The sequence below is a fragment of the Ambystoma mexicanum genome, chromosome 2q, assembly GCF_040938575.1.
Source record: "Ambystoma mexicanum isolate Mex_15411 chromosome 2q, UKY_AmexF1_1, whole genome shotgun sequence".
NCBI classification, from domain to species: Eukaryota; Metazoa; Chordata; class Amphibia; order Caudata; family Ambystomatidae; genus Ambystoma; species Ambystoma mexicanum.
Genome location: NC_090924.1, coordinates 1,440,485,091 through 1,440,606,986, shown reverse-complemented (window position 1 = coordinate 1,440,606,986; position 121,896 = coordinate 1,440,485,091). Strand labels below are relative to the sequence as shown.

The window sequence follows — 121,896 nt, the reverse complement described above, 5'->3', positions numbered from 1 at the left end:
CCCCGAGGGGCTGCTTCACTGGCGCTGATAACTCCACTGGTTACCAGGGACCTCTGCAGCAGCAGCCCCCCGCACACCTGTGGGGACAGAGACGGGGGTCCCTGTGAGCATAAAGCAGCGAGCCTGCATCTCTAGCATCACACGGTCCCCGAGGGGCTGCTTCACTGGCGCTGATAACTCCACTGGTTACTAGGGACCTCTGCAGCAGCAGCCCCCCGCACACCTGTGGGGACAGAGACGGGGGTCCCTGTGAGCATAAAGCAGGGAGCCTGCATCTCTAGCATCACACGGTCCCCGAGGGGCTGCTTCACTGGCGCTGATAACTCCACTGGTTACCAGGGACGTCTGCAGCAGCCCCCCGCACACCTGTGGGGACAGAGACGGGGGTCCCTGTGAGCATAAAGCAGCGAGCCTGCATCTCTAGCATCACACGGTCCCTGAGGGGCTGCTTCATTGGCGCTGATAACTCCACTGGTTACCAGGGGCCTCTGCAGCAGCAGCCCCCCCCGCACACCTGTGGGGACAGAGACGGGGGTCCCTGTGAGCATAAAGCAGCGAGCCTGCATCTCTAGCATCACACGGTCCCTGAGGGGCTGCTTCACTGGCGCTGATAACTCCACTGGTTACCAGGGGCCTCTGCAGCAGCAGCCCCCCGCACACCTGTGGGGACAGAGACGGGGGTCCCTGTGAGCATAAAGCAGCGAGCCTGCATCTCTAGCATCACACGGTCCCCGAGGGGCTGCTTCATTGGCGCTGATAACTCCACTGGTTACCAGGGACCTCTGCAGCAGCAGCCCCCCGCACACCTGTGGGGACAGAGACGGGGGTCCCTGTGAGCATAAAGCAGCGAGCCTGCATCTCTAGCATCACACGGTCCCCGAGGGGCTGCTTCACTGGCGCTGATAACTCCACTGGTTACCAGGGGCCTCTGCAGCAGCAGCCCCCCGCACACCTGTGGGGACAGAGACGGGGGTCCCTGTGAGCATAAAGCAGCGAGCCTGCATCTCTAGCATCACACGGTCCCCGAGGGGCTGCTTCACTGGCGCTGATAACTCCACTGGTTACCAGGGACGTCTGCAGCAGCAGCAGCCCCCCGCACACCTGTGGGGACAGAGACGGGGGTCCCTGTGAGCATAAAGCAGCGAGCCTGCATCTCTAGCATCACACGGTCCCCGAGGGGCTGCTTCACTGGCGCTGATAACTCCACTGGTTACCAGGGACCTCTGCAGCAGCAGCCCCCCGCACACCTATGGGGACAGAGACGGGGGTCCCTGTGAGCATAAAGCAGAGAGCCTGCATCTCTAGCATCACACGGTCCCCGAGGGGCTGCTTCATTGGCGCTGATAACTCCACTGGTTACCAGGGACCTCTGCAGCAGCAGCCCCCCACACCTGTGGGGACAGAGATGGGGGTCCCTGTGAGCATAAAGCAGCGAGCCTGCATCTCTAGCATCACACGGTCCCCGAGGGGCTGCTTCACTGGCGCTGATAACTCCACTGGTTACCAGGGACCTCTGCAGCAGCAGCAGCCCCCCGCACACCTGTGGGGACAGAGACGGGGGTCCCTGTGAGCATAAAGCAGCGAGCCTGCATCTCTAGCATCACACGGTCCCTGAGGGGCTGCTTCATTGGCGCTGATAACTCCACTGGTTACCAGGGACCTCTGCAGCAGCAGCCCCCCGCACACCTGTGGGGACAGAGACGGGGGTCCCTGTGAGCATAAAGCAGCGAGTCTGCATCTCTAGCATCACACGGTCCCCGAGGGGCTGCTTCATTGGCGCTGATAACTCCACTGGTTACCAGGGGCCTCTGCAGCAGCAGCCCCCCCCGCACACCTGTGGGGACAGAGACGGGGGTCCCTGTGAGCATAAAGCAGCGAGCCTGCATCTCTAGCATCACACGGTCCCCGAGGGGCTGCTTCACTGGCGCTGATAACTCCACTGGTTACCAGGGGCCTCTGCAGCAGCAGCCCCCCGCACACCTGTGGGGACAGAGACGGGGGTCCCTTTGAGCATAAAGCAGGGAGCCTGCATCTCTAGCATCACACGGTCCCCGAGGGGCTGCTTCACTGGCGCTGATAACTCCACTGGTTACCAGGGACGTCTGCAGCAGCCCCCCGCACACCTGTGGGGACAGAGACGGGGGTCCCTGTGAGCATAAAGCAGCGAGCCTGCATCTCTAGCATCACACGGTCCCCGAGGGGCTGCTTCACTGGCGCTGATAACTCCACTGGTTACCAGGGGCCTCTGCAGCAGCAGCCCCCCGCACACCTGTGGGGACAGAGACGGGGGTCCCTGTGAGCATAAAGCAGCGAGCCTGCATCTCTAGCATCACACGGTCCCCGAGGGGCTGCTTCACTGGCGCTGATAACTCCACTGGTTACCAGGGACGTCTGCAGCAGCCCCCCGCACACCTGTGGGGACAGAGACGGGGGTCCCTGTGAGCATAAAGCAGCGAGCCTGCATCTCTAGCATCACACGGTCCCCGAGGGGCTGCTTCACTGGCGCTGATAACTCCACTGGTTACCAGGGACCTCTGCAGCAGCAGCAGCCCCCCGCACACCTGTGGTGACAGAGACGGGGGTCCCTGTGAGCATAAAGCAGGGAGCCTGCATCTCTAGCATCACACGGTCCCCGAGGGGCTGCTTCACTGGCGCTGATAACTCCACTGGTTACCAGGGGCCTCTGCAGCAGCAGCCCCCCGCACACCTGTGGGGACAGAGACGGGGGTCCCTGTGAGCATAAAGCAGCGAGCCTGCATCTCTAGCATCACACGGTCCCCGAGGGGCTGCTTCACTGGCGCTGATAACTCCACTGGTTACCAGGGGCCTCTGCAGCAGCAGCCCCCCGCACACCTGTGGGGACAGAGACGGGGGTCCCTGTGAGCATAAAGCAGCGAGCCTGCATCTCTAGCATCACACGGTCCCCGAGGGGCTGCTTCACTGGCGCTGATAACTCCACTGGTTACCAGGGACGTCTGCAGCAGCCCCCCGCACACCTGTGGGGACAGAGACGGGGGTCCCTGTGAGCATAAAGCAGCGAGCCTGCATCTCTAGCATCACACGGTCCCCGAGGGGCTGCTTCACTGGCGCTGATAACTCCACTGGTTACCAGGGACCTCTGCAGCAGCAGCAGCCCCCCGCACACCTGTGGTGACAGAGACGGGGGTCCCTGTGAGCATAAAGCAGGGAGCCTGCATCTCTAGCATCACACGGTCCCCGAGGGGCTGCTTCACTGGCGCTGATAACTCCACTGGTTACCAGGGGCCTCTGCAGCAGCAGCCCCCCGCACACCTGTGGGGACAGAGACGGGGGTCCCTGTGAGCATAAAGCAGCGAGCCTGCATCTCTAGCATCACACGGTCCCCGAGGGGCTGCTTCACTGGCGCTGATAACTCCACTGGTTACCAGGGACCTCTGCAGCAGCAGCCCCCCGCACACCTGTGGGGACAGAGACGGGGGTCCCTGTGAGCATAAAGCAGCGAGCCTGCATCTCTAGCATCACACGGTCCCCGAGGGGCTGCTTCACTGGCGCTGATAACTCCACTGGTTACTAGGGACCTCTGCAGCAGCAGCCCCCCGCACACCTGTGGGGACAGAGACGGGGGTCCCTGTGAGCATAAAGCAGCGAGCCTGCATCTCTAGCATCACACGGTCCCCGAGGGGCTGCTTCACTGGCGCTGATAACTCCACTGGTTACCAGGGGCCTCTGCAGCAGCAGCCCCCCCCCGCACACCTGTGGGGACAGAGACGGGGGTCCCTGTGAGTATAAAGCAGCGAGCCTGCATCTCTAGCATCACACGGTCCCCGAGGGGCTGCTTCATTGGCGCTGATAACTCCACTGGTTACCAGGGACCTCTGCAGCAGCAGCCCCCCACACACCTGTGGGGACAGAGACGGGGGTCCCTGTGAGCATAAAGCAGCGAGCCTGCATCTCTAGCATCACACGGTCCCCGAGGGGCTGCTTCACTGGCGCTGATAACTCCACTGGTTACTAGGGACCTCTGCAGCAGCAGCCCCCCCCTGGGTGGACAGAGACAGTCAGCCCCGCAGCTGAAGAAGAAGAGGAGGAGGAGGAAAGCCGAAGCCATCACCATCGGCCCATAACACTGAGCTGCAGAGCCGAGGCCAGGCCGCCCCCGCTCCCGGGCTGCTCACTGCTGGACGTGCCCCGGAAGTGCTTCTCTGCTCCGGCCGCAAATCATACGGGTGACATCAGAGGTCACGTGACGACGAGGGGGCGGGCCGTTACTATGATCCTTTTCTCGGATGGAAACTAGTCGCTCCTACGAGTACAAGAGCAGCACAGCTGATCCCTGACCTTTCACCACAGCTGAGCCCTGACCTTTCACCGTGTGTGCTCTATGCATCTCTAGGTGAGCACTGGAGCAGCACAACTCAGCCCTGAACTTTACCCTTGTGTGCCTCTGGGTGAGTACAGGAGCAGCACAGCTCAGCCCCCATGATCTTACCCTTGTGTGCCTGTGGGTGAGTACAGGAGCAGCACAGCTGAGCCCCCATGATCTTACCCTTGTGTGCCTGTGGGTGAGTACAGGAGTATTAGGGCTGAGTCCCCGTGGATTTTACTCTTGTGTGCCTGTGGGTGAGTATAAAGAGCAGTAGAGCTGAGCCCCCATGACCTTTACCCCTGTGTGCCTGTGGGTGAGTACAAGAGCAGCACAGCTGAGTCCCCATGGCCTTTACACTCGTGTGCCTGTGGATGAGTACAATAGCAGCACAGATGAGTCCCCATGACCTTTACCCCTGTGTGCCTGTGGGTGAGTACAAGAGCAGCACAGCTGAGTCCCCATGACCTTTACCCCTGTGTGCCTGTGGGTGAGTACAAGAGCAGCACAGCTGAGTCCCCATGACCTTTACCCCTGTGTGCCTGTGGGTGAGTACAAGAGCAGCACAGCTGAGTCCCCATGACCTTTACACTTGTGTGCCTGTGGATGAGTACAATAGCAGCACAGATGAGTCCCGTGACCTTTACCCTTGTGTGCCTGTGGGTGAGTACAATAGCAGCACAGATGAGTCCCCATGAACTTTACCCTTGTGTGCCTGTGGGTGAGTACAAGAGCAGCACAGCTGAGTCCCCATGACCTTTATCCTTGTGTGCCTGTGGGTGAGTACAGGAGTATTAGGGCTGAGTCCCCGTGGATTTTACTCTTGTGTGCCTGTGGGTGAGTATAAAGAGCAGTAGAGCTGAGCCCCCATGACCTTTACCCCTGTGTGCCTGTGGGTGAGTACAAGAGCAGCACAGCTGAGTCCCCATGACCTTTACCCCTGTGTGCCTGTGGGTGAGTACAAGAGCAGCACAGCTGAGTCCCCATGGCCTTTACACTTGTGTGCCTGTGGATGAGTACAATAGCAGCACAGATGAGTCCCCATGACCTTTACCCTTGTGTGCCTGTGGGTGAGTACAATAGCAGCACAGATGAGTCCCCATGAACTTTACCCTTGTGTGCCTGTGGGTGAGTACAAGAGCAGCACAGCTGAGTCCCCATGACCTTTACCCTTGTGTGCCTGTGGGTGAGTACAGGAGCAGCACCGCTGAGCCCCCATGATCTTACCCTTGTGTGCCTGTGGGTGAGTACAGGAGTATTAGGGCTGAGTCCCCGTGGATTTTACTCTTGTGTGCCTGTGGGTGAGTATAAAGAGCAGTAGAGCTGAGCCCCCATGACCTTTACCCCTGTGTGCCTGTGGGTGAGTACAAGAGCAGCACAGCTGAGTCCCCATGACCTTTACCCCTGTGTGCCTGTGGGTGAGTACAAGAGCAGCACAGCTGAGTCCCCATGACCTTTACCCCTGTGTGCCTGTGGGTGAGTACAAGAGCAGCACAGCTGAGTCCCCATGACCTTTACACTTGTGTGCCTGTGGATGAGTACAATAGCAGCACAGATGAGTCCCGTGACCTTTACCCTTGTGTGCTTGTGGGTGAGTACAATAGCAGCACAGATGAGTCCCCATGAACTTTACCCTTGTGTGCCTGTGGGTGAGTACAAGAGCAGCACAGCTGAGTCCCCATGACCTTTATCCTTGTGTGCCTGTGGGTGAGTACAGGAGTATTAGGGCTGAGTCCCCGTGGATTTTACTCTTGTGTGCCTGTGGGTGAGTATAAAGAGCAGTAGAGCTGAGCCCCCATGACCTTTACCCCTGTGTGCCTGTGGGTGAGTACAAGAGCAGCACAGCTGAGTCCCCATGACCTTTACGACTGTGGGTGAGTACAAGAGCAGCACAGCTGAGTCCCCATGGCCTTTACACTCGTGTGCCTGTGGATGAGTACAATAGCAGCACAGATGAGTCCCCATGACCTTTACCCTTGTGTGCCTGTGGGTGAGTACAATAGCAGCACAGATGAGTCCCCATGACCTTTACCCTTGTGTGCCTGTGGGTGAGTACAAGAGCAGCACAGCTGAGTCCCCATAACCTTTACACTTGTGTGCCTGTGGATGAGTACAATAGCAGCACAGATGAGTCCCCGTGACCTTTACCCTTGTGTGCCTGTGGGTGAGTATAAAGAACAGCACAGCTGAGCCCCCATGACCTTTACCCGTGTGTGTTTCTGGGTGAGTACAGGAGCAGTAGAGCTGAGCCCTAACCTTTCCCTTGTTGTGTCCTGTAGCATTTCCAGATGAGCACTAAAGCAAAACTGCTAAGACCTGGCGCTTGCATTTGTGTGTCCTGGGTACTTGCATGAGAGCACCAGAGCTGGGCCCTAACCTTTCCCCTTGTGAGTCCTGGGTAATTTGCTGTGTGCCAAGAGTAGCGTAACTGAGCCCTGACCTTTCCCGTTGTGCATCCTGGAGTAAATCCGGGTGAGCATGAGGGTAGCAGAGCTGAGCCCTGACCTTTCCCCTTGTATGTCCTGTTTTTTTTGCTGTGTGCCAAGAGTAACAGAGCTGAGCCCTGACCTTTCCCCTTGAGAGTCCTGGGGTACATTAGGGTAAGCATCACAGCTGGACCCTAACCTTTCCCCTTGTGAGTCCTAGGGCTCATCAGGGTGACCCTCAGAGCTGGGCCCTAACCTTTCCCCTTGTGAGTCCTGGGGTACACCAGGGTGAGCATCACAGCTGGGCCCTAACCTTTCCCCTTGTGAGTACTGCGGCACCTCCTGGATGAATTAGACAAACACCGATGAGGACTCAATCCCCGGGATTGACGCTTTTCTTTGCAGTTCATTGCCTGTGTGTATCGCAGGTTGGTGAAGGGAGAGCGCCTGGATGCCCAAGTGTGCAGTGTGGGAGAATATAGCTGTGGTTGACCCCGCTTATTTTTCTCTCTAAGCGGTGTCTTCTTGCCTCTTCTGCAGAACTGTATTGCGGTTGTTTTTAGTGAGTTTATCGAGTTTAGTGGCTTCTGCCTGTTTGGTCCTTGTACGCTGCTAATAGTGATGGGTGTGTGTGTGTGTAGCACTTTCAGTTATGTGCAACCAGGTGTGCAAAACTACATTCAGACAAGACACATACACAAATAATTTCATGTGCAAAATGTGTGTTCAAACTTAGTTGTACTGTAATACAGTGGAAATTACAGGCAACCAAGTGCACTGCCGAGCACGTGTGATGCAATACTGTCCTGGTTTGTATTAACCTCTTCTGAGTGGCTGGAAAGGTTCGGTCCCTTTTTACTGCACGTGCCCCTAAAGGTTGCTCCGGGGTCCACATGTCTTTGTTATACAGCCTCTTTTGCACACTAGTCGCCTGTACAAACTCTTACCCCAGAAATAGACCCTTTAATGGCTAGCTAGTAGCTTGCAGCTTAAATTTCCCCACCTTCTGTACACTATATTCCGCCTGCATGCCTGTTTACTCACTGAAACAGCCGCGTTGAACAGTGGCTTTACAGAGCATTGAACCTGTAAATTCTCACTCCCATAGAAAAAAGTATCTTCTGAAAAGTGCAGCCACCTGTAAACCGTTTATCCTGTAAATAACCCATGTTGTACATTTACACATAGAAACAACCTGTTCTGTACTCTGTTCACCGCCTGTATAAACCTTAGCCCTAGAACCAGCCTCTTCTGTGCACGTCATCTTCCTTGCATGCGCCATTACCCCAAGGATAGACTCTGCTGTGCACTGCGTCTGCCTTGTATGCACCATTACCCCTTGAACACCCTCTTCTGTGCACGGCATCTTCATTGTATGCACCATTACCACAGGGATAGCCTCTTTTGTGCACTACATCTCTCTAGTATGCACCATTACCCCTTGAATAGCCTCTTTTGTGCACTGCATCTTCCTTGTATGCACCATTACCTCAGGGATAGCCTCTTCTGTGCACTGCGTCTTTCTTGTATGCACCGTTACCCCAGGCATAGCCTCTTCTGTGCACTGCGTCTTTCTTGTATGCACCATTACCCTAGGGCAGGCCTCTAGATAAGGTGCGTACTAGGCCTTTTTACGCATGAAAATCTTGTAAATGTGGCAGCTTTATTATTTTCCTGTGTACATTTACACACAGGCTTAGAGCAGAGGGCAGTACAAAGGTCAGGTTACTTAACAGAAACCAGAAGGCTTATTTTGATTTTTATCTACATGGCTGTAATTGCAAGCCACCTCTGAAACAGTACTTCTCTGAAGCCTTTCAAAAAAGGAAACTGCACACTGATAAATGTTTTTTTATTTTTTCATTCAGCTTCATAAGCACTGTGCATATTTTCCTAGAATTTTAGGATTGTATAATTAATAAGATGGAAAACTAAGTTGCAATTGAGAATTCATATTTTGTAACAAATTATGCTTTTGTTTCCAGTGAAAGCAAACCATTATGCACAATTGTATTTTGTTCCGGTGCTGTGTGCATAATCATGCGGAGGCACATCGATTTTACACTTATATTTACACTCTAATAATGAAAACAGTGTGTAAAATGATGACTATGCACGGTCTAGTTTACATCCATTCAACCTTGCAGTCAATGGGGTACATGACTATAAATGATCAGTGGCAGAAGAGTCTTTGCTCAAGGGTGAGTGATTGTCATTACACCAATCACAAGTGTTCTACCCTCTCAAACCTTCAAGACTACAATTAAAACATCCAAAACCTGACTCCAGGAAATGCAAGCACTGTTAAAAAGCAAATGAAATTTACATTGGTAATTGAAATAGAAACTCAGCAAAACCTGTCCCTGTGATAATCCAGATAGGTATTTAACTATGTAGCGCTTCATAAATGGTCCGTCCAACATCTAGGTACTGTGATTATTATACCTCCAACGATACGCAGTTAACCAACCTCTGAAGGATGTTAGCCAATAAGATAGATCAGCTGGTTGAGATCTCGTTGCAATCTGTCCGTGATCTGTAGGTTGCAGGTTCGAATCCCGGCAAGTCCAACTCAGCCTTTCACCCTTTCGAGGTCGATAAAGGAGTACTGACTTTGGTTTGGTGATCATTGTGATAAATATGTTCTATGTACAGCGCTATATAAATTATCATTTGGCCATTAGATTAGATATAGAATTCAGCATGAGTCCTTGCCTCTCTGCACTGTTGTATGATAACATTGGCATACCATTTGGAAGTAATAGCTCCAGGAAATGAGGACTTTCATTAAACATCAAAAGACAATTCTGCTATCGAACCTCAAAACACACAATACGATTTCATGTTTGCTTTACTATGTAATTGGCTAGGTTTTTGTGATTTAAACATTTAAATATATACAGGAGAGATCAAAGGGCCAGACCTTGGAGAAATAATTAAAGTTGTTTTCTGCTACAATGCAGAAAGCTGCCACATAGTAATTATTTCCATAGAGTTTCTGCACATGTCGGCTGGATGTCACATACATTTTACTCTCTTGCAAAAGAGAAAAGTCATTTTTACTCTCTTAAAATGACATTTACTCTCAAAGTTTAAAAATGGGGAGTAAAATACTCCCACCTCAAAATCTTAACTGGAGCACTGCCCTAGCGATAGCCTCTTCTGTGCACTGCGTCTTTCTAGTATGCACCATTACCCTAGGGATAGCCTCTTTTGTGCACTACATCTTCTTTGTATGCACAATTACCTTAGGAATGGCCTCTTCTGTGCACTGCATTGTCCTTGTATGCACCCTTTCCGCAGCAATAGCATCTTACGTGCACTTCACAGTCCTTGCATGCACCATTACCCTAGGGGTAGCCTCTGTACCTTCCTTGTTTGCACCATTACCCCAAGGATATCCTCTGCTGTGCACTGTGTCTACCTTGTTTGCACCATTACCCCTTGAACATCCTCTTCTACGCACTGCCTCTTCCTTGTATGCACAATTACCACAGGGATAGCATCTTCTGTGCGCTGCATCTCCCTTATATGCACCAATACCGCTTGAAAAGCCTCTTCTGTTCACTACATCTTCCTTGTATGCACCATTACCTCAGGGATAGCCTCTTTTGTGCACTAAATCTTCCTTGTATGCACCATTACCTCGGGGATAGCCTCTTCTGTGCACTAAATCTTCCTTGTATGCACCATTACCCCTTGAATAGCCTCTTCTGTGCACTGCATCAACCTTGTATGTACCATTACCCTACAGACAGCCTCTTCTGCGCACTGCAGCTTCCTTGTATGCACTGTTACCCCAGGCATAGCTTCTTCTGTGCACTGCATCTTTCTTGTATGCACCATTACCCCAGGCATAGCCTATTTTGTGCACTGCATCTTTCTTGTATGCACCATTACCTTAGTGTTGGCCTCTTCGGTGCACTCCATTGTCCTTGTATGCTCCCTTTCCGCAGCAATGCCCTCTCCCGTGCACTTCACAGTCCTTGCATGCACCATTGTAGCCTCTGTTTTGCACTGCACCTTCCTTGTTTGTACCATTACCCCAGGGATGGTCTGTGTTGTGCACTGCACCGTCCTTGTATGCACCATTACCCCATGAATACCCTGTTCTGTACACTTTACCTTCCTTGTATGCACAATTTCCCCAGGGATAGCCTCTTCTGTGCATTGCATACATTCTTACCAACAGAAACCAAATACTTTGCATGGATCACCACCTCTAGCACTCATACCCCCAGAAATAACCTCCACTGTACCCGGAAATAAACTCCCACTGTACATTGTGTCTAGCATGTAGGCACCCATTCCCTCAAGACACCTCTACTTTACGCTGTATGTCACCTGTATACATTGTTAACCAAAGAACACCTTTACCTTTTACTGGCTGTCATCTGTATAGAATTGTACCCCCAGAAACATCCACTACTATACCCTATATGTCCACTGTAAGCACACATACCCCTAGGAACAATACTTGGTGTACATTGTGGGCCACCTGGAGGGCAGGGGGTGGTCTTAGTGGCGTGACACTGGTCTCAATAAGAGCAAAGATTTGTAGTGAAGCCCCCCCATCAGGGCAAAGTCTGGGAGTGGTTGTGAGACCTTCTGCATATGTAGTGAGCGGACAATGCACCGGTTCACTGGTGGAACAGTGTTTCTTGTGGCCAGAGCAAGCGTAGGGCTCTGAAGGAGTGTTTCTTCTGAGCCTTGCAACTGTGTCATTCCCATATCCGTGTCTTGTTCTCTGAGCACTTGTGGTTCAGCCTCCTTATCCCGTCTCTGCTGAGAGATGAGTTACAGAGTCAATTATTCAGTTAGAAAAGAGGAGACAAGGCCCGCCCTGTCCAGGCTGCGCACTGCTCATCAGTAACTGGCAGGGCCTGGTTACCTCCCCTTTTTTGGTCTCTGGCTCAACGATTATCTTGTGGTTGGCCCTTCCTGTGCTGCATGGGGGAGGTCGACAGTGCTAGATTGTGTGCTTAAAGCAAATGTCAACAGCAGTGAGGGCGTGGCTAAGCAGCCATGTAAGAACAACATGGTTCCTGGAGCTCCTGATGATTCTGAAGTAATCTGTGCCTGAAAAGTAGGCTACAGTGCGTTTTGTAGCCTGCGATTGGAACGTTATGGACATAAAGGTAGCGAGCACCGATGGATGCAATCAATAAGGCAATGCTGCAGAGATTGTTAAGCAGGAGCTGGCAGAAGTTTGCGGGTCAGCGTGTGTCAGGGAAGTAAGATGACGGATGCTGTGCAGAGAAGACCCGGAATGGCTGAGAACATTGATTACTTTGAGTAAACAAAGCGGCAAACATAAATACTGCAGCCTTACACCAGTAATAAGTCGGATGAACTCCACACTACGAACAGCTGGGTGGAGGCCGAGGAAGCTGTAACACGACGTGCGGCCTGGAGTGCAGAAGCACACTCGTTACAGCGGAGGCATGATTGAAGAAGCTGCAGTTATAACGGCAGATCAGGGGTGGGGGGACAAAGGGCTCTTATTTGCAAGCCGCTCAGCGGCAAAAAGCGGAAGATCGGGTGCGAAGTAAGCACCATTTGGCACACTACGGAGCAGTGCCTATGAGCATGATGACCCCTCACCACACCAAGCCGTAAACCATATTCCGGTTGGTCAGCGGAGCGGGCGGCTGCAAGTGCCAGCTCAGTACGCAGCGGGAGAGATTGAGGGATTACACACGCCTCATTAGTTGTTAGACATCACAATCATTTGATTCTGTAACTTCGTCAGCATACCTATGACCTCTGTTAAGGTTCTATTTTCTTCTTCGTGAGATGGTATAAATGTGCAACATGATTCTCCAATTTTTGCACAAACACCTCCACCCATAGCTGTGATCATGTTGAGCACATATCTATTCTGGAAGGTCATTAGTCTGCTCTTAACTCTTCTTTGATTGCGTTGAATCCTTTTATGGTCGTGTTGATGGTTTGCAGTAACTCCCATCTGGTTATCTACAACCATTTAGTATTTGCTCCAACTTGAACTTGTGGCATAATAACTGTTGTGAACACTGATGGGGTTAGGCTGAACAGTGTGTTCATACGGGATTGCATGAAAAGCTTTAAAAAAATATATATTTGTATTGCTTTTTCCAACAAACAAAACATAACCATCACACACGACATTTTAAGTACGAGCTTCTTAGCATACATTTGCATGTTATTTACTACTGTCTTTCCCCCACCCGCCTCTTTAACTCCAGCTTCCACCTCCATTCCCTGGATTTCCCTTCTCTTGGGGTTAATCCCCTTCGCCATTCTTGGATGTGTCGTATTCAATAGAATTGGCATGGGAGGAACTCGACAATGTGGCTATTTGTCTCCATGCTATCAGAGGTCCCACTTCATCATCCTCCCCTATGCAGGCTGCCTCGTTCCATGCTACTGTCTCGGCCTCTGCCCATTTCAGGAGATCATTCCACCATACCTCTAGTCTTGGTCTGTGCGCTGCTTTCCAGCCCATAGCTATTCTCCTTTTGGCCAGAATGTAGGCCAGGTCCTTGAGTTTGCAAACATGTTTCAGGTTGCGTGGTCTGGTAAATTCCCCCCCACCCCCTATCATGCATGCCCATAAGGATTTCACATCTAGCTTAATTCCTTTTTCAGATAGTCATAGCTTGACTTCCTCCCATAATTTTCCCACCTCCCGGCACGCCCAAAACATATGGATCATCCACCTCCCCGCACTTGGAGCATTTTTGTACTTCTGTACTCCCAAATCCTGCGATCCTTTGGGGGGTCATGTATGCCCTATGGGGGACATATAACTGAATCTGCTGCAGCCTCGCATTCCTAGACACCTTTTTATGATATCTCTGAGCTCTTTCCCACTGCCCTTCTTGCATAGGTTCTCTCGCTTCCTCCTCCCAGTCCTGTCTCAATTGGAGCAACTCCTTACCCACCCTAGACATCACCAGTTCATAGATCCGGGATATTTAGTGCCCTCCCTCCGAGATATCATCGTTTCTATGGCGGTGTCAGGTTCTTCTGCCAGTGCTATTTTGGACCATGTTTCCTTCCCCCATTTAATTATTCTAGTATATGTGATATATTGCCACGTGTGTACCCCAGTTTCGTCCACTATCATTTGAAAGTCCAGTGCCTTTCCTTCTTGCCATATATCTCCCAAGGTTGCTAGGCCTACCGGCTCCCAGTGTTTGCGGATCCCTTTCCTCAGTTGCTCATCCACCCCACATAGCTCCACGAGTGGTGCCTGCGGAGAGCATGGGGTCGGGTTTCCCACAGCTCGGCATGCTTTGCGCCATGTCTTCCAGCCCAGGTCCAGCAATCTCGATCACCCATGCATCTCTGGTTTGGGTAGCCATATCAGTTCTTTTAGGAAATAAGGGTCGCATTCACCCCTCAGCAATCTAGATTCTGCTGTCTCGCCTTCCGACAGCCACCTAGCGACATATTGTAGCTTCCCTGCCAAGTGGTATATCACAAAGTTCGGCAGGTTTATGCCCCCTCTGTCATACATATTCTGTAATTTCCATAGGGCTACTCTGTTTCTGGAGTTGTGCCACAGGAAACCTCTACATAAACTCTGGAGTTTAATAAAAAAGCGTTTGGGCACCATGTATGGGATATTGGCGAAGAAGTTTAGTAGCCTGGGCAGGACCACCATCTTGAGCAAGGCTGCCCTTCCCACCATGGCTAGGGGGAGCTTTGCCCAGAATCCCATGCTATTCTTGATACCTTCCACTGCCCTCTCCATGTTATATTTGTGCTCGTCTATTATCGTGTGATATATATTAATCCCCAGGTATCTGAATGTTCTGGTCTGCCAGGCTATCTGCAAAATAGGTAAGTTCTCCTGTGGGACTCCTCTGTACCTCCCCAGGGGGAACATGCATGATTTTCTGGGGTTCACCGCTATCCCCGAAAGTCGCGTAGCGCTACATCACCTCCAAGATGTATTGCAAGTTTTCCTCTGGGTACCGCAGGTATAGCAGCAGATCATCTGCATACAATGATATAAAGTGCAGTCCCCCCCTTTAGTGTGGACCCCTATTTCTTCATACTGCTGCATCAAACAGATCGCTAATGGTTCTAGTGCAGGGATGTACATCATCGGGGACCATGGACGCCCTGTCTCATGCCTCTGCTAAGTTGCCATTTATCTGAAATAATCGCTCCCATTTTGACCCTGGCTGTTGGGGAGCTATACACTATTTTAATCCATCGCAGGTACCCTGGTCCCATCCCGTATTCTTTCAAGGCCGCCATCATCCAAGGCCACCTTACAGAGTCGACGGCTTTCACTGCATCTAACGAGACTATTGCTATCTCACTTGGGTCATCCTCTGCCTGTTCTATAATATGGTGGAGCCTCGGATATGCTTCTACCTGGGACATATCTGGTTTGATCTGGGTGTATAAATTTGTTTATTACCCTCTTCAGTCTGTTCGCCAGCACAGCCTTGAGAATTTTACTGTCTTGGTTTAGCATGGATAGGGGTCTATGCAATCCTCTTTCTGTGCTTGGCTTGTCAGATTTGAGAAGCGGAAGGATTACTGCCTCCCTCAGAGATTCTGGCAGTCTCCCTTCCTCAAAGGCCTCGTTTAGCATTTCCAATAGTGGGGTGGGGGGCACTTCTTGTCTATATGTTTTATAGAATTCACTAGGGAGCCCGTCTGTCCCCGGGGCTAATGTATTACCACTGTCTCTAGTTCTTCTATTGTGATTGGGGCATCCAAGTTCTCCCTGTCTTCCTCATTTAATTTAGGTAGTCCTATATCTTTTAGCGTCTCCTGAGTCTCCTGCTCTGCAGTCTCCCCTGCGTCTTCATAGTGGCGTTTGTAGAATCTAAGGAATTCCTCGTTCACACTCTCCTGGGTGTTCCAGACCTGGCCCGCTTCTCCCGTTATCTGCCTAATTGCTGATCTTGGTATCTCATTCTTATATAGCCATGCGAGCAGCCTCCCCGGTTTGTCTCCCCCTGCATGTTGCCTTTCGATGTATTTTTTGTAGTTCAGATTGCATAGCCTCTCCCAGAGCCCACCACAAGCCTGCTGTAATTGGCTCACCTGTTCAGCGTCTTCATGTGAGGAGCCCCCTCTTTTCATAATTACGTCTAGTTTCTTTTCTGTCTCCTGCAACTCTCGCTCTATTCCCCCCTTGGAGCCCTCTAGATTTAGATATGGCTGCCCCACTCACTACCACCTTATTGCCTCCCCTCTGACTCCACGCTTCCTGTGTTATTTTCAAAATACCCAATTATCTCCTCCCTTAGGTCCTTGCGGAATGCAGTGTCCTTCATTGCCTCGGCTCTAAGCCTCCATGTTGGGATCCTGGCTCTAGGGGGCTGATGTCGCCACGTCAGGACCAGAGGGGAGTGGTCCGATAATATTCTCGCCTTCTATTCTGAACCTATCATTTCCCCAACAAGTTCCGGAGTGGCGAACATGTAATCCAATCTTGTATACAGGTTGTGTGGGGCGACAAAGTGTGAGTAGTGCCTATCATTAGGGTGTTGCCGCCTCCATATGTCTTCCAGGCCAAAGTCTCTCAACAGGGCTTGTAGTGTTTTTGCTGCAGGGGCGGGCTTAACTAATTTTGTATCAGACCTGTCCATTTTAGGGTTCAGCGTGCAATTGAAGTCCCCACCACATACCACCGTGCCTCCTATGCGGGGACTGATTTTACTATATAGTGTCTTGAAATAGGCCGCCGTGTCTTGGTTAGGGGCATATGTGTTTATGTTGCACAGTTCTCTATTCTCTAACAGCCCCCGGACCACTACCATCCTCCCATCCGGCTCCACCGTGGCCTGTAGCATCTGGAAGGGCACATGTGGCGCCACCCAAATGATTACCCCTCTGGCATATGCCGAGTCCATGCTCCTATGGTGGTCCCTCTCCACTTTTTCATTACCACCTCCTGTTTCTCTTTGGTGAGGTGGGTTTCTTGCAATAAGGCTATATCCACTTTTTGCCTTCTCAGGTACATCATTACCTTATTTCTCTTGAGGTAGGTATTGAGGCCTCTTACATTCCAGGTTACTATTCTAAGGTCTCCCATTTCCATCCATGTATTATCCCGTCTCCCTCCCTTCTTGTCCCTTCTCCATCTCTCCAAGTCTGCTTGGTGTGGATGTGAGCTCCTTCCCTGTCCCATTTCAACATAACCCCCCCCCCCAACTGGCCCCCGCCCCCTTGTCTCCCCAACTAAATTCACTACACACCTCCCAACTCCCTTCCCGTTTCCAACTGTTGCCCAGCTCATCCCTGGATCTCAGGCTACCTCGCATTTGGTCCTTTCTCGGTGGTGCCGATATTAGGAACCCAGCAGGGAGTTACCGAACTATCGGTAACCTAACTAACCTATCTATGGGGGTATGAGAGCGAATCCCTCCGGTCTCCAGCAATTGTGCACTATTGCGCCATGCCCGATCACATTTCTTTATTTAACCCATCTCATGTCTATCCCAGCTGGCTTGCCCTAGCTTATATTCAAGTCCCCGTGTCTGGTATTTACAGCACCTCGAATACTGCAGTCTCTGTCTTACATATCTGATCCATCTTCTCTCTGGTTGTCTGTTTCCGACGGGCAGTTCTGGGCATCCAGCCACTCCGTTGCGTCCTCGTGGGTGTCAAAGAACAGAGCTCTGTTTTTGTGGTACACCTTCAATTTCGCCGGATACATCAGCATATGTTTGTAGCCCGCCTCTCGCAGTCTTTTCTTCACTGATCCATAGTTCATACGTCGTCTCTGCACCAACAGTGTGTAGTCCGGGTATGCTGTAATGTTTGCCGATGCCCTTTGTATCGTGCCGAAAGTGTTCTAGGATCTTCTCCCTATCTTGGTAGTTCAGGATTTTGGCAATTATTGGTCTGGGGGTGGGGAGGCTCCTGGCGGTGGCTTCCTTGTTAAGGCTCTGTGCGCTCTTTCCACTGCAAATCCTTGGGTAAGCGCTCCACCTCCTATTTCTTGCAGCAACATCATCTCGACATAGTCCGTTGGGTAGTCCCACGATACGTATGTTATTTCTCCAGCACGTCATTCCGCTTCCTCCGCTCTATTGTCCAGGTAGCTCACGTGTGTTTCTGGATGTGGATCTCCTATTTATGGGACGCACATGCAGCTGTGTTTGGGGTCACTTCTTTTTCCAGTTCGCCTGTGCGTTCTGCTAGCGCTCGGACATCTTGTCTGAGTAGATTCACTTCCTCCTGGACTGCGCCAACTAGTGCTGCCTTGAGTTCAACCATGGCTGACTCCAGTTTAGTTTCCCACGTTAGTTTCAGGTCTGCAATCGCTTCCAGGATCTGCTGATCCTTGCGTACCGTGGCAGTGTCCATGGAGGAGTGGGGGGGTCTTCTCCTTGGTCCTTCTGTCTGTTGCGGTGTTGCGTATTCCTCCAGCGTGGGTTGTTTCCCTTTTGTCTTGGTCTGTTTGCTCGCCATCTCAATATTGTTGTAGCCTCAATTCGTGTTAACGAGAGTGTGATCTCCGGCTCTTCGAGACTGGTATGTAGTTAGCTGCGGTTCATGAGGGAGGCTGTGGTTTAAGTCCACGTGTGTATTTGTATTGTCCCACGAGTGGATTGTGCTCTGCCACGTCTTCTGACAGCTACCACTCCTGTTGCCTATGTATACCGGCCCTTGTTGGGCCGTATTACCACTTCTGCTCTTTAGAGTTTGTGGTCATATGCCGGCCTAGTGTCTGGCCCGTCGGTTCTTTGTGTGCCACAGGTCCTCTTTGTTGCACACCTTGGTCTTACAGACCTGGGTTTCTTTGGGCCCATCACCAAGTGGTCAACCAGGACTCGCAGCTGTGATGGTTTATAATAGGTTTCCAGGTCTGGGAAATTAGCTCCCCCCTCATCATTGGGCCTTGTCAATGTTTCGTAGGCGATTCTATGAGATTTTCCCACCCAGAGATAGCGGAGAAGGGCATGCTTTACCTCCTGGAGGAACAGCTTCATGTATCTGGGTCGGTAGCATCTGGAATAGATACAGGAGCTTGGGGAGGATAACCATTTTAATGGAATTAAGGCGTGCCATCCAGTAGAGGCCAGCCTTCTTCCATCGTTCTAAGTCTTGCTTAATTGCCAACCACAGAGGGGGGTAATTCACATTGAAAAGGTCTGCCAGATATGCTGGTATCTGGATTCCTAGGTGGCAGAATCCCTCTGCTTGTTTACAGAACGGGAGGTCCTCAATGTATTGCTTCTCTGCCTCCTCGAGCTGACCCGCTATAAATGCGACTGATTTTCCCAGATTAACCTTATAGCCCGCGAGGGTCCCATATCGTTACAGGCTATTCAACACCTCAGGGACTGATCGAGATGGATTGGAGAGATATAGTAGCACGTCATCGGCAAACATGCTTATTTTACAATTGATTTCCCATATCTTAATACTTTGGAATTTGTTGTTCCCCCTGATCGCTATGGCCCAGGGTTCCATTACCAGTGCATATATAAGGGGAGACAATGGACACCCCTGCCTCGTGCCTCTCTCCAGTGAGAGGGTTTCTGATTAACCACCGTAAAGGGCGGAGATCCATCCCCTCTACTTGGGTCCCATCCCCAGGGATGACAAAACCCCTTCCATAAAGGCCCAACTCACCCTGTCGAAAGCCTTCTCCGTGTCTAGGGATGGGAGAAGAGCGTCCTCCGCTCTGACCCCTTTTGAGCTTAATATGTGTATTGTTTTGTGCATGCTGTTGGCTACCTGTCTATTTAATACAAAGCCGACTTGATCTGGGTGGATCAGTCGGGGTAGACATATTTCTAGGCGCGTCGCCAAGATCCTGGTAAAGATCTTTGCGTCCGTGTTCAAAAGCGAGATGGGCCTGTATGAGCCACATTCCGCCGGGTCCTTTCCAGGCTTGGGTATAACTGTAATCATGGCCTGCAAGAATGTCGATGGAATGGTTTCCAGGGTCTTGATTTGGTTGAACAGCTTAGTTAGCGGTTGAATGTGCACCGATTGTTATTGTTTAAAAAGAAAATCGGCTGTATATCCATCCCCCCTCGGAGTCTTACCCACCTTTACTGTTTAATAGCCCCCTCCACTTCTTCCTCCGATATTTCCCCTTCAAGTGCCTCTTTCCGGTTCTGCGAGCCTGGTGAGAGGGTGGTCTTCAAGATATCTTTGGATTTCATCATGGGGTTCCCCATCCTGCTTAGTGTATAATGCCTTATAATACCCCACTAATAATTCGGCTACCTGTTTGGGTTTTGTTTGGATGTTACCCGTCCCATCGCTGATACCCTCCACCCGTCTGTCAGCTCTTTTTCCCCTCAACCTGTTTGCCAAGAGGGTCCCGACCTCATCTCCCTTCTCGTAGTATCTCTGCTTTGTGTATCTCATTTTTTTTACCACCTCCCCAATCAGGACTGTGTGTAGGGCCTGTCTCTTTTCCCTCATTTCGCCTAGAAGGTTTTCACGATCCACATTGCCCTTGCTGAGCTGTGCCCACATCGCCCTTAGGTCTTCGTGGAGCTTAGATTCTATGAGCGCCCTTTCCGGCTTTCTCCTTGAGCCCTCTGCGATAAGGAGGCCCTGGAAGGTAGCCTTTGCGGCTTCCCAGACTGTGGCCATTGGGATCCCGTGTCGTTCGTTACAAAGAAGGTTTCTATTTCTTTCCTTAGGAATTCCTTAAATACCTGGTCTCTCATGAGGGTGTCATTACAGCGCCATATATAGGACTTCGGGGCGCCCTCTAGTCGCCAGTCCATGATGAGAAGTTCATGGTCCGACCAGGTAACTGACTCAACCGTGGGATTTCCAATCCCCCCCCACTTCCTCTGACACCAATAGTAGGTCAATTCTGGTATATGTTTGATGCGGGGGGGAGAAGAACGTGTACCCCACAGGAGTTTGCCAACATTTTCGCCATACATCGACCCAATAGTATTCTTGCAAGAGGTCCCTCATGGCAAAGTTATCCTTGGCGGGTAACTTTGGCCCTGCCCCTTTAGCGGACCACCAGTACAGCCGGGGGTCTGCAGTGAGGTTGAAATCTCCCCCCCAGAATCATCGCGCCATTCGTCCATAACCTTGAATACTTTATGGATGAACTTGATTTGGCCAGCGTTGGATGCATACAGAGTGGCCAGTGTGATACGTGTACGCCCTGGGATAATCCCTTTATCCCCAGAAACCTTCCCCCAAAGCCCCTTTTCGTCTCAATATCAGTGAGATGCATCGACTTTCCCAGCAGAATGCCTATTCCCTCCTTCTTGGAGGATTTGTCTGAGGCCCAGAAGTTCCTTCCTATCTCCCTTCCTTTTATCGTTGATTCCGCCCCCCCATCTTTCCTTTTGATGTGGTTCATCATCAGAATATCCTGTTATATTGTGTCAGTTCGCCGCAGCTGGCCTGGGTCGTGTTGCTTAATTCTGAACTTCGCGCTGCTCCCGGCCGTCACCACAAGATCTCTGCTGCTTGCATCAGCCTTGCGCCAGCTGTCCGAAGGGTCTATCCTTCCCCCAGCTGCCAGTGTTATTCTGCTGGAAACTTCTGTTTCACCATCTTGTTCCGTGATATTTTCAGGCTTTGGATTCCTCAATGTGGTTATTGCACCCTCAGCCAGTGGGCTCCTGCCTCTGTGGCTGCCTCTGTGGCTGCCTCTGTGGCGCTCTTCACCAGTATTGGGACCGTGCTCCTCGTACCTCCCCAAGATGGCCTGCAGTGATCTCGTTCTTACGGGTAGCTCCGCATATACTATGTCAATGCGTTGCGCTGCTCTCACGGCCTCAACACGGTCCGTTCCTGCCTTCACCACTGTCCGGGGTACGGTCCACTCTATCCTGTGCGTCGGCTGCTTTTCTCTCTGTGTTGCGTTGTTTTTCGTGGATTGTCTTCTCACAGCCCTTTGTCTTCGTCCGCCCGCCATCTTGTCACCTTATCCGCTTTCCGCCCTCAAGATCTATCCTGCTTGCATTTCCGCATCATTCCATAGATAGCCTCCAACTTTCACTTGTTGCTCCACAGCCTTACATACCCAGTGACTCGTTTCTGGGCAACAGCTCGCCGTGTACCTCCCAGCAATACCCAGGATCTTGCAGGATCAGCAGGAGCGTTCAGAGTTACGTCTTCTTCAATGGCCCTGTAGCCACGCCCCGGATTGCATGAAAAGCTTCTTCTGATTTAGCCGAAATGTAATTCTCTCTCTTCGTTCGATTCATCAGTTCCAAAGATCTCCTCTTCCTTCCTCAGATGAGCATCTGCTTTCGGGAAGCTGTCAATATTCAGATCACTTTTTGGAATCACCAATGCTGGAACATGGACATTCACTATTGTGCACATAACTCCCCAGTTTCTCGGCAGCCTGATATATGCTTTGGATCCACATGCCCAATAATGATCCATTATCACTGCAGAACCATGTATCATTCCTGGAGCGTTAAAACTCGTCCACAGTTTTGATTCTCCCCCATTTTCCTTGTGCCATTATTCCTGAAGCAGAATTTTGGCCTTTCCAATGGCACTATCTGCAAGGGTCCTCCCATGTCAGTAGTATAGCAAGTTTTGGCCATAATTGCTTGCATCCATTTTGCACTATGTTAATGATGGGCTCGTAGTGACCAAAAACCATCCATGCTTTGCAGATCACCACTCCTTTCTCCCATCCGTCTGGTGAAAGCCTCTTCTTCCACTTCCTGGCTTCTTCTGGAGTTTTTCCTTGGACGTTTAGTTTTTGATTTGCCTCTCTTCTGATCTCTGCTCCTTTAACTCCAGGTTTCTCGTATCTGATCACAATGTGCTTTGTTTTTCCATTGTTCCTTGTCTTTATGTCCTGGACATATCGTCTTCATTTGGATCAGTTGCTTCAGTTGCCCATTTCAGTGAGGCATCACTTCCCATGAACTGGCCTCTGGTCTTGCACATTGCTACGTGTGATAGACCGTGTGCCGTCTGCACATCTATTTCAACATCTACAAAGATCTTTGATTTCCCCATGCTGTAAGGTAGGAGTTCACAGACAAAGCATTCCTCCGCTGAGTGTCTTCTTCCAACTTCTTTCATATGCTGGTACCAGATGTTATTTCCCAAGTGTGCTGTGCTGTCCAGGTAGTCGTTTAGTTCATTATCATCTCCTCCTATGCTTCTTTTGATTCTCAAGGTTGTCATGTAGTTTGCTATAACCACATCCTTTAACACATCTGTATGGCTTCTTCTTGATGGAGGATCCTCAGCTCTCAATCCATGGTTCAGGTCTCTTAATCTGTACCAATTGGGTTGAAGACAGTCTAGCAATTCTTTCCTTGTCCTCTTGTCTTTTCCTAGCTCTGGCTATGAACGGCTGTAATGATTGTGCTTTCATCTGTGCATGTGAGATTTCTGCTGGGCTTGCACTTGCCTCTCTGTGCTGGGTCAGGAATGCTGATCAGTGCTGTCTCTGTTGGTTTCTTCTCCAACTCCTTTTTGTTTTTTTTTAAAGTTCAGCTTTTTCCATTTGTCTTTTCACTTCACTTGTATTAGAGCTTCTCATCATTGGTTGTCCAACCTTCTCCCATTCTTTGGATTGTGGTTCTGCAGTTATTGACACTAGACCTGGTGTATGTGCACTCATCGTTTGCAAGCGTGTGGTTGTAAGAAAACCTTTTTTCATTCTTACTCTGCCGACCCTGTCTCCGGCTTGTCACTGCATGTGTGCCATTGCTAATCACATCCATTTCAAGTTCACTCACTCCTTTGTCAGACCTTCTAGGAACTGGAATCATTATAAAGGGTCTGGGTGCTTTTGTGTGTGTCATGTGTACATCATTAGGTGGGTGCACTGGAATCGGAAAACTTTGTGCACCTATGAAAAATGCAGTTTGAATCGCCAGTGACAATACAACAACAATGAATAGAATGAATAGATACATTATGCCTCTATAGGTTAATTGGCAGCACTTAGTTCTGGAACAATAAGAGTGTCTCTTCTCCTGAGGGATGACGATGCTGCTGTTTTGTTTCCCATGTCCATCATCTAAGGAAAGAAGACTAACGTTTAATACATTCTATGCAACAATATCTCTGACGTCTGCTGTCTCTGCTTGTCGGTTGCAGGTACTGGAACATTTGTCCCCCTTTGTCTGGACAATGGATTGTCTATTGTCTCTGGATACAGTTCTCTTTTCTGTATACGAAAAATGTCAATTAAGACTAAGTTCAGCAAGTCCTTTTTTACTGTACCTGTTCAAAATGCACAAGTTCTTCTTATCTGTTTCACTCCGGAAGACATGTCGTGTTCTTGACAGTATAAACAAGAGTGAAGTCTCTGGCAACACTTTCTCGATCTGTCCCGTGGCGGAAAGTTTTAGTCTCCTCCGGAAATTCTGATAATGATTAGAAAGTTCAACTTGCATCACAATACCATGCAGGAGCATGCTCGTCTGTGTAGCTGGGTCTCCACGCTAAGAGCCATCGCACCAAAGCTCTTATAAACTCCATCATTTATGGAGAATTTTTAAGAGCTAAACGAGCATGCATTAGCAGCTCTGATTATCAGATAGAAGCCAAACATATTGGCCAAATGTTTATTACAAGAGGGTACAACAAAGCACTGTGGCAGAGTGTTGTGAGAAAGCAGAGAAAATTGACAGAGTTTGTTTAAACCCAGGAATATTGAGAATTATAATACCATCAGATTTATTACTGGGTTTAATCCGCAGGCCCAAAACATTAAATTGATAATGAGAAAACATTGGAAAGTACTGCTTACTGATTCTGATTTGTCACAGGTGCTCGATCAAACTCTGAATGTAATTTATCGGAGAGCCCAAACCTTGAAAACATCATTATCTTTGAGTATGGTTATTACAGAAAAGGCTGCTCCACAGAATTTCTTTATGGAAGTAATAAAACGGTTTTCCGAAAGTGTGCTAATTGTAAAATGTGTAGTTTCATATCTAGAAAACCATTTGTGAACTGCAATGGACTGACATGGAAGTATTACGTGTCTGGACAAATATGTTGTGTTGTATATGCCATTACTTGAACATGTGATTTACACTACATAGGTTCTACTATAGGACCCCTTAAGTTACGTATATTGCAGCACTATAGGGCAATCAAGAATGGAGACCTAACTTATCCTCTAACAGGACATTTCTTAGAGAAGCACCATGGTAGGGGCTTAGCCCATGTTCCTCAACACAAAAGGTTTGAGAATAGAGAATTAAAACTGCAGCAACTGGAAGCCTCTTTGATTTGCAAAATTGGCATTCTAAGACCGCAGGGTCTAAACAATGATTCAGAAATGTTGTGTTTCTTCAATATTATGGAGTGTAAAGTTGATTAAACATGAGCATAATGGAGACACTTGGTGAGTTGCACAGTAGTAAGAAATTGATTTGTGTGTGTATATATATATATATATATATATACTTTAGAATGAGAGATTTTATTGTTACAAATGCACTAGCACTTTAGAGAGGTAGCTTATTGCAAGCCTCAACAGATGAAGTATTAATCTAGCGCTGTATGACACTTTGAAGCACAAGCACTTTGATTAGGGAAGCCCAATGCATTTGCACTTTGTTATCAATGCACTAGCACTTCAAACAGGGAGCTTGTTATTAGCCTCTATAGATGTTGTATTATCCCCAATACAACATCATGTGTTGAGTTACGTCAGGTCCGGTGCAACAGCCCTTTGTTTCTCTATTGCCCCATTAGTGTGAACATTGTGTGCATGTACGCTACGAATTTTTGGAAACTGGTCTGAAATTGTGTTACTGACTTAAGACCTATGGCAAATGTCTTCTTGAGTTTAATGCTGATTGTTGATGTAAATGCACTAGCACTTTGATATATTTTAGTAGAAGAAATGATTTGGGATCTTGTCTTTTAATTCATTGGCTTTATTATGAACTTTTGACATGTGGACAGAGAGGGTATTACACCATATAGTCAATAGTAAAGGAGCATGAAAGAAATGACTTGAATTCCGCCGCCTAGTTTAAGCGCTCCTTCTGGGGTTCGGGATTGTGGATTGTAATTCTAAAACGGAACACAATCAAACAATAACAATAATGGCGCATTGGCAAATACAAAACACGAATAATGAGAAATTTGGTAACAAGTAAATATCAAGCCACCAGAAATTGGCACACACAACCATAGTCTTTTTGAAATCTTAAAGCAGTCGCATTGGCGGTTCATATATATGAATATGGAACACGTTATTATTGTTCCATAATTCATGTAGACATTCCAATATGGAAGCAGCTTTAGAAGGCGATTAGCCGGAATCGTAGCGATCACGTGACCGCAATACTCAGAGCTTGGGGGAGGAGCATACCGTGCTTGGTGGCTTGTTTATTTATACTTGTTCTTGTTATCAAAATGGCCTGACGAAGCCCGGTAAACGGGCGGGACGTTTGGTGCTAGTCCACCCATGAGGGTGAGTGTCTTTTTAGTACTTGTCTGTCATGTGAGTAGCAGAATTATTTGCCCCTGCTCACATGGTGTGTTGCACGTTGATGTTAAAATAGACTATTTGAATTTAACAAAGAGGTAGCAGGGTCGTGTGTGCTTGGGCATTTTTATACACGCTTTCAATGTTTTTTTTGTAGTGCTATAACTAGAGAAAAAGTGTGTGTTTTTTCATATATTGGAAGGAAGCAAGCAGACTTTCAGACCTTTAAGCACCAGCTACATGTAGGCAGAGCACTAAATGGCTAACAGTTTATTTATATATATATATATATATATATATATATATATATATATATATATATATATATAATTTCTGGGGCTTTTGGAGTCTGCTTAGATCACATGCTGTGCAAAGGCCGCCATCTAGAAAGCTGCAGAGTATTAGTTATTTTTCGAAACTCGAAAAGGGACGTCGACAGGGCGTGCCAGTAATACTATCCCTAGTGTGACGTCCACTGTACCCATGATCCCTCATGCGTCAAGGTCCCTCAGATTGTTTTTTTTCCACCATGCTAGACGGGCGCGTATAGCGGAGTTCCTTTCGGTGATAAACCATTGACTTTTACACAATTCCGATAGTTTTTCTTTCTATCCTTTCATCGACTGCCGATACACCACGCTGGTGAAGAAAGAAAACTGCCTGAATGAGACCACTGCGACTGACCTTTGGGCCTTGGAAGGTCGCCCTGGACCTCGCCCCAGACAGTAAGGCAAGAGGGGGAGGCCATTTTAGAATGTATAGTCTCCCCTTCCTTCACTTTGTTCGCCCAGCTGCCATTTCCGTAACCCATAATTATGGAAAATACACCATTTAAATTTTGCCCTAAGTGTAACCGCAAATTCCCCTGGGTTGACAAACAGTTTGTAATTTGTGTCTCCCAGGAGACCACGTTGAAATGTCTTGTCGAGGGTGCAGGCTCTTCAAGCCTAAGACATTAAAGGACCGTCTACGAAACGCTGGGCCCACTACGCCAAGCAACTCGAAGCCATGGAGGTAGAGGGAGCCTTTAGCGATAGCAGCGACGCCGTACTTTCGGACGGCAAGGGCATCAGAGTAGCTTCAGCTACTCAAGCGCAGACCCCCGACCCCATAGGACAGGCCGGCGGCCATGTTGCGGGGACCACACCCGGCGGCGGCAGCAGCGCTACAAAAGTGCACACACCACCATGCACATAAGCCCCAGTCGACATTCGACAGACGAGTCGAATACTCGACAACGTTCAACACCCCGAGAAAGGTCGACCGAGTCCCGGTCCTCTGGGCAATCTCAATCAAGATCGCCACAAGACAGGGTTCAACCGTCGAAAAAGACGGCAAGGGGGACGCTTGTAAAACTCCTTCCCGAAGGCTGATCGTATGCAGACGAAGCCTCGGTTCCCACATCCGAAGTTTGGATGTGGGAGACGTATGCAGACGAAGCTCAGATAAAGCAGCAGGCCCCAAGCAGTCTGGGCCCCAGTGTGGGGAAAAACATCATAAAAGTCCTCTAAGACCCCACAGGGACAGGAGCCCTCCTAGGGAGAAGACATCACAAAAGGGAATATTATCCAAGCCCATAGGGAAACCTAAGGACTCTAGACCTAAATTTATACCTCCCACTGATGAGGGCATGGGTCTTGCCTATTGTGTTCCCAAGTTCAAAGGAATGGTCTTCACAAGATATTGATAGAGTTATGTGAAGAATGACCTTCATGGCAAATTTTTATGAAAACAACCCAGATTATTTTCAAAGTTTCCACTCCACTCCTCCCACCTCAGCCCATTCCGGATCTCAAGCCTCTGCCTTATCCACTCAACCCCCTTCTAAAAGGTCTCACTCTAATGACCCCTTACAAAGTACGGTGATAGATCTATATGACCCCGAATTAGAACTAGAGGACCAGGAGGATCTCTCGTTTGTGGAAACATCTGACCCTCAACTTAATGAAGAGGATACAGATTAACTCCATTATGGGAATGATGAAGACCCAGATTCAGACCAGGAGGCGAACATGTACTCCATAGATTCCCCTCTTAACCAGGACACTCCAGTGGTCGATTTTCCCCTGTCGATAATCAACCCCTCCTCAATGAAGTCTTAGCCAAAGCAGCCGAACGCTTCCAAATTTACACACAGGAGGATAGAGACTTTGCTGAACAAATACTGGGGGACAAAAAGACAGTAGGTCAGTTTATTCTGCTACTAAAATTGGTCCAACGCAGGATACAGCCTTCCTTGGAAGCCCCCAATCTCACACGGGCGTTAACCCACGTGTGGAAAAACTATTCAGGCCTGCACCATCTGACCCTTTATATATAAGAGGCCAATTGAAACCATACTCGTTGGTTGTTACCACAACAAGAAAAAGAGCAGGCACACCACTTGCTTCCTCCGAGGCCCCACTGGATAAGGAAAGCAAAAAGATATATGCCATGGGCAGAAAGGTTGCCTCCTCTGTGGCCTATCAAACTAGAATAGCCAACAACGCAACACTTTTGGCAAGTTATAATTGCCATAAATGGGAGGAAGTTTCTGCGTTACTTTTGTCTGCCCAGTAGCCACTTAAATCACAACTAGCTCCCGTAGCCACTTAAATCACAACTAGCTCAAGTGGCAGCAGACGGAGGGGCCGTATCTACCCGTCTCCTCAAATTTCGATGCAGCTGACAATGCCGGAAGAGTCATTGCAGAGGGGACTATTATACCGAGGCATGCATGGCTTTGCCAGTCAGGCTTTAGGCCAGAGACACAAGCCACTCTAATAAACATGCCGGTGGAACCTAATGTGCTCTTTGGCAAGGCTGTGGAAGACGCACTTAAGAAGGCAAAGGATGAGTATCACACACTAACATCTTTTGGTGAGCTCACAAACGAGCCTACTTGTCAAAGGCGTATTTTCGGGGCTGAAATTCACAAAGAGGATCCGGCTACAATCAAGGCCATGGTTCCTATGGGAATAATCAAGGACAAGCCTTCCAAGGCTATCCCCGAGGACAACGTAGAGGTAGTGTTGGTCGGGGCAGAGGCCCAGCTCGAGGTGGCACACCACCTCAGAGCAACTGACATTCCGCTCCAGGTGCCCTCTCATGCATCTCCAGTAGGATGCATTTCCAACTTCACCCACACATGGGAGGGTATCACCTCGGACAGATGGGTGCTGTCCACGGTAGAAGGGGGCTACTGCATAGAACTACTTCAACGTCCTCAGGACCACCCCCCACGACATAAAATCCACTCAGAGAAACATCAGCAGATCCTTCTAGAAGAAATAACGCTTCTAACTTAAAGGACGCCACAGAAGTGGTCCCAACCAAACAGGTAAACAAGAGTATTTATTCAACTTAATTCCTTGTGCCAAAGAAAGATCTAACAATGCGCCCTGTATTAGATTTAAGCCCTGCAAACAAGTATGTCAAGCCACAAAAGTTCCACATGTCTACGCTACAAGAGGTAATCCCGCTACTGAAAAAGGGATTACATGGCAACACTTGATATGAAAGATGCCTTTTTTCATATTTCAATGTTCCCAGTGCACAGAAGATTCTTGGTTTCAAGATAGCGAACAAGCACTAACAATTCAAAGTGCTGCTCTTTGGAATAGCCTTGGCTCCGAGGGGGTTCACAAAGTTACTGGCGGTAGTGGCAGCGCACCTGCGCAGGGGAGCAATCCCAGTGTACCCTTACCTGGACGACTGGCTCATAGCAGGGGAATCGCCTCTGATTTGCAGACAAAACATCCAAACAATCAACCTTCTCTTTCAATTGGGCTTCTCAATCAACGAGAAAAAATCAAGCCTAGTGCCACAGTTCCTAGGAGCTATCCTAAACACAGAGGAAGGATTGGTCTTTCCTTCAGAGGAAACCGTATAAAATGTGTTACTGCAAATACCACATTATCAGGCCGGCCGCCAGATAAGGGTGCGCAAAGCAGTGCATATACCTGGTTCTTCACGTGCGCATGCGTCCCATACAGGAGTGGTTGGCGAAACAGTGGTCTCAAGTAAGCAGTCAGTGGGACGATCTAGTGGTTGTTTCGCCAACACTTGTACAAAATCTTCGCTGGTGGATGAGAGAGGACCTAAAGAGAGGGGAAACCCTTCTACGACCCACAGTTACAGGCAGTGGTCACAACGGACGCCTCACTGGCAGGGTGGGGGGCCCACTACCTCCACCACACAGCTCAGGGTCTGTGGTCTTGCGCTGCAGTTCAGAACCACATCAATGTGTTGGAACTTCTGACAGCATTTAAACCCCATTTAACAAACCTGTCGGTGCAGATCCTAACAGTTCTCCAATTCTATCCAGACTTGCACAGAAAATCTGGAAATGGGCACTCAGACAGAAAATGTTCCTGTCATCACAACATGTTCCAGGAGAACTCAACGCTCTAGCAGACTCATTGAGCAGACCTCCCCTAGCAGAGGAACACGAGTGGCGTCTACACGAAGTCGTAGAACACCTCTCTTCTCAATGGGATTTCCCAACTACAGACTTATTCGCCACAAGCGAAAATAGTCAATCCCCAGACTTGTGTCCAGGTTCCTCCAGCTCCAAGGGGAACACCTTATGGATGAACTGGTCAGGGAAATTTGCTTACGCTTTTCCCCCAATTCCTCTCATGAGGAAGGTGGTGAACAAGTTACGCAAGGAACCGATGACGCTTATCCTAGTTGCTCTTATGTTGGCAAAACAACCGTGGTATCCACATCTGCACAAACTGCCGATGTGCGATCCCATCAAGCTCCCGTGCCAGTACAACCTACTCACCCAGCACGAGGGACTAACAGTATACCCACAACCACACTCAATGAACTTGGCATCATGGCTCCTGAAGTCATAGAGTTAAGGGCATCTCAATCTACCGCAAAGATGCATGGATATCTTGGAAGAATCAAGAAAACTAAACACTAGGCACTGTTATTATGACAAATGGAGACGATTCATAATCTGGTGCCAGACTAAGCAGATCAACCCCATAGATTGTACTCCATCTAACAATCTAACCTATATGCTCCACTTGCTAGATGCAGGGTTAGTGTTCAACTCCCTAAAAGCCCACCTGGCAGCATTGTCAGCCTACACCACTTCCCATAATAAGGTCTCATGGTGGAAGGTACCGGTCACCAAAGCATTTATGGAAGGGGTAAAGAGACTCCACCCTCCAATTTCTAACCCACCGCCAGGTTGAGACCTCAATATATTACTTGCTAAGCTCATGGGACCACCCCCCCATTCGAGCCTATGCACAAGTCTAGTCTCAAACACCTGACTTATAAAACTGCCTTCTTAGTAGCCATCACTTCCATAAGAAGGGTTAATGAAATCCAAGTATTGTCAGTGCAGGATCCTTTCTTTTCTATACATAAGGACAAGCTAGTTTTACGTACTCGCCCTAGGTTCTCACCTAATATCATCTCCAAATTTCATGTAAACGTGTCTATCGAGCTACTGGCTTTCTTCCAGGAGCCCAAAAGCTCTGCTGAGGTAAAACTCCACACACTAAATGTGAGGAGAGCGGTCCTCTACTACGTAGACAAGACCAGACCAATAAGAAAGACAGATCGACTGTCCCCATAGCGCCAGGCAGAGAAGGTGACCGCATCTCTAAGAATGCCATCTCTAGGTGGATAGTCAGATGTATCCAACTGTGCTATTCCCTATCAGATAAAACACTGCCTTTTACGCCAAGGGCCCACTCCACAAGAGGTACTGGAGCAACTCTGGCTTTCATTGCCAATATCCCCTTAGACAGTATTTGCAAAGCAGCTACATGGAGCTCAATACATACTTTCACTCGCCACTACTGCATTGACACTCATTCCAAGACAGATACACAAGTAGGGCAAGCGGTTCTAAGACATTTATTTGCTCATGAATCTTCTCGCATCCCACCAACTTCTACTCCTCCTCCTCCTCCTCCTTCACTGCTCGCTAATCTATGCACACCATGTGATCTAAGCAGATTCCACAAGCCTTAGAAACGATACATTACTCACCGTAATCGTATTTCTGATGCTTGTATATGCTTAGATTCACATGCGACCCACCCTTCCTCCCCTCGGAGAGAAGGCGCATGGATGCTTATGAGCTTGTCTGATACATATCAGCTTGGATACAACTGTACTCCCGCTACACCTCATGCTACCTCATGTCAGAAAAATAACAATCTGAGGGAACTCGACACGTGAGGGCTCATGGGTACAGTGGACGTCACACTAGGGATAGTATTACTGGCACGCCCTGTCGACGTCCCTTTTCGAGTTTCGAAAACAACTGTAATACTATGCAGCTTCCACTAGATGTCGGCCTATGCATAGCATGTGAATCTAAGCAGATACAAGCATCAGAAATACGTTTACAGTGAGTAATGTATCCCATATATATAATTTGTGAAAGAGTTGAAGAAAACATTTTTTGAACTATAAGCATACCTGCACTATGTTCTGTTAGATGCAGATCTTGATGAGTATAGAAATAGAAATCTTGGACAGCTGTAGAATACTTATTTAATGCAGATGCCTTTCATTAACGAGAGATATGTACTCTGAGAGATCAAGTGTACATCTGAAGAGTTGAAGTGAAATGACAGGGTTAGGAGTAGAGGTTTTTGATGTGATTTATGGATGGATGTGTGACTCTTTGAAAGCAGCCAATGAGGGAGTGTTCATAACATGAAAGTGGAAAGGGTAGATGGGCTGCCCCCTGTGTTAAGGGGTCTGCGGGTAGCCCTCTGTGTTAAGGGGTCAGCAGACACTGCAGTAGTCCACTGATGGCATGTGCCACATCCGGGTCTTTTGAGGATGCCTGGAATGGAAAGGGGACTGTGGGGATGGTTCTCTGGGCCTGGTATACAGGAAGAGAGGCTAGTAGGAGTTTTGTTTGCAGGAGTTGTTAGAGAAGTCACAATGACTATGGCTATGTGTTTGAGAAGGCATCTGGGTGACTCTTCAATTTAGTAATTGAAGGTGTATGCTGATCATCATGGCATTGGAAATATTGGATTGGCGGAAGTGGACGTTTTCTGGCATGCCGTTTGTGGCTTAACCTGGGCAAGCTTGCTCTGTTTCTGTGAGAGTATAGCTCACTTTAAATGTCCAGACATTGTGATTGTGCATTGTGGAGGGGACAGTTTGGGGTTTGTGACTCCACTGTCTTTGCAAGTTGCACTGAAGGATTTCTTTAAAAGCCTAATGGAACTGTTTCCTGCTGCTCAGATTCTTTTTTCAGACATCTGCTTTTGTATATGCTGCAGGAATGTCATCTTTTGAGAATGATAAGTTCTCATGGTGTAAATATTTTTTGTGCAGATGAAATTCATTTCACAGATGTCGGAAATGCAATTTTCTTTTACAATCTTAGGAATGTATTGACGAGGTTCCTGTAAGGAACTTTTAAGGGAAGATGTAGAGTGTACAGTGCTACTGTACATAAAAGCAAAAAAAGGTGTTTAACAAACCCCCAAAAAAGTTATTTTCAGAGCCACTGCTAATGATTACATAACTTGAATTGTGTTTAATTCCCCCACCCCCCTTTGATTGGCCGCAATGTCAATGGTCCCTGCGGTAGTCCGCGGATGGCAAATGCCACATCCGGGTCCTTTAAGGTTGTCTGGCATGTTAAGGGGACTGTGGGGATTAGCCAATGATGTGTTTTGGTTGTTTTTTACAGGAAGAGAGGCTAGTAGGTGTTTTGATTGTTGTGTGTAGGGAAGATGGATATGGCTAGTGGTCAAGAAAAGCTCACTGTGTGGATGGTGGGAGATTGTTGGGTGAATCATTTGAAAAGGTACACTGAGTTGTGTGGCATTTCTGGTACTATTGGTTTGGAGGGAGTGGTGGTTTGCTGGTATACAGTGTCTAGGCTAAACTGGGCGAGTCTACTATCATTTTGTAAGAGTATGGCTCACTTTCAATGCCCACATATTATTATTCTTCATTGTGGAGGAAATAGTTTGGGGTATGCTACGCCACTATATTTGCAGGTTGCATTAAAAGATATGTGCCGAGGCTCAATGGAACAATTTCCATGTGTAAAGGTTATTTTCTCAGAAATTCATCCAAGGGAAGTGTGGAGATGCCCAAATGTGTTTTTGTGCACTACTATAACAAGTTAGGCACCTTGTAAATAAAGGTATATGTGCTTTTTTGAACGGTATGGGCATGGCCTCTTTTGAAAATGAAAACCTCACAGTGGATGCTGCAAACAGTTTTCCGAGTGATGGAGTACATTTGACTGATTATGGGAATCGGATGTTCCTTGTAAATATTCAAAATGACCTGAGAGAGTTTACGTGAAAAAGATGTACAGTGCATATGAAAACATTTGTAAGTAGTTTTAGGAAAAGCAAAAAAAATCAAAGGCTCTTTTTTTTTAAAAGCCATCAGTGTGAACCTCCCCACTCCCTTCAATTGGACGATCTGTCTACGGATGCCGCAGTAGTTCGCAGACGGCACGTGCCACATCCAGGTCTTTTTAGGTTGCTTGGCATGGAAAGGGGACTGTGGAGGCCGTGGGCTGTCGAGGTGTCCGAACATCAGAGGAATAGCCAGTCCGGTTTCCTCGGTATGGTGTACAGGAAGAGAGGGCAGCAGGAGTTATGTTAGTAGGAGTTGTGAGAGGATTTAAAATTGCCATGGCAATTCTTGCAGCAAGCAGAGTGTTTGGATTTTGTGGGACTCTTGGGTCCACTTGGTGAAAGTGTATGCTGAGCAATGTGGAATAGTCAAAAATCTTGGATTCCCTAAATTGGAAGTGTTCTGGTATGTGGCATGGCCTGAAGTGCGTGGATTGGCTCCCATTTTGTGCAAATATGGTTTATTTGAAACATCGGGACATTATCATCATTCATTGTGATGGGAACAGTTTGGGGAACGTGACTGGAATTTCTTTGTAATTTGCAAAGAAGGAGACATTGGGGAAAATTGAAGGAAATGTTCCCTAATTCCAAAATATATTTTTCACGCATTGCGCAGAGACAGTGGTGGATGCGTTCCACTTCATTTGGTCCGCAAATGGAAAAAGCGAGGCACAACATAAATAAAGCTGTGTGTGATTTTGTTTGCGATGTTGGCATGACATTTCGCAATGAAAATTTGATAGGGCCAACATTTTTCGTCAGGATGGATTCCATCTAACTGATGTGGGTAATTGAAATGTATGTGGAAAATATTCAAAATGCTTTGAAGCAGTTTTTGTGAAAGAGAGAAGAAATAATGAAAATCAGTGGAATGTTTGCTTAGTTCATTTGTAAAATAAGAAATGGGGGGGGGGCAATGTAAAAGCCAAAAATGGTTCTTTTAAGAGCCACCCTTTTTGAACCGAAAACAATTACAATGATTCCAAACTGTGCTGTGGCCCAAAATGTTTAAATGTCCACCGAGTACTGCGCTTTCCGCAGACTTTGCAGGGTGCACAGGGGCCTGCAACCTTTTTTTTCCCCCTTCTATTTTTTTAACTGTGAAAGGTGGCTCTTGAGGAACTTTTTTTTTTTGTTTAATGTATTTTTTCAATTTTGTATTTTTTTTTTGGGCATTTTTACTGAGGAGAGACAAGGTAGGGGAGGGACGGGGCACCAACCACCGGGACGAAGGGACAGGTGGAGAGAGGAACATGTTGGTAGGGGCTTAATCGGGTAGGTGGCAGTGTTTCTCATGCTTCTTGACCGCAGCCTTGAAAGCACTCAAACTGCTCCCCACCCCTACAGATTGGTGCTTCACAGTACAAGCATAGCAAAGTGACCCTCAGGGTAAGGGTCAACAGCGTTCTGTATGGCCTGTGTGTCTGCCAATGTAATACTCTGCCCCAAAGGAATATCCTTTGTGGTGACTGGAGCAGATGAAGATGATGGAGTGGAGGAAATCAACCTGCTCTTACCTGAGAAAGGTATCTCCTTCCTCAGAGCACTCTGGGCCAATTTGGTGTGGCGCCTCATGGAAGTAGTCCCGTAGGAATACAAGCCGGGTTTCCTGCAACCGAGTATAACTTTGATTCGAACCTTGCTTGCAGAAACCTTTGGGACATTTCCAACGGTTGTAAAAAATTGCCGCACCCAGAACTCACTGAAGTACTAGTGACAGGGACTTCCTCTTCTTCTTGATCCTCCTCTTCTGCATCACTGCGTCTCTTCACCTCTCCAGGCCCTCCAGATGATGGTGGTGGTGGCTGGGAAGAAGCAATGGCCATGAGAGATGCATGTTCTCCAAGAAAAAGTTTGGCAAAAGCAATTTGTCCAGCAGTGAAACGGGTGCTCTCTCCTGGATAGCCAGATTGAGAATGAGGAAAAGTAATGGGTGGATTCCTTCTGAGGAACCATCCGCGGACAGTCCTACTGTCCGGACTACTAAGTCGAAAATGGGCCTTGAAGTTGTAAAACGTTGCAAGATCAGCATAGAAAGGGTCTGGCAGCTGTGCAAGGTTCTGCTTGAAACACCCTAGATTGGAAGAAAATACCCCTTAAAAATGTCAGTGGCCACGGGCACCGTTCATGGACACCACTGTCACAATGCACGTGCGTGGTCACATGACATCCTACAGGCGGGAATTGCAAGGCACATTAGCCGGGTGTCTGTAGAACGGGTGTGCCACGCCAAAACGGACATGTCCGGATATCGCGCCTATCCGGAGATCCATCCATTTTGAGTGTGGACACCCCAGCCAGTCCCGTAGTCCGCGGACTCATAATGGGAGTTTTCAAAAAAGAAGGGAATGCCACACAATATATAAAACATTTGTAGTACAAAAAATATTTTATTTGTTTTGGCTACACAGTAACCTTTACAAAAAATACAAATCTCAAATAAAATTACATAAAATTATTCTTAGATAAAATCTGATACACATTGATCGAAACTAAAAACAAGGATCATATCATTAAACTTTCTTCAGCACAGTACATACAATTGAGGCTTTAAACATACATTTCTTTAACAATAATGTCACATGTTGCGTATCATAATAGGATTTAGCAGCTTTATCATTTAGATATTCCATACCGTCATAATTTTCTTCACAATTTTTCTGCCCCAAAGCACTAAAATCATATTGTCTTACTTTTCAGTACTTTTCCTTTAACAATCGGACCAATTCCTAAAGCCAAAAATATTTATTCAAGAAGGGTATGGGGTATCGGAATGGCAAACATAAATGGGAGAATTAGGAATTTGTGTACAATAATCATGAGGGGAGGGAGTTAGGTTTCATCAAATCGTCTTTGATTAAAATGTTCAGAATTTGATGGCGATGATTGGTGAAGACAGCGGGACAGGTGCAAGAAGGACAGTTATAGGGAACATTTTTAATGACATGATTTTTCACGTATTGTAAAAGTTCCTTAAAATCATTACTTAGTTCATCCAATTTCTTTAGACAAGTTCATGGTTTCAGTATTTACAGTTGTGGCGGGAGGAAGATAGAACTTCTCTTTCTGATTCTTGGGATTGTGAATGATTAAACTGGGGCGTGGTTTCTTCATGAAAACGATGTACTGTAAGAGAATATTATTTTAGTAAGGTGTGTACAAAATACACTATTTGGTGACATTAAAATATCTTTGGATACCATTGGAGATGTTATCTCGGGAGGATAGCTCAGCGGCAACATGCTCGCCTTGGAAGCAAGACGTCGCAGAGCACCACAGGTTCGAGCCCCGGGTCCGCACTTAGAAACCTCTGGGTATTAAGTGCGTTATAAATAACCTATCGTATCGTCGCTTATTTCTTCTTTTGGGAAGTTGTCCTCTAACCATTCAAGTGTGCTTGCCATTTCTGTGAGGAAAAAAAGGGCTTTTGTTGTATACACATGTTTATGTTATGAAAGCAAATAAAACAAAAATAAATACAATGCACTTACTATTTAGTGAGAATGTGTTGTCCAATAAGCACCTGGTGTTTCTTAATCTGTACAATAGAGTTGTAATGGGGAGATTATATTAAGTGTACAGTTATGGTTTGTGATTGGTGCATTCCATTGTAATGTGTTATATAAAAAAGTAATTCGTATTTTTTAACATGATTGTTTGTATACAAGGTATATTTGCTTTCCTTCAATTCAAGGTTCCGCCTAATCTCCATAGGTTTCATTACACCCCTACAAGGCTTCACATTGTCTCGTGAACGTTCACCCTGATGCCCCCGGTGCCATAGTGATAATTCTGCATACTTCCATATGGTGTGGGCCTGCCCCTGTATTGCAGAATGTTGGCTCAAGGTCTGCACAACTGTTTCCAAGATAACTGAACACACTATTGAACCCTTGCCCATGAACTGCCTGTTCCAGGAGTTCTTATCGCTACATAATGACCGCCGCAGGTTGGCCAGTTTGTGCAGGCTGCTTGCGGTTTGATGCTTGATTATGGTGTGGCTCAGACCAACTGTACCCACGGTGGAGCAGTGGCTTCGTGAAGTTACCTGGGCGGCTGACACTGAGGAAAGATGGGCCTCGATGTAGGCACCTGTTTCTAAGCCACACGATATATATGGCCCCCTTTCATGGCATGTCTACATACATTAACGGATGATGAAACGAGCGCTGTTGACTCCGATGGCCTTCCAGCCCTAATCAATCCATAGAGTTGAGAAATCAGTAGACCGCAGTTACAGCACCATACCCATGACTGCGACTATGCCCACATGTGCTCTTCCTATAGTTGATGCCTACATGTTTGCAAGTCATTTTATGCATCAATGGCCCTCATTAGGACCCTGGCGGAAAGGGGTTTACGCCGGCGTAATGCATGGCGTACCCTTCCGCCCGACTACGAGTTCCCGTAGCGCCATGGTGATTTTTACGCCTGCTTTTTGCAAGCGGAAAAATCCATGGCGCTACGGGACTTGTTGTTAATTACGCCACCGTAATTTACGCCTTCCCCACTCCCATTATACCCTATGGGGCAAAAATGGGAATGGGGAAGGGTAAATGGGGATTGGGGACTTACCGCCCCGCCAAGGTCGGAATGGGGCGGTAAGTCCGCCAACCCCCATGGCGGAGTTGGCAGCTTAGCGCCATGGACCATGGTGCAAATTGCACCATGGATCTCCGCCAGGGTCGTAATGAGGGCCAATGTCTGTTTTTCCCCATTTCCTTGCCGAACTCTAATGTAAAAAATAAGAAAAAAGGTATATTTGCATGTTGTAAACATTAGTTGTGATTTTAGGTACATCTGTTTGTTGGTTGGTGGGTACATCTTTTTTAGGTCTCCCCTATGATTCTGAGCATGCTGCCTGACATCCGTGGACCGCTGCACTGTCCGCAGACTCTATCTCCCATATTAGGGTGGAGGTCGTGTAATATATGTAACTTGTAGCAAAACCTCAGAAATTCGCCAGTTATGGTAAGCTAATGAACCACAACTCGCACCACCACTGCGCACTGCTCACACCCAGGACATCAAAGATGACATCGCACATGTCATTGATGACATCACATATGACAAAAACAAAAGTTATTTTAACAAAATGTTAATTCCCTTATTTTATTTAGGTTGATATTTGTTCAGCTATGGGTCCCCCTCTTCTGGCCGCTGACCCTTCTCAAATATTATAACCACAGTTCAGATAGGGTGCTGGTTTCACCCCTGGTTCCCCATCTTCTGGGCTCAGACCCTTCTCAAATGTTATCCACTCAATGTATATGTCCGGTCTTGATTGATGTTTTAACCCTTTGAACTCTCTCGGTTGGGCTCTCAGACCCCTCTCGACTGTAGCATGATTTAGTTCCCTTGTTTTCTCAATTTTTACTCACTGTGGAATTAGCTTCCCTGGTTTACTTTTCACACTGTTTGTAGATCAAAGTCTTTCGATTTGTATGGGGATTTTGCTTGACCCTTTGTATGACTACTTTGACTATTTCTCTGGCCTTCCTACGGCCTTCTGATATTTGTAGTTTCACTTAGTCTCTTGAGTTAGCACCCACGTGGTGCCGGTTTCCTTCTGCAACTGGTCTCCCCTTAACACTTTTTACAGTTCATTGAACTTGGTTCAAACTTGCCACTTTGCAATTCTCAATGAACCCAACCCGGGTTTTATCGGTTCTCGCCTTGTCTCACCGGCTGTGATGAACCGCGCCCCTGCTTATCGGCATAGGCTTGCCCCATGTACTGTTGACGTATGCTGCAAGACACTTGTGCTATTGTTAGCGATCTTAGGCACTCTTCCACAAAGGTTCAGCGGGTCTGGGACTAAAGGGCAAGGTCACTTCTCTCCTCGCCACCCTCTCGATTCCTGTCACCTTTTTCCTTCTCTTGAACTGGTGCGTTGAATTAGCCGTCTCGTTGTGCTGTCTGCCGTGCTCGCACTGTGCTCTCAGGCTCCACCTTTTATCCCTGTGGGGAAGGGAAAGGGCCGTCAGGTGTGTGTGATTCAGGTTAATTGCCTGACTTTGCCTGACCCTTATATTAGGACATGTAAGGTAAATGGCTCTGATGTTAGTCCGTTGTTCTTTTTGTTGTGCAAAAGTGTTTGTCGGGAAAGGGGGAGCAGGGGCAGTGCAGGGGTAGTGGTTTTAAACGTCCTACGTGAGAGAACGTGATCCTCCCTCACTGGTCCACCCCCAGGAATTGGATCCAATAGTGATGGCTGTGTCCTGGCCAACTGGATGACAGATCCCCAGGGACTAGCTAGGGAGACACCGGGCTTCTCACACATTTCTCATGGAGGAGAATGAGAGTATGGAAACAGCCACATACCCTCTCCGGGGGGGGGAGGGGGGAGGTACATCGGATAACAGCCTGTCCAACCATGTCACTAACAGTCTACTACCCCCACATCATGATATGTTGGTCAGGGAATTTAGTAAACGGAAACATCAGTAATGTGATGGTTTGGGCCATCTCATTTCATCAGGAAGAAAAGTAGCGATGTGAAAAATGACATGAACATTTGGATTACATTTTCGAGTTGGTGTATGGCAGCCAGCGCTCTGGCACAATCCTCATTTAACATTCGCTATGAAGGACGTAGCAAGAATGGATAATCTCACTCATGTAACCGCTTATTTAGTCTACACAACAGTGCCAGGCTCCTTCCATCCCAGGGCATAATATGGTGCTTCTACCTGCAATGCCAGCTCTGTGCTTCTTCATTGATATTAACGCTGCTGAGACTATTCCATTTCCTGACCCTTGGCATTTTAATGGACTTTGCTCTCTCGTACAAGAGACAGGTCTCTTATCTAAAATCCACATGCGCATTGTACACTAATCTTTTATGGCAAATCCAACCATATCTATCAGAGTCAAGCCTAGCGTTGATTGCAGGAGCCATAATTAACTCGAAATTTGGATATCTGCAACAACCTTCTGATGGACACCTCTAAGGGTAACCTCAAGAAACTGCAGACCATACAGAACGGCGCAGTCAAGGTTGTTCTAGGCTTGAGTCGAAAAGGAAAAAACATCAGTAGCCAGAAAGAAACTTCACTGGCTCCCACTCGAACAGCGAATAAAATTCAAATGTTCTGTTATGGCCTTTTAAATGCATGACAGGCACTGCCCCTAACTATCTTGCTAAGAAACTTACCAAGGATCCAGCTTGAAGAAATCTTCCATCTAACGACAAACGCAACCTTGTACAACCACGGAAAACCTTGGAAAGACTAGGTGGCACTAACTTCATTCACTGGGCTCCTCTGATTTGGAATTCAATGCCATCCCTGATTAAAAACAGCACATTTCTTACCATCTTTAAGAAGCTGCTCAAGATGCACCTGTTTGAAGAGGAAATCTAATAGACTCTCTACTTCGTCTCTTGCGGCTTTAGTGTTCCACGTTGTCTGATTAATGTGAGCGGTCTGAGTCCTATGGGCGACAGGGTGCTATATAAGAATTATAATAGATTTCTATGACCAACAATTCCTATTGGATTTGTCTTTCCCAACATAAAAACGCCTCACCAGAAGGCAAACTAGTATCCGTCTTCTCTGCATGTTTTGGTGCAACACTGCACTTAATGTATGAACATGAATTCACAGTGGCACTTCTGTGATCTTAATAGCAATATTGGTTATGAGCAGTACCTGACATGGCCGCTTCTATCTGACTATTTACCTATAATACATATTCGTCCAGAGAGCCGTAAACCTCATATTTAGCAGCTGCATCAGGTAAAGCGTCCATACATGAAATCTCATTGTTCAGCAGTTGATCTTCTTTTTACTTTACAATTGATCTCTTTTTGGTAATATTCTGGCATCAAAAAGTGGTGCTACATATTCATGATTTTATATCGGTGCACCTGATGATGCGAAGAACCCTCCCTGTCGCTATAGTCAAACAAAGCAACGCACCACACTAACTGTGCACTGAGATTCAGTGTGTATGGTTACCATCTGCTGATATGCTAATATGCATGATCTGCTTGGGGCCAGTAATTCTGCAAACTGAGCAGAGAACACATTGGGCAGCGGAGTGCTATCCTTTGCTGTCTGGTGAGAACAAACTAACCTGATATCAATGCCCGTCTCATCTCAGGTACTAGACCCATCAACAAGGTAGTCTAAGTCAAGGTTCTGTAAGAGAGTGTCATTATCATTGTGGCACCAGATTAACGGTGGCCGCTACAGATCTAAGACTGGGAAGAAATCCTCTGGCAGCTATATCTAAAGCTGAACTATAATAGGCAAACGGTCAGTGTTTTAACAGTGTTTTTTTTATAAGGACTACTAATGAAAACCTGTTTCGCTCGTAGTAGTATATGGTAAGGTTCCTCCTGTAGATGAAACATTGGATATCATTCATTTTACTGCAGAAAAGGTTTAGGTAGCTTCAGACATTAGAACACTGTATTTAATTATGATAGCATTTAAACGTTTTGCATAACGTATGATCCATTGTCATCAATAGTCTAACATTTTTAAAAAGGGTCTGGGTACCTTGAGGTTCGCCTGAATGCATGCATTAGTCAACATTTGACTGCTGTGACGATTCATGGGATTCCGTCACTTCTCCCCAGGGGGAAAGCCTTTCCCTACGAGGGTAGGGAGGTGAGGCTGCTACCCAATATTCCCCATAGGGGTGGCAATATGTGGGAGGACCTCATGGGGAGAGACTCCCCTCTGGGTGATGAGGATTTACTTTACTTTACGGATCTCCCTCAGGACCTCTTAAGGAACATCAATACAACCTCTCACCATTACAAGGTACTAGCCCCTCAAGTCTCTATTTGTTACTGTAAGTTTGACCCATTAACACACACGTTTCAATAGTTCTGAGAAGAGGAAGAATGGAAGCTCTATAAAGAGTACTTGTTGGCAGCAAGTCATACTGAGATGGAAAGAGGAGCGGAGATCAATCCAAAAAAAAAAAAAAAACACTCTGCGGTCACGCAGGGGAGGGATCAGCTCGTACCTAAATAAAAGAGAGAAAGGACTAAACTTCAATGGAGAAGGAGCCTGGGAGATACAAGCAGGGAGCAACATTGAAGCTGGATGCGGGTGGACCGGTTAGTCCATAAACAACGGCAATACTGCTAGAACCTCAGAGTACAAGCAAACTGCAAGGAGGAAACGCAGACCGAGATGCTGAAGTCCCGCAGTGGAGAGAAGCGGCCTGGACCCCACAGGAAGAACCAGGGATGCTTGCCCTCAAGATAGAAGGTAACGCGCAAAGCAAGAGACCAGGGAGGGGGGCCAGGACGTAACTGCATCAGGGTTGCTCATCCTCCTCACAGTAGAGAGCAAAACAGTCCTGCCATCACCTCCCCTTGTGACGCCATATTCCTTCCTGCTCCACCCCATGAATTGATTGTTAATATGCAATACGTAATCATGCTGACCTCCTGAACTTTATTTATCTACCATTGGTCCTCACACTTATAAAGCATTCAACATACTGAGCTAGTAGGAAGGGAGACATTCACACGGCATCTGACCAATGAGGGGCCTCGTAGACGTCATCAATGACTCGGGATACTTGTTGACTTTCGGGGACACCAAAACTCGCTTTCTGGTTGGTTCTTCCTGGATTGCCCCTTCATCCCACATCTTTCTTCCCAGACCCACCTGCCAAAGAGCGATTTGAAACCACCAATTGTGCTGTGAGCGTCCCTCCCCGAACATATCTTGGTGAATTTAATTCCCCTAGTCTTGGCGAGTACCCGTGAGCCTGGCTCACCGACTTTGTATGTATCGGCTGGTTCTGTTCCCAGTGACTGCTGCCTCCTGGGGACCGTCAGTCTGAACGATTCTTCCACCACCCCACTGCTGTAAAGTGTATATGCAATTTTCTGTGTGGCCTACCATTCAGGGCCTGTCTGGGCCATCCCCATGTAATCTACTTACCTGTGCTTTTTACCTGATTTGAACAGTGCGGCAGCACCCCATGTGTTTATGCCACCATATTTATTGCGCACTCCCTCCCCCCCTCTCCCCCATAGTCTCCTCAAGCACCTCTGCCCCAATCCTAACCCCTGGCTTCTCTGGCCGCATGTGTGCCCTAGGCACCTGCTTTATAGCCGTCAATGAAATCCTATCCCATGCATGGGGTGTCCCCTCCCGTTGTCATTATTCCTGCAGCTGGTAAATGGGCCCCTCTGGACAGCGCTGTATCACCTTCATTGCACCACATATACGGTAAATGTTGGTATAAACACCCATTGTCAAAGCCAAGAGAGAGGCAGACTAAGACCCTATGCTTGTCAGTATTTCGTTACCTGTGCAGCGGGGAAACAAGAATGACAAAAAGGCTGTCTTTCTGGGAAAAAATATTGAGGAGGATATGAGCATTATTTACAGAAGAGTATTAAAGAGCACCAATGTGAATCTTTGTTGTATGATTTGAAGCTTAAATTGTTGAATATTGTGAAGTTGTTGTGAACCTTTTGTCAGTTGACCTTAACCCCAAGTTCACTTGTTATGAAATGCTTTTCGGCCAGGGGAGTATACCCGGATGGCAAACCTTTTGGAGGAGTAGGCCTGGCATGGTAGTAGACCAGGTGTTAACTGAGGTAGTAGTGCCGGGCATGGGAGATAATCAGGTGGAAGTCGAAGTCCTACAAAGTGGTCCTGACAGAGAGAATTGATGTGCTTATGTTACTGAAGAAAAGAGCTGTGTAAAGCTTCTACGAAGAAGTTGTGTTTCTTTAGAACTCATCAGTTCTGGCAATTCATCCTGACCAAGCAGTTGTGGCAAATCATGCTGACCAAGACAATTATGTTTGCTATTGCTGGACCGCAAAGTTGTCCTTTATCTAATGAGAATACGTTTTACAAGGAAGAGTTAGAGCTTTCTATATAATCGTTGGAATATTGGAACTTTATGTTGACCAATTGAAGTTGCAAGGAACTGTGTTGAAACTTTGCTGCAAACCAGGATTTTCTTATTTTCTTTTCTTGAACTGTGAAGCAGAATTCTGCTTGAAATCTGGGGAAGAAGAGACTGTTGTTACAATGCAAACGTTACTATTGTTTTGAATTGCCATGCATTTCCTTGTTTATTTATTGTATCCTATGATATTTTATTTATATCGTGCTCGTACACAAGTGTTTCAGAGCGCGACCAAGCAAAGGGAGGGGAAGAAGGGAGAACAAAACAATGATCTTACTAGGCCCAGTGACATTGAGAATGCGCAAGTGCATGGGAAAGAGAAAATGGGGAAAGTGCATGGAAGGGGGGAGAAGTGGAAAGTCCGAAACGGAGGGGAGAAAAGAATAAATCATAAGTAAAATAAATAAAGGCGATAAACAGTGGTAGTACAGCCAGCAATTGCTAGGTTAGTCACCTAGGGTAAATCTGATAAATGCAATAGAAAAGTGGGTGGGGGGACTGTATGGGCACAGATGCAGACCCCAGTGCAAAGGGTGGCCCGGAGGCAGTGCAGGAGGGTGGCAGGGTAAGCAGGTACCTGGTTCCGAAGGACGGAGTGTAGGCGGGTGCATGGTGCCGCGAGAGAGAACAGAGAGCAGGGGAGAAGATGGGCAAAGGCAGAAGTGAAGAGGAATGTCTATAGGTGCTTCCGGAACCGGAGATACCTCTCGGGCTTCAAGGTGGCAGGGAGGCTCTTCCAAAGGGAGGCCCCAGCCGAAGACGGAGATCTACCCCCAGCACATTTCTTTGAAAAACGATTGACCCTGAGGGAGTTTGAAGTAGAGGAGCGAAGGGCTTGAGAGGGGAGGTATTTATGGAGGGATAGTTGAAGGTATTTTGGACTCACGCCCCAGAAAGCCTTGTGGACAATGCAGAGGGTTTTAAATATAATCCTTGCATGCACTGGGAGCCAATGAAGGGATTTCTGAGCTGGAGAGATACTATCCCAGGGCTTGAGGCCAAGGACAAGTCTTTCAGTCCTGTTCTGGATTATTTGTAAAGGGCGGAGAGTGGTGGCAGGTAGATTTAGAAAGAGGCTGTTACAGTAGTCCACCCTAGAGAGAGCCTGAGCTTGTGAGACAGTGAGCTTCTGGGGGAAGGAGAAGAAAGGCAAAGCACATCTGAGGAGGTGCAGTAAGAGGTTTGACTTTTTTGAGGGGTCCAAAATGTGTGCGCAGAAGAAAAGTGTGGTGTCAAAGATGATCTCGAGCTTCTTGACCTCACAAGTAGGGATAGGAGTGTTAGGCAGAATCCTGTGCAGTGCCCTTAGGGACCAGTACACCCAATTAAGACTATAAGTGATAATACTAGTTCACCTTTGGTACAAGCCTGTGCTACACTGTTAAAGTGGTAGCAGTAGCGGAGCAGCCAGACTTATCTCAAGAGTAAACGAGTAGTAGTAGAGATTACAAAAAGGACCACAATTACTGTGAGTCAAGCAAACACTGACTCAAGGTTTCAGGTAAAAAATATAGGTACATTTATTTTAAACCATGTGTTCACAAAACACTTCACTTCTATAAATTCAAAACCACACGTAAAATACACTACACAACCAATTCCACTTCCAGTAAATTCAAGGTAAGTACATTAGGGTTTGACAGACCAGTGTTGCGATACTAACGCGTACCCGTGGATAGAAATGCTCACGAAGTTAAAACACACTTTGTACTTGAGAATTTCAGAGTCAAGTGAATAAAAATCATAGGCAATACTTTTTCAAGGCAAGGAGACTTGATGACTTATTCAAAGCTACAGATTAAAGTCAATAGGCCTGCGCCAGTGTCAATGGAGCAGATGCTCAGTTGCCGAGGATCACACGTTGAACAGTTCGAGATTCGAGATGCCAAGAGTTCAGAAAGATTGACAAATGGAAGGAAAAGTTATAAGAGGGAAGGAAGAAAGAACAAATCTTTGTGGAGGAAAAGCGTTCACCCTGATTCCGGTTGGTCAGACGGAGAGAATGACCAAGTGTGCAAAGTACCTTATTCCGTTGAAGAAAAGCTGGTGCCACGGCAGTTGTTCCTGCAGACTCACGGTTCCCGCAGCTTCAGTCGTGGGGACAAGAAGCACGACATCTGTAGCAATCTGCACTACCCAGTGATGAGGCTAGGAGCAGCGAAAAGACAACGATGAATAAAATTGCACTCCTTTAAATTGGGAGAGGGCTCTTCTGATGGCTATCCGGACCACTACAGCACAGCAGTGATTTAGACACAGGAGAGGATTCTCTGACTGAAGAAAACACGAGCGGATTGATCCCACCAGGCTCAAGGGAAGAAGACTCCGGACTGAATCTTCTCTTAGTCATTGAAGGGGCAAATAGCTCAGGACTGCAGCAGGGCTTCGCCGGGACTCTGGGTTGCAGCAGCTGTCTTCTTCTCTGCTTCCTTGTAGTTCCAGAAGCGACTCTGCCTTCTAGCTCAAAAGTCCTGCCTTTTATGCCAAAATCCACCATTCACACAGCCTGGCTGTCAATCACTCAGCAGGAGGGGGGGGGGTGTCCAGCCTGGACAACAACCTCAGCCAATCATCACAAAGTGTGACTTGGGTCTCCAAGGAGACCCTCTGCAGGGGGTGACTACACCCCGCCCTCACATTCAGCCCACCTAGACGCCCAGATGCCAAAGGAGGGCTTCTGGTCAGAAGCCCGCCAAAGGTTGGCGAACAAAGGAGGCAAACCTGGTTTGCCGCGCAAAGTAACACCCAAGAAGGATGTTAACAAAAAGAAATGGCGAGTAAACCCAACCGGAGCCAAATAAAAAGTATTTGGGCTAGCAGGTTTAAAGTTCGAGGCTACTAAAATAGCCTAAACAATATCATGTTATGTGATATAATCGCGGTAGGAAAATTAGGGTAGATACCACTGCCACCAGCCAAGTCTTAATGTTAAGCGAGCCAAACAATGCTCCAAGAGGTACAGATAAAAAGGGCTAACGATTAACCCTTTCCAATACTCCATGTAAGATGGGGTGTACTGGATCTGTGGTTAAATGACTATGTAAAGTTAATGGCAACTTTACCCTTTTCTGGGGGACAGTAGTCCGCCCCAGAAATGGAGTCGGTGGGGAGTCTAAAAGACAACCCTGTGTCACTGCACTGAAGGTGCTGTTTAACACACAAAAGAGTGGGGCTACTGAAGTGGTGTACTCCAGAGTCCACAATCACAAAACAGATGAAATGCACATGGCAAAAAACAGGTAAGAGTGGGGGGAAAAGCTTACACTCTTACCAAGTGGAAAAAATAAACTCCCGAAATCCAGCAAAGCTGCTCAGGGACTCGCTAGGTAAGGGAAATTGGCCATAGAATGAGAATTCTCCCTAACAAGGAGGAGGGCCAAGGGAAGCCGGCCAGAGAGTGCGAGGGAAGGATGGTGAAGGTGTACCAATGAGGAGGATCTCAATCTTGTTGGCAGTTAGACAAAGATCGTTGGTGGCACTCCAATTTTGAATGGCGATTAGGCAGTCAGAGATGAGGGAAAGATAGGAGGTGGCTGAAGGAAGCCTGAAAATAAGTTGGGTGTCATCAACATAGCACTGGAAATTTGAGCGAAAATCGAAATGCAGTAGGCGAGAGTAGCCAGCACAAGAGGTTAGAACCTTGGGGAACACCACGGGTAGAGAGGGAGATGGAATATAGGAAGGACCTAAGTTGTCCTTGGGAGGGTCGATCCGAGAGGAAAGAGGTCAGCCAGGCCAGAGCCTGATCGGTGATACTGTCATGATCTCTGCTTCCAAAAGGTCAGGGTTTTCCCAACTCCCTTGGAAGCAGATCCATAACCCAGGTTCCGAGTGCCAACCAGTCCCAATTGGGACCTTTTGGACCCAGTCCTGGCGCCAGTGGCACCAGGCTCATAAATATGCCCAGTCCCAGCGCTGGAAGCGCCGGGCTCATAATGCTTGGGTGGACTTAACTGCAGCAGACCATGCTGCTTACTTGCCTGCCAGTTGAGCCTCTGATCCTCTTCTGTTTGGAACTACTTTTCCTGTTGGGTGGGGCTGGAGCCACTCCCTAGATTCAGAACACTGGAACTCTTCTGGAAGGCAGGAACTCTTTTTTTTACCAGGAACTCTTTTCTTACTTAGGCGTGGCTGTGGAAGGAGACACCTAAGCACTACAGGAGGCTATTTAAACCACACCCGGTGGATGAATCTTGCTTTGCGTTATTCTGCACCCTCTGCAGCAGAACGCTCATCGTGTCTTCTGCATCCGGTCCTAGGCCTAAGGAAAAAGGCTTACCATCCTGAATCCAGTCTTCAGCAACACCTATAAAGACAAGAAAGAACAGGTTAGCATTCCGGCATCTGAAAGGCAAAGGCTTACCTACTCTTTGTGCACTCCGGAGGTCTTCACACTGCATTCCGGCATCTGAAAGACAAAAGCTTACCAACTCTTTGCACGCTCCGGAGGCCGTCGGCGCTGCATCTCACATCTGAAAGACAAAACAAGGTGCGTTTAAAGACATTGGGGAACTTTAATACTCACGTGCCATTACTCCTTTCCACATCTAACCCAGTGGGTATCCCGGCACCCTGCAGCCGCTCCGAACTTGTACCTGCAAAATAAAAAGACAGTTAGAGCGCTACGTGAAGCTGGCAACAAGCGCTTACTTACGTGCTTCCAGGCGCTTCTATTCATCACACGGGCTCCATCTTCAACTCACTTCAGCCCGTCATCCGCCATCGCCGGAACCCTGCAAAACAAGAGACATCATTATTAAAGACTTTAAAGACATTTGAGTTACTCAAAACTTACCGTTCGTGCAGTAAACGACGGACAGCAGTCCTCTGAAGTCAAGAGGCCTGCGCTACCTATCCAGTGAAGAAACTGGTTACAGCACCCTGCCCCGAGGCAGATGGAGAGCTCGGCATTCACTTACCTAAGGTGAGAGCGTTAACCTGTGGGGGTCTACAGGAGAGGAGAAGAGGAAAGAGATAGGGACACCCCAATAACCCCAGTTCATTAACCCCGTATTTTCTATCTGCAGACATCTCACTCTGCACGTCAGGCATACAGGGCACAGAGGTCCAGCCCAAAGAGCCAACCGGGTGCTGCACATCACCTTTGAAGATACGGTAGTCGCCCAGTCAAGACCGGCGCCTCTGCAAGAATCAGGTGAGCGTTACAGAACGCAAAGCCTACCGCAAAACTCTCGCCCAGGCGCTATGGAAACCTCGGATACTGACCACCTAGCCCGGTTACTTGGGGAACTAAGGGCAGAAGTGCATGCAGCTCGTCAGGAAACGAACGCTCTAACAAGGGAACTAATTATTTCCAAGGAGAGAACAGATGATCTTGCTAGACAATTGCTACAGTCACAAGCCGGACAGACCCCGCTACCCGCATCAGGGGCAAATCTTCCTTCAACATCCTCTATGAATCCAGTGCAGATCAACCTACCTGGGAATGTACCTCTGGCTCCGCCCGAACGATTTTCTGGTGACCCAAGGAGGTTTGCAGTATTTATCAATCAGTGCCGGTTGCACTTCTTATGCCGGCCAGCAGCCTTTCCAACTGATCAAGCTAAAGTAGCTTTTGTACTTTCGTACCTTAGTGGCAATGCGGCAGACTGGTCGATCCCTCTAGTTAATCAAGATGATCCGGTTCTCCATGATTTTCAAGCCTTTCAGCTTAGTATGGAAAAACTGTTCGCAAGACATGCACAGGGGCAGGCCTTGGACAATGAGCTTCTTTCGTTGCGACAGGGTAATCAAGACCTTTTGGCTTATATTGCATCTTTCAATAGACTAATAGTGGAAACTCAATGGCCTGAGGACAAAAGGATTACGCTGTTTTATAGAGGTCTACGTGGAGAGCTCAAAGACGTTTTAGCCCAAGTAGTGAATCCCCCACAAGACTGTTCGGATTATATAGACTTGGTCGTTCAAATAGATCACAGACTGCAGAACAGGAAGGCCGATCGTTCCAAGTTTGATGCTCGAGTATTTTCCAAACCGCCCACTCCTTCCAAAGGAGTAGACTCCGGGGAACCCATGCAAATAGGGGGTCTGAAAGGTCCTCTAACACAAAGGGAGCGGGAAAGGAGAAAACAGTTGCAATTATGCCTATATTGTGGAAACTCAGGGCACTTTCTTCGAGACTGTCCGGTGAAACCTGCCAAGAAGGCAGTAGGAGCTGCAGTTACCACAGTTACAAACTCTGGGCAGGGAAACGACCTCGCCCGACAAGAATAGAGGTCCTCTTGCCGAGCGTGAAAACCAGTTCCGTGACCTCGCATTTCGTGATACCTATGGTCCTCATTAGCCCTGATAATCCGGGTCGATTACATGCAATTGAAGCTTACGTCGACAGCGGTGCCATCGGCAATTATGTGGATCATGAAATGGTTTTGAGGATGAATCTAACTCTTTGTCCCAAGGCTGTAAAGGACGTCATTACTACGGTGGATGGTACGGAGATAGCCTCCGGGCCAGTAACGCATGCCACTCAAGAGGTGACGCTAGTAAGTCAAGATGGACACCATGAGAAGATCGTGTTCGATGTGATCAAGGCCCCTCAGTTTCAGATTATTCTAGGAATACCTTGGTTAGAGAAACACAATCCTCTGATCGATTGGCGAGCAAGAACGGTCCAGTTTCCAGAATGTGTCTCTACGTGTCACCCTCCACCTGGTGTTGCACTGGAAGCAATTTCTTCAGAGACTCCCCAGTTACCTCCCGAATACCTAGAATACCAAGATGTTTTCGGGAAGGAGCAGGCTAACTCTCTACCTCCTCATAGGTCTTATGACTGCCAGATAGACCTGATACCTGGATCTACTCCTCCTTGTAGTAGAATTTATGCCCTCACCGAGCCTGAGAACCTTCACCTTCGACAATACCTGGATCAATACCTGGCAAATGGGTTTATTCGTCCCTCCAAGTCCCCTGCCTCTTCAGCTTTGTTCTTCGTTCCAAAAAAGGAAGGAGACCTTAGAACTTGTATCGATTATCGCTCCCTGAACCAGATCACTGTTAAGAATAGATATCCGTTACCTTTGATCCCTGAACTCCTGGACCAAGTCAGAAAAGCATGCATATATACAAAGCTGGATCTTAGAGGAGCTTACCACTTGGTACGAGTAAAAGAGGGCGATGAATGGAAGACGGCCTTCCGCACCAAGTATGGGCTCTTTGAATATCAGGTCATGCCCTTCGGACTTTGCAATGCCCCGGCCGCCTTTCAATATTTTATGAACGATGTCCTCAGAGAGCTCATAGATGTGTGTGTTGTTGTTTACATCGACGACATTCTCGTTTATTCTTCATCTGAATCTGAACATCGGAAACACGTGAAAATGGTCCTCGAAAGATTGCGTCAACACAAACTTTTCGCTAAGTTGGAAAAATGTGTTTTCAACGTGACTGAAGTTGAATTCTTGGGATTCATATTATCACCTGGCGGAGTGCGTATGGATTCAAAGAAGGTCGATGCAGTTCTCAAATGGCCATCACCATCCTCCGTAAAAGGTGTGCAAAGCATGTTAGGCTTCGCTAACTTTTACCGCAGGTTTATCCCCGAGTTCTCTCGAATAGTCCAGCCCATCACTGCCTTGTTAAAGAAAAACAAACGTTTTGAATGGTCTACCGAGGCGGAACAAGCTTTCCAGGATTTGAAGACTAAATTTATCTCTGCACCAATCTTAAAACACCCTCGCCCCGAACTCCCCTATATCGTGGAAACTGATGCTTCAAGCCTTGCCTTGGGGGCAGTTCTATCACAAAAGGACCCGGTAACCAATCAGTTGCATCCCGTGGCATTTTGGTCCCGCAAATTCTCGCCTCCTGAAGTCAATTACACGATTACTGACAAGGAACTTCTGGCTATCAAGTCTGCCTTTAAGGCGTGGCGGCATTATCTGCTGGGGGCCCGACACACCGTTACTGTGATTACGGATCACCGAAACCTGCAATATTTGAAAACCGCAAAAGCCCAATCCTCTAGACAACTCCGTTGGGCATTATTCTTTGCCGAGTTTGACTTCATAATTACCTATCGACCTGGTACCAAGAACGGTAAAGCCGATGCCCTTTCTCGGATGGGAGTGGAAGAACACTTGATCAACCCTAAACCTGTACCAATCATTCCCGAACAGAGAATTCTGGGTGTAATCACCACAGAATCCATAGAGGAAGTTAAGGATAAAGCCAGGCAACTTGTAACTCCAGCAGACATACAGAATTGGCATCTGCAGGGAAAGGACTTTGCAGTAAAGGACAACTTATTGTATTTCCAAGAACGATTATACCTACCCAGCACAGATTTACAGAAAAAAGTAATCTCTTGTTATCACGACTCCTTAATGGAAGGTCATCCCGGTATAGCCAAGACCTCAGAAAAGATCAAGTGCTACTTCTGGTGGCCGTCTTGGAAAAAAGATATCAGAGACTTTATAATGTCCTGTGGAGTATGCGCCCAAAACAAGAGTCAAAAGGAAAGGCCAGCAGGCCTCTTACGCCCTATTGACATCCCACCTCGCCCTTGGCATACGCTTTCTATGGACTTCATCACCGATCTACCTCCATGCTCCGGATACAATACGATTCTAGTAATCGTGGACTTATTCTCCAAGATGGCGCATTTCATTCCGCTCAAAGGCTTGCCAACAGCAGCAATTCTGGCCCGAGAATTTCTCGAAAACATCGTCCGACTGCACGGTTTTCCTTCGGTTCTAATTTCGGATCGAGGTAGTCAATTTATTTCTCATTTTTGGCGAAGTTGCTGTCCGTCGGCTCAAATTGATGTGAGACTATCGACCAGTCACCACCCTCAGACCGACGGACAAACCGAGAGGACCAATCAAACTCTGGAACAGTATTTACGCTGCATGCTGCAACAAACTGAAAAAACTTGGAAAGATATCCTTTGGATAGCCGAGTATGCCTACAATAACTCTGTCCATTCGGGAACTGGGAAAACCCAGTTTTTTCTTTTGTACGGCAGTCACCCTCGAACCTCGGAGTTGGATCCCCTCCAAGATCTTGAAACACCAGCAGTAGACTACCTGCATTCTACAATCACCCAAGCCTTTAAGGAAGCTGTTTCTCACCTTCAAAGGGCTAAAGAACAATACAAGAAAGGAGCAGATCAACATCGGAAGGAAGCCCCTCACTATCAAGTAGGGGATCAAGTCTGGTTATCCTCCAAATATCTATCTCTAAAAGGGCCACGCACATTCAACCCAAGATACCTTGGTCCCTATTCCATCACTACCATAGTAAACCCAGTAGCGGTCAAGTTGGACTTGCCCCCGCACATGAAGATACATCCGGTCTTCCACGTCTCTCTATTAAAACCCGTGCAACCTCAAACCCGACTAACCAAATCTCCAAAACCTATCCTAGTTGATGGAGAACTCGAGTTTGAAGTCAAAAGCATTCTGGACTCCAAGATCTCCAAATCTAAACTATTCTACCTAATTGACTGGAAAGGCTACGGCCCCCAAGAGAGATCCTGGGAACCTGCTGAATATGTCCACGCTCCTTGCCTAATCAAAAGATTTCACCGAACATTTCCTGACAAGCCAAAACCCCCGGAGAAGCCCGGTTTGGGAGGGGCCTTGAGGGGGGGTACTGTCATGATCTCTGCTTCCAAAAGGTCAGGGTTTTCCCAACTCCCTTGGAAGCAGATCCATAACCCAGGTTCCCAGTGCCAACCAGTCCCAATTGGGACCTTTTGGACCCAGTCCTGGCTCCAGTGGCACCAGGCTCATAAATATGCCCAGTCCCAGCGCTGGAAGCGCTGGGCTCATAATGCTTGGGTGGACTTACCTGCAGCAGACCATGCTGCTTACTTGCCTGCCAGTTGAGCCTCTGATCCTCTTCTGTTTGGAACTACTTTTCCTGTTGGGTGGGGCTGGAGCCACTCCCTAGATTCAGAACACTGGAACTCTTCTGGAAGGCAGGAACTCTTTTTTTTACCAGGAACTCTTTTCTTACTTAGGCGTGGCTGTGGAAGGAGGCACCTAAGCACTACAGGAGGCTATTTAAACCACACCCGGTGGATGAATCTTGCTTTGCGTTATTCTGCACCCTCTGCAGCAGAACGCTCATCGTGTCTTCTGCATCCGGTCCTAGGCCTAAGGAAAAAGGCTTACCATCCTGAATCCAGTCTTCAGCAACACCTATAAAGACAAGAAAGAACAGGTTAGCATTCCGGCATCTGAAAGGCAAAGGCTTACCTACTCTTCGTGCACTCCGGAGGTCTTCACACTGCATTCCGGCATCTGAAAGACAAAAGCTTACCAACTCTTTGCACGCTCCGGAGGCCGTCGGCGCTGCATCTCGCATCTGAAAGACAAAACAAGGTGCGTTTAAAGACATTGGGGAACTTTAATACTCACGTGCCATTACTCCTTTCCACATCTAACCCAGTGGGTATCCCGGCACCCTGCAGCCACTCCGAACTTGTACCTGCAAAATAAAAAGACAGTTAGAGCGCTTCGTGAAGCTGGCAACAAGCGCTTACTTACGTGCTTCGGGCGCTTCTATTCATCACACGGGCTCCATCTTCAACTCACTTCAGCCCGTCATCCGCCATCGCCGGAACCCTGCAAAACAAGAGACATCATTATTAAAGACTTTAAAGACATTTGAGTTACTCAAAACTTACCGTTCGTGCAGTAAACGACGGACAGCAGTCCTCTGAAGTCAAGAGGCCTGCGCTACCTATCCAGTGAAGAAACTGGTTACAGCACCCTGCCCCGAGGCAGATGGAGAGCTCGGCATTCACTTACCTAAGGTGAGAGCGTTAACCTGTGGGGGTCTACAGGAGAGGAGAAGAGGAAAGAGATAGGGACACCCCAATAACCCCAGTTCATTAACCCCGTATTTTCTATCTGCAGACATCTCACTCTGCACGTCAGGCAAACAGGGCACAGAGGTCCAGCCCAAAGAGCCAACCGGGTGCTGCACATCACCTTTGAAGATACGGTAGTCGCCCAGTCAAGACCGGCGCCTCTGCGAGAATCAGGTGAGCGTTACAGATACCCAGGTTATCACGGAGACGGTTGAGCAGGGTGGATATGGTTAACCGTGTCGAAAGCAGAGGAGAGATCAAGTAGGATGAGGACAGAGGGAATGTTAGAGTCAAGGTTGGAGAGCAGGTCTTCACGGATGTTCAGGAGAGCAGTTTCCGTGCTTCTGGCAGCTTTGAAGCCAGATAGGTGGTCATAGAGAGAGCCAACAGAATCGGAATGAAGGTTAAGCTGAAAGATGCCCAGCTTTTCCAGGCGTTTACCCAAAAAGAGAGTAATGGAAATTGGGCGATAGTTAGCCGGATAGGAAGGATCAGCTGTGGGTTTCTTGAGAGAGGATGCACAAGGGAGTGCTTCAGAGGGGAGGGGAAAGATCCAGAGGCAAAGAAGAGGTTGCAATAATCGGCCACGGCCGGAGCAAGGGTATCAATGTAGTCCTTAATGGTTTTATAAGTGTGAGGACTCCTTTAGGTTAGGTAGCAAAATCCTTGTCAGGGTAGGGTTAGTGAGGCGTTTATCCAACCTTCTAATTTAATAAAATGGCATTTGTTGGGAAACCTTTACAAAGTTGTCCGCCTCACGTTTCTGACACCTCACACAATGCTGCTTTAACTGCTGTCATGATGCCTACCTCCAAGGTGCCGGACAAGACCCAGCTACCCCAGAGGCAGACATCATGTCTTCAAGGGAAGTCACAACAGCCTCAAGTACGGGCTCTTTGGACTCAGTCCTGGCGCCTTTGGCGCCAGGCTCATATCGGGCCACAGTACTGGCGCCATAGGCGCCAGGCTCATAAAAGGGGACTTTGTGTTAAAGGTGCTTAGTGTTAACTTACCTGATGCAGACCATGCTGCAACATCCAGGCCTTCTGAGGCCTGAATGGGACTACTTTATCTTTGGAACTACTTAACCACACGGGTGTGGTCAGGGGAGGAATACATACCTGAGAGGAAGGATACATACCTGGAACTACTTTGAAGGCTATTTAAGCCACGCCCAAGCAGCAACTCACGCTTCGCGTTGTTCTGCATCTAGCAGCTGGACGCTCACCGTGTTTGCTCCTGCATTCTGTCTTCTGCCAATCCTGCCAGCATCCTGGAACACCTACAAAGAGAGAAGAGAAGAGAAAAGGGTAAAGAAGAGTCCTTACCTGCTAAATCCGCATTCCAGAGACATCTCGCCGACGGTCCTGAAAAGGAAGACATCCATTTAAAAGCACATCGCATCGATCGCTGCAGCGCCGCATCTCACTCACCTGTACAAGGTACCACCACGTTCTACGGCGACATCTGGACTCGCAGCCACATCTCCGCGCCTAGGGAGAAAAAGACAAGAATAAAGGTGAGAGGTGAAAGAAAACAAGGAAACCTTCATTTCCATTACAAAGCTTACCTGTTGGGTTATTGCAACTTCATTTCGGGTCGGTGCCGCATCCTGGCATTTCCGGGCCCCGGCCCCTAAAGGGAAAAAGGGACATCAGCGTTAGTGGGCGCATGAAAAGACGTTACCCAACGCCCATTAAAGAATTACCTGATTTCTTCTGGATTGATCTTTGTTTCGGGTCGGTGCCGCATCCAGGCATTTCCGGACCCCGGCCCCTATGGGGAAAAAAGACATCAGCGTTAGTGGGCGCATGAAAAGACATTACCCAAACGCCCATTAAAGACTTACCTGATTTCTTCTGGATTGAGCTTCGTTTCGGGTCGGTGCCACATCCAGGCATTTCCGGACCCCGGCCCCTATGGGGAAAAAAGACATCAGCGTTAGTGAGCGCATTGATACAAGGACACTGAGAGAACTCTCATCAAGCTCACCAGAGTCTCATTCTTCGGTTCCATAGCTCTTCTCGGAATAGTTTCCGCACCTGAAAAAGAGACAACAAACAATTATTATTGCGGAATCATACTCATTAACAGAATCCTTAAGGTACTATACCGGGAAAACAAAACTTGAACCCTCTACAATCAAAATCCCAGTGAAGTAACTGGATACAACGCGCCCCTGCATGAAAAGCAGGATGGAGAGCTCAACCTTTCAAACCCTAAGGTGAGACTTCACGTGGGGGTCGCAGGAGGGTTTCGTAGAGGGGTGAGAAGGGAGCGGGAGGCTTATACTTTCTCCCGCAGATTGTTAATACTCCCTTTTCACATACAGAAAGATATTCCTGCGAGCCAGACAAGCCAGATTTGAAGGTCCGGTCCAGTCCATCTTCCGGGTCCTGCGCTTCACCATAGAAGAAGCAACAACACTCCAAACCAGACCTGCGCCTCCGTGGGAGTCAGGTCAGCGTAACAACTGCAAAGCCATTGCCAGGCCTAGAACCTTCAGAAAAAATACAATCCTGAGGATAACCTGAGGTAATCCACATTCTTCCAATGTCCAAGATACAGAAAAAAGGTTATGATTTAATAATTAGGTTATGGGAAAAACCAGAGGTATTTCACAACCTATTCCCTGGGAGTCCTGTACTTGGGTGGCCAGGGAAAGGTCATCGCTTTTGGATCCCAATCCTGGGGTTGGACAAGTGAGGGAGGATCACCTTGGTAGGGGGTCCTCGGGGAGTGAGGGAGAAGCACCCAATATGGTATCCCCCTTTTTCCACAACCCATCTAAGGCCTATCCCGGTTTATTGTATGGAAAACCACAACTCCCATAATTCCTCCCCACCTTGTCTTGACGAAAGTACTGCACCAAGGAAGATGAGGAAAGGGGATAGAAGGATTACCTCTCCTGACTTGCATTGGCCCTGTCCCAGTAACGAGGCCAGGCAGAGTACACCAAGCACTTATTAAGTCTCCCTGTTAAAATAAAAGGTGGCACGCACAGAAACACTTTGAGCGAGGCTGGGCACGAGAAGGAACAGCTCTTCCGAGGCTGAAGTAAACCAGACTGTGGTAGTTGGAAGGTCAATGGGCTGATCCGCAATGGAGAGGATCGAGAGAAAGCCAGGCAAGTTTTCCAAGCTATCGGGAAGCCGTTCGAAAATCAGAGCCGAGCGAGCAGAGGAAAGAAACCTTGAAGGTGCCAGGAAACGGGCTGCGAGCCTCCCGGCTGAACGACGGAGTGGAGGAGCATAGGCGTTGGTAACGGCCTTGCGCTGCGATAGAAATATGTAAGACATTCTTTTAGCCCAACCAGTGAGTTATCGAGCACAACAAAAGTCTGGTTGATGTTAAAGGGAAAGTGAATGTGATTTGAAAGGGGAAGGTTGCGTGTGTACTGTTAAAACGCGAATGAAGAGAGCAATTGCTAAAAGAAGAGGATGCATAGTGATCGTGCGAGAGGAGCTTGCATATTCGAAAGTCTCTGTGAAATGTTATTGAACTTTTGAAAGATATTGCAAGCAGAGATCAAAGGAAAGAAAGTTAAACAAGAGGAAAATTAAATGTGAAACATGCCAAGGTGGCAAAAGTAAAATGTAAAGAACAAGGGAAAGAGTCAAAGAAATACAAGTACTATGAGACGTTGGTGCTGCAAGAGAAGATGTGAATTGTGAAACATGCCAGGAGGGTAAAAGGTACAAAGAAGCATTAGTGGGAAAGACCTACCAGGAGGTATTGGTGTTGAACATGATCTTTGGAAAAAACAAAAGAGGGAGAATTGCAAGTGCCAAGAGGCATTGGAGATAAAGGAACGCCAAGAGGTATTGTTGGTGTTGCACATGAATCTTTGAACAGGCCAAGAGGGCAGACTACAGAGAGCGAGAATTAGGAGTACCAAGAAGTATTAGTGCCACAACATGTGTATGGATTTTGAATTGAAGGAATATTGAAAGAGAGCTCGAAGTGGTCATGCAGAGGTCTATGCAAATTCCTTGCAGTTTCGAAACTCTTTGACAGTGAAAGATCTTAGATAAAATGTGGGGAAGGGAACCCCCACGAAGAACAAGGCAGGCTTCAGCCCGGCAGAGGGAAGCCTGCACAGAATGAACTGAGTATTGATGACAGGGCTCGTGAAGCTTAAGGAAGTGATTGAACTACCAGAAATTGAAAGCCTAAGATTGAACTGTTGAACTGTACCAGTAAGCCAAAGTGTGCAAGACTGATAGACCTGTGCCGTCCACCTATCCTTTGATTATTAAAAGACTTAAAAGACCCTGTGGTGTTGAAACTGGGGAAATGAGTTGATACTGAAGCCATTCTGACATTTTTGTTTTAACACACTATTTTCCTTTTTGTATTGTATTGTAATGACCTGAGTTGGCCGAGGGAAGGGAGGATCTCGCAGGGGCCTCCAAAAATGTATCTGGGGTCCTCTACGAGCACATAATCGGTAATTTACCAGAGGTAATCCAAAACGGAGCGTACACCAGGGAAAAAGTAATGCTATTTTTTACAGCCAGGCAAGCACAAATCAAACATAACAGTCAAACAGAACTGATAGGAGAGCTGACAAAACCGCCGACTGTGGCCAGATCTTTTATACAGAGAGTACATTTTTTGCATAGTTGGGGACAGTTGCAATTGTTCCACAAAGCTGATTGGTGGGGCTGTGTCAGTCCCCTATAACAAGACACATGTTAGCAAGAATTGATTGGGGCAAAACAGTCCTGACATCCCCTGAGCCATCACCTCCCCTTGTGACTCCACATTCCTTCCTGCTCCACCCCATGAATTGATTGTTTTTTAAATAAAAAAAGTTTTATTAGTTTTGATACATGGCATTTATAACGCACCTATACACAAGTGTTTCAAGGCGTGACGGGGCAAGGGAGGGGAAACAGAGGAAAGACAGCGATCCTACTAGGCCAGGTGACAGTGATATCGCACAAGTGCAGGGGGGAAGGGAAGGGGAAAAGTGCAGGTAGAAAGGTTGGGGCAATGCAGTACATAGGATAACCGGAAATAAGACCATAAATAAAAATGCGGCCAGCTGGTGACAATTGCAAGGGTAAGAGCAGACATCAGGGGTTAAGTGCATGGGTTGCCAGGGGTCAGTGCCCGTGTACAACTGGCGGGCAGGGGACCTGGGCCCGAGATCATAGGGTAGCCAGGTAACCAGTGCAGTTTCAGATTCAGCTAGGAGATCAATAGGAAAAAGGAGGAGAGAAAGCAGAAGCAAAGAGGAAGGTCTTGAGGTGCTTTCCGAACCAGAGATGGTTCTCAAGTTTCAGAGAGCCAGGGGGTCTGTTCCAGAGGGAGGCCCCAGCAGAAGAAAGAGATCTACCACCAGCTCGCTGCTTGGAGAAGTGACTGACCCTGAAGGAGTTGGAGGCGGATGAGTAAAGAGCTCGAGCCGGAAGATATTTAGGAAGAGAGAGTTGAAGGTATTGAGGTCCCGAACCCCAGAAGGCCTTGTGGACGATGCAGAGGGTTTTGAATTTAATCCTTGCCGCCACTGGGAGCCAGTGAAGAGATTTCAGTCCTGGAGAGGTACGATCCCTGGGCTTGAGGCCAAGGACAAGTCTCACAGTCCTGTTTTGGATGATTTGCAGAGAGTGGAGGCAGGAATATTTAGAAGGAGGCTGTTGCAGTAGTCCAGCCTAGAGAGAACCAAATCTCTGGAGACAGTGAGCTTCTGGGGGAAGGAGAGGAAAGGAAGAATGCCTCTGAGGAGGTGAAGCTGGTAGTGTGACTTCTTAGAGATGTCAGAAATGTGAGGAGAGAAAGAAAGTGTGGAGTCTTTAGTTGGGAGCAGGAAGAGGGCCAAGAGAGGCCCGACAGAGTGACAGGGAAGGAGGGAGCAGGTGTGCTGATGAGGAGAATCTTGGTTTTATTGGCATTAAGGCAGAGATAGTTGGCGGCGCACCACTCCTGGATGGCGGACAGAGAGTCAGAGATGAGCGAGGAAGAAGAGGCAGCGGAAGAGAACCTGAAAATGAGTTGAGTGTCATCCGCATAGCACTGAAAGGTGGAGCAGAGAGCAGCAATGCGGTTGACAAGAAGTGCAGGGATTGGTTGGAACAGCCAGGAAGAGAGGTTAGACCCCTGGGGAACACCACAGGTCGAGATAGAGGAGTGGAAGGACCCAAGTTGGACCTCAGAGAGTCGATCGGAGAGGAAAGTGGTCAGCCAAGCCAGGGGCTGATGCCCAGTTTATCACGGAGACGGTTGAGCAGGATGGCATGGTTGACCGTGTGAAAGGCAGAAAAGAGATCAATTAAGATGAAGACACAGGGGGTGTTAGAATCAAGGTTGCATGTCTTCATGGATGCTCAGGAGAGCAAGTTCTGTACTTATGGCAGCTCTGAAGCCAGACTGATGGTCATGGAGACAACCAACAGATACAGTGTGAAGATTAAGCTGGGAGATGGCCAGCTTTTCCAGGCGTTTGCCCAGGAAAGAAGTGATGGAGATTGGGCGATAGTTAGCCGGGCAGGAAGGGTCTGCAGAGGATTTCTTAAGAAGAGGGTGCACAAGGGAGTGCTTCAGTGGGGAGGGGAAGACTCTGGTGGCGAAAGAGTGGTTACAGAAGTCAGCCAGAGCAGGAGCAAGGGTGTCAATGTGGTCCTTGATGGCTTTGGAGGAGCTGGGGTGGACGTGTTTCGACGAGACCTTCAAAGATCGGACTTGTCTAGAAACCTCGTCTGGGGAGAACAGGTGAAAGGCAGAGAAGAAGGAAGGAGGGGAGGTGGCCGAAGAAGGAAGAGCAGGGCGTAGAGGGAGCATGGGGAGAGGGAGAGGACAGGATTTCCTGAGTTTTAGAGAAGAAATGAGAAGCCAGGGCCTGGAAGGGGACTGCAGTAGGATTGGCCAGCTCCTCAGAGATTTTAAAGAGTTTGGATGTGGGCTCTCTTCTTGGGGCGGACAGTCATGTCTTTGCAGCTGATGGCAGGCCAGTTTGTCAGAGCATGTACCGGAAGCACGCCAATTCCTCTCGGCCACCCTGTACTTGCGTTTAAGGGTGACGAGGTCTGAGTCGTACCAAGAGTTGCACTTGGCTTTGAGTTTCAAGCGGATCCTCATGACGGGGGCAAGAACATCGAGAGTATCAAATATAGCAGAGTGGAACATGGAAAGGGCTATGTCAGGATGTGAGTCACCCAGAGGAGGAGGAGTAGGGGGTGAGAAGGTGGCGGCAAAAGACTCAACTGACACGCTTCATATGTCGGGTAACCGAGAAGGTAGGTTACAGTGCTGAAGTTGGCTTGGCCTGAGGGGTAGAAAAGGTGAGATGGGAGGAAAGGAGGAAGTGATCACTCCAGGAGAGAGGAGTGTTGAGAGGGATAGAAAGGGGAAGGTCTGAAGAGATCGGAACATCCAAAGTGTGCCCTGCAGAGTGAGTTGGGCCAAAGGGGAGAATAGAGAGAGAGTCGCAGAGGTTACGAAAGAGTCCAGTAGAAGGACAGGAAGAATCCAGGTGGCTGTTGACGTCGCCAAGGAGAAGTTGAGTGGTTGATACCAGGAGGGAAGAGGAGAGGTCCGCCCACTCGGAGAGGAAGGATGAGATCTGACCAGGTGGCTGTTGGGGAGAATTCTCTGTTTAGGCTGAATTTCCTAACCTAGTGAGTCCCCCAGCAGCTTTGCTGGATTTCTGGAGTTTGTTTTTATTCTCCTGCCAAGAGTGAGACTCTTTTTCTCCCACTCTTGGACATGATTTGTGGTGTTCCTTTGAATGTTAATGTGTTTTATGGGCTATGGGGTCCTTTTACTCCATAGGGTCTCATGTGTTTTTTCTATAGGTGTTACACAGCACCCTCCGTGCAGTAACACCGGGGTGTCATAGTGACCCCCCACCATAGACTCCATACCCTGGGACTGACTACTGTCTCCCAGGGCATGTAAAGTCACCATTGGCTTTACTAGTCCCAAATTACTAACAGAACCAGTACAAACCATCATATTGTGGACGTACTGGTAGGGGCAATTCGATTGCCCCTGGGTCTGTTATTCAAGGGGGCACTGTCCCGTCCCCCCTCGTCGAGTTTTGGCTGGTGGCAGTGGATACTACTTTTTATATTCAACCGCGAATATATCTCTATGGGATTTTCCCATTGTTCGAGGCTAATACTTCATAGCCTCTAACATACCGCCGGTTTATTTAGTTAATATTAATTCACCGGTTGGTATTTTCTGCCAGAACTCGGTTTTAAAATGGCGTTTGTGTTTGCCTCTGTAACTCCAAACCAAAGGTCGAGCCCTTTGTTCCACTTTTTGGCGGGCTTCTCCACAGAAGCCTCCAAAAGTGGTGCCACTCTGTCTGGTTACCACAGGGGGTGTGGGAGGGGGTTTAGGCACCCTGGACTGAGTTACCTTGGTAACTCAAGTCGAACTCTGGTGTGATTGGCCCAAGTGGTGAGCCGGCCGGCTCACCACTTAGCATGTTTGATTGACAGCTAGGCTGAGTGAATGGGGGTGTGCTGCATAAAAGCAGGGCTTTTTGGACTGGAACTTCAGAAGTCGCCACAGGACCTGAAAATACGACGAGGGAGAAGCTGAGCCGACCTGCTACGATGACACCACCGGTGGAGCCCTGCTGAACCGAATCACCACTTCCCAACGACAGAGGAGATCTCCCTGCTGGAGAGTCTTCTTCCCCTGACTGGTGGGCACAACCAGTTTACCTTCTTTTCTCGCATCCCAGGGCGTCTTGTGGTCGAATTGCCCGTGCCAAGCACCCCGGCAACCGGATACCCACTTACCACTGGACCGCGAATAAAGGACCGCTCCTTTTAATTGAGAACTCTGCAGCTGGTTTCTTCCCTGGCAGTGCAACGGATTCATGCTTTCCTCCCCGACGAGATCCTCTCTTACTCCGGACGAAGCACCGACTTGCAACCGCTGCCAGGAACAACTGCCCCCGCTGGAGCGTTCTCACCATTTTAAGGTACTGTGTCCGCCAGGCCTCCCTTTCTAAAGATTGCTACAAGGTAACAATAATCCCTTAACCTTCTGGACTGGGCTGGCCGCCTTGACCATCTAACTGGTCCCTTTCTTTTTGGTCCAACTCTTCTGAACTTATTGCGAGACTTTTGGGCACTTTGAACCGTGTGACCTTGGACACATTTCGACCAGGGCCTCTTAAAGTGGGTCCGGCCTTGTTAACTTTGACTTTACGGTTTTAACCTGCCTTCTCCTCCTACTGTGTTCTGTTGAAAGTGTTGGGATCTGTTTCTATCTTTGCTCTGCCTTTCTCTCCCTTGTAAACCAATTGATTAGAGTGCCATCTTCGTTACGCGCTCACCGCTGTCTGAAAATAAGTGTTGCTTTACTTAAAACTTGTCTAACTAATTGTTGAAGGGAGTGTATATCTTTTAGTGACTGTGTTTTTGAACTGCTTGATATTAGTGCCAGTGTGTTTTACTAGATGTGGTTTTAAATAAATAATTATATCTCTTTTACACCAAGGTCTGGTCAGTGTTTTCTTGTTCTACTGTGTTCTTTTGACCTATTGTGAATACTCTGTATACTGCCTAACTCTTCTTGAGAGAAGTCTGACTGCTCAGCCACAGCTACCAGGTAAATATGGGTGGTACAGACTGCTACCAATTGGGTTTACCGCCAACCACCTGTAGTCTTAAATCTTTTGCAGTGGTCCCAGAGGGAACTGCACAGGTTTCTGCCTAACACTGGCCGATAGATGATAGCCAGAGTAAGCGAATGTCTGGGAGAGAGAGAGAGAGCCTGCAGAAGAGGCATTCTAAAGAGGAGTAGGCCTGCGTAGAAATGACAGAGGCAGGAATCCACTCAGGGAAGATCATGGCTACACCCACTCCGGAACGGTTGGATCTGGGTGCAGAGAGGCTCTTGTAGCCATCAGGGAGGAGAGTGTCAAACCTCGTGACAGAGCTGGCCATGATCCATGTCTCAGTGAGACCGAGGACCTCGAGGTCAAGTTCCTCCAGGAGTCGGCAGATGTCAGAGGAGTGTTTGACAGCTGAACAAGAGTTTAGAGTGGCAATATGGAGAAGAGTTTAACAAAATAACTTATAGACTTTGTAAATAATACCAAATGAAATATCGACACTTGCGTCTGTTCAAACATCCCCCTCTTCCCACCCTCCAAACGCCCCCCCCAGCCTATTCCACTTACAATGTCTGCTTGTACTATGCGCTGGTCTGTACTGGACGTGTCCCCTTATCTCTACTCCGCTGATTGTGTTGGTGTATGCGTTTGTGTCTGGGTGTCTTCCTGTGCTGGGGCCATTAGTTCCTGCAACATGTGTTTCCAGGCCTCTAAGTCTACATTCTGTTCCTCTAGCCCCCGACGGGATACTTCTTGCCACACTGCGGTTTCTGCCTGTGACCTTTTCTGGAGGTCTCTCAACCACAAGCCTACTACTGGTCTACTGCGTGCTTTCCAACCCATGGCTATCCTATGCTTTGCCAAAATGTATGCCAGGTCTCAACTTTTAACATGTCTCGCATGCTTGAGTCTTGAAAAGATTCCTAGCAAGCAAGCCGGGGGGGAAACTGAGTCTGTTATGTAGCCGGCCTTATTCAGGATCTGAGCTACTTCCTCCCAAAATTGGTGAATTTTCATGCAGGCCCAGAACATGTGCACCAGGTCTGCATCAATAAGGCCACATTTCGGGCAAGATTGTTCTGCTGCTTTGCTGAGTTTAGCAATTTGACTTGTGAGTGACTGTTAGGCAGAATCCTGTGCAGTGCCCTTAGGGACCACTACACACAATTAAGACTACAAGTGGTAATACTAGTTCACCTTTGGTACAAGCCTGTACTACACTGTTAAAGTGGTAGCAGTAGCGGAGCAGCCAGATTTATCTCAAGAGTAAATGAGCAGTAGTAGAGGTTACACAAAGGACCACAATTAATGTGACTCAAGCAAACACTGACTCAAGGTTTCAGGTAATTTTATTTTTAAACCATCTGTTATAAAACCGAACACTTCTATAAATTCAAAACCACACGTAAAATACACTACACAACCAATTCCACTTGTTCCAGTAAATTCAAGGTAACTACATTAGGATTTGACAGACCGGTGTTGTGATACTAACGCGTACCCGCGGATAGAAATGCTCACAAAGTTAAAACACACTTTGTACTTTTTTTGTACTTATGAATTTCAAACAAGGGAAAAGTGAATAAAAATCATAGGCAATACTTTTTCAAGGCAAGGAGACTCGAGGACTTATTCAAAGATACAGATTAAAGTCAATAGGCCTGCACCATTGTCAATGGAGCAGATGCTCAGTTGCCGAGGATCACGCGTTGAACAGTTCGAGATTCGAGATGCCACGAGTTCGTAAAGATTGTCAAATGGAAGGAAAAGTTATAAGAGCGAGGGAAGAAAGAACAAATCTTCGTGGAGGAAAAGGGTTCACCCAGATTCCGGCTGGTCAGACGGAGAGAATGACCAAGTGTGCACAGTTCCTGCAGACTCACGGTTCCTGTGGCTTCAGTCATGGGGACAAGAAGGACGACGTCTGGAGCGATCTGCACTACCCACGGATGAGGCCAGCAGCAGCGAAAAAGACAACGATGAATAAAAGGTGCGCTCCTTTAAATCGGGGGAGGGCTCTTCTGATGGATATTCGGACCACTACAGCACAGCAGTGATTTCCACCCAGCAGAGGATTCTCTGACTGAAGAAAAGATGAGCTGGTTGATCCCACCAGGCTCAAGGGAAGAAGTCTCCGGACTGGATCGTCTCTTAGTCGTTGAAGGGGTAGATAGCTCAGGACTGCAGCAGGGCTTCACTGGGACTTGGGGTTGCAGCAGCTGTCTTCTCCCCTTCTCTTTGGTTCCTTGTAGTTCCAGAGGTGACTCTGCCTTCTAGCTCAAGAGTCCTGCCTTTTTATGCCAAAATCCCCCATGCACACATCCTGGCTGTCAATCACTCAGCAGGGGGGTTGTCCAGCCCGGACAACCACCTCAGCGAATCAACACAAAGTGCAACTTGGGTCTTCAAGGAGACCCTGTGCAGGGTGTGACTACACCCCGCCCTCACATTCAGCCCACCTAGACACCCAGACGCCAAAGGAGGGCTTCTGGTCAGAAGCCTGCCAAAGGTAGAGGAACAAAGGAGGCAAACCTGGTTTGCCGCACAAAGAAAAACCCAAGAAGGATGTTAACAAAAAGAAATGGCGATTAAACCCAACCGGAGCTGAAATAAAAAGTATTTGGGCTAGCAGGTTTAAAGTTCGAGGCTACTAAAATAGCCTAAACAATACCACGTTATGTGATATAATCGCAGTAGGAAAGTTAGGGTAGATACCACTGCCACCAGCCAAGTCTTAATGCTAAGGGAGCGAAACAATGCTCCAAGAGGTACAGATAAAAAGGGCTAAGAATTAACCCTTTCCAGTACTCCATGGAAGATTGAGTGTACTGGATCTGTGGTTAAATGACTATGTAAAGTTAATGGCAACTTTACCCTTTTCTGGGGGACAGTAGTCAGCCCCAGAAATGGAGTCGGTGGGGAGTCTAAAAGACAACCCTGTGTCTCTGCACTGAAGGTGCTGTGTAACACATAAGAGGGGCTACTGAAGTGGTGTACACCAGAGTCCACATTTGAAAAACAGATGAAATACACATGGCAAAACACAGGTAAGTGTGGGTGAAAAGCTCACACTCTTACCAAGTGGAAAAAATAAACTCCAGAAATCTAGCAAAGCTGCTGAGGGACTCGCTAGGTAAGGTAAATTAGCCATGGAAAGGGAGAAATCTCAAACAGTGACATATAATTGGATCAGCTGTAGCTTTGCATTTCTGGACACTTTTTTGTGATATCCCATGGCCCTGCCCCACGCTGTGTCTGACAATTGCTCCTTCAAGTCTGCTTCCCAGCTGAGCCTAGTCTATATTAGATTATGGTCTGTCCTTACCATTAGTAACTTGTATAGTCTTACTGCGTGTCACCCTTCTGAAATGCAGTACCCTCTCTGATCCCTGCCATTTCAACTTTATTATGTGGAGGATTGAGGCGTGAGTTATGTGTTGCCCTTCTTGTACTCCTGTTTCTGAAGCGACCGCACCAAAGGTCACTGTTCCCCTCTTTTAATAAATCGCCTATTGCTGCAACCCCTCTGGGTTCCCAGTGCTTCCTCACATTCAACCTAAGTTGTGTATCATCACTCTTTAAAGGTCACCAGTGCGATCTGGGGGGAGTAAGGCGTTTCCTTTTTCAGAAATCGACAGGCCCTATGCCACATAGTTTTGCCTAGCTGCAGCAGCAGTGGGGGCCTGGGATCTCATGGTGCTGCAGTCCACACCACCTCCTTCAAAAAGAATGGGGTGCAAACCGGTTGTAGCAACTCTATATCTTGGGTCTGTTCATCTGACAACCACTTTGTGATTAATTGAAATTGGCACACCACAAAATATGCAGAGAAATCCAGCACCTTTTATCTCTCTCTGTTCATATGGTCTCCTTAATTTCTCCAGACATTCAGCATCTCGAGCTGTGCCATAGGAAGCTCTGACAGGTAGTATTCAATGTCTTGAAAAAGGCTTTGGGTATATCATACGGGACATTCGTAAAATAATCGAGCAGCTTCGGAAGTACCACCATCTTCAACATTGCAGCCCTTCCCATTAATGAAAGTAGCAGTTTGGCCCAGCACTTCTCTATCCTGCTCACCGCCTTTTAGTGTGTTTTGTACGTGTTCTGTTTTAGTGTCATGAAAAATATCTACTTCCAGGTATCTAAATGTGTCCACTTCCCATTTAGTCGGTAACTCTGGTAACGCACTTCGGGGCTTTTTCTTTGTACCCTACTAGGGGGAACAGACATTCTGTGCATGTATTGTAATACCAGAAAGGGCAGCGTAGCGCTTGAACACATCAAATTGCAAATTGGTCGCTGGGTGTAAAGAAGCATATCCTCTGCATATAGGGAGATCAAGTGTTTGCTACCCTGCGTACTGATGCCTGCCTCCTGATATTCTTTCCGTAAATATACTGCTAGTGGCTCCAAGGCCATTATGAATAGTATAGGGGACCATGGACATCCCTGACTCGTACCTTTTACTTAACCGCCATTGTTCTGAAATAGTGTTTTCACACTCGCCACTGGGTTGCTGTATAGTAGCTTGACCCCCCTATATGTGGGACCAATCCCGAAACCTCTGTCCCGCCAACAACCATGTTCACCTGACCGAGTCGAATGCCTTGTCTGCTTCAAGCGAGGCTACCACCAGAAGCCAAGTGCTATCTTGTGTATGATCTATGCTATAGTGCAACCGTTTTAAGTTACATGTTATATTCTTATCTGCAACATATCCTGACTGTTCCGGGTGTATACGTTTGTAAATTACTGGCTTCAGCCTGTTGGCCATCAGAGCTGTTAGTATCTTCCCATACTAATTGAGCAGCGAGAGTGGTCTGTAAGAACCGCTTTCGGTTTCAGGTTTGTCCGGCTTCAATAATGGGACTATAACTGACTGCCTCAGTGACGTAGGTAAGGTGCCATTGTCTAGCTATTTGTTCAGCATTGCTAATAACAAGGTTGTGACTTTGGGCATGTATTCTTTATAGACACTTGGTAATCCGTCCGCACCTGGAGCATTACCTGTCAGCAATCCTCTTATGTGTTCTAACTCCTCTATGGTGATGGGGGCTTCCAACTTGTCTACCGCCTCTGCATCTAGGTTTGGTAAATCTATCAACTCTATCGCTTCGTCAACATCCGATGTCTGGATTTCTGACATCTCTGCATATAACATCTTGTAGTAGTCATAAAAACATTTGTTTATGCTTTGTTGTGTCTCGCAGGGCTCCCCATTCTCTGCCACTATTGCCCGAATCATACCTCGCTCTGATTCGCTTTTATATTACCAGGCTAGTAAACGTCCTGGTTTGTCCCCTTCGGCATTTCTTTCAACGAATTTCCGATAGCTCAGCTTGCCTAATCTATCCCAGTGTTCTTTTTTTTTTTTTTAAACACTTTATTAAGTTTGCAATGAACAACTACCAATAAAGTAAACAATGTCTCACAGTAAAGCGTCACAACTTAATTTACAGAACAATATAAGCATCATACATCTTCAATCTGTCATAATAGCTTATCCTGCGAAACATAACAGCAAACTGACAAATATACACAGAACAACACAAGAGACAGCACAAGTGGGGCGAAGAGAAAAAAACAAAAAAAAAAACACCATCACCTCTGCCTTATCCCCCTTTCCTCCTCAGATCACATGTCCACCAGATCAGCTCCACTGTCACATTAATTATAAAGAGACAAAAATGGGCCCCATAACTTTATGTATTCCTCACCTTTATCTTTATTTTCCAATGAAACCTTATCATGCTGTGATAGAATATGCAACTCTGTTAACTACTCCTCGACATTAGGCTTTTTCCTCTTTTTCCAAATTCTGAGAATTAATTTAATTGCTACCATCACTGCCCTATCAATCCAATAAGTACATTTTCTAGAACGCACACATCTACTTTTATGTGACAGTAGAACTATATTAGCTGCAGACCTTTGTAAGTTTATTCCATAAATCAGACCAATCCTATCAATGACATCCCGCCAATACAATTGTACTCTCGGACATTCCCACAGTAAATGTAACAGGGTGCCTCTACCAATGTCACAGCACCAGCATAAATCACAAGATTGAAGACCCAATTTAAACATCTTAACCGGTGTCCAATATAGCCTTCCAATGATCTTCTGTCGAATCAAACGCAAACCCATGTCTGCTCCCAAATGTAAATTCACCCTCCGTATGTCACTCCAGTGCTCATCAGTAATAACCCTCCCAATATCATGTGACCAACATTCCTTCAGTCCAGTCCATGCTGATTGAATATTTTCACCAATAGGCATAAATTGTATATAAATCCGTACACAATATTCCTGACCTTCCAATAATTTGCTAAGTTCTGGTTTTCCCCATCAGAACCCCCAGCCATACCTATGCTTAAATTAATCATGGAAGCTAGAGCCAAGTATCTATTCAATTCTCTCTGATTCAAACCATATCTACACTGTAGATCTTCAAATCCCAACAATTGGCTCCCATCCATCACATCCCCTAGCTTCAGAATTCCCTTATTAATCCAACTTATTTGCAGAGCTTCATTATACCAAATAGAAGCATCCGGGCTGAAGCCCAGCTTGAATCGTTTATTCGGCAATTTACCCATACTGTAAATATTCCCCAGATCATATGGTGTACATATACCCCTTTCCATACTCAACCAAATCGGCTCCTTTTCATTCACTTCCCTAAAATAATATGAACTCTTTTTAAGTAAAAATGCTTTATAATACTTCAGTAAATCTGGATAACCAAATCCCCCTTTCGCCACACTTTGCATCATTATATATTTTGGAACCCGAGGCTTTTTCCCAGCACCCCACAAAAAGGATTGGAATAGTCTATCAACCTTTATCAATTGTTTTTTATAAATCATGAAAGGAATGGATTGCAAAACATGAGTTTGGGTAAGAGAACCATTTTGATCGCATTAATCTTTGCCCATAAATTCAATGTCAATCTCTCCCATCTCTTTAGTAGTAATGATATGCTCGCAGTTACCTGATCCAAATTATATTGTAACAATTTGTTTAAATCCCCAATAATATGTATTCCTAAATACGTTACCCCCCTGGCGACCACTTACAATTCCATGAGCTTAAAATATTACTATCACATGTTCTAGACAACGGAAAAATCTCAGTTTTATCCCAATTTACTTTATGACCCGAAATGTCACCTACCTCCTTAAACCTATCCTTAATTACATCTCCACACACTTCTGGATTCGACAACAAAAGCATCATATCATCCGCATATGATAACATTTTAACTTCCACCCCCCCAACCACAATTCCCTTGATCAATTTACATTGTCTAATATATGCAGCAAGAGGCTCCAGCGCCAAGTCAAACAAAAATGGTGACAACGGGCACCCTTGCCGCGTACCTTTCAACAATAGAAATGAACCCGAAATAACTCCATTGACCAATACCTGAGCTCTAACATCATGATGTATACATTCTATCATCTTCATAAAAACCGGCCTAAATCCCATCCTTTTCAAAGTATAATCCATACATTTCCAATTAACCCTGTCAAAGGCTTTCTCAGCTTCGAAAAAAACAATAATTTTATTCGAGTCCTTACCATGATGTTCACCAATCACATTCAACACAGTCCTAATATTATCATAACCAAACCGACCAGGGATGAAACCCACCTGAGATTCATCAACCAGATCTCCCATACATGACTTTAATCTATTTGCCCATATTTTTGTAAACATTTTTAAATCTACATTCAGCAATGAAATAGGCCTGTATTTTCCACAATTTCTATGATCTTTATTAGGTTTTGGAATCACTATAATCAATGCCTCTTTCATTGAATCACACATTAGTCCAGACATAAAGTCATTGTAAAGGTCACATAAAATTGGTGCCAATTGAGTGTCATATTTTTTATAAAATTCTGAAACTATCCCATCTGGTCCAGGTGATTTCCCATCATTCATTTGAGATATGGCAGTACATACCTCAGTAACCTCGATAGCAGAGTCAAGTAAGGCTTGTTTTTCTAGAGCTAATCTTGAAACCAAAATCTTTTCAAAGAACACCTCCAAACTATTTGTGTCAGGATTAATATCTTCCCTATATAGTGTCTCATAAAATTTCCTAAAATAATCACAGATATCTCCATTTCTGAGCAAAGTGTTACCCTCTTCGGTTTGAATAGAAGAAACGCATGTATCAGTTATCACCCCTTTAAGCTTATTAGCTAACAACTTGCCATTTCTGTCCCCAAACTCCCAAAACCGCTGTTTTGAATAAAACATGCCTTTACCTGCCTAGTTCTGTATTCGATTCTTCAGCTCCGCCTCGAACTGTTATTTTAATTTATCACGGCTCAGATCATCATTAGCACAAACCTTTTGCATTTCTTTAACTTCCACTTCCAAATCTCTAATCTCTTCCTGATTTTTCTTTTTTGCATGAGTCGTTCTACTTATCGGCTCCCCCCGTAGTACCGCCTTAAAACAATCCCAGACTGATCTGATACCTGCAGAGTCTTTATTTTCTGCAAAATAATGAGTAATAATCTCATCCAAACCCACTGTAACCAAGTTATCCTTTAGTATATTGGCCTGCATTCTCCATCTTCTAGTTTTGTCACTCAGTCTTCAATATCACCTGCATATCCAATAGAGCATGATCAGAAATACTCCTTTCCAGAATATTTGAGGACACTACCTGATCACTAAGTGTATTACTAATAAAAAAATAATCAATTCTGGAGTGCGAATCATGTACCGGTTAGTAAAACGAATAATCCTTCTCATTATGGTGAAGCACCCTCCATATATCTATTAGTCCATATTTAAATACAAATGTTCTTAAATCTTCACTAATCTTTCCATTGTAGTATCTGCATTCAGATTTCCGATCAATCTTACTATCCATCACTATATTAAAGTCACCTCCCAGAATTATTGACTCACCTTCCATACCATCTAGCAAGGAGCCCAGTTGACTAAAAAACAACATATTTGGAGAGCATGGGGCATAAACAGTTCCAACAATCATTTTTTTACCATCATATAGTATGTCGAGCAATAAAATTCTACCCTCCTCGTCCATAACTGACTTCTCAATCTTAATCGGTAGACCCTTCCTAAACAAAATACTCACCCCTCTAGACCTTGAATCAAAAATATTTGAAATTACCTGAGAATACTTCGAGCGGGACAAATATCTCTCACTTTCTTCATTTAAATGAGTTTCCTGAAGGAAAATCACATCAGCCTTACTTCTCCACAACCTCGCCAAAACCTTACGCCTCTTTACAGCATTACCAATCCCTTTAACGTTCCATGAAACAAAAGTCAGTTGAGCCATTCCGCTATACCTTGTTCAAATATACTCCTATGACAATCCACATAGTCTGGAGGAAGGATCCAATAAAAAATAAATAAATAAAATTAAAAAAATTACAGATAAGGGGAACCACACCACAACAAATAAACACATATAAAGACAGGCAAACATAACATTTGAGCTTTGTATAACATTTCCAGTTTGATAAACATCAAACAAATAATAAGCATAAATATATACATTAGATACAGTATTCTGAACTATATCCACCAGAAACCCCGTGCCCTATGCTCTGACTAACAGAAATACTACAACCAGTATTAACCCTATACAACCAATTACTATGTGAGCCCCTCCCATCATTACCAAACCACAATCCATCAACTGCATACTTCCACATCACACCTCAATATCACGTAGATTTATTACAATGTCTACATAACCAATATATTTATCAAACCCATTCATCTCAGTCTCAACAACAATTGGCCTTACAAAGGTTGACAGAATATAAATCCAAACATCTCTTCTACCCATCTAGAGACCAAACACAAACCCATCAACAACACATTCAAAATGTTTCCGTCAAAGTACCCGTATCCAACTGCAACATTCGCCACAATTAACCATATTCAATATCCAATCCTTCATATGGCTTAAATTCGTTCGCCAAAATATCACTCAAAAAGTCTTCTCATACACCCAGCACCCACAAATCCAAGACTTAAGTATACTATCGAAATGGTCAACCTTAATGGTAATTACCAAGCAACCTAACACAATTCCTAAATTATCAAAGTGCAAAAGCGAACCAAAACAAAAATCCTCTCAATACTGGCCATCCCACCACCCGCACAAACCATGTACAACTCTATCCACCTATATACCCTGATAATATTGGTCTATCCGTGAACTAATTATCACTCTTCCCCATTGCAACAACACATCAATTTTCCACTTCTAGTTCAAAAAAAAAAAAATCCCTTTTTTTTTTTCTCCTCCTTTTAAATTCTAACCTGTCAGTAGTAGTGAGAGTAGAAGTATATCTTTACAATTCAATACATTACCCACAACACAACATTCAATAGGCCCAGATGAGAGCTGAGCAAATGGCCTATAATACTAGGCACAGTTAAACATTTTTCTCACAGCAAATTTGGCCAAACATAAGTTATCAAGCCGCTCCCTTGAAAGCACACAACATGAGCTGGCCAAGCTCTGTTAACACTGACTCCCTTCATGGAAACCTAAACTGGAGATTGAAATGCCATCAGATGCAACATTTTATGACACATGAAAGATCACAGAGCTGCATCAAGGACACCATCAATACCTTTCACTCCTTAGGCAGCACCTGTTCAAGCCAGTCTCCCAAAGCATAAAAGTCGGGAAACCACAGTAAATACAGCACACAACATCATTGACATGAACCAGGGAACAACGACCTCTCTGAACTGGCATGCGACAGGCGCAGAGCTGCATACAAGCCCATGTTGATTAATCTGAGTCTATTTTGAATGAGAATCACATGGCAATCATGAAGCTACACATTGGCCCGCACCAGTCTGTGCCTTGAACTGACCCATGCTGTCCAACACATGACCCACGTTTTGCTATATCCGCCCTACAGTAACACTGGTTGGCAGTCCCTGTGATGGCAAGTCAGATTATAGCCCCCGTTGGCTCAAATATCCCTGGCGGCCTACCTCTGAGGTGGCAAACCAGGTTAGCATTCCCATTGCAAGATAATGGCAGAGCTCAAAGCATCAAAGGCGGGCAGTCTCTGAGGTGACAATCTAGGTCAGCGCTCCTATTGCAGGGCAAACCCAGAGTTCAACACAATACGAGAGGGAAGTCACTGAGGTAGTAAGCCAGGTTAGCATTCCTGATGCAGGTTAAGCCCAGACACAGTATAGCAGTAGCAGGCAGTATCAGCAGAGTTAAGCCAGATTGGCGTTACCTGTTTCAGGGTGAACACAGCGCTCAACATATCACCGGCGCGCTGCTCCTGCGGTGGCAAGCAAAGTTAGCATTAACGTTGCAGTGGAAACTTAGCATGTAGCTGTTTATCAGTGACTGCACTTTCCTCTTCAAGTCCTGAGACCACACCAATAGCAGGGATCGAGCCTACTCTGCATCCCCAGTGCCTGGGCACACCAATGATTTCATGGCACTATATACATCGTCAACATTACATATCAGTGCCATATCCCCTCACCTTGCTTTAATACACATAGTAAACATACAAAAAACTAAATGAAATGCTGTTTCCCAACTAATAAACAAGGGGAATGGTGCTTTAATAACAATAATAGAAAGCTACCAAATGCTAGGAACGTGCATTCTCTCCCTAACCAGTTTTCCTCTTCACCCACAGGTGGGCTACTCAAGAATGCCCTTCCCATCAAGTCCAATAAGAAAGCATTAGGATTAAGTGCTCCTCTCCACCCAATATCAGAGGAACAATTTGTGGGTTAGTTGTGCTCTCGATATTTCCTCAGAGCTACGAGTACACGCACAACTGGCACTGATTGGCAAAATGAGATTTAAGACATTCAATTGGCCCGCCACGTTCTTTGTATGTGCCCAACTCGTATTTGTTTTTTGTTTTTTTTCCCAGGGAGTGCCTCTACGCCTTTATACGTTTCTGCAAAACATGCACGGACTGCCTCTTCCATTAATAATCATTGATCTGGAATTGTGTCATTCCTGATGCAGGTTAAGCCCAAGACTCAGTATAGCATTGTAAATGCGAGGCATCATTTCGGCTTTGCAGCCATGTGTCCAGAAGCTGCTGTGCAGATGTGTGAATGCATATCAAACGAGGACACTGCAAGAAACGTTCCCCATCGAGGGGCTGCCCATGGAGCTGAGGTCGCTCTCAGATGTTGTCCTTTCAGTGTACAGATAGAGGTGTCACATATATGATGAGACACTTCACAAGCACAGGAGGATTGGCACAGGAGCCGTATCTGCATCACGGCCGCTGAATCCCTTCCATTCAGAGGTTTTCGCCCCTCCAGTGGCTGCTTCTGCTACATGGCCCCTCCACCGCCATGCCAAACGTCCAGTCCCGAACTCAGAGGCACAGAAGGGGTCGTGGCAGCCACCGAGCCAGCACACGCTACAGAACACAGGGGGCGGAGACCTTTACTCTCGCTTCTGTATTATGTGAGGAAGGAATCAAGGATACTCTACAGCACAGCACGTTACGTCCATCCGCAAGGAAGGTGAACCAAACCTGAAGCTGCGTTTCTCCCTATTCAGCACTGTAGCAGGCTGAAAGCAATGTCCGTGTACTTTTCAAGTCGAAAACATGCGAATTTCGTGATCAGTAACGGAATACAGGTGGCAGCCATTTTCTTCCATAGAAATCAACAGTATATTATAAGGGACTAATGTAAACAAAACAAAGCCAAAAAAAACAAAACAATCCGTCATCTAATATAAGTCGGATCTTCCTTTCTTCTTCCTAGTTCTTCCAGTAGTGTCCAAATTCGATGAAGTCCCCTCCATTGGGTCCAGATCTAGGTCTGACGAGAAGGCTTCAGCCAAATTACTTTCAGTGAAGGAGTGCAGGCGACCATCCACTACCACCCTAAAAATTGCAGGGTATATTATGTAGTATTTCAAGTTTTTATCCCTGGCTTTTATTTTAGCTCCAATAAAAGCTTTTCTCTTGTCCATTATATCTTTACTTAGGTCGACAAATACCATTATTTTGTTGCCACCCCAAGCAAGGTCTGTTAGCTCCCTAGCTTTCCTTAACACCAGTTCCTTCACAGGGAATCTCAGAAATTTGACAACAATATGTCTCAGCTTTTCACCCAGGGGATGGTTTAGGTCCCAGAGACCGATGGGCTCTCTCAATTTCTAAAGAAATGGCTGAATCCAGGTTTAGCATTTTCGGTAAGATCTTATTAAAAAAATCAATGGCATTACCTTTTTCTGCATTTTCTGGAAAACCAGCAAGCGAAGATTGTTCCTTCGTGAGAAATGTTCTTGTTCAGACAACTTCAAGGTTACCTTTTCATTAATAATCTTTAGTTCTCTGATTTGATCCATCAGCTTCAAGGTCCTCTCATCCACTACATTCAAATGTTCTTCAGCTGAGTCCACTCTTCTGACAACTGTAGTAAACTTTTCTTCTGATTTCAAACGCGCTGTCTTAATCTCTCCAATGTCCAGAGTCATTTTATCTTCTCTGGCTCTCCTGCATCTTCTTTCTCCCCTCCTTTCTGTCTTTTAGCCTCTGGGGTATTTGGGGCTGACATTTCTAGTTTATAATATAATATCATGGAAACAGCATAGGGCCAGGAGCACAGCAGTTAAGCTGCCATCCCTGGAGCTGACAGTTCTAGAATCTAGTGTTCTAAGCATTCCTGCTGCAGGGGGGCGGTCTCTTGAGCTTTTCCACTGGATGGGTCTCCTGGACCTTTCATGGCATCTAATTTCCGTTTCTACTTTACATTGGTCGCTCTGTATTATGGCTTGAACTCCTTTTGCTTTGGCTATGGCAGTTCCTCTAATCACTACTTTGAAGGCCTCCCATAATATACCTGCTGATGCCACACTTCCTGTGTTGTGTACAAAATAATCGGTCACGCCCTCTCTCAGATGTTCCTGGAATGATCTGTCCCTCAAAGACTCGCTCCTGAGTCTCCATGCCGGGGTATGCGCCCTTGAGGGGGAAGCCCACCATGTAACCACCAGAGGGGCATGATCCGACAGCACTTGTGGTTAATATTCTGATTCTTTGAATTCCTCCACGGTTTCTCCACCTGTAAAGATATAATCCAACCTAGTGTATAGGTCTTGGGGAGCAGTGTAGTGCGAATATCCACGGGGCTGCGGATGTAGAGTCTTTGATATATTTGAAAGTTTAAATGCTTGCAACAATGTATTCAGGGCTTTGGCCGAGGAGGCAAGGTGTGTGCATTTGTCATCAGATCTATCTAGCGTAGGGTTGAGCATGCAATCAAAGTCCCCTCCACCATATCAATATGCCATCTCTGTATGAACTTATTTGTGGGTAAAATGTGCGAAAGTAAGCCGCAGTCTCCTGGTTTGGTGCTTTGTGTTGATAATACAGAATTCTCTATGCTCTACCCATCCCCGCATCACAAACATCCTGATCTTTGTCCTGAAAGGTCTCAAGCACCCTCAGTGGCACCTCTGGTGCCACCCATATTAATACTCCTCTAGCATATGCTGAGTATGAGGAGCCCAGCGTTGTGCCTCTCCATTTTTTAGCCAGGGCAGTATGTTTCTCCCTTGTGAGGTGCATTTCTTGTAGGAGTGCAATGTGAAAAAAAATGACGTTTTAAATAGGTCATCTTATTGTGTTTAGCTGTTCAGGCCCCTGACATTCCTGGATGCTATTCTAAGTTCCCCATCACACTTAAAACTTCTAACGTGCCCAGGCACACTCATGACCAAGTTTAGCATATCATGTGTGGATCTATAGGCTAACTACTCCAAATCCCTTGCCCTCCCTCCGCCCAACAGTTGCCCAGCTCAATGCCTTGTGCTCAGGAATCCCCACTTATCGCCTTCGACACAGATTCTTGTCCTGATGTGTGGGGCACAGTAGGCAGATACGTAACAGCTAGTATCCGTTAAAAAAAAACAATCAAGTCTAAGGTGCAGGACGCTCCTCTGCAGTGCGATCTTAAATGGGCACCACATTGTTGGCTCCTGTGGTTAGCAAATCTTAGTTCCTGAGGCTTCTGCCTGGAGGTCTTATCGCCTCAGCGTTCTGGAGTTACATCCGTCGACCTCCGTCTAATTGCTCTGCCCTCCTCTGCATGCTTCCGCATCTTTACTTGCTCGGGCATCTGCTCCAGTTGGCAAGTTCTCCATGTCCATCCATTTATATGCGTCTCCGGGGCTATCAAAGAAAATGGCACAACCTGTATGTAGAATGCTCAGTCTAAAGGGATACATCCGCATGTACTTTAGGCTCACTGCCCGCTTTGACCGATATGTACTTCATCCTCTGTTTCTGTACTCGTTGGATTGTCCCTTACTCTTTGGATTGTCCCTCCTTTCCGGAAGTGTTCAAGGATCTTTTCCCCATCTATGTAGTTCAGTATCCAAGCTATTATTGACCTTGGTGGGGCTCCATGCGGTGGTTTCCTCATCAACGACCTATAAAACCTTTCAACCGTGAACCCTTGCGTGATGGCCCCCAGGCCTATTTGTTGAAGCAGCAGAGTCTCTATAAAGTTGGCCGGGTTCGCTCCTTCTCCTTCTGGGAGTCCAATAATTCTGATGTTGCGTCTGGCCTTTTCTTCTGCTCTTTCTTCCAGACTAAGTACTTGTTGCTGCAGTACCTTGACTTCTTTTGAGGTGTCTTTCAAGCTGCTTGTGTTTACCGCCATTTCCTTTTCTAGTGTTCCCGTGCGTTCGGCTAATGACCTCACTTCTTGCCTCAACAAGTTCACATCAATGCCTATAGCACCCATCTTGGACTCTAGAGCCACTTTCAATGATGCAGTGGCATCTAGGATCTGCTGATCTCCTTTCTCATGCAGCTGCTCTCCTTGAAGTGTTGAAGTCGTTTGGGCTGTGTTCTCTGCTGGATGTGTGACTTTGGTAAACTGCTCTATTGTAGGTTACTTCCCCTTACTTTTTTGTTTTTTTTGACGCCATGGCCTGTTGCTGCGGTGCTCCACTTTACTCCCTCCTGTAATCATGCCGCTCAGTCCTGTCAATTCCACCGCTTGCTGTCTGGTAACTTGCAGGTGGGCTTTGCCCCCTTCTTTGCCACTTATTTGCTGTAATATTCTAGCACACCAGGTGGATGCTCCTTGCAACATCACAGACTGGTCCATGCATGCGTAAATATTCTGGCTATATTCTGCCCCTGGCCGTTCACTACCAGGTCCGTCGTGGTCTGTAGTGATTGCCCCCTGCTATGGCTTGTTTGGTCATGTACCGTATGCCTCAGAATGCTGATGCATGTTGTGGCATCTCTGCACCTTATAGAACCTTCAGTATACTGGAGGCTAGCAGATTTAGGCCTTCAGTAGTTGGCTTGCAGTCTGTCTGGGTGAACCTATTATCCAGCACTGCCTCCGCAATATTATGCACACCCCGGTGGGAGGTCGCCTGCATGTACCTCCATTTGCTGCTTGTATGGGTGTCACATACTCCTTACTGAGCTTGTTGGTGGTGTCATGCGCGCAGTCTCTGCTGAATAGTTCTCTGCGTGTATTCCATAAACCCCAGTGTTGGGGGATCTTACTGTTCCTATGGACTACAGCTTTACATACCCCAGCTCTTCCAATTATGCAGCTTTAGACCTCGAATATCCTTCACTTCTTAATGCTACAGCACCGTGCGCGCATGCTCCATGACGTGGGAGTCTCGAGCCAAGCTTCACCTTCTGTAGGGTAACCACAGTGCGCATACCTGTTCTTCAATCAGCCCTCAGTATTTCAGGCCGATCCTTATCTCTGCTCGTCTTCCTGCTTCACTCTGCGGTCCATACCTTGTCCTGGGGGGGAGGGAGGCCTAGTGTTTCTTCCGGCATCGCTCCTCTTCCCATTCTTTATGGGTTTTTGCAATGTGCAAATGTAGCACACTTCACGCTACTGTTCTGTGTGAAGACCCGTTTGCCGGGACATACTCATCACATATCCCGTAGCCTCTTCATTAACATGCAATAGTGTGTACATGAGCTGCCAGCTTTTCTCCAGATGGATACCCTCCTTCCAGCCACTCATTCCACCGTATGAACCGCGTCCCCCTTAACCCGCCGTCTCGATCCCCCATGGGCTTCAGCCGGGCTGCTGCCACTATAGATCACTCCAGCAGAAGCTGCAACATGTCGTAGTGTCTCGCACCCCCACAGGCTATCGCCTCCTTCAATCGGGTCCCGGGGTTCGGGCTGCTCGTTAACTGTTGCGACACCATATGTGTCCAGCAGTAAACACTGCCTTCATCCATACGGTGCTGAAACCATGGGCACTAATACGTGTTGCAGCCTCTGTGTATTTCTAGCATCCAAATATATCACGGTGCACACTGCTATTGTGTGTCAAGCTCTGTTCGAAGGGGTGTCACTACTGTTGCTAGTACCACTGTTCTGCCGCAGCCACTCCGGTGCCTATACATTGGTGAGGGCATGCACCGCTAAATCCGTGCATAATGGGTTTGCTTGTTGCAGGCGTCTAGCCAGCTGTCTGATCTGCGGCCCCTCCAACCTCCACGTTGGTCCCTTGCAGGCTCCTGCTTGGTTGTTGCCTCATTGGGTCGTCCTTCGCTGAGGCAATCTCATGTTGTGGTGCTTCGCACTGCCTCATCCCAACATCATCTCTGCGCCGCCATCTTTGTTCTTTTCTTCACGCTGGGTCTTAGACTTTTTTCGGCCCGTTCATCGTTGTTGTGATACCTGAAGTGCTTACACAGTGCCCAACTGTGCTCGCCTTCTTTATTCGAACCGTGCTGCAACCATAGGCGCCAATGCTCACATGCCGCCTAATGAATTGATTGTTAATATGCAATACGTAATCATGCTGACCTCCGTAACTTTATTTATTTGCCATTGGTCCACACACATAGGAAAAACACGTGACATCCATAACTAGTGGGAAGGGAGACATTCACACGGCAACCGACCAATGAGGGGCCTCATATACATCATTGTGGACACTGTATACTTGTTGCCTTTCGGGGACACCAAAACTCACCTTCTGGTTGGCTCTTCCTGGATTGGCTCTTTCTAGATCCACCTGCCAAAGCGCGATTTGAAACAGCCAATTGTGCTGGGAGTGTGCCTCCCCGAACATTGGTGAATTTAATTCCCCTAGTCTTAGCAAGTGCCCATGAGCCTGGCTCGCCGACCTTGTATGTATCGGCTGGTTCTGTTCCCAGCGACTGCTGCTTCCTGGGGACGGTCAGCCTGAACGATTCTTCCACCACCCCACTCCTGTATATGCAATTTTCTGTGAGGCCTACCATGCAGGGCCTGTCTGGGCCATCCCCATGTAATCTACTTACCCGTGGTTTTTACCTGCTTCAGACTGTGCGCCAGCACCCCACGTGTTTATGCCACCATATTCTTTGCGCCCCCCTCCTATACCTTTTGAGCCCCGCCGCCTCAATACAATTTTTGTATTCCCTTAACACATTTGTTATATAGAGAAGGAGAGCAAGGTTAGGTTTTCTTAGTATAGGCCTTTTTATTTTCACCAGACTGATTTGGAATCCGACATATATATTATTGTTTAATGGTCAAGATTACTCCCATTTTAGAGTTGGGGCCAGTTAGGAATGATACCATCCCAAGCAAATTCGTAAATAAAGGTTGCAATGTATATATACGACATTGTGAGGATGACAGTGGATGTTTAAAAAACCCCATTTTCTTCTATCGTCTCTCCATTCTGGTGTGATGCATATCCCACGTGTGTACTTAATAAGCAGTAGTGAGACGGACTGCCACCAAGAGAAGGACCGCACTTCTTGCCCACACCTACATGCACAAGCCGCGGAGCTGGGGTTCAAGGTAACCACTGATGCGAACCAAACTAAATGGCTCCATAGACTATTGATCCTTGTTGACACAAAGAAACGCCCTCTGGGGGGGGGTCACATGGAAGGCAAACACCTGGGGGGCGTATGCCCATGGGTGGGTACCCAACACAGGGGACATGCTCCTGTCACCAATTTAGACATCTGTCCTCGAACATTGGCCTAGGCATGAATTGGCCAAGAAAAATGCATAAACCTCTCAAATTCTAACCAAATGCCTAAAGCACAACAAACTGCACAAACTTCACTACACCGCAACAACAAAACAAACCACAAACCGCACACAACAGCTACCGACCGGAAAGCACCCCCAAGCTCAGAGAAAGGTGTTAACTGAACTGAAGCTGCCAACAGCACATCACTGCTCTCTTGCGCTTTTCTGATCCGCCAGGGGACCACTCCGGTGGTGATAGTGCGCGGTACAACACTCCTGCTTGAATTGATGCTTGCTATATACCTGTTTGTGTGTACTACGACCTACTGAGTACTTATTAACCTTTGAATGTGTATCTAATCAAAAATGTTTTCCCTGATTTTGTTTTTTTGTTTTTTTGTGTGCATTCTACTTGTCAGCCATGTCCTCTGTTGCATACGATCCATAGCACCATGTGATGTTGAGGGATAAGAAGTGGCCATCAGGTGATGATGCGTCACTCTAGTGTGTCTCTCTGTGGGTACTGGAGGTGATCCGAGATCCATGCATTGATGTGATTGGCATTTATCAAAGCAGACCATAGCAGTGAAGCCCTACTAAGTTATTTGGGGGTGGGGGGGTGTTTGGTGGATATGTTATGCATATTTGGTGTGGATACATTAGGTGGGTGCTGACCGTTGGATGCAGTCCTCTTTTGGATGCAAGATCAGCTGAGGCCAGATCATTGGCAATGAGGTAGTGCAAATCATTCTTCTGTTCTGAGGGGACATACGGATGGATTGCTCAGGGGCCCGTGGGTTGCCTTGACGGGCTGAATGCGGCCAATGTGGCACAGATGTTTGTGAATGACAATGGATGTTGTTGATGGTAGAGAGTGCACTATGTAGGGGCGGTGATGGCGTGTCATGACACTTTTATTCTGTTTTTTTTCACTAAGACTGGTGGGGTAAGGGGGCATTATGTACGACACATTTCCTAAGAATTCCTTAAATGGAAACGAGTTTAAAAAAGCTGCAAAAGAATATGATTTGACTCTGGCCCTTCTGATGGGATGTTTGAGGTATTAGAATGGCATGCTTGAATCTGTATTACAGTTTCACACGGTTGGTCTAATGTCTTTGGTGTATCCCAAAAAATCAGATATTTAGTAATCGCTGTCCAGCCCTCTACCTGTACAATGTTCCAAAGTCATGCAAAGATAAGTACCTCCCAGTCTGATTCACTGCATCTTTCCTCCTAGAGCTGGCACTTTACACTGACGTAGCACAAATGTGTCATTTCAATACCCTATTTTACATCAACAAAATTAATCTCTCTTTGATTTTACAGGTGACTAAAGCATGGATTGAAAAAGCAAGAGGTTGTACGCGGAACACGTCCTGAGCAACCAGCACCATAAAAAGGTTTTACATGAGGGAATCTGTCAAAATGATCTGAGAATTACACCATATTTAGTCTGGGATGGTCAAGAACTGGAAGTGGAGAAAACGTCACCTTATGAATGGGATTTTTGTTAACAAAATCACAGTATAAAAATCAGGGAAAACTGAGACCTTACAAGTATAGATCAACTGGAGCATCAATGGAAGCACTAATTATTAGAAGAAATTGGCCAACAGTCGCATTGGATTATTTATAAGACGATGCTTGAGCTCTGGAGGATAGCTCAGGGGCAACATGCTCGCCTTGGAAGCAAGACGATGTGGAGCAACACAGGTTCGATCCCCGGATCTGCGCTTAGAAACCTCTGGGTACTAAGCGTGTTATAGATAACCAATTGCAATAAGGAAAGGCACATCTATGCACTGACTTTGAAAAATCTCTACTTTGAAAATTCATTGTGTTTGTACATGGGAGTAGAAATCTGAAGATTACATTTAGATTTCGTTATCCAATGCAAGCAAAAACCCAATCAAAATTCTTCTTGTGTCACTAATTGTAAGAAATGTTTTAGGTATTAAACCAGTTTGGTCCTCCATTAGCAAAGCAACACTGAAATGCATCACAAAATGTGTACAGTAAATCCTTGGTTGCCTGTGTGACAACATATAACGTCCTGAAAGAAGTGACTGGGTACACTGCAACATAACCAAGAATATGAGTCTAATATTGAAAATTAGATCATCGAGGTGCACATGTGAGTAATTCTTACTCCGCTGTTTTTTTTGATAATATGCCCCCAAATGAACCTCATCATTGCTCCATTTGTTAGAAAATTGAGGTAATTTTTATTAGTGAATTTCTACTCTTTTGTCTTTGTGAAAGGTTTGATTTTAAACCATAATACAATTTAAAAAAGAAATTTTTAGAAAAGCTTCAAATAGAAAATCGGTATAACTTCAAGAAATTACCAACATGGAAGGAAACACTTACCAATGCCCTGAACTTCGGACAAGGTTAAGTTTGAAAAATAATTTAAAACTACATGGGCGACGCTTTATATGGAAAAACAAATATCAGTGCCTAACATGCGAGAAAACCTTCAGATATAAAAGCAGTTTAACTATCCATGAAAGGACACACACTGAGGAAAAACCATATGAATGCTCACAATGCCCGAAAATCTTCAGTCACAAAGGCCAACTATCAGAACATGAGACATGGCACACAGGTGAAAAGCCCTATCAGTGCGCTCAATGTCAGAAAATATTCTTTAGTAAAAGACATTTGACACAACATGAGAAAACCCATAAAGGAGAAAACCCTCATCAGTGCACAACATGTCAGAAAACTTTCAGGGATAAAAGCTGTTTAAATATCCATTTAAGGGTACACACTGGGGAAAAACCATATCAATGCTCCGAATGCACGAAAAGCTTCAATCAAAAAGCCCAGCTAACGATACATGAGAGATGGCACACAGGTGAAAAACCCTATCAATGCACTGAATGTCAGAAAAGCTACTGTGTTAAAAGCCAACTGACCAAACATGAGAAAACCCACACAGGAGAAAACCCCTATCAGTGCACAACATGTCATAAAGGCTTCAGGGTTAAAAGCAGTTTAATTATCCATGAAAGGACACACACTGGGGAAAAACCATATCAGTGCTCAGAATGCCCGAAAAGCTTCAGACAGAAAGGCCATTTAATGGCACACGAGAGATCACACACAGGTGTAAAACCCTATGAATGCACTATATGTCAGAAAAGCTTCCGTCATAAAAGCCATCTGACACTACATGGGAGAACCCACAAAGAAGAGAAACCTTATCAGTGCACAACATGTCAGAAAAGCTTCTTTCACAAAATTGCTCTGAACCATCATGAGAGAACCCACACGGGAGAAAAACCATATCAGTGCAATGAATGTCAGAAAAGCTTCCGTCGTAAAAGCCATCTGACACTACATGAGAGAACCCACACAGGAGAAAAACCTTATCAATGTGATGTATGTCAGAAAAGTGTCTCTGATAAAAGACATCTGGCCAACCATAAAAGAACCCACACAGGAGAAAAACCTTATCAATGCGATGTATGTCAGAAAAACGTCTCTTCTAAAACGCATCTGACCAACCATAAAAGAACACATACAGGAGAAAAACCTTATCCATGTACTGAATGCAAGAAAAGGTTCAGTCAAAAAATACACCTGACATTGCATGTAAGAACCCATACAGGTGAAAAACCTCATCAGTGTTCTGAGTGTCAGAAAAGCTTCACTAATACAGGTGATCTAATTAAACATGTAAGAATCCACACTGGGGAAAAACCTTATCAGTGCTCTGAATGTCAGAAAAGCTTCAGTCAAAGTAGTACCCTTACTCTACATAAGAGAAGCCACACTGGGGAAAAACCTCATCAGTGCTCTGAATGTCAGAAAAGCTTCAGCCAAAGTAGTACCCTTACTCTACATAAGAGAAGCCACACTGGGGAAAAACCTCATCAGTGCTCTGAGTGTCAGAAATGCTTCTATAATAAAGGTGATCTAACTACACATGAGAGAACCCATACTGGGGTAAAGCCCCATCGCTGTTCTGAATGCCATAAAACCTTCAATACAATGAGCACTCTAACTATACATAAGAGAACCCACACTGGGGAAAAACCTTACCACTGCACTAAATGTCAGAAAGCCTTCAATTCAACAGGCAATCTAACTCAACATGAGAGAACCCACACTGGGGAAAGATCTTACCACTGCACCGAATGTCAGAAAACCTTCAATACAGCAAACAATCTAATTCAACATGAGAGAACCCACACTGGGGAAAGACCTTACCACTGCACCGAATGTCAGAAAACCTTCCATACAGCAAACAATCTAATTCAACATAAGAGAACCCACACTGAGGAAAGACCTTACCACTGCACTGAATGTCAGAAAACCTTCGATACAGCCAACAATCTAGCTCGACATGAGAGAACCCACACTGGAGAAAGACCTTACCACTGCACCGAATGTCAGAAAAGCTTCCATACAGCAAATGTTCTAACTCAACATGAGAGAACCCACACTGGAGAAAGACCTTACCACTGCACCAAATGTCAGAAAAGTTACAGCCAAAAAGGTGACCTAAATAGACATGTTAGAACACACACTGGAGAAAAACCGTATCAGTGTTCTGAATGTCTGAAAGACTTCACTGAGAAGAGAGCTCTAACCAAACATAAGGATACCCACAAAGGAAAAAAAACCTTAGGCAATGAATACAAGAAAAATGTCTATCTAAATAGCAATGTGACACACCATGAGAAAACACAGACCGGTAAATAACACAGTACACTATTTGTTAGATAAGCTTCCATTAGAAAATGCAGCTAGCTCACCATAAGAGAACCCACAATGGAGAAAGCACTTAGTGCACTAAATGTCAGAAAAGGCAACCAACTCAACATGTGAGAACCCACAATGGGAAAAACCATTATCTGTACAAATGAACGAATGTTAACTGTGTTGTTTTGAGGCACAAGATCATTGTCGAAAGCGGCCTCTTTCATGATATCATTGAGTGGTGTTCAGTGAGGTGCGCATCACCACGTTTGAGGGTTCTTTCCTCTGATTCCGGATTCCAGGCACGGCGTGGAGCTGCTGGCCAGAGCTGCGGTTGAGAGGGGAGGGGATAGGTGTCCTGTCCTCCCGTGGTTCGCTGAATGACCCTATCTATCTACGGTATGCCTGGCCCCGGGATGGTGTGGTGATTGCATATGGAGCTGTCGTCTGGGGCGGTGTGGGGACTGCACACGGAGCTGCCGCCTTGCCGCACTAGAGGATCCTGCTTCGGGTGAGCCTGGTGGAAGAAGTCCTGTGTTCAGCCGCCTATTGATAGTGGCGCTGTTTGGGGCCGAGGCCTGTGCGCTTTTATCCCTGAAAGCTCCTCCTGCTGCCCACATCATTTCTCTTTTTTTTTTGGTCTATTTTGGTCCGCTACACCGGTTGGTACTCACAGGGTGGCTCTGGTCCATTGACCCCTGTGGAACCATTCTGGTGTGCAACAAGAGTCCTTCTGCTACAGTGCCCCACTGTTACCTAAGCTTTTTTTGTACTGCCGACACGTTCCCCTGACTAATTCTGCTACCATTTTGACTCCACTTAGTCCATATATATGGCCATTGGAAAAAATGCCAAAAATCAAGGCCATCAGACAGGGCCAATGCAGTGTGGGTAAACGGACCCAGAGTGCCGCTATGGACAAAAATGGCATATCTTTGCCTCCTTGTAAAACAAGGTGGAACAATGACCCAAAGAAAAATAAGGTTACATCTCAGAAGGATATCTGTTTAAAAAAAATAAATAAAGCCCTTCCCCCTGCTGTGCTAAATAAGGCTCAGATCATATTGCTTGTGGGTGAGCAAGCACCGGGATCCGGTTGACTTGAAAATGCCCCTTTGTTACCTTTGCCACCCTTAAACCCTGACAACGCTTCAAATTTTGCTCAAATGGCGGTGGGCTCCAATAGCCTATACTCGATTGACAATAATGAATCACTGCTAAATCTATGCATGGGCTTAAAGCAGAACTCTCTACCAGCTGAGTGTGATCAGCCTGATACAGATTTCGAAGCGTATCGATCTGCGAGTCCCGACTTGGAGAAATTTGCCACTACGATGGAGGGCCCCTTGTATAGGGGGCAGTGGCCATAGACCTGAAGCTAAAGTGCCAGAAAAAAAGTTTGGCGTGTTGGCCAGACCTCGGGCAGTTAATGAATGGTACAGTCTAGCAGCCAAACAATTCCCTATACTACAAACTGGAACTCCCAAATGGCTTCCGTCAAAACCTCTCTAAATTGTGGAATCTCCACCCTCCGCCTCCAGCCCCTTCTTCAATAGGTTGCGGCTATCGAATTTGCTTCATATAATTCCCGACCTGTCCTCCATCACGACAGAAGACATTGAATGCATAGAGCTTCCAAATTACAATAGTGTGACAAATTGGGGTCTGGTAACATTTGTTTCACCAATGATAACGGAAAGGGTTTGCTCAAATGTGAAGTTATTTAATGAATTGGGCTTGGAAGTTTTTATGTTTGAATCTGCTGATACATGGAGGGATGAAAGTGCCCCGTGTAGAGGTGTAAATGTGCAAAAGGAGGCTACGTATTATGCTACAAATACAACTCTCCATCCTTACTCAATGTCTGAGATATAAAATTATGTAAATACTGCCAGAATTCGGGGCAGATGGTTGAAAGCAGAAGCTGTGGAGGAATGACCTGGGGTCAATCAGATAGTGGCTTTTACTGTGCTATCTTGGAATACACTGGGTCATCGTTCCTACCTTGTAAATCCTGCAGGCTGTAATGAATTACAAATGTCTGATCTTTTTTGTCCTGCAGGAAACGTGGTTACCTATCAAACTCAGAAAGGTTAAGGAAGGGTTACCTCTCAAATACACAAAAGCATGGTTTTCACCGGAGCTGAACAAACTATCCTGAAACTGTTATATTTATGGAAATGTAATCTTTCCCCAGGAGCACTGGCAGCCTACAGAGGAGCAGCCAAGTTATATGGATTGACGATCATTGATGCAAAGAAAAACATCCTGAATTCTAGAATACTGAATGCACAATCGTAAGTTAAAGTGCTTTTTAAGATCTTAAAGGAACAAGAGACCACAAGCTCCCCCAACGCTAGTCTGTTAGTAAAGGATGCATCATGGTATTTGGGAATTCAGGATGACATGCAAAATAAGTGGAATGGCATCAGGTCTGACATAACACTTAAAAAAGAAACACAACCCACAACCTCCGGCGAGGTTGTGAGGGAGATGTTTGATAGATGTTCATCTATCCCTCAATTTAACTTTTCTACTATAACGGTTGCTGAGTTGTCTGTGGTAGTGGAACAGCTAAATGCCACAAAATGCAAAGTCGATCCGTGTTCGGCCATTATAATTAAAACTTGTCCTCCCTCCTTGATTGAAGCCATTTGGAAATTGGTGAATGCCTCCCTTATCGAAGGCGATGTGCCTACAGACTTAAAGGAGTGGGTTACTCCCATCTTGAAAAAACCTGGGTTACTGTCATGATCACAGCAAGAAGCCCTAGATTTACCCATAAAAAGAATTAGACATCTGCCTATCACTGCTGGTTGGTGGGACAGCAACACAGTGTAGTGGGTAGGTTGCAATAAGCACTTCCTGACTCCATAACATGGCAGCTCTGTTTGTTCCCCGGTTTGTTCTGAGCAGGTCTAGTGTTCTGCACTCCAGTGTTATATAAGCCCCTCCCAGCATGTGTACAGAGCTTTGCGTCGTGTTATTCAGGTTAACGCTTACTGTAGCCCTGTTCTCCTGTTATATCTATGAATAACCCTAGTTTTCCAGTTACTGACCACAGTTACTTTGTAGCAGTTATATTGCAGTTTTTCCTCGTCCGCAGTGATTTTCCTCGTAGATATTAGTTCCGTCATGGCTAGTAATTGTGCAATAGCTTTCCTGGTTTCAGTTAGACAGCAGCGTAACTATTGTTGCCGTGTCAAGTCTTCCGCACTTCATAAAGCAGCAACCGAATTAAACGCTGCAATTTCATTTTTCCAGTCACAGCTGAGCGGCGAGCGGTTGCCAAGAAAAGTCTTCGCGCTCAGGAAGAGCTGCGCTGGCATCAGCCACAGCAAGTATCTCACCATAGAATTTGGTCATCCGCTGTTCTTGGGTAGCGGTTACGTGTTGTAATTCAACACGTTTTTGTAGTGATTTATTTTCATCTGTATGTTCCTACGCGTACCTGACAAGCCAATTCTATGAAGTGCCCCTTTTTAAAAACCCTGTGTTTTTGATGCTCGAACTTTCCTCTGACACTTTGCTGAAAGATTAGGAAGCCTATTCAGTCTCCAGTGCATTTAAAACTCCTCATTAGCTGCACTCCATCTCTCTTCTTTTTTCCCCCTCCAGGGTTCCATCTCCATGAATAACTTTAGCATGTTTTTACTGGTACCTTACTGTCTTTTCAGTCACTGAGGGAAGTAAGCAGTGTAACTTGTAATTTCACCCCGTGGGGTTTAGGCATAGTTTTAAGCCTCTTTCACTTAGTTCATTGCTACTCCCCCTCATCCACTTAGTCAGGACAAGAGTTCTCTCTCCATTCCCTGTACACCTCTGCATCGTGAACCTACAGGACATGAGCCCCTGCACAGATGCAGGATGGAGAGTACATTAGGTAAGACAATTCTCTGAGAAAGCTCTAGCAAGGAAGAGACAGCACTGCATTTAAAGTCTATTAGCACTAACTCCAGGAAACACTTGTGTATTAATGAGGAAACGCCTTCACAGAAGAAGTTAAGATTGAGGAACATCGCTATCTGAGGAGTGTCCTAGACTGGTTCCTTGAGTGTTCCTGCAGAGTCAAGGTAAGCGTTACATTTACCCACTGAGGTGCCGCTTAACTACAGGCCTATCACCAACACACCTTTTTTGTTGAACATTTTAGACTGTGTTGCATATGGGCAAACCGCAGAGCACTTGAAAAAACATCCCATTCTCAATTGTCATCAATGCGGGTTTAGACATGGGTACGGAATGGACAGTGCACTTCTTGAAATAAAGTCAAAGCACTTTGAAGGTTTGGATAAAATCAAATCGCCTATGCTCATGCTGCTTGATCTGTCGGCCGCCTTCAACCTAGTGGACCATTCAATCTTGGTCACCAGGTTTTGGAGAATTTCTCCCCGACTGCAGCTTGCTGGATAGCTTAATTCTTGTATAAAAGGGAGAGCAGAGTATTTCATGAGGAGGCAGTAGCTCCGCCTATTACATTAAAATTTGGTGTGCCGCAGGGTGCGTGTATTTCACCCTACCTATATAATATATTTATGGCACCCTTTTTCTCCCTCTTGGAACAAGAAGGGGTTATGTTCACAAACTATGTGGATCACACTTAGTGTGTCATCCCTATTGCTGGAACACGTGCACGGGACAAAGCTGAGTTGAATAGAATTTATGCCATCATTGAGAACTGAATGGTACGGAACAATTTGGGGCTGAATAGAAAAAAGACGGAGCTGCTGATGGCACCCAGCCCATGCTAGCAAAGTTCTGTCCAACCTATGAGAGCTTTCAATTAGGTGATGTAAAGATAACCCCTCAAAAGAAGGTAAAATCTTTAGGTGTTATTTTTGATCAACAGCTCAACATGAATGCTCATGTTGGGAGCCTTGTGTCAGCATCACTCTATTATATTAAGGTCTTAGCACACCTCAGACCTTTTATTACTCAAACTAATGCTGAGACAATCGCAAGAGCAATAGTTGGATATTGTAGCTTACTTGCTAGGCTGAGTAAAACAGATTGCAACAGGCTGCAGGTGGTTCAAAATGGGGCAGTGCGCGTGGTTGTGGGATTATCCCGAAGAGTCCATTTTTCGGCCACAAGGCGAGCATTGCATTGGCTCTCTGTAGAGGCCTGATTGCTTTTCAACCTACTAGTCCTCACCTTTAAATGTAGACTGGGTTAATGCCCCTCTATTTGCAAGATCCTCTCACCAAAAAAGTCCACAGGAGCTCTCTTAGATCTATCAACCAGGAACAGTTAATGCTTCCTAAGTGCAGGACTGTGAAGGTTGAAAAGGGTGCTTTTTACATCACAGCTCCTAATGCCTGAAACAATCAGCCATTGGATCTCGGATGTCAGAGATCTATAGATCAATTTAAGAAGCTGAAAATGCTGCTGTTTGCTTGACCCTGCACCTGGGCACCTCCTGACTGAGGAATATAATTTTTAGTTCTGTGTTTTTGTCTTGCCTCTTCATCTGTTGTCGCCCTGATGCCTACGGGTCCATGGTTTGCGCATTACAAATGTATTAAAGTAACGTCCCCTTTCCGTATGGATGGTTTTTCTACAATTTTTCGGTTGTCTCAGCATGTAATTAAGGGTCGCCCTAAAGGGTGACTCTCTATAGGGGTGAATGTATATACTCTCAGACAATACCAGAAAACTATGGTATACGAAAACTTATTCGCAGCAGTATTCGTGGGCTTTCAGTGTCAGAATCTGAAGAGACCTCCCTCCCTTCCTCCTCACCTGGGTCTTCTGTGGAACTTCCTTCTGGATCCCTCTTCTTCCTTCTAGGATTGTTTTGTTTGATGCTTCCTTTCTTTTCTTTCTTTTGAAGTAAATAGGGTCTCTCTCCTTGGGTTGCCACACTGTCGGTAGGTAGATCCCCAACAGCGTTGTCTCCCCTGGAGCTAGCCCCAGAAAGCTGGAAGACAAGGCGAAGGTATAAAGAGATGTGGCGGAAGCCACGGAGCGAAAGGAAAAATGGAAAGAAAAGGCTTCACAGGCGTGAAAGAAAGGCAAAGGTTCCCAACAGAGGACAGGAATCGTAACTTCTGAAAAGGTCTCACAACAAAGGCGTGCTGGGAGCACAAGCAGAGGCGTGAGGGAGTGTAGGCGCATGGAAAAATCCAAGGTGCAAAACACTGAAATTCTGTTACTGTCTCTGTATATGCCGGGTGGTGGCCATCTTGGGAATAACAACTAGACCGTTACTGGAATAACTGTATAGATGTGATGGGACATCCTAATAGCGGCGCCACCGATCCCAGATCTTCCACGAAGGCATGACTTTCAGTCAACACAAATTGACACCCTTGTGTTGGGTCTATATGATCCGCCGGGGGGAAAATGTACATGAAAACTTATCGAGGCTGTTCTTGATACACTGCACTCATGGGTGGGGCAAAATAGAGGGGGTGGAATCTTATTGCCTGGGGATTTCAATAGAAATTCTTTGTGGGGTGGGTCTCCCTCAATTGAGGGGGGAAGGGCAAAATTGGTATGGGAGGTGATGAGGATTAGACTGCCATTTTGGCCGGGTTTGATATGACACCGCTCCCTATGGGGAGGCGGAGACTCATTACACCTGGTCAAATGGTATCTCCTGTTCCTTGATTGATTTTATATTTGTAAATGGAGTCATCAGTGAAATGGGTCCGGCCTTACATTCCAAAGCAGTGCCAATGAGTGATCATGTTACCATAAAAAAGATTCTGTAGATTTCTGATTGTATCTCCAGGATGAAGTTGAAATCTAGCCCTACCGCGAATCTACAGGACAATCACCTTTGTTGGTCCCATATGAACATAGCTACCCTAAACGAGGAATTAAAGATTTGTAGAAATAATGGGGATTTGCCTCTGGTGAAGTTTGATTGTGACCTAAAACCTATGGTAACCATGCTCGGAGCTCATGATAAGCGAAATTGGACAGTAAAATTGAAAGGCCATAACTCATCGGTTCCCTATGATGCTGCAATTGCAGATAAAAAGCATCTGACCAATGCGGAGTGTTGAAAAGTGAGGCAGTACTATGCCTTGACCACAGTGGATATGCAGAGCAGACTGACCGAAAATAAAGCAGGCCTACATGTGATGGCTCAGAGGTTACCATTACAAATGGAAGTATCTAAATGGGATCATTCAGACTTGTGCTTGAAAGAGATTTTGGGACACGATTCGCTCTCTTGGAAGCGGACAATTGGCCCTTGAGGTCAGTCCCATTTACGCTGAATACTGGGTTGCCCACAAAAAAAAAAAGGCTATTTCACTTGGGAAGCCAATTTGCCCAACCTCCAGGATTCCCTGATGGTGGGCACTTTTGTTTGGCACCAAGTGCTGGCTTCCAATTATTTTCAATTGATCAACAAAGCTAAGCCGTCCAGTGCCACAGGCCCTGATGGCCTCTCAAATATTGTGCTAAAGCAAGATTCTATCCTTTGGGCTGAGATACAGAAAATGCTCTTCACGCGCATCTGTAAAACTGGAATTGTACCAAGCTCTTCGCCAGAATCTATCCTGATCCCGGTCTATAAACGGGGTCTCAGGACCGATCCTAGCTGTTTTAGGCTGCTGGCTATGCTGGATTCCAGCTTGAAAATCTTTGTGGGGATCCTGCTTGATCTGCTCACCAAATGGTCTAATGAGGAACATCTTCTCGATGAACATCATTTGGGTTTCAGAAGGGACATTGGAACAAGGCCTGCCCTGTGGGTCCTAATGCATCTTATTTCAGATGCATATACGTATCCAGAAACTCCTCTTTATGTCTGTTGTGTAGATTTCAGTTCAGCATTTGATTCAATTATACGCTCTAAACTTTGGGATAAGCTGAAGGGGCCGGTATCGACTCTTCACTACTTTATTTTATTAGACAACTCTACAATAAAACAACGGTGCAAGTTCGATTGGCTTGGGATGGGGCTACATCGCCACCCATTGAGACAAATGTTGGCCTGAAGCAAGGTTGCGCCTTGGTGCCATTGCTGTACAATTTGTACATGTCTGATTTAGACAGGACTTTGCTGGCTACTCCCAATTATCCTCACAAATACGGAGGTGAAGTGGCACATTTCCCTCCCATATGCTGATGACATTGCTGTCCTGGATAGAACACCAATAGGCCTACAACGCTCCCTGAATGCATTACTAATTCATGCAGAGGAGTACCGGCCTAGGATAAATATGCAAAAAACTAAAATAATGAAGTTTGGTAAAAAGATCACAAAGGGGAGAAAAAAATTAAATTGGACACTGGGAACAAAAAAAGTGGATCAAACCGATAGCCTACAGGTATTTGGGGATTGAGGTAAAAGCTACATCTTCCATCATCCACCTCTGTGATTCAATAAAGCCCAAGATTTGGCCCAGGTGGTTGGCCTTAAAGAATGTGATTGACAAGTGGGGTGGACGTTCGCTGAAGGCAAAACTGATTGCCTATAAGACTACAATTATCCCTGGGATGCTTTATGCATTGGAGATTTTCCCTAGGAGGGCAATCAGTTGGTTGCCTAAACTGGAGGAAAAATCCTGAGGTCATTGCTGGGCCTACCGGGCTCAACCCCAGTTGTGGTGGTAAGACTGGAATTGGGCCTTCAGTCTTTTATGTCTTGCTTGGTTGTTGCCGCTTGTAAACTGTGGGTTTCCATAAAGTTTGGTGGAGGAAGGTATGTCTCTCTATTACATGCGAGTGCGATACATGCAGAACGATATTCTTGTAGTGTCTGGTTTAGAGATTTGGAGAGCATGGTCCTTGCTCATTGTCAAGCCATAGCTTTAACGTGCTCCTGTGAACAGGAAGTCCCTGTTTTTTTGGGAAATAATGATGCCAGTAGCCAGAATTATGACAGATCTTTGACCATTGCACATTTGGAAGGAAGGCGTAAATATGCACAATTCACTCACCAGGGGGGTTATCTCATGGCCAGAGGCAGTTTTTGATTAAGTGGCGCTTTCCGACCTTGATACGATTTGTTCTATTAATGCGTTTGGATATTTTGCCAGTCTTTGTAGTTCGGGGAGCCTGGTTGGGTATTTCCTTTAAAGAACGTCTCTGCAGACTTTGTGGTTCACACATTGAAACCGTAAAACACGTTTTAACATCTTGTCCAAAATCTGATTCAGTTTAGTCTCTATGAAAGCGACCAATTCTGGAGCCTACTATTTGCGGATGATTCATATGTGGTCGTCCTGCTGCTTACCACCTTTGGTCAAGTGTTACTCCTATGCTGGAGGAAAACAAGGTGTCTGCTGGCACCAACTAGCTGTAATAAGGGAACTAACTGAAGTTAATTTATTTCTTTTAATTTAATTTTTAGTATTCCTTATATGTTTTGATTTGCTTATATCTTTTGAAAACTAGTTATTTTATTTTCTTCCTTATTTTAGGGTCTTTTTAGCTGTCTTATATTAAATGTATAGCAATTCATAATTGTTTGATTGGCAGTGTAAAAAGTTGTTCTCAACTGTATGCACTTAAAGAAAAATAAATATCTGTAATATATATATATATATATATATAATAAATATATATTATATATATATATATATATATATATATCATAAAAACATAGAGAATGCACCAGCTCCACATGATACCCCATAATGGAGAACACAATATTTCACTAAATATCAGAAAAGCTTCGGGCAGATAGAACAACCAACTGAACATGCAAGAACCCACAATGGGGAAAGCACTCATCAATGCACGAAATATCAGAAAAGGTTCAGTCAGAAAGACGGGCAATTCACCATGAGACCCTACAGAGGAGAAAACACTTATCAGTGCAATAAAGCGCAGAAATGCATCAGTGGGAGAAGGCAACCAACCCACAATGCAAGAACACACAATGGAGAGAACAAATACTAGTGCACTGAATATCAGAAAGGCTTCAGTAAATGAAGGCAACCAACTACCCATGCAAGAACCCACAATAGAGTGAAGCAATAGTAGTGTACTAAATATCAGAAGGACTCCAGTAAAAGAAGGCAACCAACCCCCCAATGGAAGAACCCACAATGGAGAGAACCAATACTAGTGCACTGAATACCAGAAAGGCTTCAGTAAAAGAAGGCAACCAACTCCCCGTGCAAGAACCCACAATGGAAAAAAACAATACTAGTGCACTGAATGTAAGAAAGGCTTCAGTAAAAGAAGGCAACCAACCCCCCAATGGAAGAACCCACAATGGAGAGAACCAATACTAGTGCACTGAATGTAAGAAAGGCTTCAGTAAAAGAAGGCAACCAACCCCCCAATGGAAGAACCCACAATGGAGAGAACCAATACTAGTGCACTGAATACCAGAAAGGCTTCAGTAAAAGAAGGCAACCAACTCCCTGTGCAAGAACCCACAATGGAAAAAAACAATACTAGTGCACTGAATGTAAGAAAGGCATCAGTAAAAGAAGGCAGCCGACTCCCCATGCAAGAACCCACAATGGAGAGAACCAATGCTAGTGCACTCAATATCAGAAAGGCTTCAGTAAGAGAAGGCAACCAACTACCCATGCAAGAACCCACAATAGAGTGAAGCAATAGTAGTGTACTAAATATCAGAAGGACTCCAGTAAAAGAAGGAAACCAACCCCCCAATCGAAGAACCCACAATGGAGAGGCCCAATACTAGTGCACTGAATATCAGAAAGTCGTCAGTAAAAGAAGGCAACCAACTCGCCATGCAAGAACCCACAATGGATAGAACCAATACTAGGGCACTCAATATTGGAAAGTTAAAAGAAGGTAACCAGCTCCTCATGCAAGAACCCACAATGGATATAACCAATACTAGGGCACTCAATATTGGAAAGTTAAAAGAAGGTAACCAGCTCCTCATGCAAGCACCCACAATGCATAGAGCCTAGTGCACTAAATACCAGAAAGGCTTCAGTAAGAGAAGGCAACCAACTCCCCATGCAAGAGCCTGCAATGGAGAGTACCAATACTAGTGCACTGAATATCAGAAGGGCTTCTGTAAAAGAAGGCAACCAACTCCCCGTGCAAGAACCCACAATGGAGAGAACCAATACTAGTGCACTGAATATCAGAAAGGCTTCTGTAAAAGAAGGCAACCAACTCACCATGCAAGAACCCACAATGGAGAGAACCAATACTAGTGCACAGAAAATCAGAACGGCTTTAGTAAAAGAAGGCAACCAACTCTCCATGCAAGAACCCACAATGGAAATAACCAATACTATTGCACTGAATATCAGAAAGGCTTCAGTTAAAGAAGGCAACCAACCCACCATGCAAGAACCCACAATGGAGAGAGAGAACCAATACTAGTGCACTGAATATCAAAAAGGCTTCAGTAAAAGAAGGCACCCAACTCACCATGCAAGAACCCACAATGTAGAGAACCAATACTAGTGCACTGAATATCAGAAGGACTTCAGTAAAAGAAGGCAACCAACCCACCATGCAAGAACCCACAATGGAGAGAACCAATACTAGTGCCTCATCAGTTTACTGACTACGAAGTTTTTTTTAGATTGTATTCCTTTTTTTGTACAGCTTTATAGGTGGGTGGTGGAAATGAAAACCTACTGTGTTAAACCGTTGCATATGCATAGGACCTTATAGATATATTGAGTATGTCAATGGCATAATGAAGTATATTGGTGTATATAATTCTCTCAGAGCTAGTAGTTTAAAATACAAAAAGAAAACTAGGCGCGAGTATTCAGTCTTGTTTCAGAAGTGCACACATGCTTCATAGAATGTTTCATTACTTCTTAGATCCGTATTCACCTTACAAAATATTTCAAACAGGAATCCTCAGTACAGGAATTTTAGTGATACAAAGCTAGGCAATTGGCAAGTGTCGTAAGGTACATGCAAACTATGAAAGTGAGCTGTCTCACGTTTTCTTGGATATTAAAGAGGATTCCTACTGTGGTTCGTTGAATCTTCTTTAAAAATCAAAATCAATTTGTTCCAAATCCAGAAATATTGGGAAACTATTTTTGACAGACCGCAAATAAATGTGATGAGATAACTTTGAGTAGACGCTTACTGGGGCAATGTTAGAAAGATCTGATGGAATAATTTACCAATCCGGGTGGTGTCAAATACCTTCTGAAGATATTTTTATTCTCTTGCAGTTTTAATTTACCTGGCTTCATAAACGTGTGGATGCCTTTGACATCCCTTTCAACAGTGTTATCCCCAATTCGTCTTCTTAATTTCTTTATGTTGCAATTTTTGCGCGATTTCAACCATGTTGTTTCCCCAGCAAATCTAAGTATTCTCGAATCACTGACTTCATCAGATTTTGGATGTTATGATGATTTGTAGAGAATTTGTATTTTTATAAAGATGCTGTACCTATTTTTGAGGGATTGGGATTTCTATACATTGTAAATATTCAGTCATTACAAATTAATTTACTTCCAGTACCTCTGTGGATGTGTTGAGATCCTTCTTGCATTAGTGGCAGGAAATAGCATATTCTAGCAGCTAACATACAGATGTCAGTACTTAGTATGGTGCAGAGGGTCAACTTGGTCTGTGGCAGATCAGAGTTACTCTTGTAAATAATGCTAAGTTTCCAACATGATGTCCTTGGTTGTTTAGAAAGATACTATTTCAAATTGGATTTGGTCTAAAAATGGTTGCAGCCCTCCCTGCAGTTGTATGTAGGATGAAGACCCTCTTCTTCAGAGAAGCAAGCTTATTACACTGGTTTTATCTCACAAGCATTACATTTTGTAACATTTTTACCAAAAGGGTTTTCTTAAATCTTATAATTGAATATTTAATTGAATATTACCCATTGGTAATGGTTATCTGTTAAAGATGTTATGCATGATTGTAATATCTGAAATAAACAAACTGAATTGAACTATTTTGTATATTATTTACAATGATTCATGATTTGTACAGCATGTATGTTTGTATTGGAGATGTTGCACCTTTTTTTGAGGGCTCAGTATTTCCCTGAATTGTTTAAAATCATATCCAGTTATTATAAATTCATTTACCTCTGCTACCTCTGTGCACGTGTTGAGAGATTTCTCGTATTCGTTGCAAGAAATGGCATATTCCAGAGGGATCTGCTCCAGTGAGGAAGAGAGAACTTCCTGACCCCCCAGAAGATGGGTGTGCTCCACTGAAGGGAGAAGAGCCTACCGGATCCCCCAAACTGTGGTCTGGTCCAGTGAGGGGGAGAGGAGCTCACTGAATCCCAACAGTGGGATCTGCACCAGGGTGGGGGAGAGGAATCGCCGAAACACCAGAAGAGGGGTGTGCTGAAGTGATGGGGAGTAGATCCCCCCCCCGAATGCTAAAAGTGGAATCTGTGTGATGGGGAGAAGAGTCCTCCAGGAACCTAAAAGTAGAATTCTCCCCCCCTCCCACTCCCCGAATCCTAAAACTAAAAGTCAAATCTGCTCCAGTGAAGAACCCCGTAATAGCTAAAAGAGCATTGTACTCCTGTGAGGAAGCGGTTACCTCCTGAGACCCCGGAAGAGAGGTGGGCTACAATGAAAAGATATATATATATATAATTTTTTTTTTTTTTATAAGGTTTATACAAACCTTTAAAATATTCACACACATCAATAATCACAAAAACAAAAGCCAAAACCAAAACAAAAATGAAAGCAACAACAAAGTAACAAGCCTCCCATTACTAACGCCACCATCCCAGACCAGGTCCGTCCCCGTCCATTAAACCCCAAAGAATTCCCATCATCCAGGGATCAATTCCAAAACTCCAGGGACCGTGTCTAGTCGAAGTTCCATTATCTTTAAGAAATGCGTCAATGGGGTTAACAGTTTGGGATCCGTTCCATTGAACATATGACCCCCACCATTCGTCTGCACACAATGAGGGGTGAGTCCTGCTCCACAGGCCCAACTGCAATGATCTTTCATTACGAAAACTGCTACAAAATAGGACCAAATGTTTCAATGTTTCTATGTCTTTTGCACAGAATCTGCACAGGAGATTTATGGTCTTGTTGCAACTCCACGTTTGCATGCAGAACAACATGAAGCATCTCCGTGCTTGAGGGTCAGAAAAAAGGCTAATGTAACGTTGGGCCGTGTTGAAAGCACGTGCTTCAGCTCGCACGTATATCATAAATTTTGCAAGGGCTCTTTGGGAGCAAGTTCTTTCCCAATCCAGGCGCCAAATTTTCAGTTTTGCCGCGTCTGGATTTTCATGAAGCAAGTTAATGTTGATGTTATATTCGTCTAGTAGGCTTTCACACCGCTGTATCCACAAAGCCATTATATTTTGTCCTTTGGCCGTTGCACTGTGGAAAATGTCAAACTGCAAGATCTTTTCTCGAGCACGTGTTTTTCGGAACAAGGATAACAAATTCCAGGTAATCCTTGCCTATAGTGAAATGAGCGATAGCTCATATCTGATGCACAAGGTCATAGTCCCTCTTGGGAGGCCCAACACTTTAGTCCAAAACTGGTTCTCCAGAGAAGACCATACATTGTAGGAACATCCCAGTGCATTCTCAGCCCCATAGGTCAAAACAGGAATGACTTTTTGTAGATAAGAGTCGTGAGGGTTCTAATGAAAATTTCTCAAATTTATTTTTCATACAAAGCGCTTGACACGCCAACTGAGTGCATTTCCTTTTTATGTCAGCTACCCAGGGGGCATCGTTGATACAAGAGCTTAGAACCATGCCTAAGTATTTGACATTTTGGGATAACGTCACCGGTGCACCTCCTAGATACCATTTCAATTTCTTTGCTTTTTTTGAAGTGGCTCCTCTCAAGTTCTTAAATATTAAGATTTCACTTTTTTTTAGCATTGATCTGCAACCGGTTTTCGGTTATGTAACTCTGAAGGGTGTCAAGTTTTCTTTGTAAGCCGGTGGGTGTTAAATCCATTACAACAAGATCGTCGACATATAGGAGCCAGCTTACGTGAGCCTTGTTTATTTTCAGCGGGAAAGAAGTTACAGCTTTTATTGAATTTCCTATGTCCGATATAAACAAGCTGAAGATGGCTGCAGCAAGCGGGCAGCCTTGTTTTACCCCCTTATGTGTGTTAATCACTCTGGACAGTGTGCCAGATTGATCTAGGCGGATCCTTATAGTTGTATTGGTGTGTAGCTCCTGAATTGCGGCCACTAGCTCCTCTGGACATCCCCATTGACTCAATTTTGACCATAATAGGTCCCGATCAACAGTATCGAATGCACTCGAAAAGTCAATGAACGCCAGATAAATTGCTGTGTTAGATTTCAGGGCCTCCATTTTTGCCAAGTTAAGTAGTAGTAAATTTAGGGAGCACTCCACTTGTTTCACAAACCCAAACTGCCGTGCGTCTACATGGGCCGTTTCTACAGCCCACTCTACTAGTTTTCTTTGCAGAGTGGTGGCATAGACCTTGCCCAGGACATCTAATAAAGCCACCGGCCGATAATTTCTAGGGTTTGATCTATCTCCTTTTTTGAATATCGGTACGATGATTGCTGATTTCCAGGACTTAGGAGAGTGACCCAATTTATTTATTCTGTCAAAAAGGGTTATACAAAACTCAGCCCAAATCTTGGGGCATTGCTCCATGGTGTAGTTGGTTAAACCATCCGGGCCAGGAGCTCGTGAATTATTGGCCTTCGTAATAATTGACACAATGTCATTTTTACAAAACTTGAGTGCACGCGGTGGAAAAGTCAATGCACTCTTGATGCCCGAAATCCTATACCCCTTATATATATTCTCAAAGTGAGAAATCCAGGTTAATTCCGTCACCAGGCAAGTTTGTAAAGCCTTTTGTGGAGCCTGTGTATTATTGATGATCCTCCAGAACTCACTTGTGTTTTTGTTCCTTAGGGCAGATAACATTGTTTCGGCGTCCTTTTGGATGGTCAAATGCACGTGTGATTTCATCCAGTTCTTGTAACTCTGTTTTACAATTCTAATTTCGTTCTTTCGCAGTGTCAACTCCAAATTCTGGGCCTGTTGCATCGCCTGCCTCATCTGCCGTTTGCGTTTCTGGATTTCAGGATCAAGCCAGTGTTTGCGGACCATATTTAGGTTCTTCAGCCCAACATTCTTGGTCTTGAATTACTACAGTAGCTGTTCATATTCCAAGTCGGAGTTATAATGACCATAAGCTATTGACAGCTGGGCAACTTTGTGATCCTCGAGTCGAAGTCTAACCCTGTTCGCCGCAACCGAGACAGGATGTTGCCACCTAGGCAAACCTTCCTGTGTCGATTTTGTAAAATTTGTTATTAACATGGTGTGGTCGCTACTGGATTCTTTCCTGATCCTAAAGGATTTTATTCGGGCATGCAAATCGATAGACACGAACATATAATCGATTGTCGATGATGAATCTTCACGTTGCCAAGTTTTTGCTGCAGGCAAGTCCCCAAGGGTAATTCCGTTCAACATTAGCAGTTGTCTCACTTCCATTTCTTCTAGCCATTCCTGTGCCAGAGCCTTTTTCTCCTTTGTCACATGATTAAAAAGGTCAATGTTCAGGTCTCCACATATCATAATATTCGGGCTTGTCATAGAATCGTGGAGGACATCTAGAATTTCCGCAATTTGTTCTATAAATTCTGTTTTACCTGCCCTCAAGTGATTCCAGTATACATTTATAATTGTCATTTAATCAGTGTGGCCCAAGCCCATCACCTGTTTTATAATTGAAGTTTCCTGAATGTAAGGTGAATGATTGGTGGATTTTCGGATCCTAAAGCCCGAGGCCCTGTTTACCATCGTTAATAGACCCGCGACCGGGCACCCTTTTTCCAATTTTATCGCGGGGTTCAAGGCCATCTCGTAAGCACTTGAGATTGGGGATTCTTTGAGCCATGTTTCCTGTAAGCAAAGAACTGTTAAACCCTCCAACCAGTTTGATTTAAGGAGGTGGGTAAAGCATCAAGTGTTCCAAGAGGCCACCAAACACTCACTCCCAGTGATCGCTTCCTGGCATTATTGTTGGGTATTTGTGTTGAGCGTTGCAGCAACCCAGCCCCAGTCACGGATAGCCCCATCTGTCTTTAGACCACTGTTATTATTCTCAGGTGGCAATTTCGAATCTTGCTTTCCACATATTGTAATCCTTATGTCCGTTTTAGATGGTTCCATTGTCCCCACATTCTCTTTTGGCGTCTGAAGACAAGTTTTACCCTTGAATTTTATTATTTCACACGAGGGGCTCGCTGGCCTGTCCCTAACCGTCTTCCGTGCACCTTCACCCAAATGGTGAACAATGTCTTCTTTAGACTGAGAGCATATCACTGTGCTCTGTTGTAGACAGCTTAGATTGTCCTGGGAGCCATGTATATCTGTATCAATAATGCTCCTATTAGAGACATCCAGCGCATAAACCTCGAATCCAAGTGAGAATAGTGCAACGTTAGCTTCAATAATTGTGTTAGCTATAAATGACGAGATCACATGAAGAATTACTTTGTCGTGCTTTCTTTCATTTGGAAATTCGACAATTTTTAAGTCGTTTAGACTTAATGGCGTGCAAGCTTGGAATTAGGTCAAATAATCGAATGATGTGTGCTCGATTTAGGATCAGCTTATCCTTTGAATCCATCCTCTCAATCATCACTTTGAAAGCTGACGTATCTTTCTCTCTTTTTCTTTAATTTCTATTTCTTTTGAGGGCACTTCCGCATGCATCTGGCTTGATGCTTGTTGAGTTGTCTTTTGTGTGATTTCTGTACATGTTGCCATCGCTTCCGACAATGCCTCGAGTGCGAGTGGCATGTAAATCCTCTTTTCTAAGCAAGTCATTCCGATAAGCTTGTTCTTTGCATAATTTCCGCCTTCTTTCTTGCATTGTCACAAACACTGGACTTACTGGGGCAGTTTGACCTGACGCAGAAGGTATTGTTGCCGTTACAATGTGACATATTCGGGTCATCTTGATTCCTGCATTCTGCGTCGCCTCAGTACTGTTGGGAATCGGAACTTCGACGACAGAATCGCCTTCCTCCTTATTGACTTGAATTTCTGTTTGAACGGGTCTGGGTGTGTTTACAAGGGTTGATTTACTACTAGTAGTTTCACCACAGATCTTAGGAGGTGCAACTGGTAAGGTCACAACTTCTTCCAACCCGTCATGTGTTGACATATTTAGAAGTGTCGCTGAAATGTCGATAGGCGGTAATTCTGTCTCTTTCGGTGCCTGTTGGGTGGCAACTTTGTTTGACAACTTTGATTGTTTAGTGCATTCCTTTGAGTCTAGTTTACTTGATTCATTCGTCACTATTTGGACAAGCTTTATGTTCCTCAAGAATTTTCTTGCTCCCGTGTTTTTGTTGTTTTTCTTCACCGTCTGATTCTTTGATTTTTTTGCGGGTTTAGTAAGGATACTTTTTTTGCTTCACCGATTCTGGGCAAGTATTTGAGGTGCCACTAAAGATCGAGAATACATTGAGTTTCTCAACTCCTTGTATGCTAGATAACCCACTTTTTTCTGTACTTTGTTGTGGTACTGTATTAGAAATTGTTGGCGTTTGATCTTCAATACCTAGCTGTTCCTTACAAGCTCTAGCCTGCTCGAAGGCCGTGTTAAATGAAATGTTCAAGATTTGCTTGCACGCAAGAGGGTTTATAACTGCTTGGCCCAATATAGTGGGAACTGCTCGAGCACTAGTTGATTGTAAATTGATGACCAAATCCGTACCCATGTTTACAGTGAGGTCAGGTGTCTTATCAAGCCGTGCTGGGGCAATTGTCGCGGACCCTCCAGAGGCAATTACGGCTTCTCTTAGAACAGTCTCTGAATCGCCGTCAACAGATTGCATTGTGGGTTCTCGACATGCCAACAAGGGCAGTTTTGAACTTCTTTGCCATGTGTTGTTACTGTTAGGCTAACTTGATCTATTGGAACCTACTAGGGCCAGTCCTTCGTATTTAAACAAGGCTAGCGCTTTGTGAGCTACTTCGGCTAAGAGCTTTTTGTCAGTAGAGTCGTTTCTTCTCTGGTCGCCTAAAGATTTCAGTGAGGCGTCTAGGTTTTTCAAAGTTTTGTTTACGTTGCTGGAGTGCTGACTACATATATACTCCAAGTGGGCTATCGGTATTCATCAAGGCAGTCAACGTTGTGAGGTCCTTCATTGTATCGTTCAAATTTTCATATAATTTCATAAATGGGGCCAAGGAGATTGCTAGAGAAGACAGGATTGCTGTTTGTAGCTCAGCAGTCAAGCTAAATTCCTTTGCCACCAAATTTCTGACCTCCGAGATGCGCTTCCTCACCTTTCTGGGTCTATGAACTCTTCCCCTCCTTACTTTCGGGAACGGACATTCTATAAGAGAAGAATCAGACAGATCATCAATGTCCGATGTGACCGTGCCAGGTGATTGTGAATTACGCACACTCGTGAGCGTTTTGTTCAAATGTAGGTGTTTTGTGTTGACAACCCTCTTTTGCGAGTTCATTTGATTAAAGGGCAAGTCGTCTGAAGAAGCCATACTTCTCTTCTCTTTTGTACCACAGGGAGACAGCTTACTGCGTTTATATGAAACATTTACCCATATATCCTCATTTGGGTCATTTAATAACGCATTCTGTCGTTTGGGGGCTGTTTTTTTAACATTCTTACTACGCCCCCATAGAGCCCTTCATTGCTGTGCCACTACATGCTCTGTTCATGGAGATTAGATTATGTAGTATGTTATTGACCACACCCAGTGAATCCTGACGTTCATCGCGTCGGATATCCGGCGGCCCGCCATCTGCAGGAGCAGCTTCAGTTATAATGGAAACATGATTCTGGCCGTATGTTTCCTTTAGCCTGCCAAATGTTGTGTTAAATACTTCATCGTCCATGTCCCCATGTGGGAACCGACGTCCTTCGGGCAGCAAGACTGGCGAGCTAGTAATCATGAACACGCCCTCGCTGCCGATCCCCGCTGCAGCCCCAGCCACATCCGCACAAAAACCGCTGCCGCCTCCAACCAACGCAGCAGCCCCGCCAGACTTCACAGCTGAGCGGGAGTGAGCCAACAGGGTGGTCCGCTCAGCCACGGGAGAACCCCCGGCATTCTCACCACAGGTGCCGCCCCCAAGCGCCGTCTTCGCCTCGCCCGCGTCCCACAGGGCCCGCGGCGTAGCATCCTCTCCGGTTCGCGTAGTGATCGCGTGAGCTGGCGAACCAACACCGGACACGGCCAAGACCTCGACCCCCTCGCCACTCTCACGGGACCTACCACCATGCCCGCGTGTACACACATCCATCGCCTCAAGTGCCGGCAGCGCACCTGGTAAGGCACCATTCTCAGTGTTGTAAGACTGTGTGTTTTTGCTGAAGACCATACCATCAGGTAGCGCCTTATCTAGGATAGCATTGCCAGCACCAATGATGTTTAATACTGTTACATTTACACACTGTTCTGGCCGGCTCGTGTGCATCATGTACCTCTGCAGAACATAGATGCAAATGTTTAATATTGCCATGTTCCGCTTCCACGTCCAACTCCTCATCAGGAGCATTCCCAGTGGCAATGTTTAACTCATCATTCGTAGAGACACAGGAGTAGAATCAACTTACTTTTCTGTTTGGCAACCGATTTAGAGCACAAGGCCCTCCAGCAACCTCGATTCCTCATGTTTGTTCGCGCATCTTCTGTGCCCCTGTTCTGGACACAGGGGTGGTTTGAGTAGCCATTAGGTAGCCGCACTGCCATCACTCGCCAAACAGCCTAACAGTAGTGAAGTCCAGCCCTTTCTCCACAGGGCTTACGCCACAAGGGCGGAAGAGGTGGCCTTTTAAGGTCAGCTGGTCAGGGTACCTTAAAGGCACACGCACCTCAGCAGTTCAAAGGTCCACAGGATACAGAATACTCGCCACAGCCTAACAGTAGTGAAGTCCAGCCCTGTCTCCACAGGGCTTACCGTGAAAAGATATAGTGAGCACTATATCCCTGGGAGATTGAGCAGAGCTCTATATCACTGAATATGGATTGTCAAACAGGGCACTATATCACTGGGAGAGTGAGCTGGGCACTATATCCCTGGGAAAGTGAGCAGGGAACTATATCACTGGTTGTGGATTGGTGAGCAGGGTGCTATATCCTTGGGAGAGTCAGCAGGGCACTATGTTGCGGGGTTGGATTGGTGAGCAGGGCACTATATCCTTGGGAGAGTAATCAGCGCCTATATTGCGGGGTTGGATTGGTGAGCAGGGCACTATATCCTTGGGTGTTACGTTCACCTGGTCTCTGCAGGGACGTTGGGGCACGGTTGCAGCCCTCCCTGGAAGTGAAATCCCCTTCTTGGACTTCTTCACCTGCTCATATGCTGTGGGCTGCGCTGATTGTTGACACTGCTCCTGCGTGGATATGAGAGATCGTGAGAATGCAGCTATATGACTGCTGTCTCTCTCAAACCCTTCTTCCCAGAATGTGGTGAGCATGCGCCGACCCATATAGTCTCACCTGTTGATTGATGATGATGAGCTCTCCGTCCTGCTTCTCAATGTAGGGGCGCTTTTGATGGACCGAGTTCCTTCACTGGCCCATGTGCATGGCAGCCCAGACCAGCTGTGGCTGAACCACGCCTGAAGGTAAGTGTCTTATAGCTTTTAAAATATTGTGATGTTGATACTTGATTATAGTCCCTATCTTTTAATAATGTCTTTCCTTTGCTTTCTCCCAACAGATGAAATGCGGCCGAGAGGTAGTTGCGGTCCACAATGCTCCGACAGAAGGTGGGTGTTGGTTTAAGGTTAAGCACAAGGATTTGTCAAAGCGCGACCTTAAACGTATTGTTTTAGCGAATTCTAACCTTGTCTTTCTCTTTTCTCTTGCAGACACCGTTTTCAGATAGATTGCTCTTGGTGTCACGACATCGGGCTGGAGTGCTGCTTTCCGGAGGTCTGGGGATGGATGATGAATGCCAGATTCAACGATGCTGCGTGCCGAAGAAAGCAGATTCCAAGGTAAGTGCAGTGGCTGGTAGCTGGAAATGAGGTAAGATGCGCTCAGGCTGGTAGCTGGTAGCAAGGTAAGATGCGCTCAGGCTGCTAGCTGGTAGTAAGGTAAGATGCGCTCAGGCTGTAGCTGGAAATCAGGTAAGATGTGCTTAGGCGGCAGTGAGTGTTACGCTGCATTAGCAGAATAACGTGAAACGCGTGCATGAGGGCTGAGCGGACTTGTATAGCCTAGCTCTGACCACGGCCATTAGCCTTGACTCCCCAGCCCCACCCTGCCACTCCTAAGGGATGCTTACACATGCAGTCTGACTCTCCCCAGCAGCCACGTCCGACCGAATGCACGTAGAGGCCCCTGCAGGGAAAACAAAGTACTTGCGCCAAATAAAAATGTGCTAGTGCACATTTAATCTAGGCCTTCCATGCTGTATTGTCCCCAAGGGACAATAAAAGGTAGTGTTACCCCGTGCTCTCGTTCCCTGATTGTGCGGGATCTGGGGTTCCGGGCCAATGGCCATGACAGCACGCCCCCCCCCCCCCCAACCCCCCTCCTCATGGCCCCTCTCACGGGTATTCTTCCTCCTGGCCCTGGCTTGGTGGGATTGTTGCGATGGAATTGTCTGATTAGTCTTGGAGCGTGGACCAATTCACTGGGTTCCCATGTGCGGTCCTGAGGTCCATCACCCTTCCACTCTATAAGGTAGTACAATTTAGATCGCACTATCTTGGAATCCAGAATAGTTTTGACCTTGTATTCCGGTTCTCCTTCTATGATGTCGGGCTCAGGTGGTGCTTCAATCCAAGTACCTGGTTTCTTTGGTTTCAGGAGTGAAACATGGAATACTGGGAGGATTTGCATATTGGGTGGTAATTCCAATTTCATGGCGGCTGGGTTTATCACAGCTTTGATGGGATAGGGCCCCAGGTATCTGGGACGGAAGGTTTATGGTCCTTTCAAGGGAATGTTTTTGGATGCTAACCAAACCTTGTCTCTGACCTGATAATGTGGGGCCTCCCTTCGGTGTCGCTCTGCAAACTTTTTCTGCTTTTCTTTAGCCCTGGTCAGATGTTCAGCTGCTTCTTTAAGAATCCGAGTGATGGTTATATGTAAGGATGTTACTGCTGGCATTTCCAATTCGTCAAGTGAATCAAAAGTGGACGTTTGAGGATGTCGACCATGCACCGTGTAGAATGAGGTCTGTCCGGTGCTAGTGTGGATGGAATTGTTGTAGGCGAATTAGATCAACCAAAGTATGTCTTTCCAAGATTCCTCAGTTTGTTGCAAAATACATCTGAAATATTGCTCCAAGGTCGGTTTGAACATCGGTTTGAGGATGGTGACTAGTAGATAACTGGATATCAATTTTGGCTATTTTGCAGCACCTCCTCCAGAGTGCTGAGACGAACTGAGTTCCACGATCTGATATCAGTACTGATGGGAATCCATGTAATTTGACAATCTGTTCCAAAATCACAGTGGCGAGGGCGGAAGCAGTGTGGAGTCATTTTAATGGGATTAAATGGGCCATTTTGGAGAACAAATCCACAATAATTAAGATGGTGTTATATCCATTGCAGGGAGGAAGATCTGTGATGAAGTCCATTGACAACATATACCACGGTGCTGGTGGTACCGTCAATCGATGCAGTAACCCGTCTGTATTTAGCTTTTGAGATTTATATTGTTCGCAGACACCACAGGTCGCAATAAATCGGGCAATGTCTTTTCTCCAGGTTGGCCACCAATAGCCTTTTTGTTTTTTAGCTTGAGTCTTGGCAATCCCCGGATGTCCTTCCACTAGTGAATCATGATAGTTAGCTATTATTTGGTCTTGTAGCTTCTTGTCCTGAATGTACAACCTCCCTTGAAAATACGGTAGGTCCTTTTCAATGGTGTATTGGTCCCCTCTAGATAGCCACTCCTGTCGTGTTGCTTGGTACATCTGAGATTGGAGATCGGTTTTCAAGTCATCCAAACAGGTGGTTGCAACGATTTTGTTCTGAATTCATTCTTCAGGAATGATGGCCACGGGTTCAGACGTGGTAAAAGCTTCTTGGTCCTCACTCATGCTTTACAGAGCGTCTGCTTTCCCATTGCGTACTCCGGGTCTGTAGGTGATGATAAAATCGTATTCCGCAAAGAAGAGAGCCCAACAAAATTGACGAGAGGATTGGGCCTTGGCAGTCTTCAAGTATTGCAGATTGCAGTGATCCGTGATGACAGTGACTGTATGTCTCGCCCCCAGAAGAGTGTCTCCATGTTTTGAAGTTGAAAGTGTCTCCCTTAATCGTTTGCAGATCTTTGTCTGTGATCGCATAGTTCAACTGCGGTGCAGAAAACCTACGGGACCAGAATGCTATGGGATGTAATTGTCCTGTGTCAGGGTAGCTTTGTGATAATACCGTCCCCATGGCTACGTTGGAGGCATCTGTTTCGTCCACGTATGGCAGATCTGGTCGAGGGTGTCAGAGAACTGGTGCTGTGATGAAAGCAGGTTTCAGCTCCTTGAAGGCTTTCTCTGCTTCTGGACACCAAAGGAATTTCTTGTTTTTTCTCAGCAGGGAGCTAATTGGATGAACTATCTGCGAAAACCTAGGAATAAACTGACGATAAAACTTGGCGAATCCGAGCACACTTTGTACTCCTTTTGTGGATATCGGTGATGGCAATTGAAGGATAAATTCCACCTTGCGCGTGTCCATGTGTACGCCTCGTGGAGTGAGCATAAAACCCAAGAATTCAACTTCAGTTACGTGGAAGAAACACTTTTCTAACTTGGCAAACAGCCGATGCTGTTGAAGTTTTTCCAATACTGCTCTTACATGGCCGACTTGGTCGTCCTTGTAAGCAGAGTAAATGAAAATGTCATCTATGTAAGTGCGCAAACGTCCAATAATTCATGAAGCACATCGTTCATAAAAAATTGGAACACCGCTGGGGCATTACATAACCCAAAAGGCATAACCTGGCATTCGAAAAGACCATGCTTGGTACGGAATGCCGTCTTCCACTCATCCCCTTGTTTAACTCTCACAAGGTGATAGGCTCCTCGTAGATCCAGTTTTGTGTAAATTTGAGCATTCTTTACCTGATCCAGAAGCTCTGGAATAAGTGGCAGTGGGTATCTGTTTTTTACCGTGATCTGGTTAAGTGCTCTATAGTTAAGTCACCCTCTTTTTTAGGTACGAAAAAGGGAGCCGAAGATGCAGGGGACTTAGACGGGCGGATAAAGCCATTAGCTAAATACTGATCCAGCTAAGATTTTAGATGCTGGTTTTCCTGCTCCGTTAGGGCGTAAATTCGACTGCAGGGAATTTGGGCTCCGGGCACCAGATTGATTTTGGCAATCATAAGGCCTGTGTGGAGGCAGAGTGTTAACTTGCTCCTTCTGAAAAACATCCTGGTAATCCAGATATTCTGGTGGTAGGGAACCAGTGAGTCTCAGAATAGTTTTTGTCTTGGGTTTCAGGTTGCCCACATCTTTGTTGTAGCAAGCGTTGGCACACTCTTGAGGAAACGTCAGAACTCGTTTTCTCCAGTCGATCCTAGGGTTGTGGGTTTCCAGCCAAGGCATTTCTTATATCATCTGGAACTGAGGAGCATCGATGAGATCGAAGGAGATGTCTTCTTGATGACCATCTTGGCACATAAGCATGACTTTTTCGGTATGCTGCGTCACTGGCCTGGCTGATAACTGCGAACCATCCACTTCTGTGACGTTTTCCGATTTCAACTTTTGTTGGAGAGGAAGGCCCATTTGTGCAGCCAGATCTTGGTCAATCAAATTTCCCACAGCTCCGCTAACAATATATGCCTCCAAGTCATGTATCTTTGATGGTTGTTTGTGGTTAACCAAAAGTACTGAGATGACTAGATGTGAGGTCTGTACGGATTCTTTCTTTTCACTCGACAAGTGGTCCCCTACGCTGTTTGGGCATTGGAGTTTCCCGAATCTTGTTCCTTTTCCTCGTCATCTTTGTCCATTGCTCCAATTAATTTCTTGGGTGGTTTCACCAGGCATTCTCAGAGGAAATGTCCTGCTCTCCGGCAGTATAAGCATAGCTGCTTCCTTTTCTCCCTCTCAGCCTTGGTGATAGGACTTTGTAACCCACCGATCTGCATTGGTTCAGTTTGTTCGTGGGTTCGGGTTTGATTGTCCCGGGATCGCATATAGACCGACTGCCCTTCAATTCTTGTGCCATCAATTTTTCGATTCTTTTTTTAAAAAAAAAATGTTTTTATTTGTATCTAATCATTATAGATTTTTTAACAAAATTTCAAAGTGCTAGTAGACCATCTCGCACTGTCCTGCGTGTCCTGAAGGACGAACAAAGTTCTAAAAGAAGAAAAAGAATTGATCCAAAGGTATCGGTGGAACATTGCATTAGATCTGCGTCGGGAGGAGCACGTTAAGGATGTGTTTCATGATGTTTATTGTGGCTAACTGCCATGCCGATTTATCTCCGTCCAGCAGTTTGTTCCAGCACGATTCTTCGTCTCGAAGTGTAAAATTTGTGAAGATGTCCTTTAGGTATGTGCGGCAAATATCTGTCGTCGCAGGACAGTTCAAAATAAGGTGGCGTATTTTTCGATTCTGCAAGCTGTGATCAAGCTGCACAGTCAAGTTGATGTACTCCGCACATGCCTCGGGGGGATTGACCACTTGGGCTAGAACATCTTTAAGTTCCCCACGTAACCCTCGATAAAAGAGCGTAGCCCTTTTTTCTTCTGGCCAGTTTGTGCTATGAGATGATTGAAAGTGGCGATGTAGGTCAATAGGTCTTGGTTTCCCTGTCAGAGTGACAATAATTAATTGTCCAAAGCTTGTCCTTGAGTATGCCTTGCGAACAATTTCTCCATCTCCCGCTGAACTTCCCCAAATTCTCCAAAGTAGTGGATCGTCCTGGTTTACTTATGGTTTTGACCAGTCTGCTGCGCTACCTCCTAAATATGAGAGCACAAATGCGACTCTGGCTTGATTGTTGGTAAAAGCCCGAGGCCGGCACATAAAATGGATGCAACATTGGTTCATGAATATAGCGTACTAGTTAGGGTCGCCAGTAAAGCATGAATGTAGCGTACTAGTTAGGGTTGCCAGTAAAGCATTCGGGCGGGGCCAGTGGCACTGCACCTGGAAGAACCACTTGAACTGGTGATGATGGCTGCGGCATGGGAGGATGGGCAAGTCCTGGTAGCGGGACCTGACCCGCGTGGTTTTGAAGCATTTGTCTTGCCAAGTCGTCAGTTTGTTCCCGAGCTACAATAAGATCCCTCCTTAAAGCATTGGTTTCCTGTCTGGAGGCATGGACTTCAGCTTGTAATTCCCCCAGTAGTTGGGCCAACTGGTCTGTTTCAGAGGTTTCCATAACACCCAGGCAGAGATTCAGAGAGGCTTTGCGTTCTGTTACACTCACCTGGTCTCTGCGGTGACGTTGGGGCACGGTTGCAGCCCTCCCTGGAAGTGGATTCCCCTTGTCAGACTTCTTCCCCTGCTCATATGCTGTGGACTGCGCTGATTGTTGACACTGCTCCTGGGTGGATATGAGAGATTGTGAGAATGCGGCTATATGACTGCTGTCTCTCTGGAACCCTTCTTCCCAGAATGTGGTGAGCATGCGCCGACGCATACAGTCTCACCTGTTGATTGATGATGACGAGCTCTTCGTCCTGCTTCTCAATGCAGGGGTGCTTTTGATGGACTGAGTTCCTTCACTGGCCCATGTGCATGGCAGCCCAGAACGGCTGTGGCTGAACCACTCCTGAAGGTAAGTGTCTAATGGCTTTTAAAATATTGTGATGTTGATTCTTGATTATAGTCCGTATCTTTTAATGTCTTTCCTTCGCTTTCTCCCAACAGATGAAATGCAGCCGAGCGGTAGTTGCGGTGCATGAAGCAAGGCCAAATGGGAAGAAAATGGAGTCCATGATGCTCCGACAGAAGGTGGGTGTTAGTTTAAGGTTAGGCGCGAGGATTTGTCAAAGAGCGACCTTAAACATAATGTCTTAGCAAATTCTAACCTTGTATTTCTCTTTTCTCTTGCAGGCACCGTTTTCAGATGGATTGCTCTTGGTGTCATGACGTCGGGCTTGAGCGCTGCTTTCCGGAGGTCTGGAGATGGATGATGAATGCCAGAGTCAACGATGATGCGTGCTGAAGAAAGCAGATTCGAAGCTATGTGCAGTGGCTGGTAGCTGGAAACAAGGTAAGATGCGCTCAGGCTGGTAGCTGGTAGCAAGGTAAGATGCGCTCAGGCTGTAGCGGGAAATCGGGTAAAATGCGCTTAGCAGTATAACGTGAAGCGCGTGCATGAGGGCTGAGCGGGCTTATATAGCCTAGCTCTGGCCACGCCCATTAGCCTTGACTCACCGGCCCCACCCTGCCAATCCTAAGGGATGCTTACACGTGCAGTCTGACTCTCCCCAGCAGCCACGCCCGACCAAATGCACGTGGAGGCCCCTGCAGGGAAAACAAAGTACTTGCACCAAATAAAAATGTGCTAGTGCACATTTAATCATGAGCCTGGTGCAAAAGGCGCCAGGACTGAGTCCAGCTGTGCTCTCCATGCTGTATTGTCCCCAAGCACAATAAAAGGTAGTGTTACCCCGTGCGCTCGTTCCCTGATGGTGCGGGATCTGGGGTTCCGGGTCAATGGCCATGACATTGAGAGAGTGTACAGAGCACTATATTATCCCTGAGAGAGTTAGCAGGGCACTATATCCTTGGAGAGTGAACACAACACTATATGCATACGTGTGGACTAGTGAGTAGGTCACAAGATCCATGGGTGTGAAAGGGTGAGCAGGGCACTGTATCCATGAGGGGAGAGCCCCTAAGCCCCGGAAGAGGAGGGAGTGTGAGCCCCATTGAAAAGAAGGACTTTTAGGACACTTTGCAAAGGGAGGCAGCCCTAAAAGTGGCAGAAGGGCCCAGTTGTCGCTGTGATTGCCTTTTTGTTTACTGTCCGTTGATAATCCTGAGTTCAAAGACTACGACTCCCAAAAACATTGCAGCCATTCTGAACCAATTCTCATGCAATATTCTTATGTTTCCCTTTTGTTTAATAAACCATGTAAGCTTATTCTGCAGTCAGTAGATGTGTGTTCACTCGTACATTTGACATGTGCAGTCATCTGGGGGGATCGCAAAACAAGATACAAAGTCCGGCTCCTCCCCCATTACATTTGTTTTCTTTTCTCCCCTTAAGACTGGAGATCAGGTTAGGGCCACTCTCCTTTAATATGCTGTGAGGCAAGATTGTATGTAGTAACCCTGTGGGAGACTACACCAGCCTTGTCCTCTTGGTAATGGTTAACCGAACCTTTGGTATAGGCCTGGACTACACAGGTTGGTAGAATGACTGAGCAGTCAGGCTTATCTCGAGACGGGTTAATGTGAGCTGTAGGATTGTAGCGTAGAGATTCACAGTGACATGTATTGAAATAACACTTATACTCAATGTTTCTTGATCAAATCATTATGTATTAATTTAACAGTTAATTGAATAAGCCTTTTTTAGAAAGGAGCAAATATGTAACACTTAAATATACTTTAAAATACACACTCAGTTTCAATAAATCAGGAGATACCCATTGGGGATGGCACACAGACACTTCCTACACCCTCAGGTGACTTCAATAGCTATGACATTGTAGACATTGATATATCACTGGTACATTTGGAGCAATACTGAGCTTATAGTCAAAAAGGAAATGGTTAGGAAAGGAAACCATGGTTAACTAGTTTCTCAAATGGGTAAGCACTTTTGAACCCCCCAATGCAATCTAGGTTATCCTTTTCCGAGCTATACAACTAAGTAATGTATGATTTCTTGGAGGGACAGATTAAACACAAATATCAGAGGTTAGAAGAGTCTTCAGGCATCCAGGACAGCCAATGTTACTTGAGCAAAGTCTAGGGGAGCTGAGGCACTTCTTGAAGGTTAGTAAAAAGTATTGCACAATGTTATAGAGAGTTTTTGTTGAAAAAGAAATAACTTGCTGGGCCACATGCTGGGAGGCTTATGAGGGGCAAGGATGCAAGCAACTCTTCAAAAGTCAGCCAATGCAAGTCTCAACTGAGAGCAAGCAAGCTACACAGCAAGTGGTAAGTACCCCTTAGTTCATAGTGCCTTAGGTCTGAAGAAATTGTTTCCAGCCGGCTTCTGTTCCTGTTGTAGTATGGCAGATCCTGTTGTTTATGTACCTCAGTTGTGGGGACTAGAGGGAGGACGTCTGCAGTCTCCTGATTCGAAGGTCGGCGGCAGCAATGGACAATGTTCAGATCAGTAGCACTTCACGGTTTCAGCTACTTGCAAATAGCACTACCGCGGTTCTTGGATACCTTGTGGACTTTCTTCACTTCTGGGATCCAGCATTCTGTTGAAGTGGCTCAGGCTTGGTTAGTCCTGCTACGAGGGAGTGCGGAGGATCTTCCTGGAGCTTGGGTTTGACTTAAAAACAATGCACTCGATTCTGGTGTTCCTGTCCCCCGGGACTCAGTTCCTGCAGTAGCAATGGAAGTACAGCCAGCAGATAGCGGGGTTCCAGTCAAGTTCGTCTTGGGGCTGATTGGTCCCACCAACCCAAGGGGAGAAGTCGTCCTTGCAGGGCTTCTCTTGTCGATCAGAATTCAGAGCTTCAGCAATGCAGCAGGGCTTCACCGGGCAAACTAACTGTCCAGGTGTTACAGCAAGCTTATCTTCCAAGTTGTTCTTTGGATTCCTTCGTCCATTGGTCGGCTCTGCGCCTTTTATGCAAGTTTCTCCCATTCATTTGCAGCCTGTCACTCCCACAGCGAGGTGGCTCTCGTCCTGAACGGATAGGCATCCCAACCTATTGTATTTAGCTACTGCACATGTTTTGAATCCTGGTACATTTTAGGTACTAAATATGCTTTGAATCCTGGTACATTTTAGGTACTGGACATACTGCGCCTGCTTCTCTCGTGCCCCCTCTCCAGGCCTAAGTAGAGATACAGAACCCCAGACACTAGGTGTGTCCTCAACCATTTTGAGTGCTCAGGCAGCCCTGTTCCACCATGCCTAACTGCTTCCAGATCAGAGGGGCATGGCGCATTTGGAAGTGCCTTAGAAAGGCCCCTGCTGTTGTGCTGGGCCCGCTGATGGACTGCTCCCTGCTCTGTTATGAGGCGCTGTAAGGAGAACAGGAAGGACCGCCATTTACTTAGAGGCGAAACCTCTTTGAAACATTCACTGACTTATATGGACTTCACCAAGCAGAGTAAATACAATTTGGGGTATATTGTCAACAACGGAATCGCTGCCAAAGTTTTTTCGATATTGATACTGTACTTGTTGGAAAAACACATAGCTGCCTATGACATCTACTGTGGGTTTCAAATCGGATTAGGCAAGTGGATGAGCACAACCCTTAACATGACAGTCATTTCACATCTTTTGGCAAATACTAAATCTATATGTGCGTGTCTGGTATACATGGCTTTTATTGACATGTCCACAGCATTTGACAGTGTTATTAGAAATGTTCTCTGGTGCAAAATGGCTAGCTTTGGAATCCCCAAGGAACACATTTTATGGATTTTAAAACTGCACACGGACACATCTTATAATATAAGAATCTCTGAAGATGGTGCAACCACTGCTCAGAAACCCCACGTATGTTGGTCTGAAACAGGGTTGCACCTTGGCCGCAACTCTTTTTAATCTTTTAAGTGATCTAGACGTACAATGGGCAGCTCCTGAGATTTATGCTGTTCGACTGGGGATGATCCACCTTCATTTGCTCGCATTTGGGGATGTTATCATCCTCCTAGATGCTACCCCGTATGGCCTACAAAATAAAATTAGACGCCTTCGCAAAGTTCGCCAGTGCTCAGAATTTAAGGCTTAATGTTGAAAAAATCAAGATGTTGATATTTACGGCAGGAAAACAAATCGGACTCTTTAGTTGGAAGAGTATGTTCCAATTGAACTCTGTACTATTATGACTTACCTTGGTTACACTTTAAGCAACTACTCGTCCCTGAAGCACTGATCGAATATATTTAATGAAAAGGCACGACCCCTGCAGTCACAAATGAGGGTTATTTTCAGCAAATTTTGTAAATATTCGATTTTGCCTCTGATTGAATTCCTAACAAAGAAAGTGGAAGCAGTGATCTTATATAGTACAGATATGTGTTTATGCGATATCCATGATTTTGTAAATACTCTCCAAAGCTGCCTTATGAAATCTGCACTGCACTTGGCCCTGTCTATCCCTAATACTGTGATCCGTTACAAATTTGGACTGATTTCTTTAGCGTGTCGCTTTAAACAGAGGTTGCTATGTAATTATGCAAAAATCCTCGAACCTCCAAAGAATTCACCATATGCTGATTTTAACGTAATGGCCTCGCAAATGGCCCAAAATCTCTTACTACTTACATTAAGCAAATGAATGCTATACTTTTGGATCTGGATGTTACGCAACTAGACCTGACCATATGT

General features: G+C 46.1%; 1 protein-coding gene across 2 annotated transcripts; it reads left to right on the top strand.

Moving 5' to 3' along the window:
• The first annotated feature begins 4,045 nt into the window (after window positions 1-4,045).
• LOC138570246 (zinc finger protein 850-like) lies at window positions 4,046-102,392 on the top strand. 2 transcript variants are annotated; one of them, XM_069648997.1, is made up of 2 exons: window positions 4,046-4,372; window positions 86,168-102,392. In XM_069648997.1, the coding sequence occupies exon 2, from the start codon at window positions 87,194-87,196 to the stop codon at window positions 89,552-89,554; it is 2,361 nt and encodes a 786-aa protein (XP_069505098.1). In that variant the 5' UTR covers window positions 4,046-4,372; window positions 86,168-87,193; the 3' UTR covers window positions 89,555-102,392. The 2 variants fall into 2 exon arrangements, with proteins under 2 accessions (XP_069505098.1, XP_069505097.1); XM_069648996.1 differs by having other exon boundaries at window positions 4,048-4,427.
• Window positions 102,393-121,896: the final 19,504 nt, after the last annotated feature.

Excerpts from the sequence above, each read along its gene's own strand:
- LOC138570246 (XM_069648997.1), top strand. The coding sequence starts at position 87,194 with ATGGAAGGAAACACTTACCAATGCCCTGAACTTCGGACAAGGTTAAGT.